The following is a 144,179-nucleotide window of genomic DNA, read 5'->3' on the forward strand; positions in this document are numbered from 1 at the left end:
TCGTCGCTACGATTTTTGGTGTCATGTGTGTGATCTTTGAACGCCAGTATTTGAGTTATTTTTCTATCATCACCCCAGCCTATATACGTCCAACTGCTGGGCACAGTCCTCCTCACAGAATGAGAGGGCTTGGGCCGTAGTTCCCACCCGGCCCAGTGCGGATTGGGAACTTCACACATACCATTGAATTACTTCACAGGTGTGCAGGTTTCCTCACGATGTTTTCTTTCACCGTAAAACTCGTGGTAAATTTCAAATGTAATTTCGCATATCAATTTCGAAAAACTCAGAGGTGCGGGCCGGGGTTTGAACCCACGAACCTCTGCTTGAGAGGCGATAGGTCAAACCACTAGGCCACCACGGCTATTTTTCTTTATTCCTCTATAATCTTTAGTTTTGGATCAACGAAAATTAATAACTTAAATGAGTAATTGCTGTAATGGTGCTCTCTATTCCAGTTTGGACAGGACAGTATTTACCGAAGAGTATAGATAAGAATAGAGTGACAAAATAATCAAAAGAAAAGAAGGAAAATAAAATTTGTTTGTAAGGTTGTCGCTACGTGCGAATCGTACTATACGATTATCGACTTAGTAACTGCGTTAACCATGTGTTAACCAATTCAAAATCATGACGATTCAAAGAATTTTTCCATTCAGTAACATTAAAAATAGCAGTGACAATCTAGTAGTTGGCGAAACTAATCTTACCTCTGTATACCTCACTTCTTCTAACTCAGTGTTACCAAGATAAGTTAGAGCAGATCAAACTGATGTTACTCTCCTGCTACTCGTACTTCAATCATCTCTATATTTTGGTCTATACTCTTTGATTTTAGCCAGCTATAGCCGCGATCTTTCTCTTTCTAGGTCGTGCGGTAAAAAAGAGATACACAGATTGACAAGCGCGATACCACACACGACATCTAAAATCGCTTTCACAGATGCAATTAGAAATATTCACGTTCCGAAAGTCATAAAAAGGTTTTTTCTAATAATTTAAACTTTGTTTTACTCATAAGAATATTTTAGAATGATATTGTTTAGCCGATCTATTTTGAAGCAAGCTGCGAACGTGAAAATTACGGATTTTACTCCTTAAAGTTGATTTTATTAGAGGAATTAAAATGGCAGTCTCATACAGTCTACTACAAAGAGAACGATATGGTCAAAGTTACAAAAATATGTGTATACACGACGTTAATGTTACATCAATGAAGTCATGTATACAAATTACAGTCGATGTTACATGTTTTTGTAATTTAGTCCGTATATCTCTCTATTGTTCATTGTACAGTCGAGGAAACTTAATCGCGTACAAGAGTAGAACCCTTTCACAATACAATTCACTATGATCTCTTTGGCAGATGATATGTCTAGATGAAATTTACAGGGAATTGGTCCCACTCTAGTACGTGATTTAGTTTCTACGTCTGTACTTCTATTTAAAATTGTTTAAGCAGTGTAGCGCTCCTTTTAAAACTACTTATACCCTGTTTAATTTAAGGTTTGAATTAACGGTTAAATTGTAACACTTTTCTCGGTATTTTGAACACAAATGTACTAAAAATACGTACATGTCAATGTACATGTTCATTTATTAGCTGTATTTGTTATGTTTTTATCATAGAAGTTAACACAATTTTAAATAGTTTCCTTGTTTAATTTAAAAACGTGTTCAAATTTTACCTTGAAGTTTCAAATGTGAAAATAAATGGAGTATAGATGCAGTGTTTCATTATAGCGGTCACAACACTGAAGAATCGCTGTAATAGGTATTTATATTGCCTTAGCATAATGTCTCAGAATAGAATTCCCAGATAGAACACTTTTACATTTTTTAGTGACTTTCCGAACGGTTTTTTATTATTATTAAATGCACAATTCACGTGTGTGTGTGTGTGTCGTGAGATTTGGTGGCTGTGGTGTCATACAAAAAAAAAAAGATAAAATTTGACAAATAATACAATAAAAAAAAGTATTATGTGTAAGGAACCCTCCTGGTGTTTGCTTGTGAATGTTTTTACTTTGGCACTATGATTGTGTTTCAAATGCCTTGGACACAGGGTGTTTTAGAATTTATCCGGAATATTCTTGCAGACGGTTGAGTTAGTTCACACGCCTGTGAGACATCGGTTACACTCCGTTTCTGGCGTCAGTTCAGTTTATCAGTCTTCTATCGTCATTCACTGACGAACGGTCTGAAACGGTTATATTGTCGTTATTCTGACAATAATGGTGGACTGAACTGAGGACGCATTGTCAACGCGCTGACGTTTGCTAGCTTATTCATCGCCCCTTTTAACCTCGTCTTATGCTATGTGACAGAAAAAAATAGCGAAAAAGATTGTGATTCCAGTGTGTTAGGCAATAAGGCCTCTGATGCCAGAATGAGCGTCTAGCCGATGTCTAAATGCTCATGTCTGCTGTGGTTGACAACAGTTATTATGTATACATTGTCAATGTCCAACATCAATTGTATACATTGTATATGTTGTGGGCCAAGTTATAAATCGGTCATATTTCATAACGAGATATGGCAAGATGAGATGGCAATTTGATTATAACTATTCAAATCATTAAATTGCCCGGGCATAGTAATAAAAATATGTGCTTCATTACTATTATTTATATTTTTGACACATAATTTCTACGTTTTATAGATGCATTTACATATTAAATTAAATTAATTATGTCATCTATAATGGTTGAATCCAATTCTGGCAATTCTTGTTTTGGTCGCAGTTGAACCTAGAACGCCCCTCGCAGCGCTCGTCGTCGCACCTAGCTTTCCATTTGATTGAATCGGACTTCAGTTGGCCAAAAATCAGTTGTAATCAATTTGCCCAACGACCATGTAGCAATATTCATAATGACCGGGCAATATGATAAATAATGAAGTTTAGATAATAATTATCACTTTGCCCGGTATAGCTTGTCATTATTCATTGTGCCCGGGCATTTTTATAATGCACTTATTAATCACTTGGTATATAATATATAAAAAGTATACATTGGTCAATGTCCACCCCAGTTGCTTATACCTACTTAAATAGTGTTTGAAAAGTAAAAATATTCACGAACAACACAGAGTTATTTTTTATAAAGATAATGTAAGCTTACGTTCGCTGTGGCTTGTAGCTGTCACGGCTATACTTAACTCATAATGTTGTTAGTTTGTATGTCAGCCTTTTTATTTTATGGTAATTTTTTAAAGCTCAATAGTCTCTAAAATTGAAAAATAAATGCTAGAAAGTGCATGAATTGTAAAACAAAAATTAATATAAGTTACCTTATTATTGCCAGTACAATAAATTTAGTTATTTTTAAGTCAATTAGTTTTACTCTCAATTTCGTGCCGTGATTGGAATGTAACAATATATTTTTTAAACATTATTAAATAGGTGAAGAGTTGGAAAAAAATCCACACGAAAATAAAAATAGCTTGTGTTAAAATTAAAACTTAGTCTATTATGAAGACGAAGTCTATTTCATTAATACCTTGCGCATGGACTATCTTCTTGTTTTCTGTTGCCATCATAATCCCAATACCTACCACAGGGACGGTTTAAATCTATGGCTGTATATTATAATGCTAATCGCATGCACTCTCTTTTTACCCTCATCTTGTACCGTGTGACAGAAAGAAGTGGTGGAAATGATTGTGTTTCCAAGATCTCGCTGCATCAAGGGTAATTATTAACGCCATAGCAGCATAAACGCCAGGGTCGCCGATGATACGACTTTTTGTATGTTTTCTTACTACTGTCGAGGCTGACATACGCATATACATAAGTATAGCTTGTATATTATACGTGTAGTAGCGTTATATTATACATTTAGCGATACATAACAACTTTTATGATTAGTGAATATGGACCCATTCTCGTACGGTCTATATGATATTTTTAAGTAGTTACAACAATTATCAAGAGGCATAATACAACAATTTTGGAGTTAAACAAGTTTTTTAATTGTGCACTTTAAATGGCACAGATGCCATTTTTGAGTCTCACAAAGTGTTTTGAAATGCTCGATCTTCTTTTCTATGTAATATATCTTGTTTTTTTAAGTTTGGCTGATATATAATAGTAATATGTCTCATTGGTTAAGTAAAGGTCATGGTTTTTGAAACAGCCAATGAGGGAGCACTATTCAAGATACATTTTTTTTAACTCGAATGAAACAGGGTAATACTCGTTTCTAGGTCTACTCCAGTTGAAAAACAAGTTATTTTATTGAAATTGCAAAAATTTTAATTTGTAAAAATAGAGAAGATTCTTATTGAATTGTAAACAATACGTACACACGTCTGATAAATTCATTTATTATACCGAAAATATGTTTTGTCATTATCTCTCATGAACAACACAAAACATGATTTCTGGAATATGTAAGTTTGTTTTAAAAATAGAAAACTAGCCAATACGTTTTTTAATTTGTTGAAATACTGTTGAAAATTTAGTGAAATCATGAACGAAAATACATCGGGATGTAACAGACAAATTATAGAAGGATACTGCATATTCTGTATAGCAGAATATTCATTTGAACGACAAGACCGCTTTGCTATGAACTTAAGACATAAATTAATAAAACACTGGTGTAGATAAAAAAATCGGACTTAATATAGAATATAAAAAAAAGCTGCCAAAACTTTATTTTAAATGATTGTAATTATTTATAAGATATTTCCGTAGATACTCGGGTCCAGAAGTACAGCATTGTTAATGAAATATAAAGATACTAGTACCTATATATTTGACACCAGCCGTCTTGTTTGCCGATGTCCCACGAGAAATTTGACGTTTTTTCGGGATAAAAGTATCCTATGTTTTAATCAATGTACAAACTTCTCTCCAGCTAAATCTAATCAAAATTGGTTCTACATCTACAGCTTTTCAAGCGGCAGGCAGGGACCCCAAAATTTACTTTCACGTTTATGATAAAATAAGTCTATGGATTATTTGCTAAGGGCGCAGAAACAATGACAGTGACGGTCAAATTTCACCTTACAAGATGTCAAGATCATCCAGTTCTATTTATAGAATGGCAAAAGCTAATATGAACTTAGTACATTAGCCGGCATCACCCCAGTTTTATTTTTGTTTCGTCGGGAACTTACACTCGACTCGAGTGTCTGACGCGGAATCGAACGAGCCTGACGTCAGTCCATATAGACAGTCTAATTAAAGAAATACCCTTATTATCAATCGGTATGCGATTACTTTATCTTTATGAGTGATTGATAAATTGATAATAATTATCAATTATAACTTGTACTATCTTGTGTTCTTACTAAGTAAGTTAAAATTTAAAACCAGTAGATAATATTTATAAGAGATATTGTTAATGGTTCTGTTAGAACGTTCTACGAGATTCATCAGGGATCACTCAAATCTCAACTCAAGACGGCACATTGTATCCATACTTCCATCCATCCATCCATACTAATATTATAAATGCGAAAGTGTGAGTGTTTGTGTGTAGGTTTGTCCGTCTTTCACGTCGAAACGGAGCGACGGATCGACGTGATTTTTGGCATAGAGATAGTTTATGGGCCAGAGAGTGATATAGGCTATTTTTATCCCGAAAACAGTGCGCGAAAACCGAATTCCACGCAATATTAGTAGAAAAATATTATGCTATAATAAGATATAATTAGCATATGTTACTTATCAATATAATTTACTGGTTTCCTATTAACGTTATTAACATCATATTATTCAACTAGAACCACCATAGCAGTAAAATAGAACGTTAAAGCATCGTAAATCGAAGTTATTGACGTTTTCTGCAATCCAGGTAGTAAAACACGCTTTGTTTATATTTATAAGTGGCAATAAAATAGTAAATAATAGCCGTCCCATTTCCTTGGACTTGTTACAAATTGCAAGTATAAATAAAATAAAATTACACAACTTTAGTTCCATTTTGAAATTATTGTGTCCTTATTTTAATATATGGAGATAAACTAATAAATAGTCAACAATTTTTATCGTAAAAGTATCAGTAGGAATATAATACTTAGGTGCTGTTTCACCATCCATTGATTAGTGTTAGCCGTCTCTATTTGTTTTGTTCGAATAGACGGAGACGGCATCACATTTAACCGTCGGTTAACGCTAATCAATGGATGGTGAAACAGCCCCTTACACTTGTGTTTTATTTATTTTATGTTCAAAGCGGAGTGGTCACAGCCGTTCATTCGTAACTCAGTTCGTCTTTTAATAAACTGTTTGCATTCGACAAAGACGCACTAAGTAACGGTAAATAAAAACAAAAACAAATGGATCTACTTAACATATTAAATATAATGACCCGGATAACTCACGTCTTAAATCGAGTTTAGCTCGACATGTTGTTGAGTGCGCGTGTGCAGCAGCCGCTGAGTCGCGTTGCTCCGAAGACGAAGGGCTACGGATTAGCCCGAAACATGTCGAGCTAAACTCGATTTAAGACGTGAGTTATCCGGTCATTATATTTAATATGAGTGAGTCTCACGGTAGTTTCATGTTCAGGATCTACTTAACGCTTCAATTGTTCAGATTATTTCCTGTAAGTCTTATTCTAAAATTGTAAAACTAGCTTTGCGAAAAACCTTGCTTGCAATGATTTATAATGTATTTTCTTATGACATATATCGCAAATAAGTTTTTCAAGCGATATTTTGAAGAGGAATATCCCTGAAACGAAGATTTTTTTGTGACAAGCTGTGTGCAATGCAAGAATCGCTGATTCTGACTATAACTGTAAACCAATTCGATTCATGAGGCTGTGTTGCCTAACGTTTCTGATGCTCGCGATCGCAAGCAAATGACAGATTTCGCATACAACAACTGTCATTTGTTTGATTGCGTTCGCGAGCGCCGGAATCGCAGGCAATACGGCTTCTGGTCCACCATGGAACCTTATCATATTGAATAATTATGTTTCTCTATAACAATGTTTGTCGAATGATGTAAAATGTAATACGACACGGTTCTGTGGTGGCATAGGAATCGAATTGTTTGACTGTACCTACACATAGACGAATTAAGCTTGCGATATTTGTTCTTCAATTGTTTTAGCCTTTGTAATGTCATCCAGATTTAACTCATGTCAATTGTTTACGAAAAGAATGTCTCAAAAAATACCAAAAAATTAATAAAAAATTTCGTATGACGTTTTTACTTTTTTATAATCTATCATTTAAAATTACAATTTAATGTTGGATATCCTGACCAAACCAAAAGCTAAAATACAGAAACTAGTCAATCTCCTGTATGTACTTCACTTTTCATACCTACGCTCGGCGGTCGCTCTAAGGTTGTTAACTATGGCTTATGCACAAAAAAGCTATCGAGGTAGTGGCACTGAAACGGGAAGAATGGCAACAAATACCATACCTATAAAATAAATATGGAGCCTATATAAGAAATATAGGACCATCAAATTACATCATTACAGGACATCCAATTCTATAAGATTAATATGAAAAATATCCCTAGATACGCCAATGCAAGTGCGAGTCTGACCACAGAATAACTAATATGGTCTGACTCATGAACTGAGCGTTTCGAATAATTAGGTATATCAAAAGAAATGCTTTAAACGACCGTAGCTAACTATAAATACTTATTTAGTGTTAACAGAGCTTGCTTCTAAACAATATACTGGGTATTAAAAAAACTTTTTGGAGACAGTGGATCGGCATGCGCAGTAGGACGTCCACCAACGAGATGGACGGACGACCTGGTAAAAGCCGCGGGCTCACGGTGGATGCAGACCGCTTCCAACCGAAGCAACTGGAGGCCTATGTCCAACAGTGGACGTCCTACGACAGATATGATGAACAATGTATAGTAGTAGAATCCTTCCCGTATGCCAGACAGGCCATTAATTTATTAGATAAGTGGTAATTGCTCAATTGGTGAAATACTTAACAATTATAACAAGTCAAGTGCTGATGTCACGGTCGCCCAGTTAAAATGGTGTCCAGTGGCCGTGAGAATACTTAGCTAAGGGACTACGCTAGCTGACGCGGTTGTCACTATTGAAAAGTACTATGAGCAGCGCTAACTGCGCGCGTCGCGTGCGACGGGTTTACCCGCAGCAGGGCTACTACGAAGCTCGAAGTTCGTGTCGTGCGGTCCCTCTGACACTTATACTATTTAATACGAGAGCGAGAGGGACGGTACGATACAAACTTCGTGTTTCGTGTTTCGTAGTAGCCCTGCTGGCGTGCGCCCGCTTCGTGCACACGCGCCAGCTTGCGTAGGCCCTAAAATGGTGTCCAGCAGCCGTAATTACTTACCTTCGAGCTGTAACAAAGGCAAACGAGCAAGTGGGTCTCCTGATGGTTAGGGATCACCACCGCCCATAAACATCTGCAACACCGGGGGTATTGCAGATGCGTTGCCAACCTAGAGGCCTAAGATGGGATACCTCAAGTGCCCGTAATTTCACCGGCTGTCTTACTCTCCACGCCGAAACACAACAGTGCAAGCACTGCTGCTTCACGGCAGGATTAGCGAGCAAGAACATTATTTTATAGCAGGATTTATGCGCGAGTAGGTACTCTCGTGCGATAGTGGGACTAGAAGGCTCATGTACACTCGCGCGTTTTGCCGCATGCGCGTAAATCGCGTGCTAGTGCGGGATCATCGACCCGCGTATTGCCTAAACGATAACCATGTGATTTCAAAAATCGGCCCTTGGTTTTTTGTTTCTAAGATTACTTTAACTTACATTTAACGTCGGCAATCGCCCGTTATTCCGTCGTCTCTAGCTGCCACCTTCCGCGCTGGGTTAGGTATGGCCTAAATTGTGTCGTTTCCACCAGAGCTATAAGTACCTACTTCGTTTTTTTAGCACTAGAAACAAGATATAAGCGATCTTGACGTGTCTTTTTATTGAAAACACTTGAAATATGTTACAGCAAATATGTTACAAAATTAGCAAGGACGGGACGTATTTTAGCAAAAATGTTCCAAATCATTGTCTTGTTATTCTTTAATCCCGCTAAAAAAGGCCGGCAACGCGCTTGTGACTCTTCTGGTGTTGCAGGTGTCTATGGGCGACGGTAATAGTTTACCATCAGGCGATCCGTTTGCTCGTTTGCCCCCTATACCATAAAAAAGCACTTTTGTTCCTAAATCAAAAAACTTGAGGTTTGGAACGTTTTTGCTAAAATACCTCCTTGATCATTTACTTACATGATTTTGGTATCATAAGTAGTTACCTACGGTTTTTTTAAAACGTTTTGCAATAAAAAAGACTCAACAAGATGTTTACCCTTTTTCTAATGCCAAAAAAACGAAGTATAGCGCTGCCTAAGTACCATGCTGCCTATATACCTACTCAAAGTACCCCACTATGTATGAATTCAGTAAAAATTTCCTACCGGATTCCGCACAATCGGCTATCTTGCGTTTTTTTAATAAATAATGTTTATGGTTCATCGTAATTAAAATATTATCTTCTTTATTTTATGCTTGTTGAAATGATAACTTTTGGCACAGGTTTTATCATTTACGTACAACATCTAGGTACCTACTTAAGCGGCTGCCACACTGCCACTTGGACTTTCCAACTGAGGAGCACTTGTATGGAAAGAGGCCGCTATAGATCTCTCTCCGACAGCTGTGGTTGTCATTTTAGAGCAGTACCACTACCACGGTCTACAGTGACCGTACTCGATAGCGACGGCGTAAATTATTTGTAGAGGCGCTGTACAATTCTCCATACAAATAATTTACGCCGTCGCTATCGAGTACGGTCACTGTAAACTCATGGTAGTGGTACAGGGGGGCTGTTACAAAATTCGAAAATCGAAGTTCGTATCGTACCTACCGTTCCTCTCGCTCTCGTATTAATTAACATTACCGCCATCGGGACAGCAAGATACGAAGTTCGAATTTTGCACATCGTTAGAGCCAAAACTTGTCCTATATTACCTCTCCTGGATGGAACTGCAGACCTGCCTGTGGAATACTGGAGCTAAATCAACCCATTTTCAGTGATGATATTTTTGTCCAAAAAATATCCTTTAAAGTATATAGTCTGTATTTTTTTATCAAAGAATTCGAATAAATTTATCTGAGGCATGTAGGAATTTCAACAAGTCATCATTTAAGTATATAGTAATAAGTTTTCTAAAAAAAGACAGGTAATTTTGGTGGAGCATCCTACCTGCCATCGAGAATCAATTATTTGTTTTGCTGTTGTTTCCGGTGTTTCAACAGATCTTCGACAGATGCAAGAAAACTCTAAGACTTGCGCGTGGCGTGACCATCACGCCAGCCATCAGGCAGCCACTTTACTTTATCAAGCAAAACATTTCTTCTATCTTTTTTCCGAAAACTTCTTCACGCGTCAACATTGTGAATCATTGCATTGTATTGTATTGATTGAAATAAATTCATTATTTATAATGTATTTGTGAATCATATTCTACGCAATAAATTTAGCGTTCTTTTTCATGATGGAACCTAGGGGGGGCAGGGAGGGGCAGCTGCCCCCCTAGATTCTAAAAAAGTTAGCAAATGTAAAACAACCGAAGCAATCGCCGTGGATGTAAGGCTCGTACAGTCAAGGAATTTAACTCGTGCGGGCCACCATGGAACCTTTTCAAAGGAAAAGTCATTACGACTTTCCTTGTTAATTAATGCGATGTCGACACGGCGCTGTCATCGTTGATCGTTCATCCACCATTACCTGTCATATTTCGTTTTCTAGATTTTTTTTACCGTACAACGGCAAAACCTACTAGACACTGGCAAAATTGTCCTCCAATGGACAGAGCCATATTTTTCTAAAAAACCAACCTAATGCGATGTCACTATGACGTTTACTAAAAACAAACAGAAGGCTAATTATGTAACGTTTCTGACAATCGCGATCACAATCTAATGAATGACAGTTTTTGTAGTCGACCCTCAGTTTTAGTAGACCTACCCTAAAATCTCGTCTACCGATAGCCTGAGTGATATCAGGCTCCGATTCCGTTTCTGGTTCCGATAAACTAAATTGAAAACATCTGGTTCCGCTTTCGGTTCCGATAAAACCACATCCGTTACATCCCTGGCAATTCATACTTATCTCATTCTATCCATCCATATCAACTTGCCCCCCCCAAGGATCCCTGGATGGAGCTAAGGTAGGTAGAGTTGTTCGAGTTTTGACGACTCGTGTAGACATGTAGGTAGGGTAAGCCGCGTTCCTACCAGAAATGTGCGCACGCGTTGCAACTGTTGCAAGGAGTGTTGTCATGATCAATGAACCTATAGAAACAGTTCATTATTTATTCTGTGACTCAGCGCAGCTCTAGTGGAAGCTACTCATTAAGAAAATGTACACGCTAAACAATGGGCGACCTTATCGCTACAGAGCGATCTATTCCAGGCAACCTTTGCACTCAGAAAGAAGAAAGAAACGGCCATACAATTATGGTCAACTCTGCACGTTTCGCCTCAACGGTAGTTTGCTAATATCGTTCGGAATTCGAAACAGAAAATCGGTTTTCTTTTTCTTTCCCATTTGAATCAGGAAAACAACGCAGAAAACCGACGAGTCCCGAGCGACACTAACATTCTAGTTGTACTGTACACCCTACACAAGTGTTATGTCATGTAATGTGTCCAACAAAGCCGTAGGAAATAGGGGTTAATTAGTATCGTTCGTCTAGTCAAGGGTCAGGAGGGCCAAATTACTGACTCATATAACCCATGTTATATTTAGTTATTGGATGGAATGTGTCGTGTCTTAAAGACTAGCTTTATCTGTCTACTCGCCCATAGTATAAGTAGACATTGTAAATCTAACCTACTTCAGTGCCCTTAGTGTAAGTTTTCGGCTACAAAATACGTCTCGATCGCGTTCCCGTTAAAATCTCAATTTGTATGGAAACACGAACATCGCAAACGTTCCGCTAGAGGCGCTGTTCGTGTTTCCATACAAATTGAGATTTTAACGCGAACGCGATCGAGACGTATTTTGTAACCGAAAACTTACAATAAGGGCACAGCTTCCTAATACATTGATTAATTATTTTATAGTTATTTAAGTAACATAACAGTCATATGTTAACCATAGCATGCCTAGTGGTCGGAAACTTAAGAGGAACTAGGTACTTGAAAGCTCGGTTCCGCCCGATCGGTCGGGGAAGATTTTCTCTTTGTGTACCTGTATTCTCTATCGCTATATTTCTGGTGTACGATAAAGAGTCATTGTATTGTATTGCATAATCTGACTCATGAAAATATTTACCAATAATTCATAAAGATATGATTTTTTTTCCTGAAAAGCCGCCTCTATTAATCTTATCGATTTATGACTTATAATGACGACATAAAGTGACGGTAAACTCGAATATTAGTCATCACCGAAGTAAGTACACGGCTTTTAACTCGGAATTACATCAATTATTTACTTGGTTCTGGTGAACGTCGATCTAATTTTCGGTGGTTGGAATGAAGCTATTGGAACGTTCACCGCAACGTCAGTACTAGACTGACGGCACCAATCATGGACAAATTTAAGCCACAGTAAGAATATGTGTTTAAGCCTAGTTTAACCACAGTAGTAGGTAGTATACCACTATTTTAAGATACATTTAATAATTAATATCATCACATCTGTCCTGGTCATCATCATCATCATCATCCCAGCCTATATACGTCCCACTGCTGGGCACAGGCCTCCTCTCAGAACAAGAGGGCTTGGGCCATAGTTCCCACGCGGGCCCAGTGCGGATTGGGAACTTCACACGCACCATTGAATTGCTTCGCAGGTTTGTGCAGGTTTCCTCACGATGTTTCCTTCACCGCAAAGCTCGTGGTAAATTTCAAATGTACCTAATTCCGCACATGAATTTCGAAAAACTCAGTCTGTCCTGTCCTGATACCAATCGGTTTTTTATCACTTTGCCGAAGTGAAGTTTATGCGATAAACAGTGTATGACGCACGTGATTAAAATGTACATACAAACCTATATAGACAGACACCAATACCATTGCTATACCTACTAATGCATAAAGAGTATGGCGAAGTTACAGGTCCCCAACCCAATTGTTACGGGGAAACGCCACTGCTGTGCCAATAGTGATTTGTAATACAAGTGCATAAAACGAGTCATTTCTCCCTGGATGTATGGTAAAAACAAGGATTCAATCCCTTATAGCTCACCATTTACGAACTTAACTCGTTAGATCATCAGTTATCTGAACATTAGTGTTAGTTTCAAAAAACCGGCCAAGAGAGTGTCGGACACGCCCGAAATAGGGTTCCGTAGCCATTACGAAAAAAATAAGTAATATGTTTCTAAGGATTTCGTATTTTGTAGGGAATATTCCAAGTTTAGGTATATTTTATACCTTAGGCTGCTGTTTATTCTTAAACTACCTACTAATAATTCTCAAGAAAACTTAACCGTTATAGTTTTCCTTGTAATAAAATTACCATCCTTTTTTTTTTGAATATTTTGCAAACAAATCACTAAATCGAAAAATCGTTTTAGCAACTATGGATATCGTTGGATAAGTTTTAAAAGACCTATCCAACGATATCCCACACTCTTAAGATTGGATGAGAAAAAAGAAACACCCCCACTTTGCGTCTATGGGAGGTACCCTAAAAACATTTTTTTTTTATTTGTTTTATTGTACCATCAGCCAAATAAGTGGTCTATCAATTTTTAACAAGTTCCTGTCAAATGAATATGTCGCTAAAGTCGAACTTTCAAGTTGACAGACAAGTCTATTGGCATTATTGTTTTGTGACATGCAAACGACTATCAACTTTAGGGTGGTATATCACATATTTGGCTTATGGTACCTACCACTATCGGCGTGACTGATATGTATATTCATGTCAAATTACAGCTTTCTAGTACTAACGGTCTCTCGGACAGACATACAGACAGACGGACAGTCATGGCGAAACTGTAAGGGTTCCTAGTTGACTACCGAACCCTAAAAAATAAACGCTCGCTATTTTATTATACGAATCGATAGGGCATGTTCAGGATGAAATTTGTCTAATAAACATTTGGCCTTAAACGTACTTCGTTTTATTTTACATTAATAACAGTTACATTCGCATACCTAGTTATATTTTTAAGAAAAGGAAGATGTTATTAAAAATTGTGTTAACTTCTACGTTTAAACTGTGATTACTTAACAAATAACAAGTAGTCTTTTTTTATGTAAAGTTAAAATTATAAAAAAAAATATACTATTAGTACTTATGACAGGAAACATTTAACTTGCACAGGAAAACCCAAGTTTAGTATAGCAGTGTCAGTTGCGTATCGCTTTTTGGGCATCGTCGTTTTCGTTCACCTTGGTCGGCGTCTGCGACAGGTGTCGTAAACATTTCTGATTGGAAATAAAATGGCTGCTTTGACGATTTTGTTTTTAAATGCAGCTGGATTATTGAAAGTAGGAAAGTATGGTCAGCTGTGAAGGAGCCGTACTAGAATTACAGGAAGGTTCAGTTCAATTGGATTCCTAGACCCCTCAAAGAACTTGGTCATCATGATATTTAAGTACCTCATTCGAATATGCATTGGTATAGTAGATAGATAAATTAAGTTATTTTCTCTGTAATCCTTGTCTCTAATCCCAGCAGCTGTAATTTAACGCGCTAAGGTAACCTTAGAAAAGTTCATTTAATAGTTAAGTATTGTAAATTAGGCCGACCATCTTCTGAAATAATCCAAATTAATTTAACAACACAAGTGTATTTAATTTACTTTGTGTACCATTAAACAGGGCCCCGCGGGGTGCGAAGGGATTGCGGGGGGCGTTGGGATATAACAAATATTTTATGTTTTTACTTGCTACTTAAAATTTCTGGCTCAGCTTCCTCTAAAAGTACTTTATTTATATTTTTAGAAATATTATTATCTCCTTTTTTCTGGTAATTTTTTTTTAATTTGTTCCGAGCCCTCTTGACCACTACGGACGGGGTGAGTTGGAATTTGCCTGTATTTTAGTGTTTATTGTTTAAACTATGAAACTAAACGAAAGATAATCATTATTAAGTAAACTAAAATTCATACTATCGGGACATTTTTTATCTATAAAAATAACCTTGCTATATGAAAATATTTTTATCGAGTTTAAACTTCAATTTTGTCCCTACTCCCCCGTTTTACGGTTCTTATAAAAAATAGATCGATCTCGTGGGTAACCTGTCTATCAAAGTCTGCGCGCGATACGCTGACATGTTTTGAGCACGAACTCAAAAAAAGGGTTTCCTGGAATTAATTGATGATTTTAATCGCCGACCAAAGGTTGGCGCTCCATTCATAATGCAAGCTTCGTTACTGATAAACACCGAAACAGGCTATTTTCAAACATTCTAGTTAAGGACATGGCGCGGTTTGCTTAAGAGGCCGTACCGTATTGTCTAACGTGTTGATGCTCGCGATCGCATTTCATTTACCATCTCCTACTAGGGTTAGTCTTACTTATGCAGTGTGACAGAATGAAGTGGTTGGTTGCTTGGTTTTTTAGAAAAATATGGCTCTGTCCATTGGAGGACAATTTTGCGAGTGTCTAGTAGTTTTTGCCGTTGTACAGTAAAAAAATCTATAAAACGAAATATGAGAGGTAATGGTGGATGAACGATGACAGCCCAGAATGAAGTGGCGAAAACCATTGTGATTGCAAGTGTGTGACAATAAGTCCTCTGAGTCTCGGGATGTCTTGTCGATGAGTCCAACAAAATAGGTACGAAATAGGTTGGTCTAAAGCCGCCACTTCGGAAAAATACCGAAGTTTCTGTTTAACTGTATTACAAAACCGGTAGTAACGTACGAACCAGACGCGGCGCGAATATATTAAATACCTACTCATACTTTTTGTTTGTATATACTTAAATTGTATATCAAATAGTTAATCGTGGGAGTTGAAAGTAAACCGGACCGAATGTCTACTTATTTCGTAAACCGATACGGTTCCTTTTGCCGTGTACCTATGTTATGTTTATTTTCCAGACAGACAGGTACGTAAACGTAACGTATGTTTGTACATATATGGTATTGTATAGTTGAAGAAATCGGAATGTGTTTTTTAGATATTTCTTCAGACCTTTGCCAGGAATAATTTTAACGAGGAATATATCGATTTCTGTATGAAATCCGTTCAAATCAACTATAACTGAATGACTGAATGCATGCAGCGCTTTGATTAGGGCATTTTAGTTATAAGCATTTCCTGTATCAAATTTATTTCAGGGTCAGACTTTTCCATATTACTTATTAACTTTGCCAGCTTTTACATGCTGGAGACATTTGTTTTTGTCGCTACCTAATGGTTCAGAAAACCTGCGGCAAGCCCAACACTGAGACTAAGAGATCCTGTGATGATTCTTACCGACATGCAAATGTGCGTTATATTCCAAGAACTGTCATACAATGACCATAAAAATATATAATCATAATCATTTACCGCAACGCAAAGTTTCAAACCTAAATTTCAGACAAACCATTACCCCGATTTTCAAATTTAGAAAAGAATTGAAAGAGTGGTTGACAGAAATGTGTTTTTATTCTATAACAGATTATTTTAACTATGATACAATTATTTAATAAATAATATATTTAATTACTTAATTAATTATATTCTCATTGAAATACTTTGATCAATTGTCATTTTTATCATAACTATCCTCATTAGACATAATACTCAAAGGTTGACTGGCAGAGATCCCTGCAGGGACATATCCGCCTTTGTACTTAACACTTTACTTTTTATGTAACCTTTTTGTTTTTCCTATTTGTACAATAAAGAGTATCAACAAACAAACAATACTTATACATAATATTGTAATTTTTTTTAGATTATAAAACTTTATATTTTGCATGCTATTACAGTTAGCTAAGTGTGTGAACATTTGATTTGAATGCTAATTATTGTAACCAACACTTATTACAAATAAATGAATTATTATTTATTCACTTTCGGCAACCCTGTTTAGATTAGGTATTCGATTACTGATATTAATGTTTAACCCCAGTCTATGTCGGCCTGGTAACTGGCGCCAAGGCCGGCGACTAACTTACAAGCTGAAAAACAAGCGTTATCATACCTACTGCTGTTTACTTAGGCATGGACTATGGAGCGCATGCCAAACTGCCGGTGAAAATAACTGGTATATGTATACTTGATTTGGATAGGTATTTCACTAAATGTAAACAAACTTCAGCTGCCAGACTTGCATGCTTATCTATCATTGCAAACTAGACTAGCGTATTTCAGCTGCAAATGTGTTTAGATACTTAGAAGGTTTTTATACATTTTACTTATCTATCATTGTAAAATAATACAAACTAGACTAGCGTATTTCAATACAGAAATGAAAATGTTTAGTTTAGATACTTAGTTTAGATACGTTGTTTTGTTTACATTTAGTTAAATACCTATCCAAACCAAGTATATAGTGCAGTGCTTAATGTATTTTCATCGAGAAAATTCGGAACTCAATCTGAATACTTACGACGGCACCTGAAGTGTCAATCAATGTATTTAAATGAATGGCATTTTCATGAATTAATATGGAACTTTATTATTTAGTGTCAAATGTCCAAATGAAAAATATACGGATGTAGAAGTCTATGGTAAACGCATGTAGGATGCTAGATATTTTTGTTAGCGAGTGCCGTCACAAGCAATCGAGGAATTTCAATATTGGTCGAGAGGCTGCATGCGGGGAATATCCATGCTGGATATACTTAGTATCGATCGAGTTATTGCTAAATTTACATTGGTTGGTTTCCCGCATGCTGGAAGTCCCCGCTTGTTATATCCAGTTAAATTAAGAAGGTAGGTAGGCTCAGCAAATTAGGAAATTTTAAGAAAACTCGCAACGACTAAGTATGTAAACTTTTCTAATAGTAGCCGTTAAATTACAACCGCTAGGATTAAGACATGAAACTCGGCGCGAGTTTTTTATGCAACGTTGTAATTTTTGGGAACCACATCGGGAATTCTGGCGAAATGACTGGATTTCAATTCGATTGCTACTTAGGACTGATAGTTGACGCAACTTTATAATCTCACGCCCCAAGGCATACTACTCGTAAGCTTTGTTTAATGGATAATCGTATAAGATTTGTAAACCTAAAAAATAATTAAAATATTTTAATTTCATTTTAATTTCATTTTCATAACCCGCCAATAAGTAGATACGTAGCTCAACCGTGACATTTGCTCAAACGCAGACTTATCCCATAAAACAAGGTATCCCATTCAAGTTTAGGGCCTCGATAAATTCTTTATACCGCCCTTGAACTACGGAACCGTTACAAGGCCGCGTTACAGCTGTACTTGGCAGCTTGCCGCGCGAACTGAACATGTCTGAAAATACTGATCCGTTGTCAGTCGGCTGACGCTGAAAATAAGCGGGAATTGGGGGGCGCGAAGCGTCCAATACCGTCTTTGGGTACCATCAGCCAAATAAGCGGTCTATCAATTTTTAAACAAGTTCCTATCAAATCAATATGTCGCTAAAGTCGAATTTTCAAGTTGACAGACACGTCTATTGGCATTATTGTTTTGTGACATGCAAACGATTATCAACTTTAGGGTGGTAGACCACATATTTGGTACCAGAGGGGCACACGGGTCCCATACCCAGGGCCCCCAGCCCTTGGAGGGGGGAAGGCCAATGTACTTAATTCACAATATACCTACCTAATAACCAGAAGATTTTGTTCAAAAGTAATCCCGTAACATATCTTAATCATATTTATGTATATGCACTATTTTTCTCACAGGAGTAGAAGGATGGTGAAACATAAAAAATCGATACAGAATTACAGCTATATTCACGCACAATTCTTCAAACATATGTTAGTGACGAACCATTCCTGCCGTAATTGAATATCTACTCATTAGTTATAGGTGTAAATACGCACGTAGATAGGTTTTTTGTGTGTCTCATTCGACTGCTTAGTCATAGTCCAAATTTCGATATGATATCGTTTATAAAAGCAAATTATTTTTTGCTCTTCTTTTTACGTAAATAACACTGACGAATGCCGCAGCATACAAATTATTAATGGATTTTGATCTGGTCGAATCAAATACTGGGCATTCACTAGAACCAATATCTGACTTAATAAAGCGTGCATAATTATAGATCTGTTCTGATATCTTCCGTGAAGTCGCCAAGCGGTCACAGCGGAAGACCAGCGTTGGTCTCTACGGCCAACACTATGCTGAGCTGAGACCGCTTCGCGATTTCGCAAATACCTACTTACTACTTACTTAATACTTGTTTTTTTTTTATGTAATTTGCGGAGTGCGAATAAATATTTCTATTTCTATTTTATTTGATACGACTCTATCTGGTAGGACGTGTCAGATATTTTTGCACGCTCCGCTGACTGAAATCCAAAAATTATAATTTGTTTTTAATGTTCGTTCGACTGATCGATAGGTACCTAAATAAAATATAATAATAAATACTATACAATACAAACTGTATTGTGTTTTGTTGTATATTGTTATAAATAAATGTAGTTAATCATTAGATTAGATACAAACTGTAATAACTAAATACATCACCTCATACACATTTATTTACATACATTATTTAATTTATTATTATCATTATTTTTTTCTTTTTTTCACCGTTTAGATGTTTGATATTTTTTTTTTCATTGTATAATTGTTTTTTTTTTGTAGTATATTTGTAATGTGTTGTATTGTATTTTACTGTTATTTTATTCTTATTACTAAACGAAATATATTAAAACTTAAGTACCGGGTGACTTACTACGAAAGATAATACTTAAATACATAATATTAATGTTGTTAGCAAGCAAGCCGCCAGTTTGGCGAAACGGCGCGTCGTGGGAGAGCCCACTGTTGTCGCTGGGTGGGATATTCCATTTTATAAATACCAGACTATCACTGGGTTTTCTGAAACGTTGTTTTGTTTTCAACAGCTGTTATGCCCTCAGTTTGACGCAAATATCCGGTGTTAATGAGCTAAATATCCAATACTGTTTTCACTTGTGCAATCTATTTCGTAAATTATTGCCACAACTACGCGCGACCGGTAGCTCGGCGAGCGTTGTGAGCTGTAAGATAAGTTTTTCATCTGCGCTTACCATCAGGCGTGATTGTGGTCAAAGGCTGTTTAGGTATATAAAAAAAAACATTCATTTAGGTACTATTTAAAATCGTAAATCTAACGCTCGATAATCGATACGTTTCTTGATGCCAGTTTATTATTGTGCGGCGGGCGTCTCCATATTCTATATGTATTCAATGTACTCTGTGGGCGTCTCCACCGCGCATTGAAGAATAGAATAGAATAGAATAGAATAAACTTTATTGTTTAGCCGTGTTACATAGATGGTATTAAAATATTACAATTGTTAGGTTCCAACGGTTACTTATTTCGAGTGTACAATATTTACTAAGAGAGAAAAGGCTCGCAGTTTAGTTGTACTTAATAGTCATCAGCTGTCTCAGTTGCGTCTCTAGCCCTTTTGTAATAAAAAGTCTATGCAAGACTATTACTTATAAAAAAGTTCCCATCCTGGCATTGTTTCCTTGGTAAATTAACGTAGGTACCTAACACTTGAATTTCTTCGCAGATTCTTCTATGATTCTTGTGCTTCTGTAAAATAAGTGAGGTGAACCTGTAGTTTCGTCGCCTTCATAAATTAGAAACACTAAACCAGTAGCGTCGCGGCGCAGCGCACTTGTCTTAGAATGAGGCTAAACGAACTTATTTTTTTGAGTTGTGAGTTGCGTATTTTCGGTCGCAAACGTATCGCAAACGTTCCGCTCGAGGCGCTGTTCGTGTTTCCATACAAATTGAGATTTTAACGCGAACGCGATCGAGACGTATTTTGTAACCTAAAACTTACACTAAGGTAAGGGTACTGTTTGCGCGGACGTCCGCTTCTTTGATCGTCTTCAAGGTTAGTTTTACCCCTTTTAAATTAACTAAACCATTTAAACATTGTTGGCCATGAAGGAGCAGACTCCCAATGCTAACTGTAGTCGTTGCAAACTTAACTGTTGGGTTAAACCAGATTTGTAATCGTAATAGATCATGGCACGCAAATGTTCGCGGTTAAGTTCCATCGTTTCAGGCAAAAAACGCGGGAAGAGTTGTAGTAAAATGACTGGAACATCGTATTTTTTTTTTCATTGTGAAAATGTCTTATTGCGTTGTATTTTAAAATAAATTTGCTTTTTAAAAACATATAACACAGATGTGTTCCATTTTTTAACTTCGAGCATCTCAAAACTTATTGAGTGAACGTACATAAACATCTAGAAAAATTTCTATACTTAAGTAAGTAGTTACTTAAAAGTGTATAATTCTGTGTACCCCATTACTTATCCCACTAATCCCACATACAACACACATTAGACATTAGATGAAGTAACAAACAGACTTACAAACTTTCGCATTTATAATATTAGTGGGTACCACTAATATTTGTAAGTATGTTTGCTTATTAATTCATCATGTCTAAACCATTGAAACGATTTAGATGTAATTCGGTATACAGATAGTTTGAGTCCTGGACAAGGACATAGGATAGTTTTTATCCCGGAAAATTGCATAGTTCCCGCGGGATCGTGATAAACGAATTCTACGCGGGCGGAGTCGCGGGTAACGGCTAGCATTAAATAAACCTTACTGTGACTATAACGCGACGTCTATAAAAATCCTCAAAGCAAATTTATAAGCACAAACCTTTCTGAGAACTCCCTCCTCCTCCTAATAGGTAGTATTTTTAACCTTTTTCAAAAAGTGGGGTATTGTTGGATACGTCTTTCAAAACATTTTAGGTTTGCTCAGACCATTTTTAAGTTAAGCGATCTGATTGCAAAATATGATCCCTTAAAGTGCCCAAATATCATTGTTAGAGTCAAGCCTTAACATAAGGTGTCTAGGGCTGTCTTCTAGCTGGGTGAAACGGTGATCTATAACATGTGAAAGTTACAGCACAATGCTAAGCACGAGCATAATCGTTATGAAGTGAACAATAGACAGACAGGTCGAAAGCTCTTTGTCTTTTGCCCGTAATTACGTAAACTAGAGACGTTTGGTTTCTACTTTTTCCAGTGATCATTTAACCTGTATGAATGAACTTAACAGGTTATCGCGAGCAGCAGACTTCAAACTAAAATAAAATCTCCATCGTGTGATAAATAGGATACAGTATATCTATAGTGAGTGATAAATAAAGAAACCTTTATTTCAGAACATATAGGATTCGCGGGTTCAGTGTGGATGCTAGCCGCTCTCAACCGAAGCAACTGGAGGTCTATGGGTAGGCTTATGTCCAGCAGTGGACGTCCTGCGGCTGATATGATGATGATGATGACGGTAAGACAACCTGTTTATACCTTATGGTCTGAATAGTATTGTGCGAACGATACCCAATCCTGACGGAGCCTAAGGCCGAGTTTAGACTTGCAAGAAAAATCGTGCAAGTTGCATTACTTACATTGCGGCGCTCGATTGACCACTACAAACTCGCTGGCTTTACGGGCTCGCAATGTAATGCAACTTGCACGATTTTTCTTGCAAGTCTAAACTTGGCTTAAGATAACTTTTTGTGGCTCGCGAAAAGTAACATCTTGTCAAGGAAGTAGATCTGGTTGCTTATTGGGACATGCCACAAATTATACAATACAATACAATGACTCTTTATTGTAGGTACACCAGAAAATGTTGTGTATTGTATTTATTAAATATGTAGTTTAATAACATACCATTTTGAATTAAAACTACCGTGAAACGAAGATATTAAAATAAATACACAGGTCACTCAGTTGCGGTTTTCCGGACATGTTTCAAGCCAATCCGTGGCTCCTACTCAAGGTGAGCTCGAACGGAAAGCTGAACTAAATGATCTAGCAACGGTTCGTCTATCTATTTAATAATAATACATATATTGTACCTATGTCTATCCTCTCCTAAGATATATAATATCATACCGCAGTGACCACTTAAGCGTCTCCTGTACGCAGAAGTAAGGAATATGCTATCGCTACCGCTAACCGCAATATTAATACCGGAAATTACATGCGTGTATTTAACACCACACCTTAATAACCGCTATAAATGGGTACTTCTCATTTTTGTGCATGTAAACACGAACATCGCGAATGTTCCGCTAGAGGCGCTGTTCGTGTTTCCATATAAATTGAGATTTTAACGCGAACGCGATCGAGACGTATTTTGTAACCGAAAACTTACACTAAGGGCACTGAAGTGAATGTGTGCACAAAATTGAGAAGTGACCAAATGCGAACATTTGCGGGAGGTTTTTCTGAACACCAGTCACTACTTATACTTATTACTTATATACAAAAACTTCAAGACCAACCGAATTGATACCTCCTCCTTTTTTAAAGTGGGTTGAAAATAGGCTAGGTACGTGGAACGTAACTCTTATCTACCTCTATAGATTGTATGTAAGTAGTGGACAGTCCTTAAAACTGCCGTTTAATCTTATCATTATCACTTATCAATGATTACACAGTGATACAAACTTAACTTTGCGTGTGGCTTAAATAGGAACGAACGCTATTACTTATACTGAATTTCACATATACATGCATAGACAGTAGCGACCCTACCAACTGCAAGCGGTAGCTGGTAGAGTAGAACAGCTATAATCTGTTAGTCAATGAAGTCGTCACGGTTTCGACATGTGTTTAGTATTTAGTTAGGTATTTCTTTTGAAACTAACTTTAGTTTCATTTACTTTTCGCTGTATTCATTTTACAGTTAAAAAAGTAAATATGACTAATTGCTATCTATTTGGGCGTGTTGCCGACGTTGCTGTGTATTTACATATAGGTAGGTACACTTGAGGTACACATGTTTATAGCTAATGTCTAATAAGTGACTTCATTAGCTTGAAGATAATACCACATCGGCCATATCGCTCGAAGAACAGATAGGCGTTGGAAGCAAAAGATCCTCAAGGCACAAAACACAGATAGTTCAGAAGTCAATCTCCTGTATGTACTTCACTTTTCATACCTACGCTCGGCGGTCACTCTAAGGATGTCAACTATGGCTTATGCACCAAAAATCTATCGTGGTAGTGGCACTCGTATGTACTTGTTTAATTTGTTGTTGAGAATGAAACGGAATATAAATTAATAACTAAAATATTTTTTTATTATAAACTAGCTTTTGCCTGCGATTTCGTCCGCATAGAATAGTAATTTTGGGAAGTATTTAATTTATTTAGGATACCTATTCTGCCAATAATAGTACATAGAAACTTCTACGGTTTACCAAAAATAACCTATTTTAATACATATATTGCTATAAATATAAACTATATTTTTTGTTCTTCCATCCATTCATCGAGTCGACGATTTCGTTATTGGCGAAATTCACAATTAAGTATTTAATTTAAACAACCGTCCACTCATCCATTTACGGCATGAAACTTCTTTATTTTAAATTTATTCAAATTCCCATCCATCATCACCATCATCATCATGATCATCAGCATTATCCTCATCATCATTACCATGAATCATCACTATCATCATCACCATCATCAATGATCATCATTAATCATCATCTCATCATCACCATCATACTAATACAAAACGTAAGGCCAGGTAAAGGGACAACCGCATGACTATCACCACGTAATTTGATAATCAATATATTATTTTTCAGTTATAATATTTAGGTAAACATTTTTATATTGTTTGATGATTCAGTTTTATTGACACTTATAATAATTATTGGATAATCGATGTTATTTCCAAGTAATTTTTAATTAATATTTAGGTAACCGTTTTAATATTATTTGGTTGATTCAATTTAGGTGACAGATCTACTATTTTAGGAACAAATTTTTTATTAGGTGACCAAAAATGCATTTATTAGGTGATCGATAAAATCATACCCAAATAAAAATACGGTACAATAATATATATATATATACATACATATAATCTGCTTTTAATGCTGAAAACCATTAATAAGGGCCACACTCAACATGATGCTACGGCACGGCAAACCGTATTAGGTCTGTAGGAATTTATTTTATCTTACCCGACTGTATTAACTATTCCTATAATATATGTGCAAAAGAAAACTAAAATAAATTGGCAACCTACGGCAGTTGCTAAGAGCGCTTACCGCGTCATTTTATTACTTTAAAGTATTTTTGTATCTGGCCGTAACACTGTGTACTTATAGCCGGAGTAGATTTAAATACCGTTTTTCCCATAAGGGCACACGGGCGCCATTATACTTCGATTGTTTTAACTGTCGAATGACATTGACTTTTTACACATTTGAGCCTTTTGTTCGCTAGTGCCTTAGGACAGGATCCCGGTATTCCCTAGGACGTACAGTCACCAGGATTAATATCTGCCACAGCGTAAATATCTGACACGTCCTTCCGGCCCTAGGAATAAAGTCGTGTCAGATATTTATGCACGCTTGTTGTGTCAGATATTGGTGGTCACCTGACTGTACCTATCGTTGTACGCGTTAAGGTAACAGTCGCAGCGGTAGAACAAAATGCATGAATTCATTTAAATATAAACTCTTTATTGTACATAAATAATATATAATTGTATGTTTTACAAAGATAAGATATGATAAAGGCAACTCCCGTGGTACGTGTCTTGAGCGCCGTGGTGTGACGGTGTGGCGTGGTATGTTGACGTTAATAAGGGAAGCTAATATTGCCGCCGAACTAGGGCCTGGCTTGGTGTTGTCAGCTTTTAGGTAAACATGTAATCTCTGGTTTTTGGAGTTCATACTCTCAAAAGACAAAAGTATTTACTTAATGGCTGGCTGGTGTGTGTACAATAATGAATTAGGTACGGACAGGTAGGTACGCCCTATACTACGAAGTGAAAAATTCGAACTTCGTATCTTGCCGTCCCGCTCACGCTTATATTATTTAATATGAGAGCGAGAGGGACGGTACGATACGAACTTCGATTTCGAATTTCGTAGTAGCCCCCTAGATGTAGTGAATAATCCTTTGCCGTCGTACTTTCTCAAAAATTGCTACCTCAGTCAGCCTCAGTAAAGACTCGGGTAATAATCGATATAGTGATTAACACCTAAATAAAAATTTGCCATGACCACGTAAGGTAACACGTAACGTTCTTCGCAACGCATCCTCGCTCGCACATCTGTGGTGGCAACTCAGCCTATGGAATACCTATGTAATAACTTGTATCAGTTTTGTCATGTCCTTTTTCACCTAGCCGTTTTTTATCATTTTTCCGTCATTTTTCCATTTTTACAATTTTTCTACGAAGGTATGATTTGGTGGCAAATGTGGTACCTTTTTTTTTTTATTCGACTGGATGGCAAACGAGCAAGTGGTCACCTGATGGTAAGAGATTACCACCGCCCATAGACACCTGCAACATCAGGGCGATTGCAGATGCGTTGTCAACCTAGAGGCCTAAGATGGGATACCTCAAGTGCCAGTAATTTCACCGGCTGTCTTACTCTCCACGCCGAAACACAACAATGCAAGCACTGCTATTTCACGGCAGGATTAGCGAGCAAGATGGTGGTAGCAATCCGGGCGGACCTTGCACAAGGTCCTACCACCTGCAAACCACCTAATCTATTATCAACAGACCTCTATTTATTTAAATTTTATTTCTGTTCACTGCACTCTTCGTTATCCCAGCTTGATCCCACACGCATTGGCCGGTTTATGCGACAGTGTATTGTTTTTTAACGAATCTAGCAACACCACAGAATAACTAATAAATACTACCATAACACTTGACCAGCCTTCTGTCACGCAAGCTGTTTGGGAATTGCCACTGTGGCCTGTGGAAGTAGGATACTTAAACATAATTGACATGACATAATAAATATGCATACAAGTCGTATTGTCATTAGTTCCGAGTCTGAGAAAGGGTTGGGTTAGACGTTTAGTACCTATAGGTACCTATACATCAGTACTCAACATACGCTGACAAATAAAAATTAAATGAACGTTTTCTTTTACTCATGATGGAATGGAATGGTATTGTAACGAGGTGTCATGCAGCTCGTTTCTTCCTATCTCTTTGTACTGTCTGGTTTAGCACATATTCGAAAAAATAACATTTAAATTCAAATTTCCTTTTCTAATTCCACACCTGTTCGATTTACGTCAAGTAGCCATTCCATTCAGAGCCTCCGAGCTGAACAGATACCTGTCTTTTATCCTAGATCCTATAAATCTCCTAAAACTTCATAACTAGTTTATAACTTATTACTTATTATAACTTATTACTCCTATACGAAGGAAGGATTTATCCTTATCCAGAAGTTATCCAGTTTCAAATAATTGTACAGTGCATTTGTGAAGTTTCTTAAGTTCATTATTGTAATACTGCTGGACTTCAGTGCCATTGAATTATATAAATAAAGAACTGGGCACGGAAACGTAAGTTGAACTATGTATTTTTTATAATTGTTGATACAGATTACTAAATCGAAAAATCGTCTTTGCAACACCCCAATGTTTTTAAAAGACCTATCCAACGATACCCCACATTGTAGGTTTAGTCGAAAAAAAAATTTGTTTTTTTGATTTTTACCACTGTCGGCATGACTGATATGATATGATTACAGCTTTCTAGTACTAGTCTCTGAGCTTAGCCGCAGACGGACAGACATGGCGAAACTATACCTAAGGGTTCCTAGTTGACTACGGAACCTTAAAAAGGTTCCACCCTAAGACCGTATTTCCTAACGTTTCTGACGCTCGCGATCGCAATAAAATGACAGTTTTTGTATACGAAAATAGGCCTTAGGTAGGTAGGTACAACATGAATCAGTTTCTTCGACTGTACGTGAAATGTAACCAACACGTTGGAACGTAATTGTGGTTTGCTAATTGAACTGTGATTGACAGTGATTGAATTAAATATATACCTATAAGTACTTCCAAGAAATAAAATAACTTAGCGTAATTAAAAATAAATATGAGACCGGGGAAACCCAGATGTCAGATCGCACTGCAGCTGGGCTACTACGAAACTCGAAGTTCGTATCGTACCGTCCCTCTCGATCTCGTATTAAATAGTATAAGCGTCAGCGAGATGGCCACATACGAAGTTCAAGTTTCGAGTTTCGTAGTAGCCCAGCAGTGCAGTGCCCTTAGCGTAAGTTTTCGGTTACAAAATACGTCTCGATCGCGTTCGCGTTAAAATCTCAATTTGTACGGAAACACGAACAGCGCCTCTAGCGGAACGTTTGCGATGTTCGTGTTTCCATACAAATTGAGATTTTACGCGAACGCGATCGAGACGTATTTTGTAACCGAAAAATTACACTAAGGGCACTGGACGGGTTAAAAAGAAAGTGTAGCGTAAATAAAAGAGGATAGATTGTTTATAACGTCGTTGGGGATTCCACTACGCATGCTTTTCTGATATTGGTATCGGCAGAAGAATGAATCAGACTTTATTTACGAGTAAGTTACTGGCTAATGGAATACGGAATGCATCTGGAATGTATTCGTCATTATGAAGATTACTTGTTATTCATTGAAATAATGTATTTTTAGTCCATACAAAGTTCGATAATATGAGTGTGTGTGTGTATGTGATGTGTGTGGGTTCTATAATGTGATGTAAGTAATATAAAACATATAAATGAGATTAAAAATGCGAGAGACAGATTAAGTACGAAAGCGAACTTTCCCATAATGAGCAGTGCCTGATTAGCGTTCTAACCGCACTAGGCTAATAATTCCTCACTGATCTAATGAGTGTACCTATAATATAATGACCACTCTTTTTTTCTTACTCAATAAATCTCAGCTCAGCTTCGGGCCGTCGCCCCTTTAGGTCCTTGCGCCCTAGAGTCTAGCCTTATTAGCCTGTGTGTGGTTAACTCAGGCCCTGATAATGAGCAATAAGTAAAGAACATGTTTGAATTTTTGAATGTTCCAAAAATAGGCTTTGGTGTCCAAAAAATTACAATGAAACAGGATATCTAGAATGAATAAAACGCATTGTATTTCATATTCTTTAATAATGTAAGTTTTATTTTCAAAACATCCGGGTTCAATTCCCGAACTGAGTTTTTGAAAATGTATGGTTCCAGTTTTTCTTGTTATTAAAATCAATGACATGGTTCCTAAGAAAGGATCTTCGTATGTACTCGTATTATAGTTTCAGACTTTCCCATGCCCATACTGACCGATATGAATGTTACAACCTGTATAGCCAGTTAAAGTTCTGTTGTGACGTTTTTCCAAACTGTTGATATATTTTTTGTATTAGTGCTTGTTATAGCTTAATTGTATAAAGATATTTTGACTATTGATTTGAAACAGTTACTTTTTTAAGCCAAGAGGGCCAAAAAATGTATCTAATCAATAAATTACCTACCCAGCAAGTGATTCCGAATTCCGAAGGGTTTTCATTGGTCGATAAATCGATCGATATACAGCGTGCGGTGTCATGCACCCTGCATGCGGTTAATGACTAGACTAGGTAGTGAAACTCATACATAAGTCGCTCGGTCGACAAAGGCATAAATAGATAGTGCCGCGAGAGAGTGAACATACTTAGCTACAACATGTCGTGTAATGACAGCAGGATTTTGACATTTAGAGAAAGAAAAACATATTGCTACAAAACACATTAAATAACATTTCATACATAATAAAATTATAATTTGTGACAATAGGCGTCAATTTATACTCACTCGTTTGATTCATTCTCATCATCCTAGCCTATACACGTCCCACTGCTGGGCACAGGCCTCCTCTCAGAACAAGAGGGCTTGGGCTATAGTTCCCACGCGGGCCCAGTGCGGATTGGGAACTTCACACGCACCATTGAATTGCTTCGCAGGTTTGTGCAGGTTTCCTCACGATGTTTTCTTCAACGCAAAGCTCGTGGTAAATTTCAAATGTAATTCCGCACATGAATTTGGAAAAACTCAGAGGTGCGAGCCGGTGTTTGAACCCACGACCCTCTGTTTGAGAGGCGATAGGTCAAATCACTAAGCCACCACGGCTTTTTATTGTTTTTTTTGATTCATTCTCCTTTTGTGCAATCAGTTATTTTTGTAGCTGTATCTGTAATCATTCACTTCAACTCTCGTGGCACTACCTATACAGTGTGCGGTGATTCCCCGACTAGTGAAACCCTAATGCAGGCACTAGGGCATGCGTTATGGAAATATCCCGTACCCCGCATTAGGGCTCTGTCGACCAATGAAATTGAGCTGAGCTAATGTAGACTGCGTAAATACCGCGTAATTTTTTAAATATAAAATAGGCTTACGTTTGGCCTCAGTCTCGCTTGATGGAAGGCGAAGATCGTTTTTTGTCTCACTAGATGGCGCACTGTTGCGTGAGGTTTTTAAGTGTGGTTTTGAAAGTCTGTTAAATTATTACGGGCGTGAAAACAAAGTTTAGATTAAAATCATATTTAATACACCTTAAAACCGTACCATATAAATAGCGAGCATGCCACAGTGTTGCGTAGTCCCCGTTTTGTTCGGAAAAAAGGGAGGACAAAGGTTTCCGAAAGACAAAACTGTCTCAAAACACAGACATTCATTGCCCCGGAACGCATATTTGCCATACTTAATTTCAGATATTGCAAAATATTCACAAAATTATTCTAATTATAAATAAACCCGCGTAGCTTACCCAAAAACTATGAGATTTGACATTTCGGAGACCTCACGCTACACTAGCGCCTCTAGTGGCGAATTCATACGCGATAGCCCTCATTGAAGCACTGTTCTGCTTCTGCAAACCCATTACAACCACTCTTTTAATTGCAACGTGACTTAAATGGAACCTTCGAGAGTTCAGTTAAGTTCCAAGTTTGCAGTTAAAAGCTTGTCGATAAAATTAAAAGCAAATTCCACTTGTGAAAGTTTACTTTCGGAACAACGAGCTTCTGCCTCAATGCTGTGGTGATAGCGGACCTCACTGAATCTCAAATTAACGCTAAAAGAAAACAAACCGGCCAAGTGCGAGTCGCACTCGCGCACCGAGGGTTCCGTACAAATTTGTGCAAGTCGGACTCTTGCACCTCCGTTTGAGTCTGTGAATATCCAGTGTTAACAGAGAGCCTTTCCCGTTGTCTGTCTGTCTGTAGTCAAATATTGCAAGTTAAATTTGACCAACAACCAGGTAGTCAGATTGACTTGAAATCCGGAATACTAAATGTAAATTGCGTGGCAATACAATAATCTGGTAGCGGTAGTGACATCCTGGTCGTCTCCGCAGCACGGCACTCTTCAACGGTTAATGGCATCGACATGCAATTTGGTATGCAAATGTAGTTTGGGTGACAATGCCAGTAAAGTCGACAAAAAGTACAGTCAGCAAAATAAGCTTGTACTTATTAATAATGATTTTTTACCAAAAACTTGTTACTTACTTATAACCTTTTCCGTCCAGCCACACCACCCACACTCCTGCTTCATTGACAAGCATTTATTAGCACTATACTTGGCTCAGTTCATTGTTTAGTTCACCGAATTTAAGAACAGGGCGATTCCATTATTAAATGGTGCAACATTTTGACTAATTTAAAGCTTTCTACCATAAAAATTGGATATTATATTTTACAAAGAATAATCTGTGAAGGTTTACTTTTTAACGAGTTCTACTGATTCGTCTAGAAAGATTAAATGCCTAAAATATTTAAAAGCTACCAGAAAGGTTTGAAGTGCTATCGCGGGTGCAACGAAATCGGCTCTATCGAGCAGATCACAGAACAAAAACACAAATAACCTGTTAACTGTAAAACCTTTACTGTACTATGTCCTCATATTTTGAAAAAGTATACCTAATTAACTATCCGGTAACATGAAAATTTGGAAAACCCAAGTAATCTAAGAATTATTCAGTTTTTAAGCTATTGCGGGTGCAACATGAGCTGAAATCGAACTTTCAAAGTTAATTGTTTCTAATCACTACAGATAAAAAAATAGCTTAGGCTTAAGAAAGTAGTTTTGTTTTTAATTTTAGTTCTTAATTTTTGTAATAGCATTAAAAAAGAATCAGATACTGTGATTCAAAAATCGACACTGAACATCGTCTATAGCGGAATCGCCCAACAGCGGATGCAAAAGTCGTGTCGTTCCGTCTCTCTGACACTTGTACTATTTATACGAGTGTGAGAGGGACGGTACGATTAGATACGAACTTCGATTTTCGGAGTAGACCCTCAGTCACCTGCATATAATATCTGCCTCGATGGAACGTGCAAAAATATCTGACACATCGACACATCCTTCCGGCCCTAGAAATAGAGTCGAATCAGATATTTATGCATGTTACGAGTAGTTGCGTCAGATAGTGCTGTTGACTGTTCAAGAGAAAGCAGTCAGGTTTTTCTACTCTCCGCTGACGCTTTTCTTTTTCCTGTACCACTACCATGAGTTTACAGTGACCGTACTCGATAGCGACGGCGTATAAATTATTTGTAGAGGCGCTGTACAATTCTCTGCCCTTAGTGTAAGTTTTCGGTTACAAAATACGTCTCGATCGCGTTAGGGTTAAAATCTCAATGAGAAACACGAACATCGCAAACGTTCCGCTAGAGGCGCTGTTCGTGTTTCCATATACATTGAGATTATAACGCGAACGCGATCGCGACGTATTTTGTAACCGAAAACTTACATTACGGGTACTCCATACAAATAATTTACGCCGTCGCTATCGAATACGGACACTGTAAACTCATGGTAGTGGTACAGGAAATGCCGTAGGAACAGCATCATCGTAAACCCCAGACAAACAAGCTGATCGAACGGCCAATGGTGACATAGTGATGACTAATACAACATCCTACGTCTGGTGCCGATCGCGCGGTCTGTTGTTGATGACGAGCGCGTAGAAGTGGTTTGTTTATTTTTGGCAAGGTTACCGGCCGGTACTCGGCATAGCAACCTGCATAGTTCCACAGAATAACTAATAGTACTACCGTAATAGTTCCACTATTTCGATAGGCTTGTATAGACTAAAGTGTAGAGCCTCAACCTACACGGTATATTACTTAAATTCTCGTGATAAATATTGATAAAAGGGCCAATCAACTTTTTTACCGACACTAATCTGTCCGCGACATTTTTCAAACAATTGCAGATTTTTGTAAGTACTTAAACATGTTTTTCTCTGTAATTTAATAGATGGTGTACATGAATACATGCCATCCTACGTAAGTTTAAGCTATTAAACCGTGAAATATCTTGTTGGAAGTACGATTTTTTGGTAACGCCAAAGACAATTTTGGTAACGCAGGAGACGCCCAAAGTGTCGGTAAAAAAGTTGATTGGCCCAAAATGACTAGTTTTTTATTTAAAATATATTATTATTCTTAATTAGTAAAAAAAATTATAAAATGGCTTAGTGATATTGTTTAATTTTATGTAGGTATTATGATTTAGAATTTAATAAAAATACATTGTGAATAAAAATTACTAGATTAAACGATTTAACTCACGATTTTGATGAGTCAGGAACGGTCCGACTAGTTTCGATCTTTTTTTTTATTTAATCAAACATACAATAAATTTTGCTATCGCCAAACTGTTACCAGTTTTCGGAAGAACTTTTTCAGTGAGTGCGTTCCCGCGCTTCGGAAAAGATCGAAACTAGTACCCTTAATATAATATACGTCTCGATCGCGTTTGCGTTAAACAAATTGAGATTTTAACGCGAACAAGATCGAGACGTATTTTGTAACCGAAAACTACGGCTACTACGAAACTCGAAACTCGAAGTTCGTGTCGTGCGGTCCCTCTCGCTCTCGTACTAAATAGTATAGTGTCAGAGGGACCGCACGACACGAACGTGGAGTTTCGAGTTTCGTAGTAGCCCTGCTGGCCGATTTGGTGAGATTAATTTTTGGTAGATGTTTATATGTATTTAAGTATATATTTATCTATATATGTAAGTCTATCTGTTGTCTAGCCCCATAGTACAAGCTTTGCTTAGTTTGGTTGGGGCTAGGTCTCCCAAGATATTATTATTATTATTAATGTCGTGCGTGTTTCGTTATTTTTAGGGTTCCGTAGCCAAAATGACAAAACCGGAACCCTATTATAGTTTCGCCATGTCTGTCTGGCTGTCCGTCCGCGGCTGCTCCGAGTCTATCAATGCTAGAAAGTTGTTATTTTGCACGGATATATGTAGCAACTACGCAGACAAAACGGAAGGATTTTTTTTTACGATATCTCCCATAGACGTAAATTTGGAGGTGTTTTTTTTCTCGAATAACCCTGTAATTGGGGTATTGTTGGATAGATCTTGTTGGATCTTGTGTTGGATAGAACCATTGGGGGGTAGCCAAGGCGATTTTTCGATTCAGTGATCTGTTTGCGGAATATTCAACTTTAAAATCCGTCTAAAATCTAAACCGGTGAGTGGAAAAATTTGAAAAATTTCAGGTTGGTTGTAAGTAGGTATATCAAACTTACAAGGAAAACTATAACGGTTAAGTTTTCTTGAGAATTATTAGTAGTTTAAGAGTAAATAGCAGCTTAAGGTATAAAATATACCTAAACTTGGAAGATACCGTATAAAATACGAAATCCTTAGAAAAATATTACTTAATTTTTTCGTAATGGGTACGGAACCCTATTTAGGGCGTGTCCGCCACGCTCTTGGCCGGTTTTTTAAACCTAAAAAGGGAAGGACTGCCTCCCACTATTACGGCACAAAGACAGATTTGTCCTTTTGGTGCCTCGCATTTAAATACACAAGTAACACTTAAATAGCACCTATGAATGATGTGATGGCCATAAAAAACATTTAATAAACCGCCGAACTGCCTGGTGTAATTAAAAACGAAACAAGCGAAATAAAATTTCTATGAAATTAGTTAGATTTGCTAATTTTGAAATGCTATTGTATTAAATGATTATTTAAATGTCATGTAGGTAGGAAATGCACTTTCAGTCAATTGTTTTAACTAGCGTACTTATTTATGTTATGATTATTAGTTATTATTACAAAAAAAAACAAACAAAAATAATTATTTGCTTAATAGTGTATTATTCTTGTTCTCTTGTGATTATGATTTGATATTGATAGTGACTATTTGTTAATGTTTGCAACACTGTAGGTACCTATATCTCTGTATCAGTACAAACAGACATAATCTACCCAAAGTCTTTCTTATGATTAAGTATATAATTATTATATATGGATGAGACTGGCCGAGGATCGTGCTCAGTGGCGTGCAACTGGAGAGGCCTATGTCCAGCAGTGGACTAAGATAGGCCGATGATGATGATGATGATGATGAATTATTATACTTTATATTATTATATCTCATTTATATTTTTTACTAGACAATTTATATATTTTTTAGTTACACAAATGAAAGTAGATTTGTTTTTATTAATCGAAAATCGAAACTAAGATTACAAATAAAAATGACAATAAAAACATGATCAGAATAAATATAACATCAATAATAGTCCAAAAAAATTACTTGCAGTGCCCAGACAGGGTATCGTGTAAATCGTTAATTATTCTTTTTAGTCATTGTTTATTTTTCCGTATTTTTTGCTAGATTGTGTCTGAGAAACTTGCATTCTTTTTCCTGTGATCGAATGAATAGTAAATAATAAAAATATTTAAATCATTTATGTTGAAACGGGCACGTATTTGAATACCGAAATTTAAAATATCTAAGGTTAAAACGTCGACGGTCAAAATATCGAAAATCAGAATGTCGAACGATCATAAGGTCGAAATTCAAAATGTCGAAAGCATAAATTATCGAACGGTACAATTATCGAATGCTAAAATACCTGTGGCTTTGGCCACTATGAACCTAACACGCTCCTCCTCGCTATGCTCGTCCTCGCACCTAAACTTTTCGGTTGAATTAATCAGACTTCTTTTTTTAAATTCTAGTCACTAAGTAATCTAATCTAAAAATTAGGTGCGACGAGCGCAGCGAGGAGGAGCGGTTAGGTTCAACCGTGACCAAAACAAGCCAGAATCGAGTTCTATGCATTTTTCTTGATATTAAATATACTTCGCTATTTCAATCTTGGATATTTTAATATTTGGTTTTTTGACGGTTGATATTTTGTGTTTCGATTTTAACATATATCGATTATTCGGTTGTAGATATTGTGAAATTTCGATATTTTAGCCGTTCGATATTTCGGCTTTAGGAATTCCAGACGTCGATATAATGACAGTATATATTTAGACCATTCGATATTTTGACCGTCGACGTTTTAACTTTAGATATTTTAAATTTCGATATTCAAATACGTGCCCGTTGAAACACTAATAGGCTAGTAGTAACTTAAGTGCAAATTTTCATTAAAATCGAGCGTCCCCCCCTCCCTCCCCCTCTAAAATCTAAACCGGTGGGTGGAAAACATTTAAAAAATTCAGAATGGTAGTAAGTTTATCAAACTTTCAAGGAAAACTATAACGGCTAAGTTTGCTTGAGAATTATTAGTAGTTTAAGAGTAAATAGCAGCCTAAGGTACAAAATATACCTAAACTTGGAAAATTCCGTATAAAATACGAAATCCTTAGAAAAATATTACTTATTTTTTTCGTAATGGCCACGGAACCCTATTTTGGGCGTGTCCGACACGCTCTTGGCCGGTTTTTTTTTAATGGACGGACTACAAACAGCTACTATGCTGTATCCTCTTCTATCGCATGGGTTGCTTGGTTACGAACTCTGTCGCACATATTCATGTACTCGCAGCAATATTTCACTTTTTAAAATTCGACAACCGGAATTCAGGACTGATTTTTCGCAGACAACCCTATAGGGTCAAGGTGTGCAACTTCTTGACTTCACCCAAATATCAAACACTTACAAATTAATGAACTGAAACAATTACTTTGCTCACCCGCGACCTTATGATAGCTACATTTATGCAAGAAATGTGTGTTCATGCATTTCCCCCATCTCCACACTGTAAGAACACACACAAATCACACAAACCCCAAGATGAGCTCCGGTTGAGTTCGAAACGCGTCAGTGTAGTGTGGTGTTGGTGATAGATGGGTTTGTGGCAGCACTGTATTGAGACAAAAGCAGCTTTAAAAGCGCTTTCTTATCTACCTACTGAACTGAAAGATGATTAAAATAGTGATTAGCTTGAAAACCTACGTCATCAATTAGATTGATTGATTGATTGATCAAGCAAGCTGTATTGTGGTGAAACTGAAATAGTTTCGGTGCAGGAAGCTCGCAAGTTATTGTTCACATTTTTGTCCCCCCCTCAAAAGATGCTCTGAGAATGCAGGCACTTAGGGCAGCTGCCAACCAGATCATGTATGTGATGTGGGGCCAAGCTTTTGATTCCTCATGCGATATTCCCTCCCCGTCAGAGGATGGACTGAAAAAGAATGGCAATAGCAGCTAAGCTGGACAACCCAGCCTATAGTAGGTATCTGTAGCTATAGTAGGGTTGTGTGATCTTGTAAAGTGTGGATGCAAGAACAGCTGCAGGGGCCGTTGCTCTTGTAGACGAGAGGGGATGCCTTGCACACTGCTGTGCAAGATCTGTAATGGCAACTGCGATAATTTCAGGTATATTTATATCCAGAGGTGTTGGAAGATGAGAGTAAGAGAAGATCGACTTGCCTTGACCGAGTATTCGTTGAATAAACGTTAGAAGTTTAATTTAAACTCTCTTTAATTGATTTTAAGACGTGAATTATAATGTGCCCCTTAAAAATGTAACCTTTGATTCTCTTTTGTTTGAAAACGAATCCTAGTGTTCCAATGTCAAAAACAAGATATAATTAGCTTATATTTGGGCAATTTTTTTTAAGCAACTAGTTACAATATTTGCTCCTACAAGATTTGATATCACGTTTAAAATTTGAATCCAAAAATCAATTCGGCATCCTTGATTTATACGAAAATGATACCCAACTTGGAATACTAGCCAAATCAATTTACATTAAAAATCTTGGTGGCTTCACTTCTTAAATCGATCCTTGGACCCTAAGGACCAATCCTGCCAAAGGAAATCTTAGGTTCACGAATAGCCTAGGCACGCGAATATAAACGGATCTTCTACTAAGTAAATAGGTATTTCCTAGTAGATACATAGGTCGGGAGGTAATTTAAACACAGTAGTTGAGAATAATCGTATTTATTTTCTCGTCAGGTTAGAAATCAACACATTCACGATTTGAGCCGACAACATCCATTGTTAGTGTACCTATAATAGACCAACAAAAAACCAAGGTCGGCCCACGAACCACGACATGCTGAGTCCCAACTGTTATAAATACACTTGTACCATTACAAGTAATAAATAATACACAATGCACTCAAGTTAATTACACCTAAATTTTATTATGTACTTGCCAACAACTTGAGTCCATTAATGAATTATTTATTACTTCGATTGTAAAAACGGATACACTTTACAATAATAATTTATTATAACGACAGTCAAATCACACAACCGCTCAGCCTGTGTATGTTCTGGGAACAAAGTGACATTATCAACCCTTAACTTGACAAAAGATCACATCACAGTCGATCTCATCTCAGACAACTCGGAATCAAAGACGCGCAAACATCAGCTATGGACGCAAACTTGCTTCTGCCAATCTCCACTTTATTCACCTACAAGTCTAGAGTAATTCACCCCTATAGCTTAGTTCAACCAAGTTAAGGGTTAAGAATCCACAGACATTTTTTATCGTCATATAAAATTAAAAAATATAAAATTAAATCATCAAAGCTTAAAAGTAGCTAAAATCACAGGACAAAGTGATGGTTTCACAAAACAATGCTTCCAAAAATTATTGCTTGCGTATAAAAAATGTACTGGGACAAAACTTATGCATTATATAAATGAACATAGCACGTCTTTGACATTGGCGCCGCAATTATAATTAGAATGGCGCCCAAAGAACAATCAATATGATCGAACATTCCATGGCACTGGCACCCATTCGGCCTAACTATATTAAATTGGTTCAAGTGGCTATTGTTAGAACCTTCGCAGCTTCCTCCATAGCGACAGTAGTCGTATCGGAGCTTATTTGATAAATTTGATTAACACGCTCTTAGCATGTTGAACGTAGCCACTTGTTGAGTAACACATTCATTCCAAAACATATCCATAGACGCCAAATTTAAACTAGTCACAAGTCGTGGCCAGTTACGGATAATTGGTTACTCAATTTGGGGCGCATTGCATAAATTACAAACTCAAAACATTCACAGTTTAATAATGCAATTTGCCTCTTGATGCACTCCGAACGATTGTTGCAGTAGTGGCTACCGTAAGAGCATGCACGTTGTTAAGTACCTAACAGCGTTTTATCATGTTGAATGCATGAGTAAAGTATAATTAATAAGTATTATACCTACCTATGATAACTTGTGCAGTGCAGGGAAAACGGCTGTTTGCATAATAATGAACTCTTGAAGCGGAAACTTATGTGACCTTAGAATGTGGTAAATACACGTAATTCGAAAATTCCAATAGAAGCTGGGTAGGCAGGCAGCTGTCTAGTTTAGCAATATGTTAGTTTGGACCAATGAAAAAGACCATACATATAGACATACAGACTATATAGACATATAGACAATGATGCAATAAATCTGTGGATTTTTTATCAAGCAGTTAAAATTAAAATCTGGATGTTTACTGCATTCCCAATAATTACATCGCGGTCTTCATTTACGGTGTAGGTATGAAGAAACACCGTACAAAATAAAAGTAACTGTACACGTCTCTTCTGTTTGAGTTTTGGGCATTTTACGTTAGATCTGAACCTTTTAGTAATACCAGAAGAAAAAAAGAGATCTAGCTATCCATAATAATAATATAGGATTTGTCAACGTTTTTAATATTTTCTAACAATAATGGAGAACACTCATGCCGGTGACAATAATTTCTAGAAATAATTGTAATTTTCGTACCTTGCGAGAATTACTTTAGTCTAGCTACAGCTATTAAGTATGATGTAAAAAAAAACACGAATGTCGCCAAAAGCATTAAACAACAGTCGCGCTATAATGACACGCTAAATACACTGTGTGTTCAGCTGTCGATAGGTCGAACGTGTGCCAAAGCAAAACAATATTATGATTTATGAATTCATAACTATTTAAGTAGGTACTTGACTGGTGTAATTTTAATTACTGAGAAAATCAGTACGGTTCGCTGCATGATATGTCCTCGGCAGACAGTCATTAATTTGACCCAGTCCATCGCAGGCATCTTATCGTCTCATCATCGAAGTCTTATTGTCGTCGGTCATCATGTCATCAACATATAATAAATGTTGGTTACTATGTTGTTTAACATCATAACCAAAACCAACGTGAAGACCTTTGACTATTACCAGAGATCGAACGGGTCGTTATGAATTGTCTGCCGAGCACATGACGACTCCGCGGACGAGTTTCACTTAGGGACTAGCTAGTCCTAGTTATCCGCGGGCCATTGCTTCGCATTACGAAGAACTGGGACTTTTTCCGAGCTGTTCGCAGTGCGGGTCTATCCATCCATCCATCTATCCCAGCCTGTATACGTCCCACTGCTGGGCACAGGCCTCCTCTCAGAATGAGAGGGCGCAGTGCGGGTAAGTGGGAAAAAAAATCCCAGAAGTCTGTACGTACACATTGTCCGGCATTTGCACCCGCGGCAAAAAAGAGGACTGGAAGAAAGCCCGTGCTAAACACAACTATCTAAGCAGGGAGACACGCCAACACGAGGATTCCAATTCGACACCATTATAGTTTAACAGCAGATGTGGATTGATTTCTTTCGAAGGCTATTTATAAAAGCCTAGTCACTAGACCATAGGCATAATTTATGTGAAGACTACGCGACCTAGTCTCGGCGTATATTAGATTCTAGACATAATTCAAAAGCAATATCTATGTTAGCAGAATACCATGAACGTTGACCTATGAATCCACCACATTCTAAGTTCGTTATTCACTTAGGTATTGACGTAGGTAACCTACTTACAAAATGCGTAAAATTATTGACATAGGATCACATAGCACCTTTGGACACAACATACAAGCTGCAGTCTTTACTCTCATCTCATGGTATGAACATCGGATATTAAATAATAATTTGCGTGATTCATACAATCGCCATCAGTTACGTACGCACAAGGTGCTCAAAAATACGTGAACATCTAATTCGATGTTACATAAATAACTGATGACAACTGTACAAAATCAATGCAATTTGGAAAGATAAATTGAGTAGAAATTAAACTTTGTCATAACAACTTAATAATTGATTTTTACATCAATTATTTATGTACAGTCAGCAACAAAAATATACATACATTTGAAGTGCCAAAAATATGTATAAAAGGGCTTTATTGCCTGAACATTAAGGTTGTGTATGTATACATATTTTTTGCACTTTGGCTGTATTCATATCTTTGTTGTTGACTGTGCCTACGTGGTCGATTGTTTCGTCGTTAATAAGACCCTGGCTTGGCCTGCAAATAGCCCTGACTTTACCAAATAAAAGGAGTCTGATTCTAGTCTACTCTACATTAAATTAGAAAAAGCCATCAGCTCATACATTTCTGAACGAAATTTCAGTCAACACAGTCTAAAATCAAAAAAAGTGCTTTGAAATATTTAATCATAATAGGTACTTAGATATTATATTTTTGTAGTTACAGTCGACATAAAAAATATTGGAGCAGTCAAGGTGCTCAAAAATATTATGACATGTTGAATGTGATTGAGAAAAAAGCAGTGTTCAAAATTTTAGAACACTTAAGTTGTTGTTAAATGTATTCCTTATTTATTTCTGTCCATTGTAAAGGTTGCCTGGAAGAGATCGCTCTGAAGCGATAAGGCCGCCTATTGCTTACCTTAGAAAATATCTATGTATATACTTGTGTTTTCTGTACTGCTTACTGTGTTGGTGTGCAATAAAGAGTTATTGTATTGTATTGTATTGTTGTTCTAATAATTATTGGAAGGCCTTGCAAATCCAAATGTATTACAATAGGCAGGGAATGTGAACCTAAATTATATGTACATATCTGTACAGTACAACCCTATTGTAGCTACAATGTCTAGCAAGACATATTTTTGAGCACCTTGTGTGCTCTGGTATACTCTGATTCTCAGTGTATGTACCAGCTACCAGCTGCTGTCAAGGATTACATTAATCTAAGTAATCATAATCAGACTATATTGAGCATATTTTGAGCACCTAGGCTTATTTGATTGTATGTATTCAATTTATTATCAATAAATGTTCATAATTAAATAATAACAAATGTTCATACTTTTCTGCAAACATTACATTAAAATTCAGAAAATATTTTATTATTTTGGTCCCGTTTAGACCTGTATGATGTTCACATTCTAATGGTCCAAAGGTACAGTATGCAGGAAAAAAAACAGTATTAAACTATGTAGCAAGTACCCTGTAGAGATATAGTTTAAGAAGAAATCAGCTGCTAAGCCGTTATGTAAATTTTAAGTTAAGTTGTGGTTGAAATGCAATCTGGAGTATCAAATAAAGTTTGTACACAACTAATAAACAAGATATCAACTTACCATGCAGTGTAATGTATATTGGCTGTCATTTAAAATTTTAGGCCGTATGCACATATACTTCTAAAAGTAGGTCTGTTTATATTTTTGTTGTTATAATGTACCCTTGCTTTTGTTAAGAAATTTGACTTATATAGAATTAAATTACTTTGAATGGTTTTTCCGTAACATCAAAGGTAAAACTAGAGCTTTGAATTATTAATTATACGACTCATAGATAGCCAACTAGCTGATTGTATATGATTAAACCAGGACCCAGTGTTGTCTGCCATAGATAAGCAGTGAATCACCCTCCACAACCATCTGCCACTTCTGATAACTGGCTACGATATTAAATTCCAGATCACCTTCAGTTATTATAATTATAATCACTGTAAAACTAAATACAACAGCCAACATTACCATAAAATTAAATACAACAGTCAACATAACTTAAAATTGTTTCTAAAAAAAACAATTCTTCATTCATTAAAATAGGAATTAAAAAAACTTATACTAGTAATACAACTCACTGCTTGTAATACTCAGGCACACCGCAGTAATGGAAACTGCATTCAAATTAAAGCTTTTAATGTGGAGGGGGGATGCTCAGAACTTGAGCTTGGGTTTCAGTTCGTGGGCCTTGCCGCCCCAGTCCAGCCGGTAGCTTCTCGTCCGCCAAGAGATCTCCGGGTTAAAGAAAGCAGCAAACAATATGAACGGCGCACAGCACTCACTCCATATCCAACCGACTAGGAACTGCACTTTTGTAAACGGTGGCGAGCCGTTCTGCACAGAACGTAACATGAGCCAGTCTGAGAGGAACCACATGAGCACATGCACGAGGAAGAAGGGGAGCGGCTCTGCGCCGAGGAGCTGGCCCGCCGCCCACGCCGCGCCCGCGCCCAGCGGCAGGCACTCGCTCAGCGGCTCCAGCAGCGTGGTCGTCGGGATCATGGCGATGCGGAGCCGCGCCCAGCGCGTCAGCCGCGCCTGCAGCGCGCCCACCGACCTCGTCCCCGAGTTCTGCAGCGCGGGCAGCGTACAAACTCTCATCTTCCACCCCCGCGACACTATCTCCTTCGCTATGAAGAAATCCTCCGCCAAGTAGTCCCCGAAAGCGGCCAGGCCGCCGCACTCCTCGAGCGCGCACCGTCGCGCCAGCGAGGACATCCCCACATGGCAGTTGATGCGAAGAACCTCCGCCGCCAGATACATTCGCGCCTGCGATGTCCCGAAGAACACCTTCTCGTACACCGCGGCGAAGCCTTCCGCGTCGCAGGCGAACGGCATCTGGTGCACCAGCGCGACGTCGTCTCTCATGTGTTGCACCATGTCTAGCAGAGTGTCGTCCCGCATGCGAATGCCGGAGTCGCTAACTAGAACCAGCGGGTAATTCCCGGCGAGATACGCCGGCTGCATATTGTTTATCTTAGGGTTGACGCCGACGCGGATTCCGCCCGTAAACAGCCGCGCATCCACGTGAGGGTACTTGTGCATCAGGCTGTTGACGAGCATCACGGCAGGATCGTGTTCGTCCTCCACGCAGAACAACAACTCAAACAGAGGATAATCGAGTGTAAAAAATGTCTCTAAGTTCGAGAACAGGTTCGGGTCGACACCGGTCAGCGGCTTCAGAATTGTCACGCCGGGATACGGCTGTTCCGGCGGCGACCGGTCCACCGTCCGATGTAACTTCCATTTCGAGTATGCTAGCGCGATTATATGGATCGACCATACGACGACAAACGCGAGCATAAAGAATATGGCAAAACCATACACCGTGTACACCATAGGCATCATAATTGTATTTTTTTTTTATAGTTCTCTCGGTCGGGCCACATAATATCGAGCGTTCGCGATCGTCTTCTATGACGCGGTCACGACTGACTCGGCTGTAGACGACGTAACAAATTGCACCATTAGAATACACTACACGTTCTCGACATTTTGACCGGCCTACCGCTCGGCAGCGATTTACCGAAACACTAAATGTAAACTTCTTTTACAAATCGTACAACTCCCGTCATTATCACTATCAGTGAAACCCCTCCACTCGTTTCAGCTCAGCTCCGCCTCCCTCTTGCTTTGCTCACACACTGCAGTGCAACCAACATACCAAAGTAAAGCATGATAATTGATCATTCGTCACTGGCGCTAGTGAGCATAGCTTAATCAGCAAGAAAGAATGAGATGACTAGATTAATTAATTCAATTGCGTTTCGTTACTTCACATTTTGAATAAATTGTCAAATTGGATTTAGTTTTACAAAGGATCATAATAGAACATTAAATTAATAAATTTAGTGCTGTAAAATTCAAAAACTTTTCAGACGTTTCAAATGCATTCAAGCATTCCTTTAAAAAGTAAAAAGGTTGCCGATATTGAATGTGTGTGCCAGGATTTTCTAAATGTCTAAAATCAAAACGTACATTTTTCAATTTGTTTCAAGCTAATTAGATTATAAAAGTGACTGAATATCTGTTTAGTAAATACAACTAAATAAAGCTAAACATCATTTAGTTTTCAAGGATGTTGCTTTATCTTTGATGTTACCTAATTATTTCAAATGTTTAATTGAAAACTTGTGTAAAGTTAGTCTACTCGAACTTATGTTGAAATTTTAGTGTTGCCACAATGTAAAATTATCCAATATTTTGCGGTCTTAACAGATCATGAAATCTTTCAGATACATGAAAGTGTCGAAAGTATTTACTTGTACGATCGGATTTTATCAAAGTATTAAATAATTATGTAGAAATAAATAATTTAAAATCTTTTAAAACAAGATTTAAAGTAATTAAAAAAATTACGGCTTTTAACTCACTGGTGGCTCACTAGTGTGGTGTGTGACTCTTGGAAGAGAATTTCATTACACATAGCACCGGCACATCTATTTCGTTGAACTTCGTCGATCGTCTATCGAACGAAATGAGGAATACCTGCCCTACAAATTCACGATCGTGCTGCTGCCTGCTGTTACTTCGATATTATCGACGAAGTGCTCAAATTTCCCCACTGCGTCTGTGCACGCGCAGCCCGTCTTGCGTCGTGAGTTCTCGAAATATAGTGCAGGTGCGCCTCCTTGCCCTCCGTCTTGAACACACTCACCCATGTGATCCATGAAGAATGTGAGTGGTTGGCAGAATCGGATTAACCATTAGGCAGAGTAGGCTTGAGGCCCCGCACGCGCACAAAAAAAAATCGAAAATGTCTCATAGAGTGAAAAAATAATTGGAAAATCATATTAAGATTGTTTTTTGGAGTCTTTTTGTATTTTTATTTCAACTCCAAATTTTGTTACTTTTACGGTTAAATACGGGCGGGTGGATTTTACGGGATGACCGTAAAATAAACTTTTTTTTTGTTTTATTAGACTGGATGGCAAACGAGCAAGTGGGTCTCCTGATGGTAAGAGATCACCACTGCCCATAAACATCTGCAACACCAAGGGTATTGCAGATGCGTTGCCAACCTAGGTTGCTTAGGCCTCTAGAGGCCTAAGATGGAATACCTCAAGTGACAGTAATTTCACCAGCTGTCTTACTCTCCACGCCGAAACACAACAGTGCAAGTACTGCTGCTTTACGGCAGGATAAGCGAGCAAGATGGTGGTAGCAATCCGGGCGGACCTTGCACAAGGTCTTACCACCTGCGAAAGGCGAGCGAGTTGAAATAAAAAATACAAAAATACTCCAAAAACCAATCTTAATTTGAGTGAGCGGTTAGTTCCGATGGAGTGTTGAAAGTTTCTCGATGAGGGCTCAAACATAGATTTCGCTAGTGTCGCTGCTTAAGTGACAAAATAAGAAACAAACAAGCTGAGATATGTGGTGCATAGGAGAAATTTGTGTCTGTACTCCTGTCCAGTGGTGGTGTAGAGGTATAACACACAGCACGGAATGCTGAGAACCTGGGTTCGATTCCCTGCGCTGGTCTCTTTTTCTGGTTTTTCTGTGCATCTGTTTCAGTTTGTATTTTCGATATGGAAACATCATATTGTGATGACTATAATATTACTACTACTATTATGACTGCTATTATTATTGTTTTGTGCTTTTATTTATTTTTATCGATTTATTGATTTAACTTAAACTTCAAAATGAACTGATGATCTTGAAATGGCTGAAAAGGGGCCCAAAGCAGTAAGTAGGGTCTCCTAGGTTAATCCGTCCCTTTTGTGTCAGTGTGTCAATTACTTATAAGCATTTAATATTAGTGTTTCCAAATGTTTGAAACGTTTTCTTATTGGACTAAATAAGAAAAAGCAAAAGAATATGTTTAAAAGAAAGAAAAAATCTTTCGAATTAAAATCGGTTTTGTTATAAGAAATAATTACTTTAAAAGTACATTCAGTTAAACGAGTCTTCTAGTGACTTTATAGAAGTCTGTGTTACATCTATCTGTGTACGGTTCTATGAGTTGTGGTTCTTTGATTGTTGATTAGACTTGTCTCCAATATATTTTTTCTTAACAAATGCAATAATAATTACATCAGCAGATTAAATTTTTTATACGTTCATTTATATGCTTCTCTTCGTGCTCTACATGCAGCAGTAGATCTAAAAGACTTTGGATGAAATTGATGCATCCCTAGAAATTATCGCTTTTATCAGAAATACGGGATTTTAAACATTGCTTCTGGCAGCACTAACTATGCGTCGCGTTGCGCTTGTCTTTTGATTTTGTAGTATTCGCGGGAAATTGAAAGAAGAAAATTCAATTTGACTTGTTGGTTTTTTAGTTAATCTAATCACATCTTTTGATTGTATCAAAATGGATCTCCAAAAAATATTGTGCGGAGTAAAAAGTTTGAACGATTATATTGCGGCAACAGAAAAAGTTGTAAGCAAATGTGCAAACATAAAAATACATTTAAACATGTCGACGGTTCTCAATCTGAAGAAAGTTCGATCTTTGGAAATTGAGGTAAACTTCATAATTATTAGAACAGCAGCATGAGTCACTAATGTAAACGGTGTAAAAAAACAAATTACTTCCGCATTGTTTAAAAACATCTGAGCCCTGTTTGGTGTCTGAGGGTCCTACAAAAATATGGGGCGACACAGGGAGCGATCTTGGCGTGGTGCTCATACATGAGTAATCTGCTTATTTTTCAGTAGTTAACAAAAAACTTCAGCTATTCTACTGCTTAGTTGTTTTAAATCTTTCTTTCGACTTAAATCTGTCTTTCCTTTTTAGTACTTTAACAAATGTGAAGACGTCGGCGCCGCGTTCGTCCTATTCGAGCGCATGTTGTCACAGCCTCCTTCCAAAACGTGGGCTCTGCTTGGCAAGGAACTGACTGGTACCATTTTGTATTGGTTAGATGCAGTTAGAAAACATCTGATAAGCCATAGTCCTCGCTGGTGGACATTTCTGGAAACCATCTTGAAATTTATAAGAGTAAGTATTTTAATTAGGTTCACGGAAACAACTAAGTCAACCTGTACAAACCTTTATTTATTACTGCCACAGCGAAGAATGTAAATAACTAACAGCTAAATCAATCTCTTGGGTGTAACCATAGGTACATACCTACCCACTTGTGACAAAGTGGGGAAAACTATTCTAAAACATTGAAAAGTTTACTTAAATTGTGACCTTTTAAAACATTGAAACATTAATAACTGACAACTTTTGCCCTTTATACTTTGTATATTATTATGTATTACTGTCTCTGTACGAAATTTTCTAGGACATGAAGTCAAAAGATCCCTCTCTGCCTGGCATCATAGTGGAGCAGACTATAGAGTGCTTGCTAGACCTTTCCTGCAACAATCGGTTGAATGAACTACAGCGGCATGGTATACTTCAAACAGTCAATGAGTGCAGTGCTGAATCCAGTAGAGAACTGAGGTTACGGATGAAAGAGCAGTTAATTGGATACTTGTAAGTTGATTTTGTCATAAATTCCATATTATTTGATTCAATTATTATTATTTTTTTACTTTGTTAATGTTAAGTATTTTATGTTGTGATATTCCTAGTCACATTAGTAATAGTAATTTGAGTAAATTAATCTTTATATTTATGTGAATTTTGTGTCATTCTTTGTATTTATTTTTGATATAGGTATGCTTTTATTTTTTATATGTATTCTTTGGGACAATTTTAGTATAAATTCTTCAAATTTGACATGTAAAGTAAACTGTAATTTAATATTGAATGTGTTTCTTAAAATTAAAATTCAATAATAATATATAAGTAATAATGCAACTCCAGAAAATATGGGACATATATAGAACATAAATCTTGTGATACAAAATAAGAAAATAAAATGCAATATAAAAATCATCAATATCTGTTGGAAAAGAAGGAAGACATAAATGCATGGAATTTTCATTCCATTTCTTTCACGTTCGTTTAGCCGGACTGTTTTTCGCGTGGTAGGTACAGTCACCAGCAGCAATATCTGATACAATTATATTTCTATACTCCGTTTAATTTAAGGTTTGAATTATGGTATTTCGAACACAAGTGGACTAAAATACCTACATGTAAATTTATTAGCGGTATTTATATATAATGTTTTTATTATAGAAGTAAACAAATTTTTTAAAAAGTTTCCGTGTTTCATTTAAAAATGTGTGCAATTTTTACAGTTTTTAATGTTAAAATAAATTTAATGGAGTATAGTGGCAGATATTAATGCAGGTGACTGTACTAAAATACTACTAAAAGATTTTTTAACTCAAGTGTTACTACAGTATATAAATGAATATTTAGAAAAAGAAAGAAAAATAGTTAAACCTGTTATTATTATTATTTTAATTAAAGATAATCTCATGGCACTAGGTATTACTTGTCCTATTATCTATTCATTCTGTGATACCACATAAGTTCTTAGTTTATGTCATTACTAGATTAATGTATAGTTTGGTGTTCTGCCTTTTCGCAGAAATTCGTTTGGCCGAATATCACTTGCCAACCAACGTTTCGCCGAAGATTTACTTTGACAACTAACTATTACCAAATTTTTGTTTGGCAATGTGTCATTTGGTCAATTTATTATATAGCAGAATCTCATAATGACTCAAAAAGTTTGGAAAACTTATCATTTGTCAAATCTTTCACTAGGTCAAACGACTATTAAACGAATAACGTTTCGTCACGTAAGAGTTGTAATAAGTATAGCAACAGAAATCTAATGTGTGGCAAAGTCCAGTTAGGTGCGACGACGAGCGAAGCGAGGAGGAGCGTGTTAGGTTAACGGTGAGCAAACAGCGCACGAAGCCGAGCGAGCGAAGCGAGCGTGCCGCGGCAGCGTCCGGCGAGTGCCAGATTCGTAATATTAAAAAATAATATTAATATTGTTTGGATATTTATCCAAAACAGTCTAATGAAAAATAATATTGAACTAAAAATGGCATCCTTGTAAATAAATGTTTTCAAAATTTGACCGAAGACTCAGTAATTGCCGGTTTTTCGAAATCTAACACACACACACACATTTGGTACAAGATTGATACCGTGATCATTGCCGTATTGTATTAAAAAGTAAGACATTGTCATATGGGCGTTTGTCACAAACGCTTTATTAGTGCACAAACAAAAACACAACGGAAATGTTGCGAAACCCTTATTCAATAAAACATTTGGGAAACATTGTACAACGAAATGAATATTACCCCAACCAAAACATTCTTGTGATAATAGCCTCCTTGTATCAATTCTACTAACCGAAAGTTGGCATTTTGAAAAGTGACTTTATAACAAACAGACCAGACGTACAGTTGGTAACTGTGAGGTTGGGAAATAAAACAATTTAAACATTTTAATAAGTTGGCGAATGATCATTCGGCGAAATGAAATTCTGCGAAAAGTTGGTTGGGAAGTAATATTCGGCGAAACAATTTTCTGCGAAAAATTAGAGAACCATATATATACAAGAATTGCTCGTTTAAAGATATAAGATTTATAAGTGTTCCTTTATACCTCTTCCTAAAGATTACATGTGGTTAAAATAGCATAATATGTTATGTATAGTTAATTAATATAATTAATTAATTTTAAGATTGCCACGCCCCAACAGGGTATCATTTTTTATATTTTTTTGTAAAAGGTGTTGCAATAGATAAATACTGAATACTACCACGGTACGTAGTTTACAAGTGGGTAGCACGAAAGTTTAAATGGGTCGATCAACTTTTTCTTGTTTGTTATTCTGTCCCGTTGTCCAAGAGACAACAGTGACAGAGTTTCTTAAAAAAACTGTTATGGTATATGCTACTAATGTGCTTAGGAGACTGTCCATTAAATAATGGGCTTGTAACTACGACAAAAATGTACGCTCTATGAATTGCTCACAGAAAACATGGAGAAACTCATGGTTTTAAAGAGTTGTCCAGGGGACGTAACCATGGCAACGCGGTACCTACAGGGAAAAGTTGATCGACCCAAATCATATTTGTACTTATATTCTAAAGGAAAACATTTAATTTCAGAGATCACTTTTTTCTTTATTTTTTTAATCCAGCATCAAGCTGAGTAAGATCCTGCCCACTTCTGGGCACTTCCCGACCCAGATAAGCATCCTGGAAGCCTTGCTGCGTTGGCTCGTGGGTCGCTTTGACCCTCAGGTCCGGAGGACCGCGGCCCTTGCTTGGTTCCCTCCCTCGCTATACCAGGGTGCAGCCATAGAGTTGTTCTTGGAGCGAACTTGGACGGAATTCTTTAAGGTAAAGGTTATTAAATGGGCTTTTTCTTAATTTTTAGGGTTTCTTACCTCAGTTGACAAAAACGGAGCCCTTATAGGATCACCCTTTTATCCGTCTTTCTGTCTGTGAAGACCTTTTTCTAAGGAACGCGTGGAGGTATGGCACGCCTTACGAGCGCCGAGCGTAGCGAACCAGAGTGATATTGCTGTTTCAGCACGAAATAGAAATATGCTCGCTTGCCTGGGCACGCGTTTGACAACAACTGAATGCCTGGTACCACGAAATTCAGCGACGTAATTTACGACGCCCGTCATACCTACAGTTCGCGATAGATAAGATAACCGACACTTTTCTGAGACGTTAAAATTCAGAGTACCTAATTCTGGTTTATTTTTTAACTTTCAGGACGCACGGGACTTCCTCAACTTCCAAAACGCGGGCTTTCCTGATCGCGTCACGTCAACGGTTTGCAAGCAACTCACTTTCGGCAACATGGACCTCATCAATGTAAGTGTAACATGAACTACGTTAAAGAAAAATCATTGTGAACATGAAACTGCCGTCCCCTCACGGTTATTTCATGTTCTTGACATGTTTCGGGCCAATTCGTAGCCCTTCTTCAGTGCGCGTGTTGCAGCAGCCGCCGAGTCGCGTTGCTCCGGGAAGAATTTACGAATTGGCCCGAAACATGTCGAGCTAAACTCGATTGAAGACGTGAGTTATCCGGTACTATTTAATTAAATAAAAATCATTTTGCCGTGGAATGAATTTGGACGCCTTTTGGGCCCGGGTGTGAACTACGGCCCATGGGCATGCCCTTTCATTTTAAGAAGAGATCAGAGCCCTGCAACGGGACCAATACATGAGATGATGAGATGGTTCTATTGCCGTTGCTCCCCCGAAAGTCTTCTAATTATGCCCACAAGAAGTTATCATCTACTTTGAGAGCCTAAGTATGCCAAGCATGATGCTTGGCTCCTTGGCTTGGCTGGACTTAGCCATCTAGGCGCCCCGGGTGAGTCGAGCCTTTAGCGCCCTTTTAAATACGACAAGCGACAAAATGATAGATCGTGTTTGTTTACTGTATTTGACAACTCCTGAATTTGCCATGATTTATATATTATTATAAAAATATAGATATATACAGACAGTGTTTGGCGAAGAGAAAACTAAAATCGGTTTCTCTATGCAGCAAGTAGGTATGGCAATACTTGCGTTGTACGTCACATGCCCGCATGTCTTTCTCTGTCTAATCTTGAAATTCAAAGCTTTATAACTTTGTTATTTGTAAAGGTAGCTTGAAAATTGTTTCTCTATTCGACAACAAGCAATTGTGAAGTTTTAATTTATTAAAATACTTGCAACCCGCCCCCCGGCTTCGCACGGGCAACATAAAAAAAACGGCCAAGTGCGATTCGGACTCCCGCACGAAGGGTTCCGTACCTATACAACATTAGACATTAGCAAAAAACGGCAAAAAAACGCGTTTGCTGTATGGGAGCCCCCATAAATGTTTATTTTATTTTAATTGAATTATTTATTTTTAATGTGAATGTATAATGAATCTTCTAAGCTAAGCGCAAAACTCGGGAACGGCTGGACCGATTTCACTAATTCTTTTTTTGTTGTAGTTATTCGTTATTGTCAGGAGAAGGAAATTTATAAAAATTACAACGGGGGCGAAGCCGCGGGCAACAGCTAGTCTGGAATAAAACATAGCTTACTTTTTATTTCGATATTCCCACGGGATAGGGATAAAATCTCGAAACAACAACCGCTGGGCTTAGAGTCATGAAATTTGATCATGATTATTTTAATGTAACGTCAATGAAAACAACGATTTAATTTTAAGGGAATTCCCACGGAAATCTTTAAAAATCCCGAAATTTCAATTCAGCTGCTGGACCTAATGATTTACGTGTGCGAAGCCGCGGGTAATGAAAGAATTCTTAAAATCGGTCAAGTAACAAACATCTAAAAATACGAAAATCCAAATCTTTCCTCTTTATTATAGGTATTAGTAGGTATAGATATAAAAAATAGTCAAATACTCATATACTCGCTCCTACGAGATAAGTCTATAAAGTCAATACTCCCGAGCACCCAATTAAGCCGGCACTGTTTGGCCCCCAGGGTCCACAGAGCAGGCAGACGTGGTTGGACGTGAACGCGGCCACCAGAACTATCACCATCACGCTGGACCCTCGCGTGATCGAGAGCTTTGCTGCCACAAATTACAAGAACTTTGAGACCATTGTGGTTGACGAGGAGAATGTCTTCAGCGTGCAGCTTTATAGGTAAAATCTTATCTTCTTAAGAGACAATCTTCAGTAGCGGCGCAAGATCTAAATTTGGCGTGGGCTAGATAAATTTTGCGAGGACCTATGATGGCGCACCACACATATGATGACGAATTTTTAAATGCGCGAAGAAACAAGAACCATTCGAGGCGCGAGGCCCCTCAGACCGTGAGGCCGTGGCCGGTGGCCCACGTGGCCCACACCTTGCGCCGCCTTTGCTTATCTTATTAAGGGACTACCCGAGGTTTTCATCGATTTTTGACAAGTTTTGAATCGTATCTCCTGCTTTTGCACTACAGATAGAATTATAAGTCAAACGGCTATCGGTTCTCCAATCTTTTATCTCCATTTTTGTCTACCGAATTTTGAAAAAAATGAATACTTAATTTTCTATGATTTTTATAAACATTGTCTGAAAAAAAAAAACACTTATTTCGTATCTCTACTGACGTGAAAGATCGAACATATACGAAATCTATATATTTGGGTTCGTCTTTGACGTCTCTAAAAACTGGTCGAGGGTTTTCATTTGAAACTAATTAACACAAAAGTTATGGCCAGAAAACCAGTTTTTTGGCCTAAAATGGTTCAACTTTGATGCCAAATATCTCGAAAACAATGAACTTTGAAGTAAATATGGGATACTATGTTGCTTAAAGCCGTTGTTGTTAATATAATAAGCTACAAAAATCATTAGAAAACTAAGGAATTCAGATCGAAGGTCATTGGGGCATGGGATCCCCTTAAGAGACTTATCGCGGTAACAACGAGTAAGTAAGTCCTGACATTTGACTGCTTTTGCCCAAATAAGTCCAACGCTGCATCCATCATTTACAATAAGTCTGTAGTGTTAACCCTAGTGCTTCATCTAGGTCATCGTCACTGTCAGACATCAAGTTGTCAGTGCATATGCGCGAGCCGATACAGTTGGCGGGCTCCGCCGCCCGCGATCTCACAGCCGCCGTTAGCTCCCGCCAACTGCCCACGTTAGACCAGGCTCTGAGGGGAGTCTTCAAGGACAAGTACCGGGTAAGTACCCAATAGACGTTTATACCAGTAGCTGAACGCGGGAAAATAAAAAGTGCGACCACAGTAGAGCATATCGCGCGCTTACTCGCACTTATGGGTCTTATGGCAACGCGTAGTGAAGCACAACGCGCGTGATGTTTACAAGATTAAAATCGAACAAATAGCCTTACTTTTTTGTAGGTATGTGCATTTATATTATTAATTTAATTTTATTGACAAATAATAATTATTGATGAATGATGAAATAATATCTCAGTATTTAAATACTATCCACATTATTGTAATGAAATAATTCGTTAATTACGATCCACATACCCACTGTTTTGAAATTACTCTCATTAACAAATAAATAATAAAAAGTGTCCATTATTTCTTGATCATTGTTTTGAAGCGCATACATTAGGTACTCAATATTTTAGTTCTATCGATAGTGTGTTCTCGACGCCAGCTCAACACTAGGCAAAACACGTTTTATGACCCTACGTGCAGCGACATTCTGAGCTGGTACTCGGCCGAGAGAATAGGGTGGGCGAGTAGGTGTTTACGCGCATTTTGATTTTCCTGGTGACAGTGGCCAATACGCGGTTGCGCGGCCGCTCGCTACGACGACGCTACTGACTGGCGAGTGGCGAATGAACGAGTTCATACCTGCCGAGTGGCGAGCGAGTCGGCGCGGGGTATGCTGAGAGGAGTTGCGGGGGTGGGCACTCGACCTAGTAAAAACAAACCAGGGTCCGAGTGGCTCGCTCGCCATTTTGCTCGGCCGAGTACTCGTCACATAGTACACACGAACCGAGCACTCGGCCGAGGACACTCTCTCGCCACTCTACTCGGTACGTGTGATCAGGGCATAACGCACTGATGTTTGCGATCGCATTCACCATCTCTTTCTACCCTCGTCTTATATTATGCGACAGAATGAAATATGAAGTAGTAGATACAAAAACTCTCACCATTAGCTGCTAGCACCTGAAATCATTAGCCTGAAAAACATCAAAGACGCTCCATAGCGTAAGGTACTCATCAGAACTACCTACTGTTAACTGCTAGCGCATGGCTGTCGATCAGAAGTGGCCATAAGGTCGGTCAGAGTCAGAAGGTCGAGGCTGTCTATGGAAAAATATGATAGCCATCTTTTTGATAAAACTGGACAGATTCACTAGATAATTTTTATGAATAGTGCCTCTCTAGCATTACATGTTTTTTCTTGAGCATTTACCGGCTTTCCAATGTTTTAGGTTTTACTGAATGTGGAGGATGTGTTAACGTCACCAGAAAAGAAAAAAACGGAACCATCTAATAGAGAAGTCAGAAGTTCTGTGAGTTCACAAATGCTTTATTTTTAATTAATGAACTAGAAAAATCATGCGTGAAATTGATTGTTTGATTAAAACTTTATTTTCACCATAACACAAAAAACACAATATCGAGGTAGGTATTAATAAAGTTACTTTCAGATTAACCTAATAGCATGCAATCCAAGCATAGCAATAACAAAAATAAAACAAAAATCTTATAACATGTGCTTATAAACAGGGATACCATGTGCTATGGGAAAAAAGGCGCTGACTCAGCATAAAACTGCGGGTGACCGCAGCGCTGGTATTATGCGAGAACCTTAGAGAGAGATCTGTGGAAATGTTATTTATGCCAAAGTATAAAAGTTTACTAAAAATAGATATAATCTTAACTTTCTTTAAAACTGTTTTTAATTGAATACATTTAATAAAGACATCTTAAATACATTTATAATATAAAATTAGGGAATGAGTAAAATTATATTGGTAACACTTTAAATTGGTATTCGGGCGGGTGGTATTCGGGCGGGTAGTTGTAGGATCAATTTTATGTAGCTGTCACTTGTTTCTTTCAGGACGAGACACGTCATCCTAATATCCATTTGCGTAGACGGAGGCAATCAGGTAATGTGTATAAACTTAAAATTTTATTAAATTTCTAAGATTACAATTATAATAAGTAGTGATCTTTATCGCATTTTAATACTATAATAATAATAAATAGGTATCACTGGTCACTTGACACCAATTAATCTAGTCCAAAAGTATGCAAAGATTAGGTATGATTGTTATGAGTACTAGACAACGGATAAACATACTTGAATAGATATATCATACACTTAAATTCAAATCAAACACCCAAGACTCGAACAAATATTCTTATTTTTCATATAAATATCTGCCCCGACCCCGGGTCGCACATCTGAGTTTTTCGAAATTCATGTGCGGAATTACATTTGAAATTTACCACGAGTTTTGCGGTGAAGGAAAACATCGTGAGGAAACCTGCACAAACCTGCGAAGCAATTCAATGGTGTGTGTGAAGTTCCCAATCCGCACTGGGCCGCGTGGGAACTATGGCCCAAGCCCTCTGGTTCTGAGAGGAGGCCTGTGCCCAGCAATGGGACGTACATGGGCTGGGGTGATCTGCCCCGACCGGGGATCAAACCCGGGACCCCGGACCTCGAGCTTCCAGGTTCTCTAACCGCTTTGCTATCCGGTCGTATTTTTTTTTATAACGTATGATGTTTACGAATGGCTAAGCAAATATTTTAATATGTTGTCTATACTGTTGTAAATTAAGTATTGTATAAATTGTGGAATCAACAGAGTATTTTTTAATTGTTTTATTTACTTTAAAGGGTTCGCTGTACGATCTAGAAATCCGCTGCAATGGAACTCCCCCTCGAGCGCTTCTACGACATCATTAGCTCAGGTAATTACCTTCGCACAAAATTTGATTTAAGTATACAAGTTTTTCAAAGATGCGGGTTAGGCGTGTTGTCCACTAAGAGTTGCGTCACAGGCTAGTTCGCGCTAATATCGTGTGGTCCGTTTGACAACTTCGTCATTTTTTGTGTCACGTTTGGGATTGGTTAAATAATTAAATATATGTAGCCAATGGCAAGCAAGACTGTAACGTTAAACGGACGGCAAGATAGTAAATTCATCAACTGATATATTAATTGGCCTGTCAAGAAACCCTTCTTCCAGTTATACACGCTACTGTGTGACAGTTCGAAGGTAACAGTAGCGTGGAGAAGATCAATGTTTTTTTTACCTTTTTTTCATGTAATTTACTAGTTAAGTACCTTTAACGTGAAATTTCAAGACTATTACATTCTTAGCGAGCGCTACCTGAGTTTGGTTTTTTACTTTTTATCTCAGATTTAGCAAGAAATGTGAATGAATGATACCTTAAAAGAAAGAACAATAAACAGGATGTTTTTAAAAATGTTTGAACAATTCAAGGATTTTTTTATATATTTTTTTATGGCACAGAAGAATTACTGTGTTCCAATGTAAGACATTTTTAGTAATTTTGAATGCCTCCACTTTGTTTTTTGCCAAGAAAGCCTTAAAAATTATTTCATTTGGTCCAATACAAATTAAACTATCCGAAATAAAAGGTTTTGTTTACAAATTAACGCTCATTGGGGCAATATTGCCTCGTGAATATCAAATTCTGGGTATTTTACTAAAATTTCAAAATTTTCAATTAAAAAAGAATCTAATTTCGGCTAAGACATATATGGCTAAAAATGTTCAAAAATACCTCGGCTATCACCCCCTTAAAGCTTTGCACCTAGGTACCAAACACCCTGTAATATTTATTTTATTATTTTAAGATAGATCCTAGGTTTGATTGTACCTATTTAAGAAAATAGGCGAAAATCGACTGGCTCCCCTTGATCTCCAAGAGTGTTTTATAATATGAGTGTCTAAATTTCAGCTTCATGAAAGATTAGCCGCCCTACCTCCAATTTACTACACCAAAGAGCCCGTAAAAATATGCGCTCAGCCAGAGCTGTCTATGGTTAGAGAGGTCAGCGAAGGCGATGAAAGCTGCCGCCAATCTAGCGTCACTAGATCCAAGCAGTTTGGGGTCTGCCAAGCAACATGCATCATTGACAGTGATGGAGTCAGAACACTCTCCAAACAAAATAACGATCAGCCAGCAACACAGATGAAGGATAAACCTATCAGCTCAATGCTAATCGCGACTCTAGGCTCTGCTGACGAGTCATTCATAAAAGACACATTCGATAAGATAACGAAGAACAGCGCTGAATTTGATTTGGTTGATTTAATAGTCAAAGAAGCGTTGCAAAATGGCCCGGATGAAGATAGCGGGATAACAGTGGACAAGAAAACTGAAGACAGTGAAGTGATTGAAAATACGCCCGCAGAAAATCAAGTAAAGAGTAAAAAACTGACCAGAAATCGTAAAGCTAAGTGTACGATTGTGAGCAACTCAACTACAGATGAATCTAACACGGAACTTGTAATTGAAGTGAACGAGCCATGTTTTGTCACTGATAGGAAAAAGAAACATAAGAGTAAAGACAACGGTAATGCGATGTCTGAAGACTGTAAATCATTTGATGCTGCGGCGGTTGATGCGTTTTTCTCACAACATTATGCTGAAAATGCCGATGGATGTCACGTTATAAGTCCAGCTTTGGCCAGGAAACTAAATGAAACTAGTTCTGAAGGAAGTGAGTGTAATGATAATGATGCGGATGAAGCATTAATCAGAAACGATTTAATGTTGGAACAGGACATTATTGATTGCCTTAATAATATTGTTGATGAAGTATGCTGTAATTTAGATAAATACGCAGAAATACTGAGTAAACAACAAATAAAGTATGATATTTCGGAAATTAAGCAGAATGTAGATCAAGATCAAAACATGAACATCAAATTAGATAATCCAAAAGCAAGTAATAATGCAACATCAAATGATGGTACAAAAATTATTGCATTGAAATATCCAAAGGTTAAGAAACGAGCTGCAAAGAAGAAAACTAAGCAAAATATCCTTACTAAAGACAAAAAAGCTGAAAATGTCGATTCTCATGACGAAGACAACGTAGTTATAGAAGATACAAACACGCGTTCACCACTTAACAAGCCAAATACACTTTTAATACGTAAGAAACGCAAGCTCTATTCACCAAAAGACGCTGAAAAGAATGAGGACGAAATTCCAAGAGCAAAAGTGCAATCAAGATCATCTACTGAGACGCCAATCGCAACTTGTTACAAAGAATTAGAAATAGCGCGCAAAACACGTTCAAGAATACCTAGAAAATTAAGAACTAGTAGCACTGAAACGTCGCCTAAAACAAAAAAACTGAACGATATGTTTGATAAATTGAAGGAAAGAGTAGAAAATGAAGAAACAATTACACTGGTAAAGAGGAAATCTAATAAGAAGGATTTGAATGTATACAATTACACTAGCGACAGCGAGGATGAAGATTTTAAGAAAAAAATTGAAGTTCAGAAACGTGTAAGTAGAACTAGTTTAGAATCTACGGCTACTAAGCGCGGAAGAACAGTTAATCGTATAAATTATTCTGAGGGAAACCATAACAGCTCTAGTGATGAAATTAAAAGAAATACTAAGAAACGTAAAGTAGTTAAACAGACTAAACCTAGAAGCCGTAAAGTCAACGTAGAACGTAGTATAGATTTAATAGATGAGAGGATGAGAGAAGCTCCACCTGAAGTTCTCGAAACATCCTTCGTCAAAGAAACTTCCGTTGAAAAAATGGTTCCAGATGTTCTACCCTCTCTGACTCACATACCAGAAGTAGAAATAATTCCTGAAGATAAACATGACACGACAGCAGCAATAATAGTACCAGAAAACAAGACACTGAGGAAAAAGAAAGTTGAAATACTTCAAGTCAAAAAAGAAAAAGAATCGAACAGGAATGTTAAGAAAAATATAGAAATACTTGCAATTAAAAAAGAAAAAGGGGCAAATAAAAAAGAAATGGTAGAAAACATTAAGAAACGTACAGACAGTGGTTCTGAAAGTTCGTTGCCTGGACTAGTAGTTGAAAGTGAACAGCCAAGGAAAGATGTTATGTCTTCTTCAGTAGAAGCTACTTTGATGCAAAAATTTAAAAAAATATGCAGGGAAGGACCTGATGTAGGTGAATCTGATACTACACAAAACTTATTGCTTAAAACGGGCAAAACCGAAAAAGAACATGTTCATGTGAACAATAAAGATGTGAATATGTGTGATAACAATTTTATCGACATCTCGATGGACGAGGATGTGGAAAGAAATTTTGAAATCATAGATCTTACCCAAAATAATAAAAATTCAAAAGACGTTAGTGCAGAACCAATAGTTCGTGCAGGATCGCTTTCAGAGAAGTCGATAGCTACTGATGGAAAGTCTCCAATCACTGGACATAACGATTTAGACGAATTACCTCCTAACATGGCATTGCTGCAAGAAAGATTTGCAGATAGAGACTTGGAAATTCAAGACATGGACCAATCCATGGCAGACTTCTTTGTTCAATTACGCAATGCGCTACAACCTCACGGGTCAAACACAAGTTCTGTAGAAAAAGAAAAATCCAAATTACCATTTACTAGAATGTCTTCTAAAGAACAAGCTGAGTCACCAGCATCAAGTATACGAGAACAGATTATTTCGCCAAAATCCAGCTCAAAAGATCAAGTTACGACTCCAAAATCGAGCATGAGAACTTTAAAAGTCATTTTACCTGTGGATGAAATAGAAAAATACGTGAGTCCAGTGAAATCACAAAAATCTATGTCTAGCGTTTCAGTGGTACTGCAAAGAATATCATCTGATGAAATAAATAAATGGTTACCAATGCCTCCTACAAACAGTGATCACAGTGAGGAGAATACTAAGAAAGTAAGGAGCACAAGGATACCGAAAAATAAACCCAAGCGTATTACAAAGAAGACTCCAGAGAAAGTTAAAGCTAAACAAATTAAAACTGCAATATCGCCCGTAATGTTGTCATTTAATGTGCCAGATAATAAGATTACTTCTAATTCGTCCGCTAAAGAAAATGTTGAGAGTTTGCCTTTGACTCGAGCGAAGGCCAGAAAGCGGAAGATTTTGAAATCTCAAGATACTAATATAGTCATAGAAGAAGATACAGAACTTGTAGAAGAAAATATTACACAAGAGAGTTATGTTAAAAATATAAGGCCCGAACCAATAATACAGCCAGCAGGTACTGTTAAAGATGTATTTGAAAAAGTCAGAAATGTGCCTACAGTTGCCTCAGCCAAATATTATGAATCTGAAAACAATGAATACACATCGGAGAGTGCTAGAAGCATTGCCAGCATAAATGAATGGTTCAAGAAGAATATGGCATCAAGTCAATATTCTAGTACTAAAGGTATGTAATGCTTAAATGAATGATGGATGGTATAATTCATATATTTGACGTACGAAACTACGTTGGTATAACAGGTTGATATAATGTAATATTTATAACTGTTGCAGATAAAACTAATTACACTATGAAAGATATTATAGGAAAAATGATGGAAACATTAGAAACCACCCTTACCGAAATACACCAATCCACTGGTAAAAGGTAACTACGATGCTATTACCATATTCTAGAGCAAATTTTACTTTTCTCTTGCTAAATGTTGTAATAATATGGTCCTCCACAAAGTAACGCCGATTCTACTCTTTCTTGTGCAGAATCGTAGTTAGCTTCATGTCTCCCGTTGGACATATTTCAGGTTGGCTTCAATGTTCTTGGACAATCAGAAGCGTCTAAGCTGCTTGGAACAGGAGCTGCGCGCTACTGATGAGCGAATTAACTCTGAACTGATAGCTGGAGTGACGAGGCTCATAACGGAGAAGTCTGTGGAACGAGACCTGAGGTAAACATGGGACCTAAAGGCCCAGCGTACGATTACCAGTGCATTTCCAAATGGATTCTTAAGGCGAAAAAATACTACTAAAACGCGACGCCATCGCCACGCCTCGTCGTCCGACGCATGTTTCTATCTGCAACTGACCATAATACATACGAGTATGGGACTGATTAGTGTTGCGTACACGCGTTGGATGGCGTGTCGCAAGCGTGTCGTGGCGTCTGGTCTTAGTAGTATGCCCGCACCTTAATTCCTTTCTCAAATAGTTAAAATTAAGATTTATTTTTGTAATAGAAAAGACTAGTTGTTGCTCGCGACTCCGTCCGCGTAGAATTCGTTTATCGCTAACCCGCGGGAACTACAATTTTCCGGGATAAAAACTGTCCTATGTCCTTCCCTGGAACTCAAACTATCTGTACCTGTACCGAATTTTATATAAATCGGTTCAGCGGTTTAGACGTAATAAGGTAACAAAGAAACAGACTTACAAACTTTCGCATTTATAATATTTATAGTGGGATTCGCGAATCGCCGGACGGGATTTGAATCCACTCCAAATGTGGCTTTTCGCCCCAGAGTGTGTATAGATTGTATAATAACATCACTAAGTATGTACAGTCCAGGAATGAAAAAGTGCTTTGGGCTTATAACTACTAAATTTTATTTTACCTCTTTATCAATATTCCCAGATCTCAAAACATCTTGGTCTCAAAATACCTAAATTGGAGAATGCCTAATTTTTTTTGTCTTAAAACACCGGAATCTTAATATGGCCGAATTTCAAAATACCTTAGTCTCATAATGCCTAAAGTTCAAAACACTTTCATGGCAAAACAACATAACGCACCTTCGGTAGAACAAGGGCATAATTTCACTTTTTTCTAATTTTCAAATTTTTCGATTTTTAAACATTTAGCCCTTGCATTACCGAAAGTACGATATGAACTAATTTTTCGATTTTTAGACAATTATGCCCTTGTACTACCGAAGGTGCGAATGCTAAAAGCAACCAAATGTCAAAATACCTAAATTTGTATTACACTGAGATTGTCAATTTTTACATTTAAGATGAATCTTCCTATTTCTGCCGTGACGGTAATCTTCTGGCACAAACTCTATAGTTAACCATTTTGTTACCTATCCTACTATAATGCATTTTAAGTCATAATATCAACATCAAATCATTCTCAAATAACCACTTGTGGAGAAAAATGGCATTTTGCCATTTAGGTGTTTTCGGTTTGAGTTATTTTAATATTTTGTCATTTCGATCATTTGGTATTTGAAGGGATTGTGCATTTAAATCTTTAGGTATTTAGACAATATGACGTTTTAGGTCAAAATCATAATGAATATCGTTCATTTTAAGAATGAACAGGTGAGGTTTGCAGGTGGTAGGACCTTGTGCAAGGTCCGCCCGGATTGCTACCACCATCTTGCTCGCTAATCCTGCCGTGAAGCAGCAGTGCTTGCACTGTTGTGTTTCGGCGTGGAGAGTAAGACAGCCGGTAAAATTACTGGCACTTGAGGTATCCCATCTTAGACCTCTAGGTTGGCAACGCATCTGCAATACCCTGGTGTTGCAGATGTTTATGGGTGGTGGTGATCTCTTACCATCAGGAGACCCACTTGCTCATTTGCCATCCAGTCGAATAAAAATAAAAAAATGAGACAATTTGACATTTAGGTATTATGAGCCCATGGTAATTTGAAAGTTAGGGGTATTATTGAAGGATATTATGAAATTTTGTGGTTTTAAGCCCAAAGCGTCAACTTAAAAGTTGGCCATCTTAAGGTCTGTTTTTGCTTGCTCAATATAACTGCTTTATCGACCGACTGTGACATATTCCGTCATAATGTCATAATAAAGGTCACATGTGCTTGCAACGTGTAAACGAATTTATTTGAAAACTGGTCAACCTTTTTCATTCTGCCACTGTACAATCAATTTTAAGTGGAATCAATCAAAAGTGGAAGTAAAAAAAAAACTACCTGTGAGTGAACATAAACCGATACGAAGGCGTGTAGTTTTGCACTCGATGATCTATAACTCTAATGAAACAAACAAAATTTATTTATTTAAGTTTACTAAAAGACTGTAAATAAAAATAAATATACGTTTTTACAGGTTCCGAGAAATGACAGCTGAATTCCAGAAGGAGCAAAAGGAACGCGCGTGTGATGTTGTACGGGAGGATAAAAAGCAGAAAGTTCTAATGGTGGCATTGCTTAAGGAGGACTTGCAAGCCGTTCTAGACTTTATAGACAAACAGAATAACTAATAAAATATGATGTAGGTAACCATGCTGATCAAAAATAATTTCGTTGTCAAATTTTAATTTGATAATTCGATTAGCATAAGGTACTACTTCTGTAGCCTTGTATTCAGTCCTGTTTCGGATTTTACAATTGAATATTTTAGAGTCAGTAGTCGCGCTACTTCGCGTACCTACTGAGACAATGTGTGTCGAGAACCAAAATGTGAATATGGATGCCCTTCGCTTTGGTCTAATCGTGTTTTCGGTCATTGAAAGTTGCACCAAGGCCTAAACTTTTTGTAGATTATAAGTTGTAATCATTTCGTCCAAATACGAAATACTTTGTAATTTATCACGTAATTCGAATTTGTGATCTATTTATTCGCTGTAGGATTGACTGTTAAAACAGGATTTTTGTGGGAAAAAAATATTGTTACACTGTGTTACTTTCTGGTTTATTTTATTTTATGTATGTTGAAAACTTTTATTTGTGTTGGTATTTATGTATTTTCCTGTTATGAAGACTTAATCATTGTTAAGTTTGTTTGATTGAATTAATTCAGAATTGTTGATTTTGCTTTTTGTTATTCATTATAATTATAATATGAGTGTTTATGCATAATAGTTTTAAGTGATAACCTGCCAATAAAACGATTTGTATAAATAATGAGTTAATTAAAAAATTTATGATCTTTCTTGTAGTTAAAATAAAAAGCCTCTTAATTTTACCTTAATGTACATATATTTAAAATAAGTTATTTACAAAATAACATAATTATTCACATTAATACAACTCTGAGCACTTGCTTTGTCACTCTGATAAGCTTCAGGTTCTTTATGTGACATATGTATTTTATTGCTGTCTCTATTTATTTAGTTGAGATAAACAGACAGTTTTACAGATATCTGTGGCATAGAATTGCAGGTACAGTCAAGGGCATAAAAAAAAATTTATATAATGTTACCGAGACGTCGAAAATATCTATACACCTTTATGCCACTAACCGCCACTAAGGTCGACAGATAGTATATTTGACTTTGTAGTATATTTGGCTGTGTAGATATTTATGCCCTTGACTGTACTTATAACATGAGTGGTTAAGTCGGCCCTAAATTTACTATCATGTTGTTTTCAACTTTAATTTGTAATACTTAATTCCTGAAGTGAATAAAAAGGCCAAAAATAGGCAGCTTAGTATCAAGAATATGAATCCGAATTTTTTATGGTATGTAATCTAGTCAAGGTCAAATGTTATGAGATTTAAGCGGTATGTTTCATTTTTGACTGTACCATAGATGTACAGATCTAATACTTTATTCATTGAACTAACATTTAATTCAACGGAACCCTTTACAAAAAACGCTCAGCTACCTTCGTAAAAATATGGAAATGTTGATAAAATTTCATGTTTTTATTCACATCAGCTATTAGGTATTTTACTATGAACTACTGAAGTCTGAACCAGTTCTTCACTAGTGTAGCGTCTACGCTACGGCGCGGTACTGAGAAAGTACTACCATCTCTTTCTTTCTGCTACTTTCTCTGTCATTATTTCAAATGAGTGAGCTCACTCAATTCGCAGTTGATAATTTTCGGCGCGGTCAAAGTAAGGTAAGGGCGTATCTAAACTTCTAATCTTTGTCTGTGGTAGTGCTTTATGCGTTGTGCGTTTTTAGGATTCCGTCCCAAAGGGTGCCAACGGGACCCTATTACTGAGACTTCGCTATCTGTCTGACTGTCCATCCGTCTGTCACAGCTACAGTGCTCTATCTCTGAGCCGTAATAGCTATAATGTAGACACTTGAAATTTTCACAGATTATGTATTACTGTGGCTGTGGTAAAATAAAGTTAAAAATTAAAGGGGGTCGTCATACAAGTTTCAGCGTTTTTTGGTTGCTAGGTGGCCACGGTGACAGCATGCAGTTGCTAGAGGCAACGCGAGTGACCCCATGTTGTTTGGACTCGTTTGATTCATCTTGAGTACTTTGCTAACCAGGGGCAAGAAAAACTTATTACTGAACTGTTTTTAAAGCATTGTACGGATGTACGGAACCCTTCATGTACGAGTCCGACTCGCACTTGACCGATTTTTTAATGAACGTCACTTCTACGCCACTTGTTCCGGCTACTAGGAGTCCTCTTGGCTCGTGGCGACTTGTGCGAGGAACACTTGTTGCGGCTGATGCTGCGCCTGCGACGATACCTGACGATAAAAAAAAAATATTTCTATTACACGCAAAATGGGCTATTAATTCGAAATAATTACAAAGTGTCATGATCGTGGCTAAAGCTATCTTGAAAAATTTTAGAACGCGAATGTTTACATATAGATTATCCATACAGATAGGTACAAAAAAATACAAAATAAAGCTCTTTCATACTGGGGCTTTTCTAAAGTTTATTATGTAAACCTGGATACCAGGACATTAATAGTATTGCGTAGACCGTGCCGTGCTGTGAATATAGTAAAATGTGACTATACCTGTGTACAAGTTGGTATGTGACACTCAGTACAACCCTGTCGCAGGAAGCCTCCGCTGCCCTTATCAAGTTTTTATCTGATAAGTACGGCAAATGTGACATACGAAATTGTCAAGGTTGACTTAAAACATTCGGCCCCAGTGACGCAACGTCTGTTACTTTTTAGTTCTTACTCCTATGCGTGACATGTATTTGTGACTGCTGTGGGATATGCGTAGGCATAGCGTAAGAGCTTAGTGGATCGCAGTGGCGTGTAGCTGCTAGGTGGATAAAGACCCCAGTGCATAGAGAAAGAATGAGGGCTATCGTTTTTTGTCTCACTAGATGGCGCACTGTTGCGTGAGGTTTTTAAGTATGGCTTTCAAAGTCTGTTATTACGGGCGTGAAAACAAAGTTTAGATTAAAATCATATTTAATACACCTTAAAAACGTACCATAAAAATATAGAGCATGCCAGTGTTGCATAGTCCCCGTTTTGTTCGGAAAAAAGGGAGGACAAAGGTTTCCGAAAGACAAAACTGTCTCAAAACAGGCATTCATTGCCCCGGAACGCATATTTGCCATAATTAATTTCAGATATTGCAAAATATTCACAAAATTATTCTAATTATAAATAAACCCGCGTGGCTCACCCAAAAACTATGAGATTTGACATTTCGAAGACCTCACGCTACACTAGCGCCTCTAGTGGCGAATTCATACGCGATAGCCCTCATTAGGCCCTCACCCCTCTTTCCACGTACAATACATAGCTATTGACCTTTAAAATTATAGATAGGAATAAGAATAGGATACAGTGAGTTGAACTTATCCCTAGTAGGCTCGAGGCTCAAGCCGTTAACAAGTTTTTTTTCCTCTCTTTCTTTTATGCTCCTCTCTTGTTAAAGCTTAGGTTAGAGGGTCCCCTGAGGTCCGGGGCCCTGGTGCACTGCACCACGTGGCCCTACGATAGCTACGCCACTGGTGGGTCGTTGCCGGGGCCGGACGTGTTGATGCGAGTGTGAGCAGCAGCGCTCTCTTGCCAACTACGAACTAACTTCCTTTGGTGTGGGAGGCAAAGTGAAACCACCTTTTTTTAAGGAAGTCGTCGTGCCATGAAGGTTCACTACTGAACTGATACTCTAGACCACGACCACTCTGTCAAGAGTGTAGCGATTCAGTAAAGATGTAGTAGGTATATACATATATGGGGCATATGTCCAGTAATAGACGTCCTACGGCTAATATGATGATGATAATGTACCTGTATATGAAGGTATCACTACTGATACTCTAGACCACGACCACTCTGTCAAGAGTGAGCGATTTAGTAAAGATGTAGTACTCGTAGGTATATATAGTATGGCGAGGCATATGCCCAACAATGGACGTCCTACGGCTAATATGATGTTGATGTTACCTGTATGATCTGTGGCGAGGTTTGCGGCTGCGCCTGAATGATGATCGGCTGTGACGGGTTGTTTTGTACTTGCAGCCGGATCATGTTCAGTTGCGCTTGCGTCAACTGGAGCTGCAACGACATGTCAATCGACATTAATATTATTGTATTTTAATTTATTATTTTATCTATGGCCTTAGTAAAATCCTACTAATATTATAAATGAGAAAGTATGTGAATTTGTGTGTGTGTGTGTGTTTGTCACTTCTTTACAGTAAAATGGCCATGCCATCTAGATTTACTCTCTGTCCACGTAATCGGGGGATGCTGGCTGAGCTTGAGGCGCGCACAGTTTCCCATAGAAACTCATATTCATTTATTCATTGTAAAGTCATGTACATAGTTATAAAAGGTGTTTCAGTTATTATCAGTCAGTCCATGACGCCCTGAAAGCCATAATTATTAGGTACAAAAAATTACAGTAGGTACTTATTAAATTAGATTATTACAATGCAAAGAATTTATTAGGTAATTATTAGTGCTAAATTTTGACTCATGCATTAACTTTATATCACTAAATTTTATACAAATAATAATAATAAAAAAATAGTATTACAATGACAAATAACATAATATATTAGTAGTAGTTAAATGTCAAATAAAATTCAAAAGAATTAAATAAAAATAAATTAAACAAAATAAAATTAATCAAATTCCTCCCCTGCTCTCCTTTACTCCCCTATTTCGCGAGCGCTGCACTGTCTAAATGCACTCCTTGCATCTGCATCTGACTGGGATGTGTTTGCGAGTAGCTGGGTAATAATCCTTACAATTCATAGTGCTTTAGTTTTTACCTGTTATGCTATGAAATTATTTGGAATAAATAAATGGCTATGGTACAGAATTGGACGAAATTTGGTTTGTAGATAGCTGGACATTTGGAATAACATATATACACAATGAAATCCAAGATGTAATTTTCGGAAATTCCCATAGCAATTATTGTTTTTTACTTCTTCACGCTAGAATTGCTAGGATTGCGATGAAATTTGGAATGTAGATAGCTAGACATCTGGAATACATAATACGGAGCGGCCAAGGTGGTCAAAAATATCGGAACATGCACTCTATTATTAAGGTATTAGAGTTCATGTTTCGATATTTCTGACTACCTTGGCCGCTCCGAAATATCAGATGGCGGCTGTACGAGTACAGATCTATTAAATAATGTTTTTCTATAGTATTTTGTCGGAGAAGTTCGTGTTGCTTTCTCAAGTAGCCTGAAGTTTACTGAAGCTAATTGATAAATACGGACTTTACCGACAAAATACGATGGAAAAACATTATGCACTAAACCTATATCTTCTCACTAGTATTATAAATGCGAAAGTTTGTAAACCTGTTTGTCTGTTACTTCATGACGTCTAAACTATTGAAACGATTTAGATGAAATTCGGTTTTAGTCCCGGAGAAGGACATAGGACTGTTTTTATCTTGGAAAATTGCATAGGTAGTTCCCGCGGGATAGCTCTAAACGAATTCTACGCGGACGGGGTCGCGGGTAGCGGCCAGTATCTAATAATTTACGTGTGCTATGGCGCTGGTACTAGTAAAACCAAGTTACCGGTAGTTGTTGCACCTCGCCGGCGGGCGTGACGACCTGTTGCACCAGCGTGACGGGCTGCTGCGACACAACGCCGGGGGCGGCGCCCGCCCCCGCACCCGCCCCGCTCGCCGGCTGCTGCTGCTGCTGCTGGATAAACGCATTTCGTTAACAAACAGGACCGTCTAACTGGGACTCAATTCCCATGAGTAATAACGCAAAGCTCTGCGCGGGGGCGACACTAGCGCAAACCGTCATGACAACGTCACTTCTCTTTATATTTTGTCGCCATGACGGATCATGAACCAAAGAGTATTAAGTACCTATAGAAATCATGTCATATTTATTAGTAACAAAATAACATGTTATTTACAGCGATAGTAACGATAGAAACTTATTTCCAAAAAAATAATTGAAATAATATGATATTATGGCATTCTACGGACATGTTTACGGTTCGTGCTAGTGCTGCACGCTGACGGGAGAAAATCGCAGTAATATTAAGGCCCGTTTATCTGTCTTTCGGACGACTTCCTGGTATCCGATTGAGCTGAATTTTGGCATAAGTACAACTAACACTACTGGCTACCAATGTTCGTAAGTATGTAAAAATTAATACATGGATGTCAATTTGTTTATTCACCTTGACCATAGATTTAAAGTGGAACCAATGGGTGGTGAAACAGCCCCTCAATGTACCAAATAAGCAGTAGCGTAGCGTGAATTCTCTCACGCCACCAGCCTCCCCCCACCAGCACAGTAGGCAACACCGAGGTATTGACCCAATGCTCGTCCATGTAAATAAGTGAATTTCAGCTGATTAATTTGAATGTATATATATAAATACCAATATAGTATTGGTATTGTTCCCAAAATAACCGTTTTTAAATCCGTAATATAAAAACCAAACTAAATATTTACGGATACGAACATTCGGCACATCACTAGATTAGTAGATTGATAACCAAGGGTGGAAAGTGACCCATTTTACCCGAGATAATTGTTCGAGGGGAAATGGGTAATTTCACCCGAGTTAGACACACTACTTTTCATTTCGACTGTGAGGAAAGTAAAATAGTACAAAAAAAAGAGAATAATAATTAAATTGAATTTACTTATATCCAACCTCCAACGGTACCTTTTCGACTGGCCACTTGCCACGGCCAACTATTAAAAAAAACCGAGTTGGTCCCGACTAAGGAGCTTATTATATACAAAACTGGAAGTTGAACGCCGAACGTAAAAGTTTGACCTTTATTACTTATTTATATATTCCATCTCTTTCTTTCACATTTCACGAATGACCTCCATCTCTTTCTTAACCTAACTAAACAAAGAGATGGAATATGTTCGTGACGTAATAAAGATCAAATTTCTTGTTTCAAAGGGATGTTCGGCGTTCGACCTCCAGTGTTGTATAAGTATATAAGCTCCTTGGTCACGACGTGCATCTAGATGGCCATGCCGAAATGTAAAAAAAAGTGTCATTGACGTAACTCAATTATCTTCGACTACGTGGATAATGGAAAAATAAAAAAAAAAAATACTTTCCACCCTAGAGATGAAAACGCAATTTTCCACCCGTTTATCTACCCATGAAAATTAAACTTTCCGAACAGGAGAGATGAAAAATAGTTTTCCCACCCTTGGTTATCAATCTACTATTGTTTGGTCAACTAACTTGCACTTGCACCTGCGCGCAGGGCTGTATGACGAACTGCTGTTGGTTGGAAGATTGCATCGCTTGATGCTGCTGCACCATCTGAAATTAATTAGGTAAATCGCGGGTTAGCAAAGCAACTGTATTTTCTCAAAAATGTCCGTAAAAGTTGACATTATTCCTTACATAGTATATGGTTAGCGAAAAATTAAAAAGTTAACATAGATAACAAGATAAATAATTATATTGTCGAGTCTCAAACTTTTAAAAAAGTGAAATGTTGGCAGCAGTCGTATACAGCCAACTCAAATGGCCAGTATCAGTTATTTTGTTGGAACTCCAGACTTTTTTTACTGGATCTAAAACAGCTTGTGGTGTTTTCGGAGGAAAAATACACCCGCAGTTTTTTTAACGAAAAAAAGGCGGGAAAGCATAAAAAAATATTGATTGGAATAAAATTAAATGTCATACATAATATTAAATATGTATATTTAGAGAAAAGCTTTATATTAGTCTCGGCTGGAATAGCAATTGCTGGCTTCGTATTAGTTAAACGGACTCGCAAACTTTAATTCTCATACTCAGCCAGCAATTGCCTACTTCCAGGCCACGACAAGAATCTACTATTAACTTGCCCTAGGCAGTTATTATTGTTGGGTCAAATTTAGCGAGCTTTGATTGAGCTTGAAGGATCACTCACGTGTTCAGCGGGCACGTGGCGCGGCGGGTCGTCGCGCGGCTTGCTGGCCGGCTTGACCTCGTGTCGCGGCACGATGTCTATGAGGAAGTCGAACTGGTCCGATTTTGATATCGCCATGGCAATGTCGTTACGCTGAAAACAAACATTTTTGAAAATGAAAATGTTTATTCGACACACACATGATACATACAAATATTGCGCAGAGTGGAAATAAAAATGATAGGTATAAAATTAAAAAAAAAAACATGTTAAAATTAATTCAAAAACGCCGTTTCAGAGGCACGTGATTATTACAGGCTAACGGTTAGCAAAAATGTATTAGGTAGGTAGTTAAATGTAATAACAGTTGCAGGTATTGATAACTCAAGGCCAGAGTGAATAGGCGTTACCCAAGTACATAATGCAGTCGCAAAGATATCTTTACACTATATGACCGTGTCACAGTATGTCTTCCGAACGTTTTTATACATAAGAAAATAGACAGCAAAATGTTTTTATTTGACAATAGGTATCTAAGTAGGTATAGTTAGCCTCATGGGAAGCCAAAGAGAATCACATTAAACTCTACCCTGCCCAGAGACGGAGTCTCTAAGTAAGTTTATTTTTAAAACTAACAAATGGAACGTCATTTGATTTGAGTAATATTTTCTATCTACAGTATTGAGAGACCCACATAGTGATAAAAATATCCAATCTTCAAAGCAAGGCCCATATATACATGGTCCTTGCTGCAAAGCTTAGTGATTGTACCTGCAAAGTCCTCCTCTTGTTATCCTCAGTGTGATTCCACGCCCTCATGGTGAGCTCGTGGATGAATATCTCGGCCGCCTTCGCGAACAGGACCGGCGCCTCCGCGGATATCATCTTCACCTCTTCGTCGAGCTTCATTATCTTTTTAATTCGGGCCAACGGCAGAGCTTGGGTTTTGAAGTCCTCCTGTAAGGCCAAAGGATATTTTTTAGGTTTGAGAATAGGTATACAACCTGGCCCTATTACTACGAAGTACAAAACTCAAATCATGCCGTCCCGCTGACGCTTAGATATATTATTTAATACGAGAGAGAATGAGAGGGACGGTACGATACGAACTTCGATTTTCGAATTTCGTAGTAGCCCCTCAGATTGAAGATGTGCAAGTTGCAGAAAGTTCCCAAAAAGTTGGGAAAGTTCTCGGAAATTTTCACAAGAAATATAGGAATATCAATCCCCATATAAAATTGTGAGAAGTTTCCGAAATTTTCCTATATGAAAAATTCCGCAATTTTGGAAAGTTTCCTTTGGCACATCAGTATCTCAGATTCAATTTGTGTGACTGTACAAGCTTTGCTTAGTTTGGGACTAGGTCAGTTATTGGTGTCAAGTGTCCCATGATCTTTATTTTATTATATATTCCAAAAACGCTCTAGTACTATATGCTCGTCAAAAATGTCATTATTGCTCGGCAAAAAGCTTGAAGCAAATCTTCACTTGAATACTCGAACGGTCCTGTTAATTTTGTGCGCTTTTACCTGTACCTACCTACTGCAACATTAGCTAGAATGCTCATTATAAGTAGATGCACGAGTATATCAGGACATTAACACGTTCGGGCGCATATCCCACATCACTTACTTCTATGCCATGCACATATACGTGTCACAGACGCGACGCAATACATTCCGGTGTCAGTGTCACAACGTCTGTGACTTTTTAGTTCTTACTCCTATGCCAGTGACACGCAAGTCGTGTCAAAATAATTAGTACCTCCTAAAGCTGGCATAGCGTAGGGTTTAGCGGAACGTTGCCGGAGCTGAATGCGATCCACTAAGCTCTTATGCTAGGCATAGCGCATATCCTACAGCAGTCACAAACGTGTCATTGGCACAGGAGTATATAAGAACTAAAAAGCCGCAGACCTTGTGTCACGTGGCCGAATGTTAAGCATTACTTTAAGTCTTGTCCGCGACTTGACCAAGATAACTTGCGGCCATTTGGAGACCCCTTCCGCCCCACAAGTTAGAGTCTAGGTACTTACCGCATTGACCTTTCGGATGTCCTCCATGATCTTGACCCAGAACTGCTGTAGGCTCTGATGCTGCGCGTCGGCCGCGTCCTCCCCCCCGGCGCCCTCCTGCTCCAGGGACTCCTCCGCCGTTGAAGTACCAGCTTGGTCCCTAAAATAAAGATATTTCCAGGAAACAGGTCGCAGCACGAATCTTATGGCTTCCCGATTGACGCTACGTTTGTTGCATTTTTTTTGATATTTTATTCGGTGGTTAAATAGGTAGGTAACTGCCGTAACCAAAAACTACGGCAGATCCATATTTATAGCCGGGGGGGAGAGAGGATGTTGTTGTCACATACATGCCGGATTTAGAAGTGTGGAGGCCTTTAGGGCAACAAAGGGGTGGAGACCCTCCCCCCGCCATCATTGCAAATTGCTTTTGGAACATTGTAATAATTCATTTCGTGATAATATTATTTTTTTACAAGCTTTTATACATATACCGATTCAGTTGATAACTTTTATTTTTAATAATAAGAAAACAGTATTTTGTTAAAAAAAATTTTTTTAAATACAAGCTTTTTTGCTGACAGTACTTTTTGTTGATTGTACTATTATCATCATCTAAAATCTAAACTACATTTCCATGCCAAACTTCAAGTTGATTCCATTAACCGTTGAAGAGTTCCGTCCTTCAGAGACGATCCTAGTTGGACCATCAGCATGTCTCACTATCCGATTATTGTATTGTCATCAGATTTACATAAGTATGCCTCAAGTCAATCCGGCTACTGGAAGTGGGTCACATTCAACTTGCAAGATTTGACCCGCACATTTGTACATACAGACATAAATACATGCATTGCAAGTTAAATGAAAGCTTGTAAAAATGGGTTATTGTCCGGAAAATAATTATTAAAATGGTTTAAAAGTATTTTTTCAGCCCATTTACATAAAGTCTTAGGGATTCAGGTTTTAAAAAAAAAATGGACCACCGGACCTCCTGGCAACATTCAGAATCAAATTTGCAAGCTCAAAGAGTTTAAAACTATTCACAGAACGTGGTCTTCTAATTTTACACAACTCCCTCCAGAACCCGCTCTATAAGCGTCATTTTTCGATGATTTCGCATTACTGAAAGCGGAAAATTCAGTTTTCTTTTATGGGAGTAGGCACTTTTCAACTGAAGCGCACCTTTATCTCAGATCTTATAATTTAAGTATTCTTTATCTTCACAATAGGTAAACGTTGTTTGTGATAAAATTCAATAACATACCTACTATGCGTTCTTATCCTGTGACCTTACCTAGGTACTTCCAACTTGCTAACAACTCTACTAAAATTATTACAACAAAAGCCGGGTGAGTTGTCTAGTTACATTTACTCCGAGTAAAAGAAAATAAGATAGCGTTATAACTACCTGTATGTAAGTTTAGTAGGAAAATAATATTTTAGCGACTTTACGACCAATTATATATGTTGGAAGGAAACATGATTAGAAATTGATTAAAAATATTCTGCAACTTACGCAGGCACGAAGAAGCAAACCGACATCTTGATTTACGACACGACACGGGCAATGGATGACCTCAAGAATATAATTTCTTATTGCTTTACTATCCGCGTTTATTTACGAAAACTCTTTTGATAAATATTAGCCGCGGTCAAAGGGAACACAGCAACCAATAATCAGACTAATATTTGGGAGCTCCAATCACCAATTACTGAAAATGCGCCACTTCCACGATTCGTCCACCGATGACCAGTCACAAGCTTGACGTTCCACGAGTGTTGCTGTGCTATCTATCTGCGTTTTGACGTGTTGATATCCGGTTGGAACAAGCATTTTCGATCTAAATTTTGTTAACATTTTATGAAAATACCTGCAGCTGCGACAAATATTCAAAAAAGGGACAAAATAAGTTGTGAGTAGCGACTATACTTATTTATTTTTCTTCCGACCTTATTGCAAATAAAATTACAAATATTTACACTGGCAACATAGAACGGAAATGAAACAAATCGTCACTACTTTGAAAAAATCTCGTATCTCAAATCAATACGTCAGCAAATTTGACCCTTAAAGCAATGATCATTAAATTCACTCGGAAAGATCATCGATTTTAAGATACCAGCTTTTTTCAAAGTAGCGACGAAATTATACAACTATCTGGAATCTGCAGGGCTACTACGAAACTCGAAGTTCGTGTCGTGCGGTCCCTCTGACACTTATACTATTTAATACGAGAGCGAGAGAGACCGCACGACACGAACTTCGAGTTTCGTGTTTCGTAGTGCTGTGTGTGCCAGTGCCTGCTATTGGCCTGCTACTAGCGCAGCGCCGCTACGTCATTCCAAGTTTCCAAGGACTGACTGTCAATCCAGCGTCTGCTAAAATGGCGGCCGCCGAGATTCAGATCGTGAATCCAGCGAATTTAGCAAAAATTGAGAGGTAATTCCTTTTTTACTGTCTGAATTATTGAAAAAACTCATGCATACTGCACAGAAAAAATATTTATTACTGTATTATTAAGACTACCACTAATTTTCAATGTTATTACAATGAGACCTTTTCTTCTGTTTTAGTTTTCTCAGTGATCCTGGTTACAAAGAAATTATAGAGAACTCATCAACATTCAATTCACGATTATGTGCGGAACGGAGGATGCGAATGCCATTTATCGACACCCAGACTGGTAAGTTATTGATTTAGCATTGTATGTTTTGTTACCATCGATCTTATCGCTTCAGTTATTAGCGTGAGAGGGCGAATGAGAATATAATTTTGTTTGCAGGCGTCGCTCAAAGTCACTGCAATCTGTTTATGAGCAGAAAACAGCGAATGCCCGGCACAAGAGAGGGCCAAGTGTACACATATCCTGCACAAAGGTAGAGTATACAATATGATGGAATAGCTTTACCTTTTCAAGACATCAAGACACAAAAATTAGTGATTGTGTAACTGTCCTCTTATTTTATGATCAGAAACTTTCTTGACCATTACCAGTCAATGCTGGTCAGATTTAGATAAAAACTTGTGTCATAGTAAATCACTTATACAACTACAAGTACTGGAAAAACGCCCATTTATTTCTTCGTGCAGAACAACCAAAATAAAATTAGGGCTATCTATCATCCTCCCAGCCTATATACGTCCCTCTCCTCTGCACAAGCCTCTTCTTACTATGATAGGACCCCATACAATACAGTCTGTAATGTCTTTGGAGCATAATTGTCAAATTCATGGGATTTTGCAGGTGGTAGGACCTTGTGCAAGGTCCGCCCGGATTGCTACCACCATCTTTCTCGCTAATCCTGCCGTGAAGCAGCAGTGCTTGCACTGTTGTGTTTCGGCATGGAGAGTAAGATAGCCGGTGAAATTACTGGCACGAGGTATCCCATCTTAGGCCTCTAGGTTGGCAACGCATCTGCAATCCCCCTGGTGTTGCAGGTGTCTATGGGCAGTGGTGATCTCTTACCATCAGGAGACCCACTTGCTTGTTTGCCATCCAGTCGAATAAAAAAAAAAAAAAACATACAAGGGACTCTGCTACCATTCACACAGGGCTAGGTTTTTAAAATGACTAATTATTTTTCTCTACCCTTTCTAGATCATGTCCTTTAGCTTTGTTTACTGAAATAGAATAAAAAAACAGCCAAGTGCGAGTCTGACTTGTGCACAAAGGATTCCATACTATCTATATAACATTTGACATTGGCTAAAAAAACACGTTTGCAGGGAGTTATGGGAGCCCCCTTTAATATTTATTTTATTCTGTTTTTACTATTTGTTGTTATAGCGGCCACATAATATGTAAAAAATTCAACTGTCTAATTTATCTTGGTTCATGAGATTACAGCCTGGTGACAGATGGACAGTGAAGTCTCAGTAATAGGGATACCGTTTATACTCTTTGGGTATGGAGCCCTAAAAACTACCATGATTCAGCTACTGGGAGCTACTGGTAAAATATACTATTTAATTCTTCAGATGGCGCAAAGCTCGGCGTCAGTACCTCACAATGGCTTCCACTCGGTGGGGCTGGAGTGGTGCATCAGATCTGGCAGACATTACTGGCGAGGGTGAGAACAGCTCTGGTATACCTGGAGAGGCAATGGCTGCCGAAGACAGCAGAGACGGCTCACAGACTGCTACTAAGGATGATCCCAAGGTATGGCAAAAAAAAAGTATGATTGATCCCAATTCTGAGAATGATTTGTTGTGAGAGTTGTTTTATTTCATAGTGTGTATGTCTATGTCATGCATGTCTATATGTCATATCCTCAAAAAGTACCCACCACAATAGATATGACCCACCATATAAATATTTATTACTTAGGTTAAGTAGGTATAGAGACAATGTGATTCGCCTGAGAATTATGAGTAAGTGAAAGTCAGAGATTTCTGGTGTATAGACCTCCGCTTTCTCCAGGAATGGTTCTACGACGAACTGGTAATGGACGAGATGGAAACCGGCGAGGATCCGGACCCCGAGTCAGACGAGGACTATTTCGACGACACGTACGCCAACCGGCGCAAGCGGCGCGGCGGCGCCACGCCCACCGGGCCGGGCTCGCGCGGCGGCCGCACGCGCAAGTCGCAGCCCGAGGACACGCCCGCTAAACGGGGTCGCGCAGTGAGTACTCGTACAAATCACCATCATCATCATAATTAGTGATCGGCCATCGGAAGCATTTTGTCACTTTGATGTCCTACATAATGAATAGTAATGACTAATATGTGTAAGTCCGTGTTCTTCAAAATAAAACCACACATTCTTAAAAATTAACTGAATTTAATTTGATATAGTATATGTATATGTATAAAATAATGATAGGAACGTCAATGAGACAAGTACAAGACATGAGTTGACGTAAACTCATTTGTTCGATAGATAATTACAAGTGGCCTGTGCTTCATAATCGTATCATAGGTAATAGAAATGTTAAAACCTTGATAGTAACTCAATAAAAAAAAACATACATTTTTAGTAGGTAAAAAAATTGTGCAAGGAATTAAATAGTCATGTCCATGTTATAATTTCGTCATCAAATTGACATAAAATGCTTCTGATCACTAATCATAATATCAACCGTAGGATATCCACTGTTAGACATAGTCCCCCCCATTACACAGCCAAACTCACGCACAGTCAAAGCCAAAATACTAGATAATTTGGCTGTTATGAGTATGTTATGTTTATGTATGTATTTTTTTAACTTTAACCCTTAATAAGGCCCCATTTATTGGAGCATACTACCAGAGAATCAAAAGCAGCTATTGAATACATACCTGACAAAGGATATTTTTAAACCTAGTAGTATTTTCAAAAATTACAATGGATATAAATATTCATACAATAAGATTGAATTTACAAGTATGCATGTGGTCGCTAAATCGCCTCTACCTTTTTAAGGGTTAAAAGTGACTTCACTCGCTTTAACGTATTATTATTTTTAACTTTAATATTTGAGTGCTAGGACACAGTTAACCCTTTGAACGCTTTCATGTTTGAATAAAGTGACTAGTCACACGCCAAGCACTGTTACGTTATCGAAAATGACAAATCTCGCATTGCTGGGTTGTGATAAATATAAAAAATAAGATTGAAAAAAGATTTAATTCATGCTCATTCCGCGATAACGATGTATGTTCATGATCGAAGTACACTTTAGGCGTTGGTTGCTGGAGTGGTCGGCACGACCGCACACACGTTTAGGTGTTCTTGACGTTCAAAGGGTTAATAAAACTGTATCTGTTCTCAGGGCCGCGGCCGCAAGCGCGCCGCGCAAGCGACCCTACCGTACGAGGTCCCCGGGGAAGGGGACAAGCCCTTTGGATGTGAACGTAAGTCCGGACGCAGGAGACACTAGTCTCGCCCCGCCTTACAGCTCAGGTCCAACCAACTGTCAATCTGATGAATTATATGATATGAAATTCAAGAAAAAATGTTAAGCTCAGTCTTCATAGGCAGGCACATACACAAGTGTCTTAAAATTAATTCAGATTTCAGCAGGTGTTTAATAGGAATGATCAGCAGCAGAAATTGATGAGTGGTTACAGTGCTCAAAATGATCTACACCCGATACTACTGCTAAGGTAATAAATAAGAGAGTGCTTAGAGCATTTTGAGCCACACAACTGCTAGTCTACTTCTGCTGCTGATTGTACCAGCAATCAACTGACGTTCTTTATATAAGCTGGCAAAACACGATTCTCCCATAGATTTTGTATGGCGTTACCTCGTTATGATGCTACTTATAAAAAAAAGTAGATTTTGCAAGTAGCAGATTATTATTCTCCAATGAGTGAGAAAGCATTATCAAAGTATGGGTAATAACGGGCTATTTTTGTTCTTGAATTTCATTTTAGACATAAAATCTGGACCTTTGAACTAGTGGACTGTAGACATCCCTGACTTACAAGTAATTTGTTAGCAAATGACTTGCTTGAAATATGAATTTCAGGTCCATTCTTATTATAATCTGAATTTGAACCCTATTCTAGACCATCAATCCGATTGAGTGTGTTCAGTCGCCTCACGTATCAGCATTTACAACAAACTAGTTCATTCCCTTGTAAATAAAACAGACTTTATGCAGCAGAGTATCGATTTATAGTGCTCACTTTATCCTAGAATATAACTAAATGGACTAAAAACGTCGAATTTAAACATTCCCGTAAGAAAATGCATAGATAAATGAGACTTTGGACCCGCCCTGCTACTGCGTAGAGATGGGACATATCCACAGAAATTATAATATGTATTTTAAACTTCGCGATTTTCATTAACTGTTAATACCATCTCACTTGGGACTTAAAATTATTTCCACATTTCGACCAGACTGAAGTTTAGGGTACTCTAGCAATATATCGTGATAAGTCCCTTTTGTGGTATTAATCATATCCACAGAGCTGTTCAAACTTATCTGTAGTTCAGTGATGAGAGGACAGTATTTTGATACGAAATCAATGTTTAGCTGAATTTGTGGGGTTTCTTTTGCCATACAGTTTAGGGTATTATACTGGAAGTTAAATGAGATACTGAGGTTGGTTCAATTACGTATATTTGATATCTCTTTTCTATCCATCATTTGATACCGTTTGGTAGAAAGGAATGGCTATATCCGGTGTGATATGTTGTGTTTAGACTTTGATTTTTCAGCTTTTTTCTCTTCTTGTGCCTCATACGGCAATTTATTATAACTGAGCGTGTACTGAATTCAAAGCTGGATCATTTTAATGCACCTTATATCCGATGTTAAATCTTAGATACATAGACTAGATTTGCAACACAATGTAAATCAGTAACTAATCTACGTATACGCTGAAGCCCTAACATAGGCTGCGATGATTGGGTAGTTTCGTGGGTAGAATTTGGGTCAAAGTTTGGGAGTGGGGGCCATGACGATACGCCGTCCCAAAGTGTGGCACGTGGTGACGTCACGCGGCACTTTAACTGGCTTTGTCTTCATCGTATTTTGTTTAATTGACAAAAGAATTGAGAGTGCGTAGGTCAGTGTAAATTCAATGCGTTGGTATGTAGATTGCTTACTGGATTTTAACTGGTTGCAGTTACCTCAGCTAGAATCATTAATTGCTCAATAGTGAAATTAATAAGCATACAAAATACATAAAAGGACCTGAGCTTCCCTAGCTATACAATAATTAAGGACGGATGTGGATCTGTTTGTATATCTATATTCTCGAATACAGAATGGTGTCAAATGTTAACTTCCTATGTGTATAATGATTCAAAATATTATGTTAGTATCGGGATTTGATGGGTTTTTCCATTGTTTATAATAAGTTTATCGTAAGATTCACATCCGTGTATAGATGACGCTGAGTTGAGGCGTTCTATTGTCTTCTCGCTCATATTAGGTGAATCGGAGCGAGAGGAACACCCTAATTGCCTCTTGCGGCACTGTTAAGGAAGCTTACAAGAATGATATATCCAATATGTGATCGTAAATCACTTATAAATTACTGGGGCACTAGTAAAGTAGGAGTGTTCTTTTACCGTTCAAACAGTGCCTTGAACGCACGTAAGCCTTCATACATTTCGAGAACTTTGCCCATTGTCTTGGACGTTACTGTGAGATCGTATGTTACTATAAATCATTACGAACGTTTATATGCGTTTAGTACTTGATTTACATGAGCTTAATATTTGTCATTCATTAGTGTTAATGTTTAGGCATTTAATTGAAGATTGAAAATTTTCAAGTAGCCGTTTACACATTGTTGTAGGAGAATGACACTAATACAATTTGTTTACTATGAATTTTTACTTGACGCGACTGTTCACGCCACTCGATAAGCGGCAAGAATTAGTGAATTCTTAGTTTGTGTAGGTTACTTGTCGCTTAGTAAATAGGATCGAGTTCTAATTACTTGCAGTTGCTTTAATATGTTTACACACATGTAACAAGTACTTGTTCGTTGTTTATGTGTGTGTATTCTCGGCATTAGAGCACTGATTGACTCACATGTGCGTTCGAGGGACAGTTGGAAGTAGACACCTGGGAAGTTCGAATAAGTCCATATCGGGTCGCATAATTGTTGAAAGTCATACATAACGTTATATTTGTTATAATTATTTTTTTCTACGAATCTATTAATTGTTCAGAGTTGTTATAAAAAAAACCTGTAGACTTTTCAGGTTTCAATGGGGAAAACATTCTATCAAAGATAACATTATGATATGATTTTTAAAAACTGTGCGACTAAATACACTCCCCACTCCTATGCTATGTTTAAGGCATGGTCATATCATTCTTGTCCAGCGAAGTAGGGTAGCCCTAGCTAAATTATCTTTATGAATATATCAGAATAATTAAGCAACTCGTAGGTTAATAGCGCAGGGCCAAATGAGTACTGTAGTTGTAATTTTAAAGACTCGGGCGTGCAATAATGTCTTTAATTTTTGGATATTATTGTGTGTCAATTTAACTAATGATTTTAAGGTATTCCCGTTTTTCTGGAATACAATATTATTTTAACGGAGTTGTCCAGTTTTCATATACTTTTTTTATCAATGAGGACAAAAATTAGACTCTTTTGTGTCATTATCATAATATGCTTTGGCATTGTATTTAAAAACTTGTCATCAAGGATGCATGCCTTTAGACGTTGCAATTTTTTTAGATAGGGATTACTAATGTATGAGCAAAAAACTTTTCCCAAAGTATCACATCCCAAAAAAACATTTGCAAAAACAACTTATCGCAATTTTACAGTTAGTAATTTTTTTTGTTGGCAAATTATTGTTTCTTAAATAATTTCTTAGTCATGTTTCATATTACCAAGTATTATTTAGTCAAATGTATCGTTTGGCATAAAGTACTCCTCCCAAAATAATGCATGGCATAGTTCGTTTCTGTGGGGGACGCAGTTCTAAACTAACCTAACCTACTTTTCTGGTAGCAGTTGGTTTTTGTGGTTGGTTCGTGTGCGAAGTGGCATATTGAACAATCATTTTTTTGGAATAAAATATTAGCCAAAAGAAAACGTTTGTCATAATAAAACTTGACAATGTAAAATTGTGCCAAATGATAATTTGACCAAATGAAGAAAATGCTAAATGTAAATGAAACTACTGCGATAAGTTTTTTGGGAAGTGAAATTTGGTGAAAAATATTTTGCCCAAACGGCAGTACACCTTTAAATAGACTATTCAAATGCTATTGGCACACAATAATAAGTAAAGTCGATCAGTGTAGATTGAGTCGCAAACATGCCTTTTATTGTTGTGTATATGTATGTGTATGATATAGTTGTAGTCAAAGTGAATCTCTTGGCAATTTCTTTATTTATTCTATGACTTCTAATCAATTGTGTGATCTGTATTTGAATGTTCTAGTGTCCGTTGTACGCTTTATATCGTAATGTTTTAAGGCCTATAATTATTATTTAATATACCTTTACCAGAAATATGATCTACTTCACTATATCGTGGAAATTACAGAACTTCTGGTATTCATTGACAAAATAAAACTCGCTACGTAGCTTCGATTACGCGCCGCAGTTCGCAATCGAAGCTATGAAATTCGAAAATCGAAGTTCGTATTGCACCGTCCCTCTCACTCTCGTATTAAATAATATTAGCGTCAGCAGGATGACAAGATACGAAGTTCGAATTTCGCACTTCGTAGAATAGGGCCACAGCGTAAGGATCAAATGCGTAAAAGAATTAATAGGTATTTGATTGATCCTTAGTAAATTTTGATATGTGTATTTCTGGTCAGAGTATAATTTGGTTGTGAAAATCTTTCACAGCATTATTAGGAACTTAAAATGGTCGGGGCTCTGCAGCGTTTCTACCGCCGTTTCCCCGTGTTACGAAAATTGACCAACAATATGTCCATCAACAAAAAATCTCAACCTAAGGACACTATCCTTAGATTTTCGTAACACAAAGGAAACTAGTTAAACCGCTTCAGACTAGGACCCAACCAATAAAATTTCAAGAATGGAAGTCTTATTTTATCAATGTTTTAAAATATTCGATTTAATTGTAAAACTAATGGGCATATTTTACTAGCAGCTATTTAGTAATTTTAGAGACATTTTAGATCACCTGTTAAGATTTACGATCCTTGAGGGACTGCACATTAATTTTAACTTTTTTTTTTATTTTATCATGCATTTAAATTAAAATAAAGTATTTATTGTAGTATTTTAAACGTAGCTAATGTTCTTTTTCATAAGGGCTCTTCCACATTCGCGCTCGCCAATGTGCCAGTGCCCTTAGCGTCAATTAAAAAAATAACCGAAAGTGCAAAATTTGTATAACACGTATATAAATGTTAATGTGACAGATCGGAACTCGTGACACCAATTAAAATAAATAAAATATAAAATGAAGTTACACTGCCACGTAATTATATTTTGTACGAATCGGTTGTAGGGATATTGTACTGTTGGAATATTGTGTAGGCTAGTATAGGGTTATGTTTTTATTATAGATTGTAAAGGGCTACGGTTGACCTACGCTACGGTACAAAAAGCAATATTTTAAGCATAATTATACTTTACGGTTGTATAGTAAATGTTTTGTGATCAATAGTGTACGGTCAAGTGTAAAAATATGTACTTATTCAAAGTTTGAAAAATATGTACCACAGAGTCTTATTCCGACGTAATAAGGCCGTACATATTTTTGAGTGGTTCGAATAGATAGATATTTTTGCACTTGACTGTTGGAAAAATCGACGAAATGTACTGGCATCTGTGAAATAGTTATATTTCTACAATCCAAACTAATTAATTATAACTGTTAAGTCTAAGAAAAAAACTAGAATGACAGTTATGAATGAAATGGTCACGCATAAATACATGGTCAACATCTGTAAGTTTTGTGGCAATAGCAAATGCTGATTATGCGTCATTACATTTTACTATTGTATTTAGACGTAAAGAAATATGCGTGTTCTGTCATTTGTTTTTGATGTCTTAGGCCAATCGTAGCTCTATCATTATTCTAAATGGGATCTTATGAGAATCACAATTTTAATCACAATTTTTTCTAGTACCTAATATCATCGTGCACTCATCGGTTTGGATTGTTTGACTCATGTGTCTGTGATAGATTATTTATTTCATCTTTCGTATTAGAACTAGGAATTTTAATCATGGTTTTTGACAGTGGTTGATGTCTTGTGTCACGTGTAAAAGGGTCGATCAGCTTTTCCTTGTACCGCGTTGCCATGGTTACGTCCCCAGGGGGCAACTCTTTTAAACCATGAGTTTCTCCATGTTTTCTGTGGTTATAATTCATAGAGCGTACATTATTGTAGTAGTTAGAAGCCCATTATTTAATGGACAATCTCCTAAGCACATTATCATAACAGTTTTTTTAAGAAACTCTGTCACTGTTGTCTCTTGGTCTAAAGAAAAAGTTGATCGACCCAAAAATATCTTACGGCTGAGAGGACTTCATAAGTGGAAACTTTTTCACTGGTCTTTGCATTTAGCTAAGAACTCTTATATTCTGGAGGCGAAATTCTGCTTCCGTATACATGGAACGGAAATTTGTCGAATCGACCAATCACATTACTTTAAATCCACGTCGTATCAACTACTTTTAGGTGCTGTTTCACCACCCATTGATTAATTTTATTCAATGGATTAATTTTATGCCGTCTCCGTCTATTCGAACAAAATAAACAGAGACGGCATCACATTTATCCGTCAAATAAATTTAATCAATGGATGGTGAAATAGGGGATTAAACTAGTAAATCTCGTATAAGTATGTATTTCGGAAATGACCCTAACGATTGCGATGAAATTCGCCATGTGAAGGTTTTCAAGGGCGGAAGGAAAGAACAATCGATTTAGCGGGAGGGAGGAACAATCGACTTATTTTGGTTTCATCTCTGGAAAAACGCGTGTCTATGAGTTTTTCGATTCGCCCAGATACTTCATTACAAGGGGAACGAAGGAAAACTTAGATTTACATTAATGTTATTGGTCGGATTAGGTACGTCTCAGCTTTGCTCCTGTGGTTCCATTATACATGGAAAAAAATTAAATCGACTGCCGGTTAAAAGGTTAAAATATATATAGTTGAATGCTATTTGTAAAGTTTGACCCGTCGGACGCCCCGCGGGCCAGTGTGGCGCGTAACTTATTATAGTTATTATTCATGATTTGCCAATTTTTTTACTAGTTTCGATCACCTTTTAACATAGGGTACCTATTCAAAATTAGCCAATAAAGTCGTTGGTCGCTCGACGGGTTAAAGTGTGTTTTGGACCTTATGCTCGACTTGTTGAATTTTTTTAATTAAATCAATATTTGACTTTTATTATAGTTTGTAGATAGTGAATTTACATCATACGAATCGATTTACTTTTTAAAACGTTTTTCTTATTCTCTTACAATACATAACTAGCAACTAACGTTTTGGATGTGTTCGGTTAACAACCTATTTAATCTATTTATAAAGAAGTGCAGTAAAGTATTAGGGAACTTTTTAGATCCAAACTATTATTAGCACCCAAAGATTGTTATGAATTTATACAAGAATATTTATGTTGAGTAAGAAATAAAAGTATCCAATGTACGTTTGATGTTTCTAATGTTTTGATTGGACTCCAAGTTTGGATCTTGTGCTGTTTTGGTAATGATTATCTACTTTGGCGATAGTGCGGGCAGTGCCTCGAAATTGTGAGCCGTCTGGCAGATCCATTGATTTGAAGTCATCAATCAAATGCACCCCTACGGCCTGCGTCCTCTAGAACTGACCATAGATAAATCACGACGAGCCGGCTCTCTAGCAAATAACATTATACAAGAACGCAATGATAACAGTTTAATTTATAAAATTCCAGTTTCAAATTATCACTCCAATTGAAATTGGTGTCGTAGAAACGTGATATTTTTAAAGTGCGTTCTTGCGTCATGTTATTTGTCGTAAAGGTATTGATTGATGACGGATAATTACTGGAATATAAATGATGTGTTTGTAACGCCGAATGCCGTCGTGGTGCCTCCTCTATGATCTGTTCTGATGACGTGGGCCCCACCCTTTATTATAATATTGACAACACAAATGACTGAGGTAATTCAACTAGTGAACTAAAAGGCAGATGGAGGCACTACGTACGGTAAGTAGATGTTAATATTTGTTAATGAAATATGTATTTAATTAACTGTTGCAATAATGGTAGGAATCGATAAACCCAACAGTTGTTTTAGCTGTATTACGGAGTATTTGGTCTATATTTATTAACGTAAACTACTACAACACGTTACCACCTCGGATCTCTGATAGTAGATATGAAATGGGTTGACCGAGTTTTTAGTTATGTCTGGTTTGTATTCGCCGTCGACCTCTTACTCCCTCTTCTTAAAATCGAGTAAGTCCAGAAATTTGTAACGAAATCTTTATCCAGTACATTCTAAACTAGCGACAAAAAATATTTTACTAGCGTAGTTCGTGTGACTGGCTCAACTTTTTTTTTTGTTGGACCCGCCTTAAGAGCCAAATACACTAGGTCCTTGCTTTTTACAAGCTTTTATTTAACTTGCCATATTAGTATAGGTCAAATATTGAAAGCTAAATTTGACCCACTTCTAGTAGTCGAATTGACTTGAAGTTTTGTTTACTTGTTTATTATATCGTTCAACGTTACATTTGGAATATTTGAACCAACATAAGCGTCACATGTTACTAAACGAGGCTACTCTGTCCAACAGTATGCGGCGCCAAATACAAGACGCGGCCGGGCCTCACGTACCACTTCACGCACACGCACAAGGAGACGGCGGCGGCCACGAGCGACGGCGACTCCCGCGACAGCCGCGCCGGCGCGCACACGCCGCCCGCGCCGCCCGCGCCCACTAACGAATACCAAGACAGTTACGTGACATTCTTGAATAATCCCGGAGGAGCTCCCGCTGCAGGTTAGTCAGCGGCGAGCCGAGGGAACACTTAGTTCAGCAAGTCTATTGTACTCTGTTCGAGTTAACGAGCTGTACTTGGTTTTTTTAGTAATAGAAATGAGTTAGCAATCTAGACTAGTTGTGAATAAACACTTTAAAAAAAAAAGTCACCTGCATTAATATCTGCCTCAGCGGAATATGCAAAAACATCTGACACGTCCTACCGGCACTAGAAATAGAGTCGTATCAGATATTTATGCTCGCTTTGTTGCGTCACATATTGGTGTTGGTGACTGTACTTGCTGTTTGTTACGTGTTTTTGAAAGTATTTTTAAAAAGTAAGTTCCCAATCCGCACTGGGCCCGCGTGGGAACCACGGCTCTCCCGAATTCTGAGAAAAGACCATTGCCCAGCAGTGGGACATACATGGGCTGGGATGATGATGATGATTGAAAAAAGACATGTCAAATACCTCGTTTCTATTGCTAAAATACAGAAGTGTAGTACTGTGGGAATATAGCCGCCGATTACGCCGTTAATTAGATTCTGCTGCTTTAGCGGGATTTCTAAGGCTACGTACGCACTAAGCGGTTAGCCGCGCCGTTTTAGCGTGTCGTCCCTCTTTAAAGTATCACTGGAGAGAGAGACGGCGCGCTCAAACCGCATGATTAACCGCGTAGTGCGTCCGTAGCCTAACGTGATTGGTTACGGCGCAGCTTTGTTCTTCCATTGCTAGAACGGTAACTTGAATAGAGTATAGTCACTTAGGGACTTGTTGAGGCAGGAAGGGATATCGTTCGAGCTGTCCTTCTATTGTAGTCCGGTTGATACTGCGGCGGATAGAACTGGGATAGGCTCTCGTTTAGTTAAAGTGAGATAGGATGTCATTGTGGTTAGATTGCGTGTGTTTAGGGTCAATTAGTTGCTAAGCTTAATGCAGCGGGAGGGGGGTGTTTCATGCCGGGAGGGTGGGGGGTCTTTACGATGATAATTATTTTAGTCAGATATGGCATGATTGCAGATCGGGCACAAAGAAGTTATTCTTTATGTAGATATTTATTTGGTTAACACTTATATCAAAATGGGGTATTTAGTAGAAATAATAAAATCGGAGTCGATTACAGGCGTTTTAAGGCACAAAGTACGATTTAAACACTGAGCTTAGCTAGTGACTTGCAGCGTGGTAGCGTCTTCTCATAACTATAATACATTTATTATATGTATGTATGTACCTAAATTTACTATGCCGTAATATAGCAGCGTACTGACTACTATAACAATCTCGCGAGGTAACCGCATTGGTTTCCATTTGATGCCAAATCACTTGCTTAAAGGTTCTACCATACCGTTGCTCAAAACTTGCTGACTGTGTACTAGTTATTTACGGTGTGTCAGCGTAATGGTGTCAATGCTTAAAATCTCGCGAGTTTGCTCGGTTACATTTTTCACGGTTCATTTATGTTTACTCGAGAGATACGGAGTTATTAGTGAGAGAGAATGAAGCCCGGTCTTACTTATGTTCACTCCAATGTACATGGTTTTTTTTTTATTTATTTATTGATCAACAAAAAATTTCAAGCATTACAGATGTGCTTTAAATTTCGAAAAATAAAAGTAATCCAATCAATCACATACAACAAATAAATAAAACAATATTCTTTGTTCTTCCCAGTAAATAATTAAGAATACTTTTAATATTTGCAAAGAAAAAGTGTCCTTAATGGAATGCCAGAGCCAACAGATTCAGTTGAATTTAGATAGTTGGTAGGTAACTTCATCCGAATCCGTCTGGCCATTTTAGCGTCAAATAGTAACAAACACACACACAAACTTTCGCATTTCGACGCATCTCTGACGCAACCTCGTCTAAGAAATTTTACGAAATTCGAATAACTATTTAGATACACATCCTACAGTAGGTATTCCAGTTTAATAAAATTTCATAATGCGAGTCAGAGACCCATCAATTTGTAATACTAGCAGGATTTGGGAAATCCGTTCGTCTCTGATACATACTGGACCGTGAATCAGTTCGTTGAGTCAGTACGCTCCGCGAGCACTGCTCAAGTTGGCCTTCCGCTTCAGAAGCCAAGCCAGCGGGCGCGCCGCGCCGCCCGTCGCCGCCGCCGCGGCCCGCGTCTGCCGACACCAGCTCCTCGGACTCGGCGCTGGCGCCGCACCCCGCCGCGCCCGCTGCCGTTCCCGCCGCCCCCGCCGCCCCCGCCCCCGCCCCCGCCCGGCCGCAGCTGCCACCTCGGCCGCCGTAGCCGCCGCAGCCGCCGTCGCCGCGCAGCCCAAGCTCAAAGAGGGCGTCGTTAAGGTAAATGTATAAAATTTGTGATTATATTATGGACAGGGATATTTGGAAATAATTCCGATCCACATTGGCAAGTTTATAGGATTAAAATTTGCCAAACATGCATTTTGTGGTAGTTTCAGGCCCCTTCTATAATTGGCCATCTAATAAGCATGTTAGTATAATGTGACACAACATTTCTTCTATTAAACTGTAATTCTTGTGAAAATACAAACTGAAATATAGATGCACAGAAAAATAAGACCAGCACTGGGAGTCAAACCCAGGTCCTCGGCATTCCGTGCCACGTGCTATACCGCTACACCACTGCTGGGTTCGATTCCCAGTGCTGGTCTTATTTTCTGGTTTTTCTGTGCATCTATATTTCAGTTTATTTTTTCAATTTAGGTTTTACGGGATGACCGTAAAAGTAAAAATTTGGAATTGAAATAAAAAATATAAAAAAAATCCAAAAAACCAATCTTAATGTAATTCTTTTGTCGCCTCGCTGACGGGACAGAAAAACAACAAATAGCACATTGTGTCTTAAGGGCGGTAAATAAGGAATTCCGAACGAAAGTCTATTAGAAGCCCGAAGTCGAAGACTGAGGGCTTTAATGAGTCGATGTTCGTAATCCTAGTACCGCCCGAGCGACATACAATGTTTTTCATCACATTTGCGAGTAAAATTTATATTTCTAAAAGAAAAAATATAATTGTTCCAAATATTGGCGATACCTTAGGCTGCGCTCTTGGTTGTAAATAGTTGATCCACCCATTTAACAACAACTGAGTCCCCGTTCTGCCCGCAGGCGTCGCCCTCCCCCTACTGCGACTTCTGTCTCGGCGACGACCGCGAGAACAAAAAGACCGGCACCCCCGAGGAACTAGTCAGCTGCTCGGACTGCGGCCGATCAGGTAAGCGGCGCGCCGCCGACGCCCACAGACACAACATCAAACTGAACGGCTACGTCGAAATCATCAACTCCATGTCATATCCCGCTGATGCTTTCGACAACTTCGCCACGCAGACGAGGTTACTAGAGTTCAACGATGTCTATGGAGGCTATCCTGTGTCCCCTCCCTCTTCGCCCAGAGATCTGCGGTAGATTACTCCCACTCGCTAAGTCATTTAATTTTTGACTAAATTAAACTACTTTTTTCTGTAGCTCCAGGAATAGAACTTTGGGACCAATCTCAATACTTGTGTAATATACGTTCTGTAGAAGACATTTTAAGTAAATATAGTTAAACTGGGCGAAGTTGATACTTATTTTTTTTTAGTTGCACCGGTTTTTTTCGAGTATTATTCTTGTGTGGGTCACAAAAGTAACATCACAAGTGGTACTCTATTGCTGCTAACCAAAGAGGTTTTTATTCATCAAGCGTCATCTATTTAAAACTTGTCTCATCCCATACATTCCAAAATTCGTACTCTCAATAGATTAATTTAATTTAGAAACATTTTCATAGATGAAATTATTTATAAGTCTATGTTATTCTCGTCTTTGGTAAACATTAAACAAATGTGATGCTAGTGTTGCCATTTAAATCAATTTCTATTGTGACGATGGATGCCAAATATTTTAACATGTTATCTGTTGTATACTAAGACTTACTGGTATCAGAGTGTGATCTAGGGGTTTCACTTTAGTTACATGAGGAACTATTTCACTGTAAATGATTGTTCGTTTCATAGTTATCCATGAGGGTTTTCTGAAGAGAAATATCGCTAGATGGCGTTAACATCGTGAGGTCCGTTTGACGTTGCCGTCTTGTCGAAAGTGACCAAATTTCAAAGTTTTCTATCACAGGAACCCTCATTGCCATAGACCGAAAAAAAATTAAAATGTAGCGCTTTTTTATCTTGATTAAAGTATTCTTTTTAACATTTACATACAAATATGTGGCTGGAAAGTGTGAAACTCCTAGGATGTACTCTTGTTCGTGCATGTGCCTTGGTTTGTCGGCGAAATAGCCAAATCATAGATCTTATTTACATTTAGTAGTTAGTGGCTTCGCTTATGTACTGCCCGTATGCCAAATTTTCATTACCTAGCTTATCTAGTCACCGCGCCAAAATGGAAGTGCACGCGTTAGTTTTCCAAGTTTTTATATAGTGAAGGGATGTAGTTATGCAAACAGGAACCAACCCACACTTTCCCCGAAATTGAGATATGTATGCAACAAGTTACTAAAATGCACCTACTATCAACCCGATAGAGTATCTCAACTTTGAGGGAAGTGTGGGTTGGATCCTGTTTGCATAACTACGTCCCGACAATTGAGTCTGTTGAGTGTAGTCGTTTTGAGTCATGTAGTCATCAATGTAGATTTGAAAATAGATCGTTTGAGTCCGTTGAGTCTACACGATACAAATGTAGTGCGTAATGGTATTCCATCGTATTTTATCGGAAAAGTTCGTGTTTATCGTGCTCTCTCAATTAGCTTAATACTTAAGTACCCCTTGTACAGTTTGATTAATTCGAGTTAACACTTGACAGATGGGCGTGCCTTAAGTCAATTTTCAACTTTGACGTCATACAAATAAAGCCATTTTTAGTATACCGCTACCCACGTTTACAGATTATGTAAAAACTATTTTATTTGTATGACCTCAAAGTTGAAAATTGACTGAGGCACGCCCATCTGTCAAGTGTTAACTCCAAGTAATCGTACTGTACAGCCGTTTTGACATTTGACACTTCAGTCATTTAATTTCTGTCATTTAATAATTTGTCTCATTTCATACAATAAATCTTGAAACACACAAGAGAGCGGTGGCGGGGCGGGGCGGCGCGGCGCGGAGGCGGTACCGGTTGTAATATTCGAGCTAACATGAAATAGAGCACACAGAATACCGCGCGGGAAATAAGCGTGGCGCGGTATTCTGTGTGCTCTATTTCATGTTAGCTCGAATATTACAACCGGTACCGCCTCCGCGCCGCGCCGCCCCGCCTCCGGCGTCAGTGTGTTTCTAGCTTAATTGATTGACAACTCGAGTACCGTCGTATTCCGATTGAGTTCGACTTTACCCGTTGGAAATACATTATGCTGCATAATTATGCATTATATTTGTACGACTTTTCGTGCTGTAGTCACTTACATTACACATAATAATAGAGCAAATAAGGTGATTTAATTTTTAAAGTGTTGAAATAATTTTGAACACCTTTAAATATTCTGGCGTATTTAAATGGGGCTGGTTTTTGTTGACTCAAAACCGCTAAACTTGATTTTTGTATACCTTTTATCTGTAAAACATTAGTCTATAAAAATCAAATTTAATTATATTTATGAAAGTCAGTTATATATTACTCGACTCTTTAGTTATGACTTTAAATGTTACTCGAATTGTAAGTGAAATCGTTTAAAGTTAGATAAACCGGTATTGCCAAATAATAACTGATATTTACTGCCGCAAGACAACTAGCAGGGCATTATCAGAGTGATATGGCAGCGACGCGCTAGCGAGATTTTTTTCCAGATGTCTATTAGCTAACGCGCCGTTGTCGAAGACCCATTTATTTTGTGTTGTTTAAAAATAAAATATATAACATGATTTGTTTTGTACAATATATTTTAAGAGCTTAGCGAAGTGCCTTTACACAGCAATATCCAAAGTGCACTAATATTGTTATAGAATAAAATAGATTCTATATTTTAACCCAAAGATTTAATACGAAAATTTACTTAAATCCTAAGCGTTTGGTTTCAACGAAAGACTAACTTGATGTTATAAATTAAAATATATTATATCATTCCTCTAGAGTAATTTGTTTTGTTTTAATATAAATTTTAGATATAAATAATTATAATAATCAATGTTAAGATTTTTGACAACTATGGTAATGAATGTTATAATTTTTATTTGCAAAATATATCATGTAGCTTATATTATATTAATAGTAAGTCGAAGATATATTATGTATTTTAGTTTCTGGGCATATTTAAAAACAATATTAATCAATATTTTAAGTACCGGGTGCCTGTCGTATCGCATAACGTTTTTTGCCCTAAAAATTTTTGGCATACTGTTGAATGGCATACTACTCGTTTGTCCTAATATTTTTTGCGCATACTCATTTAAAGTCCTAAAGCAAGTTAGTCCTAATATTGATAACTCTAAAATCTAATTACCTAAAGCATAATATTCCTAACATAAAACCTAAAACCCATAAATGTTGAAGCGAGCGAGCAAGACCTTCCGGGGCACCCCGACTCGGATAGGTTAGGTTAGAAGGTTCTTTTTTTGTCATCACTTAACGATCCCTACTACAATACTAATATAACAATAACAATTATGCACATCAATCATTCGACAGTTGAATCTTAGCCACATCAAACGATAGGACAAATAATATTTAGGACAAACGATAATAGGAGCAAAAATTTCGGACAATCAAAAATATGCGGAACAAAGTGTATGTCATACGTTATTAGGACAAAAGACGTTATGCGACACAGCGATAGGACTAATAATTGTATGCCATCCGATATAGACCCTTTAAGTACACCAGTCCTTTTTACGATTAAATTAATGTTATTGAATGTTGTACATATGTCTCGTACCTTTTTAAATGTGCTCTTGTAACTTGGTACTGTTTGTTTTGTGTCCCGTTTGAGCCATGACTCAAGTTGCCGTGGCTTGGCAAATGACAAGTATCACTTTCGTTGTCTATAAAAATAGTTGGAGAAATCAAATGCTTGTTATTGGAGATGAAGCGGATAATACTATCATATTGATATGGCTTTGTTATGGAGTGTTTATTCATGAATCAGAATGTTCAATTATTATTTTTGGCTTAGATATATATGCCTCATTGATGGAGACTCTATTGTTTTAAGCGTCTTCCACAATGTAGCTTCAATATTCAGTTGGGTCACCCTGGTTGAGTTGGAGTAGGTAGTTGGAGTTTCAACAACTGGTGTAGTGAACTTCTTCAGGATTGGGCCAGCTGTTGTGATTGATATCTATTCCAACTGTCAAAAAGATGGTCCAGATGGGTTTTTGACTCTCAAACATGGCTCAAACTCAACCAAAGTGAACTTTGTGGAAACGTCGACAATTTGACAGACGTTTCATAGTTCTACCTCAATTTGGTAGTTATTTATACTTACCTTTTTTTTTTCGTTTTAAGTGGGCATGAACCGATGGAGAGATCTTAAAAAACTGTTTTCTTTAAAGAAATGTTTTGTTACTTTCAATTGATATCAGAGAGTTAAATCTTGGCATGCAGTGAATGCTATATTTAATTATAAGTGAGCCAATTTAGGCCGAATGTGACATGGATCGGTCTTGATCGAGCAAACTTGCCAGTATTTGCAAATTTTAATGTTTTTTTTTTGTGATAACTATCTAATTTAATTTTTATTTAGCTCTGGTTGGTTGTTTGTTGGCCAATACCGACCTTTTCCACGTCCCTAAAATCTACCAGTAGCTGCGACAAAAATATAGCGTCTATTATTCTCTATGGTATGGACTTTCCACGAGCAGCAAGGTTTTAGGTATCTGGATTTAGACTAACGCTTAGTTTTATTTAGAACAATAGATAGCGCTTAAGGAAATTAGAACGAGCGTGGATGCGAATCGAAATAAGATCTAGGACTTGGATTTTTTATTTTTCATGGTAGGTATCATATTGATTTTTATTGTTTTGAGTATTACTTTTCTTTTTCTTTTTTTTCGCATCTGACGTTACTGTCATCATCCTTCAGATTCAAGCCACACTTCTGATAGGCACAGTTACATTTCTTGTTTTAAAATAATCTGCCAATTGTCCTAGTCTTGTATAGCCAAAGTGTTTGCTTATGGCAACAATGACGGTTTCTGCAGCAGGCTAGTTGGCGCTACAGTGCTTTCATTCTAGCATGGTGCGGGTGACTGCTGTCAATATGAGAGTGAAAGTGTCGAAACTTGAGTCGATAAAACTCATAATTTAAAATCTTAATCATAATTAATGTACACATTACATTGGGGGCGGGGCCGGGTACGGACCCGGAACACGGCATACCAAAGGTTAAGTAAGGCTAAACGGAGTTTGCAAGAATGTTCGTTACTTACCAATTAATAAGTACCGATATAACTTAAGATCCATTAGGCCCCATCACTAAACGAGTCTGTGGTGTTACGTTACTAATGCATATAACATTTCTTCATTTAATTTTGCTTGGAATTTTATTAATTGATTATAAAAATGTGATAGGTTAAATTTATGTTCAAATATTTTAAGCCAATTATATTCAGGCTACAACTGAAATACCTATACTTCCATATATGTAGACCGCAGCAACTTTTTTTTTAGTAAAACGAAACGGCGCATCAGGTGTCACCCGCACTGTGCTAGAATGAAAGCATTGTAGTATCGTGAAGTCCGTCTGGCAACTTTGACATTTGTGTCACGTTTGGGATTGGTTTATAACTAATTAAACCTTCGCAAGCAAGAGTATTCAAACGAACCTCACGAAACTAGCGCCATCTAGCGATATTTTTTATTTTATTTTTTTAAGTTACCCCTTTGACCTCTTGCACTTTCATCAGTTGGGATAGGCATCAAACGCTGGGACAGTATGTTATAAAATGAATGGCTTGTTTATAATTTTAGTTTCTGTCTTATTTATGTGGGAGTCCACGGTTTTAAAGTAAATCATGTCATGACTAGGGTTGCCAACTTTTTTAAGAAATAAAGTATATTTTGGTCTGAGAAGGGAAAAAACAGTATTTTAGAAAAAATACAGTTTTTTCTTCCTTTCTTGTTTTAAAAACAAATTTTTGGGTGCTTCTCGCACAACTTATCAATTTAGTATCATTTTTAAAGGCCTTATAGACTGCGTTAGAATCAAAAATAAAATTAAAATAGATAAATTTTATTAAATTTACATTGGCAGATTCGTTTTGAAACACCACTATTGTGACTATGCTGCACTGACTCATTGTTTGCTTAGTATATGGTATACTTTATTTTAGTTCAACAGTAAAAAGTATAATTTAGTGAAAAACATTATAATACTGTTTTTGTCATCTTCGCCTTCTCGTTTGAAATGGAACTAAGCGTTAGTGTTTGGGCCTTGACTTTTGTGAGTTCGAGTTTGTTAACGCATAAGTGCCAACTATGTTATGGTTACATTTATTTTTTATTAAATTCTGTATTTTAGTTCTTATTGGCTAGATTCTATTCCAAAGTATCTTAAATGCAAGTACGGAAGTGCATAGTCGCGTTTGTGAAAGATTGTTTGTTATTTACTATAGTTTGCTTCGTTCACATTTTTACCAAAATAGCTATTTTATTAGTGTAAGAGTGGTAGCGCCGTCGCGTCGATACTTTTTCTTTGTACGAGCGGATTTTTATAACATTAAATTGTATGAATTTAAAAACATAAAAATTGGCTTTTTGTTTTTATTTTATGCATTGTGCTGAAGAATAGTGAATAAATGTGTGCACTTCCATACATCATTGTTTGATACTTATTGTATATGAGATATCGATTTGTTCGTATATATTTTTAGTGTCGTGTTACCCGTGTTGTTTCACTATTGTTCGGCACATAATATTATACCCTCATTGCCTTTAATATTAATTATTGAATTGTTGTTCCAACATTGAAGATTGACCGAGAGTTGAAACAAGGTAAGAAATATCATGTGCCTTACAACTAGTGAATTTAATAGCTAATTATAATATGTTATGTGTAATCGATCATACATACTTACATTCCTAAAAAAATAATAGATTGTTTACTTGAAAAATCTTGTCAACACCGTAAATGAAAAAAAAAACATCTCTTGTCAACTTGTTTCGTTATATTATAATCGTAGTTGTGCAAATATTTATGAACAGCTGCCACATTATAATAGTAATTGCTTAAAGCACGAGACTAACAACGTAACGTAATATTAATGAACGCTATAAAAACTTGAATCAATATGAAATACTATCCCATCAATCTGACATTAGCACAGTCAAAGATATACTTAATTAATTAGACGTCGGTCCCTGCCACGCTCCGCCAATTAAGCCACAGTTAACGATTTTTTCAATGCGAAGTTTTATATTTGAAAGACTGCACTCGGCTACGCTTCTGAAAGAGGTTGTAAGTTCATAGCCAAAAACATTAGTAGAGTACAAAGAATTTCTTTGAAAGTTATTTTCGAAATAAGAAATATCAAAGAAAAAAGATTACGTGCGACTCAAGACTTGTAACAACTTCACCAACGTGTATACCATAATCATATTATTAGTACCTGGGCGGCCGAGCTTCGTTCGGGCTAAAACTCGAATCGAATTGAGACCAAGCTAGATCGATTGTTCGCCCCCGAAAATCCTGACATAGCAAATTTCATCGAAATCATGGAGCCGTTTCCGAGATTCCCAAAATATATAAATATACAAGAATTGCTCGTTTTAAAAGTAAAAGATTAAAAGTCTGCGGTTTCATGTAAGTGTAACTTAATTGTGATCACAATCAATTACTGAATTAGAAAAATTGGTACATGATAACCGATTAAATCATCGTGTACATCGCGACAGGTAGCGTTGAAAATGTTAAGAATATCTTTGGCCGTGCTGTCATGCTCGTTAATGCCCTGACATAGACGTGATAATGATGTGTGCGTGTGCGCAGGTCACCCGACGTGCCTGCAGTTCACCAAGAACATGATAGTGACGGTGCGCAAGTACCGCTGGCAGTGCATCGAGTGCAAGTGCTGCTCCGTCTGCGGGACCAGCGACAACGACGTATGTACCACGGCTACTATACTAATCGCAACGCAATACGGTGCACGCGAGGCAATAAAAAGTACGAGCACAGTGGAGCATATCGCGCGTTCACTCGCACTTATGGATCTTATGGCAACGCGCAGTAAAGCTCAACGCGCGTATCAATATCTTATCGGTAAATGTTTACAAAATTAAAATCTGATAATAAGTATTTTTTTATGTGCCTTCATTATTATAAGAAATTAATTTATTTTTATTGTAAACAAAAAACAAATAATAATGATTGATTAATTATTGCTAATTATAATAAATAAATAATAAGAGTGACCCTTATTTCTTTGATCATCTTCTAATCTAATTGTTTTGAAGCGCAAACTCGTGCATTACTTACTATGTTACGCGAGCACAACACTATGCAAAACACGTTTTATGACCACGCGTGCAGCGAGCGACATTTTGCGATTACTATAGTGCAACAATAGGTAATCAGTAAACATTTTTTTTTATTTGTTCAAATATATCTTCATTGATTAACTAACCGAGTAGTAAAAGATTTTTTTAAATATATTAAATAAGCAAGAATATATGAACGAGACAGAGATCCGTCTTAGGCTTTGACGTCATACGCTACGCGACTGCCATAGAAAGTTCATACCTACTAAATTTAATTTTTATCTTGCTTATTTTTATTTTTTCAACAGATATTGATGATTTTTCCGTCATTTGTTTTATTTTCCAGTTTTCTATTATGTAAATTATTGAGGAGAAAATTTGTGTTCAATGCATATTCCCTATTACACTTCGTTCACCTAATGTGGCTGCCGAACTTGTTTCAAACAGCAAAACGTCTTCACATCAGCGTGACCGCATAATTACTATGCAATTCCACTAACTATAAGGTGCTAATAAACCTGAGCATTTGTATTAGTAAGATGGTGTCAAATACCTCGATAAGAGTGTATTGTTGAATGTTTGGTGCCGTGTTCCAGGACCAGCTGCTGTTCTGCGACGACTGCGACCGCGGCTACCACATGTACTGTCTGGTCCCGCCGCTGGAGACGCCGCCCGAGGGCTCCTGGTCGTGCGCGCTCTGCATACAGCAGTTCCACACCAAGTGAACACTGAACACCTGGTGAGTGGTGAGTACTCCACCACCCCCACAAGAGCACATGTACTGCCTGGCGCCGCCCTGCTAACACGCCAGGAGTTCCTAATCTCCCTACTTACCTGCGATTTACTGTGATTCAGTACTACAGATTTGCAAGTTGCGGGAAGTCTCCAAAAAGTCGGAAAAGATCTCTGAAATTTTTGGAAAATTTCACAAGTGGGTGGACGTCTATTGAAAAATAGTATGAGCATGAGCAGCGCTAACTGCACGCGTCGCGTGCGACGTATTTTACCTGCACCCGCGCCAGCTAGCGTAAGCCCAAACATATTGGAATCGACGCTACATTATTATGGCGCATTTTCTTGTCCTCAGGTTGGCAGTACATTGAAGAAACGCTACAACGCTACTCGCAGACAGTGTCGGGTGGCCAGCCGTGTATTTTACAAACTGTGCAGGAACCTAAGTTATGTTGCCATAGGTTTAGTGACCGACGAGTGTGGCTTTCACTACATAAATGTAATTAGTGTAAGACACCCAAAATAGGGGTATTCTGGGGTGTTCCTACGCAATGTTTACCTGAAGATTTTGAAGAAATGAAATTAATTAGAACAGTTAAGAAAGGTTTGTTTTTAACCAGTGATTTACAGTCAAATGGCTCGGAACTTTTTTAAGTAGGTAACTAACCTTAGTTTATTTTGTATGCTGAGAAAGGGCACGACAGTTTCGGACCTACCCGAGGTCCTTACACATGAGCCCTTTATTTTGGTCAGATTGACGAAAAGGGATACCACATTTAAATATCTTAAGGCTTATCCTTCAGTCCATCTTTTAATAATTTAAACCGCGGGAAATAGAATAAATGTGTTCTTATAAAGATTTTATTTGGTCCAATTAGGTTTAGATTTAAAAATATTCGCAAAAACGGTAAAAATCAAGCCAGAGGTTCTTTTTAGCTCACGTCTGTTTTTAGATCGTACCATTATTAAACCGCGATCAGAATAGAACTGATTATGCCACATACTTAGGTCCAAATGTGTATGAAATGAGATAGTTTCCATGAATATTCCAATCGCGGACTAATAACTATTACTCAATACAGTTTTAAGTAAATGGCACAAAGTAACATAAGATAGATCAAGTGTTAAAGTCATGTCCCACTCGTCATTGTTTATGTAGGGGTTCTTAAAATACTTGCCACAGTGGCGCCAGTCATTCCGATCCAATAGCCTATTGCCATCGGCTTGTACATTTATTTATTAGCATGTCTTTACAAAATATTAAGTTTTACCCCCCGGTTTCACCAGCTCTGTCGCATAAAATAACAGGAACTTATTGGAGAGTTTAAAAACAGGGGGTTATATTTTTTATATTTTTTGTGAAAATATGCTAATAATAGGCCAATGCCAAAGACCAAAGGTGCGCCGTATACAAAGGCCTTATTGTCTAACTAACATAACACACATGGAATCACCACTTCTTTCTTTCACGGTATAAGACGAGGGAAGAAAGAGATTGTGAATGCGATTGCGAACGTCAGCCCGTTAGGCGAAACAGGCTCAAAAATAGTTTGGGAACTCCTGGTCCAAATAATATAATATTTTTATGAACCCAATGTCTCGAAGCTACTAACTCTTCTGGTGCTTTTTTATTTTTTTACGGACCGGCAAAATCGTGGTAGGTATATTATTATTTTCATGTTGACATACTTCATACTATGTATTTCAAACACAGTACGATAGTCGAATTAGTGGAACAGCGTCATGTACCGATGTGGAACCTTTTAACAATAAATGACGCGATTTATTTTGAATAGCACAAATATTTTTTTAGACGCATGTTTATCAATTTTAAGTGTTACGCGTAAACATATTTGTTGGCAACTGTGTGAGCGTAATTGTAAAATGTTGTGGATTGTCCAAAATACACTTCTTGCCGGTTCTGTACAGTCAATTTAAAAATGTCTGGGCAGCAACGCTTATGTTATGAGAATCCAAACCTGATTGATGTGATGAGTCAAATCTATTGATTCAGAAATTGCGCTGTAAAAATCATATGCATTCCAGTCTTGTGCATTCATCTTACATTTTCACTATTATTATTTTTACCGAGTTAAGGTTTTTTTTTTCCAAATACGTATTCAAGTTAAAATCATCAACTATTTTACTATTACGATTTAGAAGGTAAACTTTTACAAGTTAAATAACTGCTGAATGAAATGTTATGAAATGAACTTTTTTCAGTCCTTAACATGGCATCGACAATTTAAACGTGCCCACGATGTTAAATCTTTCTAATGTGTAAATACTTATAGCTCCTTAATACACTAATGATAAAAGCTTATGCCGTGTCTCCAAATATATACTATATGTGGTGTTGAAATATTCAGATTCCGTTGGTCATGTATTAATTGCAGAACTTAATATCAAAAGGAAAAGAAATGTTAGGCTACGTGCGCACTATGCGGTTAAACCTTTTCGCCGCCACGTCAATAACAAAAGACATCACCCGTACGCCAGGCTTCTATACTGCAATGCCTAAAATTGAACCTTAACACAATTGAACGAAGGTTGCTTTTGCATTGAAGTAATGGACGTGTCGTTGGCGTGGAACCTGCGGTCGATGAGTCGTTGGCGTCCAAAAGGTTAATTACGCAGTCTCTTTCTCAGGCGAACCGCAAAGTGCGTACGAAGCCTTATTATTTGTATTTACTTCAATAGTCGATGCTGGCCGCTTTGCTTCTTCCTTGTTACTGTGTTTTAACTCTACTGAGCCTCGAAAACTAATAAATATAGTTTAACAGACCGATAATCGCCTCGTGGTTTTTGTTTCAGTCATGTCACATTTCTATTCCTTTTGTTCTAAGTAATGATAAAAATTATAAATTACCTACTTACACTGCGAAAATGGCATTTTGAATCACTAATCTTAAGGCTTAGTTTTTTTAATCATAACTTTTATAAATACTGATGTTGGGTTATTTTCAAATAACAGTGCTGTACAAATTGCTTAATCAAAGTTATAATGTATCATTGGAAGAAGTGGGTGACACTCTTTCCCGGCCCGATTAACACCGACATGGAAATACCGGCCTGTTATTTGTGTACACGAGAAACAGGGTCGGTATTATCCGGGCCGGGAAAGAGTGTCACCCGAAGAAGTTTAACGTAAAGGTGTAACACCACTGGCGCACATTGCACACAAAACTAGTTTTTCCGTGGAGCGTGCGACGCGGTGGGTGCGACCCTTAACCTGTGCCCCTATTCTAACATTTTGCCTCTACTGTATTTTACTTGCCTTCTGCTCTCTGTAAATCAGTTGTAGAGATTGTAGTGTATTCCCGTGAGGGAAGAAAATGGCCTTTTGTAAACGAAAGTTTAATATAAGCTCCGTCAGTAAACAGCATTAATCTTCAGCAGTAAAGATTCTTTCTTAAGTTGGGCCCATACGGTATGTGAAAACTACTGAACTTGCCATATCCTTACTAAGAAAATATAAATACACAACCAATGTTTAGCGAAGCTAAAAAATCGAGTGAAATTTTAATTTAGTGTTTTTTTCTGATATATAAATCTTTGTCTTTCCAAAATGTTTTTTTTTATTCCATGTAGTTTGCTACTTGCGTGTGACGTCACATGCTAATATTTCTTTCTCTGTCTAATCTTGAATTTCAAACCTTTATAGCTCTGTTGTTTGTACAGGTAAGCAGCTTAAAAAATATTTAACTGTTAATGATTAATGAAAATAATAAAATAAATAAAAAAATACAAACACCGTATTGCCGTTTTCCATCCTAAAACAATCGTCCAAGTTTTACAAATACAGTCGACACACATGAAGCAGAATAATAGAGAAAAGGACGGCACGCTCGGCTATCTTTGGCGAATCGAGTAGATCGACGTGTTTGCCATTTTGTATATTGTTACTGTCGGAGCTTATACTATGTATTTGTGACATTCTATTTATCGATCTGATATGATTCTTTCATAATTAAAGGAAAATAAGATGAAATTAGGACTTAGATTTTTTCACTCTCTGTGTGAAGTACTTACCACAATTGAGTAGTTTTCTTTTAGTTTTTGCCCTTATTTATCCTTTTTTGTATGTAGGCGATCGGATCGATAAAAGAATAACTAAACGCATTACCCTATCTTGCATGTAGTCGGGTAAAGAGTAATAGGGCCTAGAATTAGTCTTATACGTAACACTTGTGGTTAGTAAAGCTGTGATCAGATAGGTGGTTGTGATGGACTTAATGTGGGTTATACACCATTTTTAATGCTTTTTATATTTTTAAGTCTACTGTTAGTATAGTCTATCAATCCGAATTTTGTTTATAATGCGTTTTGCGAACAATAACTTGGCTCGGTTGTATTAGTATTTATAAAACGTTATGCTAAACAACGTAACACTGTCGAACATTGAACAATTCTGTATTTCCTGTAATCAGTCAGTAGGTGCCTATATTTTAAGGATTTGTTACACTGGATTCGTTCAGCTTCCTCTGGTCCGGGCAACTCATATGGTGTTGAAAATGTATGAGCTTACGGGTCTGGAAAATACAGAACGCGTCTTGTGTGACAAGTCCCTTACAGAGTGGAAGTTGCACTAGAACTTTACAAGGTAGCCATGTTTTTTTTTTAGTTCAATAGTCAAAGGAGTTGCAAAATAAGTTTTTTTTTTAATCTTGTCAAAATATTCTTACAACTGAGCCCCTCTATTCCTGCCAGCTTCAAATCGTCTCATCTAAGTTAAATCGGTGTTATTATATAAATCAACACTTGTGCTAAACTTAACCAATAAATCATTGCTTGAGTCGTACAGAAGTGAAATATTTTTGTAATAAAGTAGTAGTGTACATAAATTTATCGTAATCATCGAATTGCATCTGTTGTAAATCGGTATCGTTTCGCGTAGAATGCAACGCCGACGCGTGAGGTTACGAGTATGAGTACTATTGAAGTGTTAATTGCTAGCTCTTTACAACAGCAACAGCTAGGATAGAAATACAACCTATGTACAGTCAACGACAAAGTAACAAAAATATGTCACGACCTTAATGTTAAATCAATAAAGTCACGTACTTATACATATTTTAATAACCTTGGCCCGACAATAAAATGGAGATAACTGAATATCGGCGTCTCATGTTATCTATATTCGTGGTGACATTACGCGTGGGCGTAGCAGACAGTCATTGTATCTTGATAGTCTTTCCAGTTGTTCGCAGTAATTTGTTAGATTTATATGTAATTTAAGATCTACGTCTACTTATCTGTATGTGTCATACTAAGTGTGGTGACGTAACAATTAAAGATAAATTATGTACTCTGTTGTTTCATTTATTATTAAAATCTTTTTTATTACTTATGTTAGTAAGGCGCTTATTGCAACTGAAATACGAGTGGTTTGTAGTGAGAAATATAAAAAACCGGCTCATGATGGATCTATCTTTATTAATCTGAACAATTCACTACTTTGTATGATATGAAACCAAAAAGCTTTTGGCATTAAACATCGAGACATGTCTAATTTCTAACATTGCACATTCTACTTTGACTAAAACTATATTAAAACTAATCTATGATATCAACAGATTTATATAAATCAACAGAAAGTAGGTAACAATTTTAATGAAATCGCTTCGAAGCAATATGAAAGTTCTAAAAGCGATTCTTTCTATAAAAAAGTAACAAAATTATAATAATTATTACAATTAACATAAAACGTAAATAGATTAAAATAATTTTGTAAAGATTAAGTCTGAAAATATTTTATATAAAAAATCTGTCAGATCTCAATAAAATAATAGGTAACACAGATAAACTGCAATGTTATTAGCGTAATATAATATAAATAAATTCTTGTTGAAGGGGTTTAGTGAGACTGCACCCATCTCGAATTTAGGTCCGCGTTTATAAACATAACAAATCTTTAGTCTAAAGTGCAATAAATAGCAACCAACATAATATCAACTTACACAATTTTTCAAGATGCTTTCTCGAACTAATTAAACATCAACATTACAGACAAATTCTTTCAACTTGTATAAAAGTAGATTTCATATTGAAGTCGATGTGGGGACAAATATATTATTTTTAAAATTATAGTAAAGTAATATTTAAAAAACAATTGCGGTCATGATACACACGTCATGGTTTAAAAAAACTTATTAACAACAACTGACCGAACAATAAGTAGATAAAATAGTAACAAATTAAATAAGTATACATTTTTTGCTTACATAATATTTTAGAAATGTTTATAGCATACCATCGTCTAATAACGTTTTTTGAGGTTAAGTATTTAACGAAACCTAAAAGCGATAATTTTACTATGTAAAATATCGATGATTGCATTCAATCATTCATCGTCGATCAACTTCGGATGTTATCTATATAGTTTGTGGCGCACTTAATATACAATACTAATTTACACAACTGGAAGACACTTAAAGATTTTGTTGTCTCTATGTATAATATCTATGTTATTATGCTTATAAATTAAACTTATTTAATTAATCTAAATGATGATGAAGGAATATTTTTATCAGATTTTGATGATATGTCCTGTATTAGCTAAAGGGCGAGGCTTGCTTAGAAAAATATATGTAAATACAAAAGGCTACTATTAATAAACCAAGAGGCATTCTGTTCCTTTTTTTAATATCTGTGTTATTGTATATATCGTTATTAATATGTATAGAGATACTAAAATCGAGCCCAAGTTCAATCCTTAATTGCGAAAATCGCAACAATAAGGCAGTGTATAAGTGTCCAGCACTTTACACGCCGGGATTTAGCGAACAGTTTAAGGCTACGCACAGCCTGGCGCATCAAAAGGATTATCGTTATTTTTACTACTAAAAAAGGCAGATTCATAGGATAGGTATTCTGGCAAGACTCACTGCAAGTCGTGCTAGTTGTTAGAATTCGAAACAGCGTTTGAGAATTCAAGTGCAGTAACGCCTAGTGAGCAATTATTCGCTTATACATACATAAAAAACTAATTGACACTCCGTCAATATTACTAGTAACACATCCTAATATGTGGCAAAGTGTGACAAGTATATTATGTGACACTATTTCTATTTAGTTAAGAATGAGCAAATGCTCAGGTGATTAAATCTTAAACGTATGGCTTATTTTTAACGCTGCAGCAACTAAATTCACTATCATCTTTTCTATGTCTAATTGAGCTTTTTCTTAGTCTACAAGTCTAGTATGTAATAGATACGATAACATATTTATTTGGTTTATTTTCTAACAAAATAATTAACAAACAGCACCATTTATATCACTGTATTTTAATTCGTTGTGTTATTTATTTAGGAAAAAATATAGTAAGAAATGCGGGTGTGCTAACGTTACACTGACAAAATTATTTTAGGTTTGTAAAAGAAACTTTTGGGGTCCTCCTTCAATTTTCGTGTGCTTATAGTTGAGACCTATGTATTAAAAGGGACTTGTGATTTGTACGGAGACTTTCAAACTAGAAGTGTAGTAAACAAAAAATGTACCCAATTGAAAACTGGGTACAGTCGACTCTCGAGGTGCTTTTAAAATATTACGAATTATGAAGGTTTACAAATTATCAAATGGTTTAAACTTAAACCATATGAAGAGATGTTTTAGAGAACTCGTGACAACTTCGAATTATAGAGACGTTCGAATTATCGCAGGTTTGAATTAACGAGAGTCGACTGTATATGACATAAAGGATATTTGCTTGTTGTGTACAGTTTTCGAAACAATAAATTAGTAACTAAAGAACCGTAGAATATGTTTTCATAATTGTAAAATAAACTTGTCTCTATATTAGGCATCAGTAAATTATCACCTACAAATAACAACAGATAGACATTTTTGGCAATAACATTGAAAATTCGAAATTTGTGCAAGAAACATAACATACTTATAGCATATCTATAAATAATATTTCTAATGAATATAATAATGAAGATAATTATCTTTTAAATATCACTATTTAGTTTGAGCCATTCAAATCAATTATCTTGACATTTGCTTTCATGGCAAGTGATGTTACTTTCTGTTGTATAAAGTACAAAATACAACAATCACCTTCTATCTTAGAGAATGAAGCCAACTAGACAGTTCAAAAACAAGAATACTCATCTGTAAAAATAACAAGTATCAGCCGTGGTACCCGATCCACAACCGAGAATTCCATCAGTGTCGATATTTTGTTTGTTTACGCTACCTACGAGTACTCCCTATGAGAAGAGATAACTTGATTCGGGTAGAAATTAGTGCGTAGGTAAGTCGCCTCCGTTTGGTTTAATTCTCTAAGCCTTTTACACAACTCGATAAAAGATTTCTCTCGTGCTGTCATATTGTATTTAAAACTACTAAAATGTAGAAATATATATTATAATTTGTGATTTAAATCCGAAATTATCAAATATTTTAAAAATGATAATATATATTAATGTTTTGTGATACGGTCTTTAAGATTTGGATGACGACAGCGGCGATAGATATAAGTTGGTTCGTTAGTTGACCATGAAAATTGGCCACTCTGGACACGCCGCTGGGGGAGGGATGGGCAGGGGGGATCCTCCACCGACAGACACTACATCTGGCATCTGAAAATTATAAATAATAACGTTATCTTCAGCTGTTTAACTGGTTAAAATGCCTGATATATTGTTATTTTAACGTTAACTATAACTAGTAGAATTATTTGAAGTGTCCCGATCTTGTTAACAGCAAACCTTTCGAACAAAGCCATTGTATTCTATAAATTGTGCCCTCAATCGCATGATACTCAGTTTAAAATGAACGGAAATATAAAATAAAACAGTTCATTGAAATAACGACTTTATTGTGTAGAGCAGAAAGTGCATTTTAAAATAAATACACGTTCGCAGATAAAACTTTTCCATGAGGCTGCTTGTCTACGACGCATTCAATTTTGAAAAACATTATCTGCCAACAAAGTTTTATTTAAAATTAACTAAATAATAAAGTTGTATTGCAATATATTTTATCTTATATTTCATTTCATTTTAAACTGAGGATTATGCACTTGAGGATATAATAGAATACAATGGCTTATTTCGAAAGGTTGACTCTTAACGAGATCGGGACAGCTCAAATAATTCCTACTTTAATTTGGTATCTGTCTGTAGGCGCTTTTGTACGTTAATAATTAATAAAGGATATAAAAAGATCTGAAATAACATGATAAATCCCAGAGCAAGGCGGAAGAATCTGTAGGTATTTCAACTGCCAAAAGCTACGCACAAAGTGAAAAGATTTTCAGTAGAATCCTTCTTCCTCCTACTTTTCCTTCTTTTTTTAAATTCACCTTGTTTGTTAAGGTGAAACCGTGCAAGTTGAATTTAACTAATTTTCCACCACACACGACCACAATCATGCCTAATTGTAAATGATCATTAACTTACCATAGTTTGCGGATGGTGCGGGGGGTGGTAATAGTGCGCAGGGGACACGGGGGGAGTGGGATAGCCCCAGTAGACCAGCGGCGGCGGCAGCGTCGGCCCCATCGCTGGATAGTAGTACGTGAGAGGACCTGCACCGGGACACAATAGTCAGTACACCATTTCAATAGTTGCGTCAAAATTGGCAATACTTTTGTACAACATTTATCACTTTTATCGGCATGATAGCTGCTATTTCTACTCAGCAAAATATTTATAATATAATAAGAAATATAGGGGTGCTATCAAACACACACAAGTTGTTTTTGTCGTTCGGTAATTAGATGATACTGGAGTGTTTCAGAGTGCATTACCTAGTAAGTGATGAAAAGCTTCCTTTTATTTAACCTTCTGTATCTCTTGATTTCAAAATCGATTAAAGGTATCTTGTAAGAAATGAGTAGGTATACCTAAAGTTAATTTAGAAATTTTATACAGACTAAATGGATTTTATATAAAAATAAGAAATACGGGTAGGTAGTTGTGACAAGTTACTTATGCTTTAAAAGTTGATATCACGACGTGTGGTGTGTATTTCTGTACGTATATTATTTTAGTTTACTGAAGACTGTTTGACAATTTTATCTTTTTTTATTGCCACAGTGTAATACAATGCCATTGTAATGAATAAACGTCACATAACATCATGCAGTATGTTTGTTAGTCACACAATCTACTAGAAGTTTTACTTTTTATGTCTTGGAGTTTCAGTTTTCATGTTAATATTTTAGTAGATATATATGCCAAATGCTATATCCCGCTAGGACCCGCCCATTTATTTCCTTAGGTGCTCACAGAACCCATATGAATATATATGTAAATACCTTGTGTTGTGAAATTTTAAATGATTAGCTGAGAGTTTCTAGATAAATAACATGGTGATGTTAAGTTATACAAACATAATTGCAATTTAAGTACTTTAGTGACAATTTGTGCTAGAAAATATTATTATAATAGTCACAAGCGAACAAAGTGAATGTAAACAATGTTTATGTAAACTCTTAGCGTGTGCTGCACCAAGGCTCTATAACTATAGCCAATATTAAACCAATCGTTAAGTCACCAGTTAAGTAAAATTTAACGACTGGTTAATTGTTATTGGTTATCGTTATAATAACTTGCTGCAACTCACACTTCATTCAAACTGAATCAGTGATTTCTAGAAACATCTCAGTTAAACATTTATAAACGTCGCGTAAGTAACGATACAAATAGACATACACAATAATGTGTGTATTAAAAAACAATATGAACACTCACCAGGGTCTCAGTACGCATTAACAGTCCACCAAAGCAGTGCGCAACTTACACCATTATCTGTTACACACGACGCCGCGGCAACCACCAAGCTGCGGACTTTACCAAACTTATGCTTGCCTAGTACCCTAGTCACTACGACCTCAGATTAACCAGAGAAGCGTGCAAATATATGTTTTTTATTGCAAGTCGTATTTTGCTTTCGAATGGAATAGCCAATGAGTGTTTAAATGAGATCGCTAAATTGTAGCAAAATATTATACCAAATAAGACTCCAAGAGGTGTCGAGATTGACTATCCTCCTCGTTATGTTTTCGTTAAGATTTCTAAAGCATAGTTCCGTTAGCAAGTAGAAAAGCAAAGTAATTAAGCTGAGGTTGTAGTTGAATGCAGTAATCAACAATAAGAAGAAAACTTATTCACGTGAGCCCTCAACTAATGAACAATACTTACTTCTCCGATCCGCTGAAGTTGGCTAAACATTCACCCGGCCACTAGAGGGCGCTTAACCAACCCGGTCTTATATCCACTATATTAAGCACAAAAACATTTCTTCTACGACACACTAAGCGGTAGATCCCTGTTATACAAGATTGTTCCATTTCTGTCACCTGTACATGCATTTGGAAGCAGAACATAATGTAAAAGCTGGCATAGACTGCGACACAGTATCAACACTGTTATTCAGACACCGGAGTATTCTGGGCCACAGTCTGTGCTGGCTTAAAATGTACGTATTATATTTATGAAAACCTGTGCTTTTTTGTGAAAGAACCTTGCCCTGGAGCCTTTAGCCGTTGCTCTAACTAGGAAATATTTTTAACACATAAATATGCATATGTCAGTCTGCGTGATCCTTGAAAATTCCAGACCAAACCATTACGAACCAAGTTAATGTTACGTATATTTTATAAAGGCATTTTCTACGGGTAACTATTGGAGTGTTCTGTGATTGGTCGATTGCCTATGAGCTCAATTGGCTGACCAATCAGAGAGCTCTGTCAGTTAACTCTCTAGCAGTCGAATCGAGACGAAAATACAGTTAATTAAAGCTATGTTAGGGGCGGGATAGGATGATTGTGCTATTTAAGTTACTGTTAGGTATCTTGTGAAGGGGCGTTAAATTTATCTGTAGTCAGTAACAAAAATAGAAATAAAAAAATATTGAAAATTGTGCGGCAATTTTGAATTTTCACTTAAAGTGTGTGATTCATTGTACATGTGTGACAGGCGTGCTATGCACTAAGTGCGATCGGAAACTAAATACTGCTTGTGTTTTGCAACATTTTGACAAAGTAACTTATTTTACAAACCTGAAAAAAAAAATTCTCGGATGAGCGATGTATTTAACAAATAGATGATGAGTATATGGCAATGAATAAATAGACATGTTAGTAAAACATATAAGAGACGTTAACTCGAGGACCAGGACGACATGTTAGTCCCTCCCCTTCACAAGTACCAGCTCTGGACAAAAAGCCTATGAAGGAACAAACAGCACAACCAACCAACCAGAGAAACTTGCATTGTCACGAAGATTATCGTTTTATTTTAAAATACGCAATAAACTATAATTAGCCAACTATAATAATTATAATAAAATCAATGCGATGCTAACAAGGTGAATAAAAATACACGGAACGCCTTAGTACTATTGATGTTTAAAAATGTATAGGTATAAAAGATAAATAAAAGCTAAATTTCCGTCTGGTCGAGTTATAAATATTTTGCAGTCCATGAAACAAAGTACCATAACACCACTACTACTGACACTGGCTGGTAACTGACAACTGAAATTAAGCTTCTATTTGAACCGTTAAATATTTCTGATGGGTTTCACGACCTACCTATACCTCACACCACTTCCCCCAGTCAAGTACGGAAACAAAATAATATTTCAACAACTTTTTGTACAATAACTACATGTTAAATCATAATCATCACATGATTGATTTTTAAACCCACTTACTAATTCATGTTATTTAGATAACTGTTATTTGAAACAGTTAACCGTTAAATAACGTTATAAAAAAGAACTAGTTTATTGTACGTGATAAGTTGATAATCCATGACCAAAAGCACTTGCAAAAAATCGTTGAAACACATTGAAAAGTGAAATTTCATAGTAAAAGCGTATAGAAGGCTTCAGACACTAGCGGAAGAAAAAAAGCTGTGAGTATTTTGCTCTTATGACTGGAGGACGCCCGAATACCCCTTATACACATATGGCATCATGGTGTCCCTTTGTATACAAACATTAAGACTCATACATATAAGAACGCATATCCACAAATGTTTATGCGTATAAAATGTGACTAAATATTCGCCCAGAATATAAAACAGTTTGCGTGGGTCACCAAAAGAATATAACTATTTCATTCCGCCGCCTCAGAGATACTGCGTCGGAACGAGACGACTATATTTTTGTGGCGGCCACGCACACTAATCATTTGGGCAGACGAACCGTAGAGTCGCTAACACGCTAACTAACCATTCGTGACTATTACTACCAAAAAACCAGAAATAGGTCTTGGCCTCCGTCCGACATCAGACTATGTCTTGTATTTCCAAGTTATTGGAACTTCGTATCGCACCGTCCCGCTCTCGATTATGGTATTAAAAGAAGAGTGAGGGATGGTACGATTTGAACTTCAAGTTTCGGACTCCGATGCAGACGATATTGGGCCAAGTGTTACCAGTCTTCAATTTCGTGAGACGTCACACCTACGAACTTTTGGCGCTTTATTTTTTACATTTTTTGTTTGATTGACAAAAGAAAAAATACGTGTCAATATTTTATATTATTAATCTAACTGAGGGACTAAATAGAATAAAATATAGTATTATTTTATCCAGAAATCTACTCAATTAAAATTACAAAGCATGAATGAATGGTCAGCAAGGATTGTAGGTGACTATACAGTTCGTATTGAAAAACCATATTCTGATAAGCTTTGCAGGTAAACCATGAAGCCAAATTAGAAGCTTTAACCGTGTACAATTCATAGGATAACAGGTTTCATACACTTGTATCCGGTCGCGGCGTGCTGTGGAAAATGTATGTAAAGTATTATTAAACTTAAAAAGCCAGAGGTCGAGCCATGCAACCGTCAACTAAAGCCCATGCCAACCTTCGGTTCAAAAATCCTTGCCGAAGTTTACTCAGAATATCGCAAATTGGAATTAGAGCCAAATCGATGTTTTGGAGATGTCATTTACTATCATAAAACCATAAGAAGATACCTAAGGGTAAATTTACACCAAGACACGGCGCGCCGCGGCACCGAGTGTTGCATTGAAGACATACGCCAACGAGTAGGTACTTACTTACAGCGTCCCGTCGCGTCGCGTCTCGGTGTAAATTAACCCTGCATCTTCTTATCAATTAAAAATGGAAATAATAATTGCCCTCGGCATTCAACATCGTCCAAATGGGTTACATTTTAAGAGTGAGATGTAAAACTAACTCGAACGGTGCTGAATAATAAACCTGTGAGTCTGTAAACGATTGGTAACTTGATATCTGTATCATTAGATTAAATAGACAGATATTTCACATGCACAAGCACAGCGCCTAGAAATTGGCTGAACCGACTACCGATCGGAATTCCGGTAAAATATGTTTAAGCGAATATTGTGTAACTGTGCCTACCATCTTTTGTTTTGACTTGATGAATTGTCATGATAATGAGAGCTATCGCGTATGAATTCGCCACTAGAGGCGCTAGTGTAGCGTGAGGTCTTCGAAATGTCAAATCTCATAGTTTTTGGGTGAGCTACGCGGGTTTATTTATAATTTGAATAATTTTGTGAATATTTTGCAATACCTGAAATTAATTATGGCAAATATGCGTTCCGGGGCAATTAATGTCTGTGTTTTGAGACAGTTTTGTCTTTCGGAAACCTTTGTCCTTCCTTTTTTCCGAACAAAACGGGAACTATGCAACACTGTGGCATGCTCGATATTTTTATGGTACGATTTTAAGGTGTATTAAATATGATTTTAATCTAAACTTTGTTTTCACGCCCGTAATAACAGACTTTGAAAGCCATACTTAAAAACCTCACGCAACAGTGCGCCATCTAGTGAGACAAAAAACGATAGCCCTCATTATGCTTGTTCTAATACCCAAGCTTTTAAATTTAGAGGTAGTTAGCCGCCAAAGACAAGTCGACCATTTCTTAGTTGTTACTTATGTAAAAAAATGCTATGCTTCCTTGCACGTACCACTGTAAATTATAGAAGTAGTCCACTTTAAAATGACAACGGCAAAACATCAATAAGCCGAATAAGTGATTTGCGATCCGTAAATTCTTGTACACGATCAGAATGTCCTCAAAACGTAGATAATAAATAAGTGCACTTACCGCTTTACCACAGAACATGCTCATTTTCCAAAGCACGACCAGTACGGATACACCATGTTACAAGTTACATATTCGCCTTGATTAAACAATTGCATGTCTAATAGCTCATTGGAATTTTGATTAAAGTCATGATTAAACCAAAGTTTCAATGAACAGTTATCAGTAAATACATTTTAGAAATGACAGAACAAATATTAGCCTTTCCACCGAGTGAATGCCCAGGAGCTATAGTGATCGAGACATGGTACACCATAGACAAAATGACGTTATTTTTTAAAGGAAATCTAAGATCATTACACAAGTCACCCGATTTGACACGAATTTCAAAATTAAAAGAAATTTTTTGGAAGTTCGTATCAAATCTTTTTTATCTCTGATACCTTTGCTAATCTAGGTGGTGTGAGGTAAAATGAAGATGACATTAAGCCGATAACTAATGCAATAATATTATAAAAGGTAGCATGTTTAGGAATTTGAAGGATATGATAGTGAGAGGAAAGAAATGGTGCCAAATCTTACAAAACTAGACGACGTAACAATTAAATACGAAAGAAATGCTGCCTATTAAATAAATAATAGCTAAAGAGTAAATTGCAGTTTTCGCGTTATTTTATCCCATAACTGCAATAAAGTCACGCCTTAAACAGGCGAATGACGCGCTTGAAAACGTTTTATTCAAATCCTAAACTTAATTTATTTAAATTCATCTTTTTCGTGATAAGTAAACGCAAAAAAAAATCAAAACATCTATTAACATAGAAAATATAAACACGTGTATACTAGCCACAATAAGTGCGTTGTACTCAAAGTAAAGCAATAAGCAAAACATTTTTACGAAGTACTAAAAATAAGTACATATAAAAGGAATCAGCTGATTTTTCAGACTTTAGATCAGTCTCTAAAAATATTGGCAAAAAAACGACTTGTCTTTATATCATGGAATGTCTAACGTTAAAAAATCACATAATTATTTAACTAATCACACTCTTACATTAACTTGTCATATAAAACAACCTCTGATTCTCTTATAATTAAAGATTAAAAACGTATGATAAGAGTTCAACAACATTAAAGTCAGTAAATTCAACAAAAACTTGATTGAAGTAAGTACTTAACGAAATATATCGAGCTGCTAATAAAACTGCCGTTAAAGTAACCGTTATCGTTAGAGCTAATCTTAATAAATTCATATAGCTACAATATCATTAACGCGTAACACAACACTGTAAGACTTTGAGCTTGTTTACCCTGTTTATCGAATTACCGAATCGCTTCAATAACGTATTTTAGTCAATGTACTTAAATAACCTGGTTACTAATGGAAGTCCTCAAGGCACTATTTCGGAAATAAATTGCTAATTGCACACTCAATGTGCCTTTTAATTTTAAGCCAATCACAGGCCACGAAAAACAACCAATCCCGGACAAGCTTAGCTACTAGTGACATCTGTCGAATCGTATAGTATTTAACGCGTTAAACGCCAGGGTAGTACGGGTACGGTAACACAGAGAAAGTAGCAGGGAACGGAGTGGACATCGTCGGTGGTAACGCTGCGGACAGTGCCGTACCATAGCCGGCCGGTAATGCCGTCGGTATTCCTGCTTGCAAAGCGTTCGCGTACGATAGCATCGGACTAGCTGTATTAGCGTACGAGAACACAGGGGACGAAGTTCCGTACGAAAACATGGGTAGAGACATGGAAGGGGTGAATTGTTGAGGTAGGTACTGTCTCTTAGCGGGCGGCACGCCCGCTTCGGTCTGCGTGAACGCGCGTTCGTACGTCCGTTTGGCAGTCATCGGCACCACTGGTTGGGGTAAGAATTGCTGGAGTTGGTACTGTGGGGTTTGCACGGTGGGGGCGGGGGCGCGGAGTTGGTAAGTGGGTAGGACGGAGTAGGGGGGTGGTCGCATGGAGGCGAGGAGGAGGTTTTCGTGTTGGCGCGCGAGCAGACTCTGGTGGGCGATGTGCTGGGCCAACAGGCGCGGCGCGGGCGCGGGCGGGGGGGAGAGCAACGTACCGGGCGAGAGCACCTTGGGGGACGTCGCCGGGGTCACGCCGCCCGTCAACACGAGGTTCATGTCGTCTCCGGAGCACTGGAACACCTGTAGCGGAACATTTACGAGTCATCCACATATCCTGAGCCTGTTGTACTTTTTATCAGGATCATGGACATAATCATCCTGTTCTTTAATTTCCTTACTGTTTTAAAATGAAAAGATTTTCGCATCGCTGGACGGGTTTGAGCCCGCATCGAGGTATCACACCAGCTAGACCACCGGGAATCCGACCAAGTAGTAGAAAATTTTAAAAATTTAAACAAAATCCTAATTTTTAATTTTCTTCTTTCCTTTTCAGACTCACAACCGACCATTTTTCCGTGTTCTTTAGTCATAGATTGTCATCACAACGGACCATATAATCTCATTTCCACTTTAGGGATTTTTTATATCATTTGGAAAAGCGTTTACCAGTAGCAGGTGACCGGAGCGATATTTGAACCCAAAGAAAATGTAACGTACATGCATTGTTAGCAGAGTCTCACCTCTATATACCGCTGCTTCTTGCCGAAGGTCATGAACCGGTGGTGCTTCTGCTGCGCGCAGAGGAAGGCGCTGGTTTCGCTGTCCATCTGGATAAACGCTTCGCCGCTCGGGTGGCCCTGTAAAAGACAATAATATGACTCAATTTTTTTATTAATAGCTGTTGCCCGCGACTCCGTCCGCGTAGAAGTACGATAAATATACCTCAGACTTCATCCTATTCTCAGACTATACACAAAAAATTTCATCAAAATCGGTCAAGTTTTTGACCCGAGAATTTTATATATTACATTTAATTAAACATTTTTTTTCTATCCAGGAATCAACCCTATTTCCTGGGTAAAAAAAATATCAAGACAGCCAAATTGAAAGAAAAACTCTGGTCCTTTTCAAACACGATAAAAATTACCTGAGCATTGTACACCATATGGACTCCTGCGACGACAATGTTTTTCGCGAACTCGTCCAAAAACGCTAAGATGGTGTCCACCTGTAAAATAAAAATTTAATTTACAACTCTATCCTATTGGGTATTGGATTGGGTAAATATTATTATATTTTTCATTTTGATTGTTAATCGATATACGATTTTTCTGATACCTTTTGGACTAAGGTACACGCACGAGTGCTCGTCACTGTCCCAATAGTTGGCATCTTTAATCTTATATCATTAACAATATCCGCAATAGAGCAATAGAGATGACAGCATGGTGTCGTCTATTAGGCATTAGCGTGTCAAGCAACCGGACGTTTACCTTATTTTGGTTAGAGCATATGACGTTTTGTTTGAGTGTGTTGGTCTGACCTGGGCCTCATAGGGCAGTCCGCGCAGCCGCACGCAGTCCTTGGCGGTGCCGGAGGTGATCACGTGTTGGGGCACCAGCGCCACGGGCAGCAGGCTCTCGGGCTGCGCCGGCGCCGCCGGGGTGCTCGCCGCGCTCGTGCGCGTCTCCAGGGAACGGTTGAGCACCTGGACAGACGATGGAGTTGAACAGCTATGTGGATGATTTGGGGGTGTCTGCACCAGATAATACAGTTGAAGGACTGAGCGGATTTGAGGGTGCATAAAAACTGACATTACAAAGAAGTTTTTGTTATACTCGAGTCCAGAATTAGGCGCAGCAACTTGACAGCTCATTACACAAAAATGTATTATTCCCTTCATACCCTTCCCTTCCCTTTATGCACTTCGGTTTAGGGTACTCTTGACCTGGCCTTTTTTCAAGACGTCCCTGATTTGGTCTTGAAACGCCCGCCTAGCAAGCCCTTGCAACACTTTCATTCACACTCGCCTCATACACTTTTTTCGTCAATCGTTCTTCATTCATTCTCTCGACATGGCCAAACCATCTCAGCATACCTTTCTCAATTTTTGACACTACATCTTCTTTCAGACCACAACGTTTCCTTATCTCACTATTTCTTATCCTGTCACTCAGTTTAACTCCTATCATACTTCTTAACGCTCTCTTAACCCTTTTAATAATCTGATAATTTCACTATGATTTCCTTGACAAAAGTAAGGGGTGTCAACATGAAATTAGTAGTAGTAGCTCAAAGGTAGGTTTAGTTCGTTCGACTGTAGGTACAGTCAGCATCAAAAGTAGATGGTTACTTTTGTACTTTGTCGTTTTACAGCCACGTACTTAGCGCCATACAATATTGACAAATGCGTTAATGTGACAAGAGTAAAAAAGTAACCAGCTACTTTTGATGCTGATCGTACTCTTGAAGAATATCCCTTCGTTTACCATAATTTTGTAGATAGCTCATTTATCATAATTGCGTTAGCCATAATACATATATGAATGATATAGTGCGAATTTCAGGGTTTTTTGCAAGGTCATTTTAAAGCATTTATGGTGGAGGTTTGATTAGTTTAATAACAATTAAAAATAAGTAGCAGACTTCATGACAAACGATAATTAAGGAAAACGATACATTGTTCAATATAGTTACTACTTTTATGAAAGCTCGTACCTCAAAATCGATAATTTTTTGAGTCAACTTTATGAACATTTTTGATTACATTTTTATAAACCTTAAATCTACATAGATTTAATTATTCCTGTAGGTCATTAAAGCAAACAATATTCTGAAAGCTGTAGTTAAACCTGCATGTACCACTTACCTACTGGCTCTCAATGGCTGGCTAGGACATTATAACGTTTTTTTTTTATAGTTGATAAACCATGTAAGTAATCATTCAAATCACGGACATAAGAAAAATTGAAGTACAGTCAATTACAATTAGAACGATACGGCCGAGATTTGCGCCGAACGATTTGGCCATATCGATATCTTTGTAGTTGACTGTACAACGAAACCATAAATTAAAAAAGTAACAATTGGTTAATAATAAAGTGATAAGTAAGTAAGTATTTGATAATGATTTCTTCATTTAAGCGAAGCGCCGCCTAAAGCTTTTCTTAAAAATACATATTGCTTGAGTATCTTCCCTGTAGGTCTGTACAGATTTATTGAATAATGTTTTTTCATCGTATTTTGTCGGATAAGTCCGTATTTATATTGCTTTCTCTTTCTCAATTAGCTTCAATAAATTTCAGTAAGCTAGTTGCGAAAACAAGATAAATACGTACATATTCAAAACATTATTCACTTGATCGGTATGTCTTTGTAAATTATGGAGCAGTTTCAAACCGGACACCGCGTATGTGCTCTAAATGAATCAGGTAGAGAGGTGCAACAATACGATAAGAAACCCTAAATCCATACTAATCCATACTAATATTATAAATGCGAGTGTGTTTTTATGTATGTCCGTCTTTCACGTCGAAACGGAGCAACGGACCGACGTGATTTTTGGCATAGAGATAGTTTATGGGCCAGAGAGTGACATAGGCTACTTCTTATAACAGCGCCAGATAACTGAATTCTACGCGGACGAAGCCGCGGGCAAAGGCTAGTTCATATCATAAAAAAATCTACTAATAATATAAATTCGAAAGTTTGTTACTCCTTCATGCTAAAACGGCTGGACGAATTTAGGTAGATAAAATTTGGTAAGTAGATAGCTGTACGTCTGGAATAACGCAAATTTTTTATCTCGATATTTGCACGAGATCGGGATAAAATTTCAAAATCCCAACTCAAAGATTAGAGACATTAAATTTGACGTTAACAAAATGCAGGATGTAATTTTTGGGAATTTAATAAAATCCCGGAATTTCAATTCAACATTCGGATCATATAAAAGTGCGAGGCCGCAGGTTTTTTTTTCAACCTGTATACTCCATGTGCTGTAAGTTTTCGCGAATAGTAAATAAATGTTTCTTTATTTCTTTCAGGTAAAGTCTAGTATATTAATAAAAACGAAGGAACGATATTCCTTCGCCGCCACCTCTGCCCCCCGATAACATTATGTTTCTGGTGGCGCTGCACGCTATAAACGCTCAGAATACCTACGCCGATACCGTTATCGACTATAGAAAATTACCTACTTGGTTGCTGATAAGCTTAGCAAATAGAAAACTACTTTTTAACAGCTTTATTTATTCGAATTGGGTCTTGATAGATAGATAAACATTTGATTTTATTAGTTTAGGTTGAGCACACACATTTTATTTTTAAAACGGAAGGAAAGACGAACGAATTCATGAAATAATCAATTTTTAAATAATCTCGTAAAACCCGCGTTTAATTTTGATTTCTGTCCCTACCGTGGATCGAACCCGGGACCTCAAGCTTCGCAATCATGTTGTCTAACCACTGGCCTATACGGTCATTAAGCTATGAAAAATACGCCAAATCGAAAAACACAGGATCGCGGTGGATGCGGAAAGCACAAGACCTGTCTGAATGGAGAGCCTTGGGGGAGGCCTATGTTCAGCAGTGGACGTCTTTCGGCTGACATGATGATGATGACACAAAACACAGCAGGGCTACTACGAAACTCGAAAGTCGAAGTTCGTATCGTACCGTCCCTCTCTCTCTAGTATTAAATAGTGTAAGTGTCGGAGGGATCGCACGACACGAACTTCGAGTTTCGAGTTTCGTAGTAGCCCTGCAGGACAGGAGGAGCTCCTATAAGAAACCGATGATAATTTCTTTATTAAATACTAGCTGTTACCCGCGATTTCGTCCGCATAGAATTCGTTTATCGCGGGAAAAAAACTCTCCTATGTCCTTCCTCGGTACTCAAACTATCTGTATACCGATTCCCTTCTAAATCGGTTCAGCGGTTTAGACGTAAACAGGTAACAAGCATACTTACAAACTTTCTCATTTACAATATTAATAGGACAAGACTGGGGCGATTTAAGCGCTCGTAAAAATACCCGGATACCAAATTATAAATCAATCCGACCTCTGAACGCGGATCAAAATTAACCTTTTTTTTTACCTACAAAATTTAAAGCAAACAATATACATATACCAACTAGGAGGCAAAATAAAAGCTTGTCATAATAACCTGTTGCACTTCAGCAGTAGTAGAGCGGAAGAGTTCGATGTACCGCGCCCCTATAAGCTTGCGGTGCCTGGAGAGAGCTTTGGGCGCGTCCTCTTCTTTGGCGAACAGCACGAAGGCGTCGCCGGTGGCGCGGCCGTCGGCGCGCCGCACGAACAGCACGCCCTCCGCACCGTCCAGGACTTGGACGGAGTCGTCGCCCGCCGAGAAGAACTCCAGCTGGGAAACGAAGGGGTTTCAGCATCATAACAGTCATTTTTCGAGCGGCTGTTCCGTATTATTTTCGGGGGCATATTTTTGTTGACATCGTAGAAGATTCTGTTAGTTTCCAGGTTATCTAGTAGAAGTACAGGACATCTAAAAAATAATCGAAAATTTCATCAAATTCTACAGCCAATTCATTAAAAAAATTACCACGACAATGGGGGGTTGCAAGCGGGTTGGCGGGCGATAGGATGTAAACATTGCCAAGAAGACGCTGCTGCCCATCTTCTGGTATTTTCCTTTAACTGGTCTGGGGAGTCAGAGCCAGTCAGAGGTTTGTGTAGCTTTCCTCACGATATTATCCTTGACCATGCAGTTCGTGGTACGAATATTCGCACATGAATTTCGAAAAACGAGCTGCGAGTCCGGGTTTGAAACACGAGATCTTCTGCTTGAGAGGCCACAGGTCAAACGACTAGGTCACCACGGCATCTTCAAAATCAATGTATGCGCTAAGGTAAAAATAAGGTGGGTAGTAGACTGACCACTTGCGCCGGCGTCGCGTCATAGGGCAGGCCGCGCATGCGCACGATGACTTGCGCGCCGCGCGACAAGAACGCCAGCGCCTCGCAGGTGGTGCCTCCCGCGACCGAGAGGAAATCCTCGCCGCTGGCCCGGTACACCTGGGGGGAGGATGGGGGCTATTAGTCTAACTGGGTAGTATGGCAGTTTGCTCTAACGCTGATGATGGGTGAAGTATCTTAAGTCAATAGAGTCGCGTAATTTGTAATTTATTTGAAATTACAATGAATAACAGACAGACAGATTTAAAAAAATCGAATATATACATATTTTTGTAACTTTAGCCGTATCGATCTTTTTTTTTATTTGACTGGATGGCAAACGAGCAAATGGGTCTCCTGATGGTAAGTGATCACCACCGCCCATAAACATCTGCAACACCAGGGGTATTGCAGACGCTTTGCCAACCTAGAAGCCTAAGATGGGATACCTCACGTGCCAGTAATTTCACCGGCTGTCTTACTCTCCACGCCGAAACACAACAGTGCAAGCACTGCTGCTTCACGGCAGGATTAGCGAGCAAGATGGTGGTAGCAATCCGGGCGGACTTTGCACAAGGTCTTACCACCTGCAAAACGATATTTTATTAGTTGATTGATTGTACACTGTAGTTCTCGCCGGCAGTTTGAACAGATATGTATATACGTTAAGTAAAAGATGTAAATTTACTGTAAAATTCATCATCAGTCGGAAGACGTCCACTGCTGAAGAAAGGCCTCTCCCTTAGAACGCAACAATGAACGGCAACTCGCCACTCATATCCACCGGTTGCTCACAATTCTCACGACATCGTCAGTACATTTAGAGGAACTTCATCTTCCGGTTCGCGGTCGCCACTCGAGGACCTTTCTCCTCAACAGTTATCTCTTCGAGTGATGTGGCCCGCCCATTGACACTTCAACTTGCATATTCTTCGAGCTATGTCGCTAACTTTTAGTTCTTGGGCGAATTTCCGTATTCCGGATTACATCGCGCAAAGAAACTCCAAACTATTCTCTCGGCGACTCTTCGATTATTGACCGAGAATACAATAGATAGCTAGTATTTTCGGAGTCTTACCTCAATGTAACGCGGGCCGATGTGATGCTTATGCCTCTTCAGCGCCATGTCGCGATGCTCCTGCGACACGAACCGCACTAGCGCCTCGCCGTTGCGTCTACCCTGCGGCGACAGACAGAGCGCTACTCCACCCCTGCACAAACGAAGGATCATCAGCGTGCATTGGATCCATTCCAGGGTAGGCAGCTACTAGTTTGCGACCCACAACAGCAGGGTCGTATAACCCTCAATGTACATCACAGGTCAATCAGTGACTACCTGACAGCACACGCAATGTAATGCCATGCAAATCATGCCACATTTACGTTGGGTTAAGTGAAAGAGGTCAAGAGGATGGCTCCAAGGAGGAATGAGTGGAAGATACTCCACCAAGAGTGTAACTATTAAGTTAAAGTGAGCTGACAAATTTTAGGCTCAATATTCCACATCCACCGCTTGACATAATCCTTCCCCAAAGATCTTTACGGCCCACACATAGCCACAGTCAGGGCTGGCCTTTGCCATCCAGGCGCCCCGGGTGAGTCATGCGTTTGGCCCTTTTAGATATGACAAAAGACAAAATGACAGGTCGTGTTTGGTTGACATACTAGAATAGGTACTTATTCTCACTTCTAGTTTCTTTTTCATCCGTTTCCAGTTTTATTATACTACCTCAGAACACTACTAACAAATTTACAGAACTGACTTACTTGGCAACATTGAGACCTCGGAAGAACTTGGCAATATCTTGATCGGAGGACTGCCAAGGCAAGCCGCGTGCGCGCACTATGCAATTGCCGTCAATTTCATCGTCTTTTGAACTGCAACAATCAAACAATAACATTAATTAATGAGCCAGCATATACGTGACTTGGAGAAGGTTATGACCTAAATTGGTATATATATGGAATTATAGGTACATGTCCTAAAGTCATTGGAGTATGCTCTTTGCATAATTATTAATTAATGTTATAAATAAGTACAATAAATAATATACTGAGCGGCAAAACATCCGGCCCCCAAATGTATGCAGTAACAAGAAATATTGTATGTAGAGTAGGCCAAATTTATGTTATCACGTTTTTAAGTAAACAGTATATACCTACTTAGTAATATTGAGTTTAACTTGCAGATATTCGATAAAGCGCACCTTGCTTTTCTAACTCAGTCATTGAGCAAACGGCAACGGCAGATGACTTTAACGTTATTTTATACTTTTTAGTGATGAAAGCATGGTTTTTGTTTTTTTCTATACTATTTTTTTATTTCTTCCACGAAGGAGAAGCCACCCTGTGGAGTCACTTGCATTAATATCTCCCACAACGGAGCGAGCAAAAATATCTGACACGTCATACCGGGCCCTAGTTATACTTATAGTCGTATCAGATATTTATCATGCTTTGTTGTGTCAGATATTGATATTGGTGCTGGCGACTGTACAAATTCTCGGCGCAATATATTGTCACTATAATTGTTTAAGCAGCTCAAGATAGTGGTTGCCAACTACCGATAATTGAAGACAGATTAAAAAAATAAGTTAATTTTCAATTGATACACTATTTGACACCGATTTTTATTATCATTATCGGTAAAGATACTAGAAAGTGAAGTAGATTAAGTATAAATAATTCGTGTTTATATAGATCTAGTCTCGACCACGTTTTTAACACATTACTCGTATTATGAACCATATTTATATAATTTATGTACGATTCCTCCGAGATTCCTAGTGCCATTTCAAAATACAGTTGTTATTTGTAAAATTATACTCCTGAGCTGATTATTTTTTTGTTTAATAAAAATTATAAGTACCATATAAACTAACTACCACCAAAAACTAAGACAACAATTGAACATGTGTTTAACGTATATCAGTTAGTAGAAAGTTTGAAACCTTAACAAATTTTTCAAACCAATGTTTATTTGTAGTAAATGTTTTTTCGTATTTTCATTTTACTAATTTAACTAAAAAGCCCCTACTTTCTTAAGTACCTAGTATATTTAAAAAAAAACCGTCAATTTCGTTCAGAAACTCGAGCGGCGTGTCGGCTGCGCGCGCGCCGCTCGGAACAATGCGCAGGTCACGCTGAGAATGCGTCGTAAAAGTCGACCTCGGCGCCGATAGTGTATCAGTTCCAGGTTGAAAAGGCTGAGGCGTTTTGCGTTGATTTTTAATGGCCACATCGCAGTCATGTGATCGGGATGTAGGCAAAGCTCGGAGCTTGATAAGTTACACTACATTTAATACAATAATAAGCAGGTATGATTTTTCGAATTCCGTAGTCAGTCCCTCAAGGGTCCCCTTCGGAGGAGGCGGCGACGCCGTCCCCCTCAGAACACCACACCCACCCACTAGTTTAACCGATACCGGCACGTCCCGGGTAGGTTTCTCTTATCAGACCTCAACCTGACAGAGTTTCTTGTTTGTACTCAGTCAGGACTTGACAGTCTTTCCGAAACAATAAAGTACTTATAAAAAATCAGTTTGCTTGCCAAAATCGCCCTTAGTGTCCAAAGTCCGAGGTCAGCTCAATAGAAGCACCTTGGGCATACCAAGAAAAACTACCCCTTGCTGAGCGGCCCGTCTGGCAGCTCGCCCACACTCCGGTAAGCTGTAAAAACCATCTGTCTGAGGCTAACAGCAAGTCAGTTAAAAAAAAAGGGACCCTTATATTTTTGCTATGCCGTCGCTATGTTCGTCCGTCCGTGGCTTAGTTTAAGGCACTGTTAGTGCTAGAAAACTGTAATTCTGTATGAATTGAGTAGGTGTACATCAGGGATACAGAGTCCGCGGCCCGCAGGCCGTACGTGGCCCGCTGTAAATGTGTACCATCAGCCAAATAAGTGGTCTATCTATTTTTAAACAAGTTCCTATCAAATGAATAAATCTCTTAAGTCGAACTTTCAAGTTGGCAGACACGTCTATTGGCATTATTGTATTGGGGCATGCAAACGATTATCAACTTTAGGGTGGTAGAACACATATTTGGCTGATGGTACATGTGGCCCGCCAGTGACCTGATAGAAATAGCGAAAACCTATCGAAATTATGATAATTAAAGTTGTTGATAAACTGTGAATGGCTAGCACAGCCCACAGGACCGGGCAAAGTGACGTGAAAATTAAGAGGGCTTTACTCTTACTCAGGGTGGATGTGGGCTGATTGGATTGATGGAAGTTATTTTTATTTGCTGCGTGTGTCCTGTAGCTCATAATCTGCATGTCCGAGTAGCACCTGGTCCTAATAAGTCTGTTAACCACGCTGATAAAGTGGTAAAATACAATCAACAGAATAAATGCTGCCGGGGACGCCGGGTAGGTATTGTGTCCGGCCGTAAGTGTTCAATTGTATTACTTTATGTCATTGAATTTGTTTATATTACGCTATTACACAATCATATCATTAAATTCGATTTTCTAAGTACCTATTTATCCATTATCTTATGGCATTATTCCGTAAATAATTTCGCAACACACGAGTATTATAACTTTTACTAACTGTTGCCCGCAATTTCTTATGCGAAGAACTGTGAAAGGTAACAGACAAACAAACATGTCTTTGTTTTGAAAAAATGACTTTCTGCTAAGTTTCTTGCGGCGCATTCTTCTCGGCAACGATGGTATTTCTGAAAGCGCTGGTAGTATAAAAAAGTGACATGTAAATAAGTTTGTAAAGAGCTCTTTGCGGACTACTACAGATTAAAAGTTTTGATTTTGAGACAGAGCTATCAGTCCCATTTATAATATTACTAGCGGACCCGGCAGACGTTGTCCTGCCCGAAAAAACACTACATTAAATTAAAAGTATGATAACATAGCGGGTCCAATTTATTTAAATACGTTCATTAATTTGAGGGGAGAGTTTATCGTATCGAGACGGGATGAACATGAACATTAAATGTTTGACAGTTACGAAACCCATGAACATTTTGTATGGGATTTTTTTTCGTCAATTTTCCAATGTTTTTTAATGCTTATTATCCTATTCCTGACGAAGACAAATCCAAAAACACAAAAATCATATAAATTTGTCCAGCCGTTCTTGAGTTATACCTACCTAAATGGTGTACTTAACTAACACTTTGTTTTAGGTAGGTATATAATAATATATTCGTAGATCCTGTATTAATATTCGTAGGTGGCGGTATTCGAGCGAACATTATACTTTTCCCTTAAAGGGATAAGTTCGCCTTTGTACTTACATATATTCTCATTGTTTGTCAATTGTGTTTGTTTACTTATTTTGTACAATAAAGAGTTTACATACCTTCACATAGATGCAATTGTAAAAAAGTCTCTAATAAAAGGAGTAAACATCCCATAAGTTTAATTCAACTGATAGAGATAGACCTAATTTATACGTGTGCGAATTTAGCAAAGCCTCGATAGAACTTATTGACAACACGAACTTTTTGATCGTGTATCGGTTAGGTTAGGTTAGGTGATAAGTGTACTAAAACTTATTTCTGAACGCTTCCGAGTCTTCTGTCACTTTTGACATAGCGTTCCCGCTCTTCATCCGTTTTGCAATGGCGGCATAGCGACTTTGACAATTACTGGGAAAATTTAACTACGGCTTTAAATGTCAATTTTGTATTTTTTTCAAACTTTACATAATTTGATACGTACTGAAGGGACATTATTAAATGAGGTCCCAGGCATACTATAATAAAAAGACAAAGAAAATTACTTAAGCACATAGATTAAGGTGAGTATGTGAACAATCCCATGGACACAATGTCGGCGCAGGCGCAGGATTCATAACACCGGACAATGCATGTTGCGCGAACGAGCGGCGCAAAACAACCGTACGTGTGCTGGGACGGTTGGATAACATTATACATAAATATACTACCGATCGCTCGAAGAATATGTAAGTTGAATTGTCAATGGGCGGGCCACATCGCTCAAAGAACAGATAACCGTTGGGGGGAAAAGTCGACCGACCACGAACTGGAAGACGAAGCGTTGGCAGACTAGCACTTAGAATCCTAACCAGTGGTCACGCAAAGTGGTCCGCCAAGCCATCGAAAAAAAATACCCTATTTATTTTCGTCAAAAGCGTTTTTTCCGAACTATGAGCGCCCGTGCCAGAGAACAAAAACATCAAATGGTCCCTCATCCATCACTGACTTGATGGACTGCTGACGACAACGTGAGAGTAGCGGGCAACCGGTGGTTGCAAGTGTCGAGTTGTCGTTGGTTGTGGCGTTCTAATGGGGAGGCCTTTGTTCAGCAGTAGATGTCTTCCGGCTGATAATAATGCTGATGATATTTTCTACGGGATCATGGGCGTACCCAGGTTCTGGGACGGGGGGGGGGAGGCAAATCAAATTTTATAAGCACCTATAGTTAAAATCCATGTACGGGATATTGACTTGATCAACTTTGATGAACTCCTGATATTGCGATGAAGTTATATTCATCATGCATATCTCTCACTCTCATCGTTCAACAAAAACTCGTTACAGAATAGACTACTGGGTAATATTACGAATGCGAAAGTTTGTGAGTATATGACGTATGAGTATGTGAGTATTTGACTACCGGATGGCCAAGTGGTTAGCGAACCTGACTACGAAGCTTGAGGTCCCGGGTTCGAGATGTTTGTATGAATAATACGAATGTTTGTTCTCGGGTCTTGGCTGTTTAATATGTCTTTAAGTATGTATTTATCTATATAAGTACCTATGTTTATCCGTTGCCCAGTACCCGTAGTACAAGCTTTGCATAGTTTGGGACTAGGTCAATTGGTGTCGTGTCCCGTGATATTTATTTTTATTACCTATTTATATATCTATGTGTATGTTTGTAACGCCTTCACTCTAAAATGGCTAGACAGTTTGGACGGATTTGGACGAATTTGGTATGTAGATAGCTGGGCGTCTGAAATAATACATAGGTTTGGTACTTTCATCCTGATATTCCTCCGAGATTAAAATAAAATTTAAAAATTGCGACCGCTAGGATTAAATCGACTAGGTTTTTGATTTTTGGGAATTTAGTAGAATACCAGAAATAAAATTCGACTGATGGATTTATATATTTATGTGAGCGAAGCCTGGCTAATAATATGGCTTTTTAGCCACGTGCGCGGTCGCGGTTTAGCTCGCGTGACTTATAGTTCTGTGGGTTTAAAAAGTAAATGGACTTAACTGTGTGTCGAAATATTGGGAACTCATCAAAGGTAATTGCGGTCAATATCCCATAAACTCGTAACTAATAATGTCTAGCGTAATTAACCGTGATTCATGTAAAGCTGTTATCTTTTTAACACTTTATTAGCTTCACTTTCAACCAACAATGTTATCAAATCTTGGAAGTCAATTTTAACCTACTTCCTGTGGTCGGATTAACTTGCTGTGTACCGGTAGGTACCTATAGGTAGTTCCCACGAGAACGAAATAATACAAAATAATCCCACTAATATCACAAATACGAAAGTTTATAAGTCTGTTCGTTGGTTTGTTTGTTCACGTCTAAATCGCTGAATCGATTTAGATGAAATTCGGTGTACACATAGTTTGAGTACATATAGGACATATGATAGTTTTTATACCGGAAAATTGTATAGTTTCTGCGGGATAGTGGTAATCGAGTGCCACGCGGACGGAGTCGCGGGCAACAGATAGTATAATATAATACTCGAGCTTACCCGCGGCTTCGCATAGATCCATAGACTGATAGTCTGACTGCAAAGGCTCATGCGTTTACATACTTAATGTTCTGCTGAGCCCTTTTTGGTATCCTGACCTAGGTGCTAGTTCTAGTAGTTGATGGTACATAGCCACTGATATGGTAGTTGACTTGAAATTCCAGGATTTTACTAAATTCTCAAAAAATACATCGTGTTTCTCACTGACGTTGCATTAAAACAGCCGTGCAATTTCTAACTCTGGCTGTGTTTCCACCAGAGATGTGCGTGGGAACTGCAACCCGCGCCCTCTCATTCTGATAGGCTTGTTTCCAACACTGGGATGCTAAAAGACTTGAGATACCATGATTAAGGTCGCAAACTAAACTTCAGTGTTTTAGGCTTCGTATCCACCAGAGATGTGCGAGGATGTGTTGCGAGTAATGTGTTTTTCATTAGCCAATAGAAACGCTTCATTTACCTATCCTCGCTCCACTCAACTGTGTCCACTAGAGCTGTGCTGTGCGAGGATCGGTACCTAAATGAAGTGTTTCTGGTTGTTCATGAAACACACATTCCTCGCAACACATCTCGCACATCTAAAAGAAAGAAAGAAAGAAAGAAAACATTTCTTCGTGACAAACAAACATAAGAACAATCTCTCTGGTGTAAACGCAGACTAAGCCCAGCAGTTATTATTTCGACTTTAAATAATTGACTCTATCGAACCCTATAAAAGAAGACGTTAAGCTATAATGCAGGGAATTTAACAGTATCTGCACAGCTTACTAAAAAAATGCCTTTTATTTTTCATAATTGTGATGTATGACCAGATAGCCTAGCTAATTTTGCCATTAAATCTAGTAATGCACGAGCCAATTCATACTTCACCACGCTATGACAATGACACAATCAAAACCACAGTCAATCGTAATCTACTACATCAAAAACAATATCATTCTTCGCAACCTCGTAATGTGTTTGTCTGACAATTGTTATAATAACTTATTAAGTACATTATAAATTATAAATAGACGATAACAACCCGAAACTGTTAAGTTTCGGTTGGTCTTACTAGTATCATTTAATAATTTATCTGCTAAATCGATTAGCATATGTTTGCTTTATGGAATCGTTTTTGTCAAAGACTTTGTTTTATTTCCTTTTGTTCCCTTTGGAGATCTTGCTTATTTGATAGTAGGTACATTGAAGTGACAGTGTGTATGTAAGTGTAAAGAGAAACATTCGCGTCGAAACAAAGAGTAATTTAGTAAATAACTTTCGTAAAAGATTCGTACTTAGACTTGTATGTTTACGATATAAGAATTGAAACTGTTTTAAAGATTTTTATTTAACCATTTAAATTAAGCGATAGTTTTGTTGCATTTTCGAATGTTATTTTCACATAAGTCTTCAATAAACAACATAGAAAAGTTGAGAAACTAATTTATATCTCAAAAACGGCGGAACCAATATTTGTTATACATAACTAAAATCCACGGCAAGGAAATGTGATGCCAAAGACAGACCGACAATGGCGGCCAACTTTTTGCACCACGCCTCTTTTTGCGTGGGGGGTTAAAAAATCGGCTTATGGCTAAAGTTCACAGCATTTTAGAATAGTATTTAAACAAATGAGTGATACAAAAAAAAAAAACCCGAATTGATAGACTCCTCCTTTTTTGAAGTCGGTAAAAAATGGAGACTAAATGAGATCAAAACAGCGTGGCATTCTCTCCATACGCGTTCCTGTATGGAGCTGTGATTCGATCAATGTGTTTACATAAGATAAGGAGGTTGTGTGAAGGGCATCTATCGTGAGTTGGAAAATAACGGACGGCGGGCATTTCACTTCGGTTAGTACTAGGTACAGTCTGTTCAATATAGGAATGGACAGAAGGAAAATAGGCTCTTTATAATGCACGCTTGAGGAAGTTATTTAATAAATTGCATTTTTTTAGTATACGGTCTAAACTTAATTCTAATTAAAATATCGAAGACGTCAATATTAGTTTCAATTATTCATTGACTAGCTGTTGCCCGCGACTCCGTTCACGTAGAAATCATTGATATCCCGCGGGAACTATGCTATTTCCGGGATATAAACTATTCTATGTCCTTCCCCGGGACTTGTACTATCTGTATACCGAATTTCACCTAAATCGGTTCAGCGGTTAAGACGTGAAGTTGTAAGTAACAAACAAACATACAGACTTACAAACTTTCGCAATTATAATGAATATTATAGAGATTAACTTTGCTATTTTTCATATCATAATTTAAAAACAATAAAAAAAACTTATTCTATTTTGTTAAAAACAGAAACGTGTTCCTATAAAATACCTAAAGGGGCAGAGGTAAAGAACATTCTGCAAGAAACGGAACGTTTGTAATATTGTTAACTCAGGGAATATTCTGTACATTATTTTATTGATTTTAATCGCCAGTTTGGATCAAAATGTGATGAACTTTAATCATATAAGAATTGTTAACTTTTCGCAACTAAAGCACTGCAGTAAATTTGATGAAATTTGGAATGGAAAACAGCTTGAACTTCACGCAAAAACTACGAGTCCACGAAACACAGTTATTAAAATGAAATTATGTATAAATATAAATCGAATTAATATTATGGTAGCAATGTGTTATTTTGTAAGTACCTACATTAAGTATTGATCTACTTTTGTAGGTAAAGAACATTATGACTTCATAAAAAATGTTTAGAACCCCTTCTTCTGTGACCTTCTAGAATCCAATGTTATCCTGAATGGTCTATAGTATACTAGATTGACCTTTGGCTTAATTAAGGTCAAGGGTTTAGATCCGAAAATTAAACATAAAACTACCGTGAGACTCACTCATTTTTAATGATATAACATAACAAGAATTTTAAACCACATGCTACTTATATAGACCACTTTCTATTTAGACCAATTGCTAATTTGCTACTTAGATCAATGCTTTTTAGACGAATAAATCAAATCATTGTTGTCATTCTCGAGTATCGTATGTCGATATGTCAAATGCCTAGCGGGTAATTAGCGGACTAAACAAAAGCAGGATGCTAGTCGCATGTATCGCATTTCCACTCGTAGAATTTTTTAGTCGTTTTGTTTCTACCCGACTGCCCGAAGATGGTTTTTTTTTTAATTTAAGTATCACATTAGATTGGTCATAATTGTCGGAATGAAACAGGCTGTTGTAGGCTATGTAATATAGTTTAAAAAAATAGGCAGCCCCGTGGAAATCGAGTCGTTGTGGCACCACGCCACTGCCTTTCAATTATAATTAGGTACCATTATATTAAGCACGCTTGCTTTGTTAAAATAAGAATATACAAAAGCTGAAAACTGAGTACTTATGGCCCTTTGCTTCGTTCGGCACAATACTTCTTTTTTTTATTCATTTTTACTAAATAAGATTTACCAAATAAGATTAAGTAAGGTTGTTATTGTAATTTGTAATGTATGTTTTCTGCTGTAATTTTCGCAATTAAATTTAGCTATTCATTCTTTCTTTACAAATTTTATTTTTCTGTAACCTTTTTGTTTTTCCTTTTTGTACAATAAAGAGTAAGAAAACAAACAAAATTTTGCAAATTGACTTTTTTTTATAACAAACAAGGAACTAAAAGAATTTCTTTGCTCACCCGCGACCTTATAAGGTTATGCAAAATATGCGGGTTCATGCAGTTCCTCCACCCCCACACTGTAAGAACACACACAAATCACACAAAGCCATCTATCACCACCACAACACTACACTGACACGTTTCGAACTCAACCAGAGCTCATCTTCAGAGCAACATAACTAACTACACCATGCTACCAGGTTTTTTTTTTTGACAATTCACACCAATTGACCTATTTATTAAGCTAGAGCTACCATAAGGTCGCGGGTGCGCAAAGAAATTATTTTAGTTCATTGATATGGACCTCCGCAAAGTAATACCTGATTCAATATTTTTTTATACTTAACAAGTTTCCTTTTAACTATATATTTCAAAAGTTCAAAACCATAGTATAAAGTATCCAAACTGTTTATGGTTATGGGCGTTATGGCTAAAAGCCAACTCATTAAAGAAAGGGGCTAGGCCATTCAAATCCCAACTAGCTGTAGAACCTTTTCACAATAAACGAACCGGTGATTCCATTGATAAATAAATCGACGACGCACTGCGACAAGGTTACACAGAGGGTCTGTTTGTTTGGCTATTACAACTGATAAGGGTTCAGTTGTAGAAAAAGTTGAAATAACATCTGGAAGTAATCAGATTTCACACAAAAACGCGGAAACAAAGTGGATGAAATAGCCATGGTTTAAAACTAAAACGCTACAACTCTAAATAATCTAACTGAAATTGAGATTGTTTCTGGAATTGCTTTTAAATATACTTACGGATAAAATAGGTAGTACTTACTTACTTATTTTTGTAAGCTTTTATTTAACTTGTATGTTTGTTTGTATGTTTTTTTAGGTCAAATTTTGCAAGGTGAATTTAATCTCCTCCTAGTGAGCTGATCGACTTGAAATTTGGTATGGATATGGATATGCAGTTTGCACAACAATGCAACTACAGTCAACAAAAAAACTTGTATTAAAATCCTTTTTTAACCCCTGACCCAAAAAGAGGGGTGTTGTAAGTTTGACACCCATGTCTGTCTGTGGCATCGTAGCTCACAAACATGTTTTTGATGCGGTTTTTTACGTGAAAGCGAGTTTCCTAGTTGTGTTTCTTGGCTATGTTTCTTTGAAACTTTTAAAATGACAATCATGATCAGCACAGGAGCACAGGCCTCTTCTCAAAATGAAAGGGCTTGGGCCGTAGAACACACGCACCATTGAATTGCTTCGCAGGTTTGTGCAGGTTTCCGCACGATGTTTTCCTTCACCGTAAAGCTCGTGGTAAATTTTAAATGTAATTTCGCACATGAATTTCGCAAAAAATCAGGGGTGCGAGCTGGGGTTTGAACCCACGATCCTCTGCTTCAGAGGCGATAGGTCAAACCACTAGGCCACCACGGCTTATGAAATAAAATGACAATGTCGAGTATCTTTTAACTTTTGCAAGTTGGTTAGGTTATTTACAAAATTAGTTTCTTATAAATGGCAAAATATTGGAAAACTAGGTATCACAGCTTTAGGCTTACATAACAATAAATACTATCTAACATCCAAGACTAAAACGAGACAAATGGTCGGAAGACACAATTTTTTTTATCAAGGACTTATCTACTCGTCTGGTTTTGGCCTCAGGTGACCCCAGGGCTGGCACTTACCTCTCGCAAAGATTAGGAATAACAGTTCAGAGAGGTAATGCTGCCAGTGTCTTGGGGTCAATGCCTGGGGCAGAAAATTTGGATGACGTTTTTATTTTGTAACATAGTTTAGTTTATAAATAGTTTTAGTCTTGGATGTTAGATAGTATTTATTGTTATTTAAGCCTAAAGCAAAATATTTGTTTATTTAACAAATTAAAATCCATGTTTCGAAATACTTAACTGAAGTGCATTAGCACCTCTAGTAAATAACAATACCTATAATTTCGCATGTTACCGACCAGCGGCTGCATTTTTCAAATCAGCAATAAACATCGATTTAGCGTAAAACGGCACAAGTCCCATATTGCATCATTCGATTACCAAGCCTAAGAAATATGTGTAAAGTTTATAATTCAATAAGATTGTGGAGTGTTTGTGGTTTTTAAAGCTTATTAGTTTAAAACTGACGACAGCAAACGTGCCTGAACGTAACTGTCGGCTATGTGTCAGATTACGGTCTGGCAAAACCATTAGAAATAGTTTTAGGTCGTCATATTACCAGGAATGGTGGCGTAAGTATCAATTGTTGTTATTGCAACTTCTACACACATAATGTCACTTTTTTAAAGAGACTAAGTTGTGTAAATAATAAATAAGTCAACTGGTCATGACATTAGACTCTAATTTCTTGACTAGTTGTTAGAGGGTTAAGAGGTTTAATTCTATTTCACAATAAGGTCACTTTGTGACACCAACGTACAGACGTTTAGGTAAACACTATAAGCCCGACCCGCACAAGAAAAAAATCAGAATAAACGTCCCGGTGGTTTCCTTGATGAAATCAATAATAGCTTACTGAGACAAGATTGTACTGCAGGCCGTGCTTACGGCAGTTTACCTATAGTTGTTTGCACGTGTGGTAGCGGAGGTGCTAAGTACCTACAGGCCTAGTTCAATAATGGAGTCCTGTGCCCTTAGTGTAAGTTTTCGGTTACAAAATACGTCTCGATCGCGTTCGCGTTAAAATCTCAATTTATAAGGAAACAAAGACAGCGCCTCTAGCGGAACGTTTGCGATGTTCGTGTTTCCATACAAATTGAGATTTTAACGCGAACGCGATCGAGACGTATTTTGTAACCGAAAACTTACACTAAGGGCACTGAGGCCGTATTGACCATCTCTTCCTACCCTCGTCTTATGCAGTGTGACAGAAAGGAGTGGTAAAAACGATTGTAATTACAAGTGTCAATAAGGTCTCTGGTTGACACCATTAAAGTACAGAACTCTAATTAAGTATGGATTCTCTTAATGAGCGAGTCGCTTCTCTTTATGAGATTACTATCGGTAGCGCTAAGTATCTCAGTTCTCAGTCTCAGCTCAAATATCAACAAACGCAGTTCAAGTGTCTTAAATAGCACTTATATATATAGATATAGGTATATATGTGGTATATTTGTTTGAAATTGCTACTATATCTCACTGTAGAAACTCCGGAGCTAGGAACGCAATTCAATCTAACAAAACTTAAGTTATGAGTTTAACAACAGGCATCATTCGACGTTTCTTTCTTTTTGTAGTAATTTTTTCGTCATTACTTTAGCAATACACGGGAAGATGATAACCAAGTTTGTTTCTAATTAACTTTCAATACATTGCACATAGTTACAATAAACAACAAAAGAAAATAATGAAATGATTATAATAACGAGAAGTTCGAGTATCTTTTTAACCGACTTTTATCAATTCGGTTGTTTTTTTATGTTTGTTACCTCAGAACTCCGTCATATATGAACTGATTTGAAAAAAAAATTTTTTCGTTCGTCTAGGAAAGCTTTCAATTAGGTCCCATAACCACCAAATCAGGATCTGATTATTGGATTCTAAGGAAATCGAGGAAACTCTTCAAATATTGTAGTGGCACCTATGGTAATTTCGATATATTTAGTAGTAACTCGTGCATTTGCTCTTGAAAATCATCATTTGGTGAAGTGGAACTGATGATGAAGACCATATTTGACCAACGGAGCGACTACTCAATAACAAGTACTTCACGGGTTGAATTTCAATTACTTTAACACAGTTGCTAAGCAATTTAAGCCCATCGCAATGCATATGGTGAAATGAAAGGGGTGGTGAAGCACCAGGACTCCTCAATAATGAACGTCTCTGCATGGGAAAAGCAATTTTTCGTAAAAGGTGACGAGCAGTTGACAACTATTGTATCTTAGAGCCTTTACACTAAAATCCGTGGAAAAAAAAATTATGACAAAAATTTAACCAACTACAAAAAACCATGAAAATCATTTTCTACCAGTCTGAAGTCGGTGCCACAGCACGAGCCAGCAGGAGTATAGAGTCGTCTACCTCACCTACATACTATAGTATATTGGGCTTCGATCACTCCTGCTGGCTCGTGCTGAGGCACCGACTTCTGACTGTTTTTTTGTAGTGTTGCGCACAAGCCTATCAGAATGAAAGGGCGCGGGCTGCAGTTCCCACGCAGGCCCAGTGCCGAGTGTGATCTTTAACACATCATTGAATGGCTTCGCATGTGTATGCACGTTTCAAAACAGTGTCAACCCGTCGCCGTCGGCGTAAAACTCGTGGTATTCAAATGTATTCTCGCCAGGGCCGGATTTAGGGGAAGACGACCGGGGCTACAGACTACCTCCACAAAAGAGGGCCCCCACAATAGAGACTTAGGTTTTTTTTTCCATATTCCGACGAGTAAACACTTCAATTAGGAAATCAGGAAATCAGTAAAATCAAAATCTCAAATCGCCCTCATTTTATTTGGAAAATAGTTTGGGGGGGGGGGAGGGGGGCTACACTCCTTTGTTGCCCCAAGGCCTCTAGATCTCTAAATCCGGCCCTGATTCTCGCACGTAAAATGAAAGACGCAAGTTGCATCCCGAATCCCGATCCTCTGCTTGAGAAGCCACAGTTGACTGACTGACTGACTCATCTGTCAGCTCTTAGCCCCACTTTTTTTCCTTATCCTTGTATACTTATGTAAATTTCGTGACAATACAATAATCTAGTAGTGGTGTCCTGGTAGTCCGGCCAGGATTGTCTCCACAGGACGGAACTCTTCAACGGTTAATGGCATCAACTTGAAATTTGGTATGTAAATGTAGACTGTACAATATAAGTACAGTCAACAAAGAGTACAGTCAGCAAAAAAAGCTTGTATTAAAAAATATATTTTTACCAAAAACTTATTTCACTTTACTTTACTTTGACGACGATCGGATGGCCAAGTGGTTAGAGGACCTGACTACGAAGATTGAGGTTCCGGGTTCGATCCTCGGCTGGGGCAGATATTTGTATGAATAATACGAATGTTTGTTCTCGGGTCTTGGATGTTTAATATATATTTAAGTATATATGTATCTATATAAGTATTATCCGTTTCCTTGTATCCATAGTATAAGCTTTACTAAGTTTGGGACTAGGTTAATTGGTGTCAAGTGTTCCATGATATTTATTTATTTATAAAGCTAAGGAATATTCCAAGGATTATAAAAAACTTAAGCAAGCTATAATCATCAGTAATTATCTTAAAGCTATCACCCACTCACCTTCTTATCTCGACCGATATAGCCCAGCAGTCCCGAAAGCGTATCACAAAACTAACACTGGAGTCCACAGCCACACGTTATCGGGAGCACTTTAAACAAACGCCGATAAGAGAAAGACGTCCGAGCGGTGAGCAGGTAGGGGACGGAGTGGCGTGAAGGAGTGGGGCGGTCGGTTTTGTTGCGCGTGCGCTGGCCTGTACTACGAGAACTCAGTCCAAAGACTAACACTGTTCTTTTATGTAACACGCCTGTTGCCCGCGACTCAAGTCTGCGTAGAGTTGCTATCCCGCGGGAACTATGCAATTTTCCGGGATAAAAACTATCCTATGTCCTTCGCCGGGACTCAAACTATCTGGATAGCGAATTTTATCAAAATCGGTTCAACGGTTAAGACGTGGTAAGGTAACAAACAAACAGATTTACAAACTTTCGCATTTATAATATCGCGTCGAGATTTCGAAAAATCTTAAGAGTATATGATTCTAAAGTAGTATGCCTGACAAATTTTTAGTTTCTAGCTTCTCTGGTTTAGTGTGTTGTCCATGAGTTAAGGGCTACATTTTCACTGCAATTTGTGGCCGACCATTATTTACATCTTACTCTTGCGTACGGTGTCAGAGAAGGACGACCGCAGTTGCCGGCCACAAATTGCAGTAAAAAATGGCCCGTTTAGAAGCCCTTTACGTTGCTCTTTTTAACCCACGACGGCCACGACGCATTGATGCCAATGTCTGTCTGTCTGTCTGTGCATGGAAGCTCTCAAACGGATGGTCCGATTTCGATTTACGGTGGTTCTTAGCAAAGTTTTATTCAAATCGGTTCAGCTGTTTTTGAGATATTGAACTTTGGAATGACAATGTCCGGGGTTGTTAACATTTCAAAGTTGATTAGGTTATTAAAGGTGCAGGAGTTTTCAAACTGCACACGAGTGAGGCAAATATTCTGAATAAAAGTTAGTAGACTTTTTTTGACATTCATTCTGTAAAGACCACGCGATTTCCATGAAGCTGAATTGCGTACCAGAAAGTCGATTTTAAACTCACATTTGTCAAGTTCCTAATCGATATTGTGCTAGAAATATGAGTAGGACTTTTGATCAATAAAAGAACATGACAGTTTTAAGAGGCCTTCAGTATAAGAAACTATAACAATCACGCAACATAAATGAGCAAAGATTACAGTTATTAATTAGAACTGTAATTTTAACTCAATTGAACGACGTTTCTTAGCAGAACAAAAAACATTAACTCCAGGTAATTTTTCTAACCCACATGCTGCAATATTTAAATTAAATTACATTTTTAAGTAGCAATAGGCACGCATAATTTTACCATTGATATTTTAAATTGTTATTATTTTTCAAAAATCGGCTCCTGGTGTCAAAATTTTAAATAACATTAATATCTTAAAATTATGATGGTCTATCTTATGTGTTTAAGTTTCGTATAAAAAGTTGCCTCCGTGTTTCCGCCACTATTCGACCCTAACTCGACCCTGTTTAAGTAAACAATAAGAAAAATGCGATAGTCCGACAACGTCAGAAAAAGAGTTATTTAAGATCTCAGATTACAGAACAAAGGGCTTCAAAACCAGACTCCATAATTTTATTAACGACTAGTACTCCTGCCTAAACTAAAGTTTACTGCCGAGTACCTACTACGAATAATTCGTAGGCCTAGTAACTAGCTAGTAACTACAACTAATAAAGCTACGTTTTAGATTTTTTAATTTATGTTCCAATCCAAAAATGATATGTTGATACCGTTTACCTTTTTAGGCAGTCTGTTCGTTGTTAAAAATAGATTTAAGTAGGATTTATGTAAAAATATTCCAAGCTCACTTCCAAATTCCAACGGAGATGGCGTGAAGAACACACTGTTTACTTTTGTCACTTAAACCGTGGTACGGGTTGCGAGTTCGTGATATTCAGCCTGCCACTGCATAAGTCAGAAGGCAAGTAAGTAGGTATGCTCGGTGACATGTATATATGTGCAGTTTTATACGCCGTTGGGTCATATTTCCAATTGGAATTGCATGAGACACCTATCTACAAAATTATCATAATCGTCTCGTCCTATACCTACCTACTTCTTTTTTTTAAATTAGAATGGTAAACAATCTTGACGAGTATTTTTATTGAAAAAGGCTGTTAAAATAGCATTAGGTACTTATGAAACCAAAAGAGTGTAAATGACCATATTATGTCCGTCCTTTCTATATAGGTAGGTAATTGTTTAATTTTTGCTGTAACTTATTTTTCATCACACTTGCTCGTAAATAGTGTCGTAACATGCAGGCTACCTTAGATGCAACCCCCAAATAAAACCCTCGACCTTAATGTGCTGGTCATGAAACCCGTGGTCGGTAAATGAGTCATTGTCCGTACTAATTTGGTTGTCATGAAGCCCAAGGTCGGTAAATGAGTTTGTTACTGCATTGCGTGCAAGAGCGCGGCGGGCGCACGTCGGGCACATGCTGCGAGGGGGGGGGACTGGCGCTGCTAAGCGCTTAGTCAGCGGTATCGGCAATTTTTGAAAAAATATTAGTTTTCTTTTACAAATATACTATTTCACTCGCAAATGTGATGAAAAACATTGTATGTCGCACGGGCGGTACTAGAATTACGAACATCGACTCATTAAAGCCCTCAGTCTTCGACTTCGGGCTTCTAATAGACTCTCGTGCGTAATTTCTTATTTACCGCCCTTAAGACACAATGTACTATTTCAAGCGTTTTTCAATAAAAAGACACGTCAATCGCTTACCGTCTTTCTAATGCTAAGATAAACAAAGTGTATATTTATTTTACGTCGCAATTGCAGGGTACAGGCCACCTCTCAGAACGAAAGGCCTTGGGCCGTAGTTCCCACGCAGGGACAGTGCGGATTGAGGACTTCAAACACATCATTGAATTTCTACCATTTATTATTTTGATCTTCATACCAGATCTATTAAGGCCAAGGTATGCTTGGCAAACGACGCGTCACTTATCCTGCGATAACGCGTTTCTAAATACAGTCATAATTATTGAAATAGATCAGCTCATCATCATCATCATCAGCCGGAAGACGTCCACTGCTGGACAAAGGCCTCCCCCTTAGAACGCCACAATAAACGACAACTCGCCACTTGCATCCACCGGTTTCCCGCTATTCTCACGATGTCGTCAGTCCACCTGGTTGGAGGCCTGCCAACGCTTCGTCTTCCGGTTCGTGGTCGCCACTCGAGGACTTCTCGACTCGAGGATTTTTTTGAGGAGATCAGCTCACTCACATATTAATAGTTGAGGTATGTCCGACATGTTTCGAGCCAATCCGTGGCTCTTAGGCAAAAATGTTTTCGTACTCGTAAGTCCGGCTGTATCTTCTCTACAAGTCACATTTCTCAGCAGGTTGCCATGAAATTTTAAAAGGTTCGATAATTTTTATGGAATTTGTTTCTCTTTCGTCAATTCAGTTTTATTTTTATTTACAAATACAAATAGTTTATTTCCAAAAATATTAAAGACGCAGAATACATTTGTGCTGACCCCCACACTAGGCATGGCCTGTCTTGTGGGATAAAAAATACGATTTACAAGAAACAATGGGATGGGATTTTAGTGGGATCTTTAGCATACAGAGCTAAACTAGTAGTAGATACAGGATCAAGTAAAAAGAAAAAAAAAGAATCGTATAAAATTGTGACAAATTGAAAAGAGGAAGACGGAAATATAAAATATACAAATTCGAAATTATGGTAACCCTAGGTTAATACGAGTTAATCTATAAAACGGTCTTTGACCGAAAAGTCTCAGTACGCGTTGTAGTAATAAACTGATTAGCTTCTATGTTTACCTACTGGAAGAATCTATAATGTTCATTTAATTTTATAATACCAGCTTACGTCCGTATTTTAGACTATTCAGCTAATTCACGGAAACCAAGTTTGATTCACAATCCCCCATAAATCGCAGAGTATATGACTCATGTTGTGTTTCACGACAAATTATATACATATATTACAGGGCCATAAATTATTGTTATAGGTAAAGCATTTTAAAATGGA

General features: G+C 37.6%; 5 protein-coding genes across 9 annotated transcripts in view; 2 read left to right on the forward strand and 3 right to left on the reverse strand.

The window, feature by feature from the left end:
* Window positions 1-38,089: 38,089 nt before the first annotated feature.
* On the reverse strand, window positions 38,090-44,584 carry GlcT (ceramide glucosyltransferase). Its single transcript, XM_074106218.1, has one exon. The coding sequence runs from the start codon at window positions 44,300-44,302 to the stop codon at window positions 43,109-43,111; it is 1,194 nt and encodes a 397-aa protein (XP_073962319.1). The 5' UTR covers window positions 44,303-44,584; the 3' UTR covers window positions 38,090-43,108.
* A 2,618-nt stretch (window positions 44,585-47,202) lies between these two features.
* LOC141442021 (uncharacterized) lies at window positions 47,203-65,147 on the forward strand. Of its 2 annotated transcripts, XM_074106937.1 has the most exons (14): window positions 47,203-47,429; window positions 47,703-47,906; window positions 48,199-48,392; window positions 50,980-51,181; window positions 51,566-51,667; window positions 53,294-53,457; window positions 54,333-54,489; window positions 55,728-55,808; window positions 56,363-56,411; window positions 57,149-57,222; window positions 58,240-61,702; window positions 61,810-61,903; window positions 62,058-62,201; window positions 64,324-65,147. In XM_074106937.1, exons 1-14 carry the CDS (start codon window positions 47,277-47,279, stop codon window positions 64,475-64,477), a joined length of 5,235 nt encoding a protein of 1,744 aa, XP_073963038.1. In that variant the 5' UTR covers window positions 47,203-47,276; the 3' UTR covers window positions 64,478-65,147. The 2 variants fall into 2 exon arrangements, with proteins under 2 accessions (XP_073963038.1, XP_073963039.1); XM_074106938.1 differs by lacking the exon at window positions 55,728-55,808.
* A 25-nt stretch (window positions 65,148-65,172) lies between these two features.
* LOC141442022 (nuclear transcription factor Y subunit gamma-like) lies at window positions 65,173-76,049 on the reverse strand. 3 transcript variants are annotated; one of them, XM_074106942.1, is made up of 8 exons: window positions 75,790-76,049; window positions 74,292-74,430; window positions 73,028-73,213; window positions 72,278-72,409; window positions 71,599-71,679; window positions 69,939-70,064; window positions 68,336-68,446; window positions 65,173-66,658 (listed from the first exon to the last, which is right to left on the reverse strand). In XM_074106942.1, exons 1-8 carry the CDS (start codon window positions 75,813-75,815, stop codon window positions 66,584-66,586), a joined length of 876 nt encoding a protein of 291 aa, XP_073963043.1. In that variant the 5' UTR covers window positions 75,816-76,049; the 3' UTR covers window positions 65,173-66,583. The 3 variants fall into 3 exon arrangements, with proteins under 3 accessions (XP_073963043.1, XP_073963042.1, XP_073963041.1); XM_074106941.1 differs by having other exon boundaries at window positions 69,939-70,067; XM_074106940.1 differs by having other exon boundaries at window positions 69,939-70,070.
* A 544-nt stretch (window positions 76,050-76,593) lies between these two features.
* On the forward strand, window positions 76,594-104,255 carry LOC141441824 (zinc finger protein ubi-d4-like). The gene is given in 13 exon segments (XM_074106710.1): window positions 76,594-76,713; window positions 76,848-76,957; window positions 77,057-77,150; window positions 78,253-78,433; window positions 78,695-78,898; window positions 80,028-80,109; window positions 88,470-88,676; window positions 90,741-90,907; window positions 90,910-90,975; window positions 91,764-91,869; window positions 99,574-99,686; window positions 100,658-100,807; window positions 101,149-104,255. Coding segments are annotated over 12 exon segments (1,515 nt in total). The 5' UTR covers window positions 76,594-76,657; the 3' UTR covers window positions 100,787-100,807; window positions 101,149-104,255.
* Window positions 104,256-106,209: 1,954 nt separating this feature from the next.
* The window catches only part of fus (epithelial splicing regulatory protein fusilli), a 122,413-nt gene continuing 84,443 nt past the window's right edge, over window positions 106,210-144,179 (reverse strand). The window contains exons 4-13 of one of the 2 annotated variants that reach the window (XM_074106702.1): window positions 125,367-125,477; window positions 124,678-124,810; window positions 123,582-123,719; window positions 122,836-123,051; window positions 119,209-119,373; window positions 118,813-118,893; window positions 118,406-118,522; window positions 117,881-117,965; window positions 110,201-110,328; window positions 106,210-109,378 (exon numbers count right to left, since the gene is read on the reverse strand). In XM_074106702.1, coding sequence (XP_073962803.1) covers window positions 109,286-109,378; window positions 110,201-110,328; window positions 117,881-117,965; window positions 118,406-118,522; window positions 118,813-118,893; window positions 119,209-119,373; window positions 122,836-123,051; window positions 123,582-123,719; window positions 124,678-124,810; window positions 125,367-125,477 — 1,267 coding nt within the window. In that variant the 3' untranslated portion in view covers window positions 106,210-109,285. Of the gene's footprint in view, window positions 109,379-110,200; window positions 110,329-113,019; window positions 117,966-118,405; window positions 118,523-118,812; window positions 118,894-119,208; window positions 119,374-122,835; window positions 123,052-123,581; window positions 123,720-124,677; window positions 124,811-125,366; window positions 125,478-144,179 lie in introns of those variants that run through there. The other variant, XM_074106703.1, reaches the window with a different exon arrangement.

Source organism: Choristoneura fumiferana, chromosome 24, assembly GCF_025370935.1.
Source record: "Choristoneura fumiferana chromosome 24, NRCan_CFum_1, whole genome shotgun sequence".
In the NCBI taxonomy this organism is placed as follows: Eukaryota; Metazoa; Arthropoda; class Insecta; order Lepidoptera; family Tortricidae; genus Choristoneura; species Choristoneura fumiferana.

Coding starts and splice junctions, on each gene's coding strand:
- GlcT (XM_074106218.1), bottom strand. CDS start 44,302: ATGATGCCTATGGTGTACACGGTGTATGGTTTTGCCATATTCTTTATG.
- LOC141442021 (XM_074106937.1), top strand. CDS start 47,277: ATGGATCTCCAAAAAATATTGTGCGGAGTAAAAAGTTTGAACGATTAT. Junction 54,490..55,727: donor TCTTCAAGGACAAGTACCGG/GTAAGTACCCAA, acceptor CCAATGTTTTAG/GTTTTACTGAATGTGGAGGA. Junction 55,809..56,362: donor ATAGAGAAGTCAGAAGTTCT/GTGAGTTCACAA, acceptor TGTTTCTTTCAG/GACGAGACACGTCATCCTAA.
- LOC141442022 (XM_074106940.1), bottom strand. CDS start 75,815: ATGTCGGTTTGCTTCTTCGTGCCTGC. Junction 72,410..73,027: donor ACAAGAGGAGGACTTTGCAG/GTACAATCACTA, acceptor GTTTGTTTTCAG/CGTAACGACATTGCCATGGC. Junction 68,447..69,938: donor GCGAGGTGCAACAACTACCG/GTAACTTGGTTT, acceptor ATGTCGTTGCAG/CTCCAGTTGACGCAAGCGCA.